Source organism: Oncorhynchus nerka, linkage group LG19, assembly GCF_034236695.1.
Source record: "Oncorhynchus nerka isolate Pitt River linkage group LG19, Oner_Uvic_2.0, whole genome shotgun sequence".
Taxonomy (NCBI): domain Eukaryota; kingdom Metazoa; phylum Chordata; class Actinopteri; order Salmoniformes; family Salmonidae; genus Oncorhynchus; species Oncorhynchus nerka.
The window spans coordinates 9,199,645-9,337,144 of record NC_088414.1 but is presented as its reverse complement, the minus strand read 5'-3'; the positions used below and the strand labels follow the sequence as shown (position 1 = coordinate 9,337,144).

At 45.7% G+C, this 137,500-nt stretch overlaps 6 protein-coding genes and 1 pseudogene across 6 annotated transcripts; 2 read left to right on the top strand and 5 right to left on the bottom strand.

The window, feature by feature from the left end:
- Positions 1 to 45,369: 45,369 nt before the first annotated feature.
- LOC115123409 (protein S100-Z-like) lies at positions 45,370 to 50,697 on the bottom strand. Its single transcript, XM_029652748.2, has 4 exons — positions 50,622 to 50,697; positions 49,032 to 49,085; positions 45,879 to 45,994; positions 45,370 to 45,438 (listed from the first exon to the last, which is right to left on the bottom strand). The coding sequence occupies exons 1-4, from the start codon at positions 50,695 to 50,697 to the stop codon at positions 45,370 to 45,372; spliced, it is 315 nt and encodes a 104-aa protein (XP_029508608.2).
- Positions 50,698 to 56,769: 6,072 nt separating this feature from the next.
- Positions 56,770 to 58,885, top strand: LOC115123412 (cholesterol 25-hydroxylase-like protein 2). Its single transcript, XM_029652752.2, has 2 exons — positions 56,770 to 57,691; positions 58,582 to 58,885. Exons 1-2 carry the CDS (start codon positions 56,770 to 56,772, stop codon positions 58,656 to 58,658), a joined length of 999 nt encoding a protein of 332 aa, XP_029508612.2. The 3' UTR covers positions 58,659 to 58,885.
- A 9,315-nt stretch (positions 58,886 to 68,200) lies between these two features.
- LOC115123413 (proteinase-activated receptor 2-like) lies at positions 68,201 to 70,975 on the bottom strand. Its single transcript, XM_029652755.2, has 2 exons — positions 70,690 to 70,975; positions 68,201 to 70,208 (listed from the first exon to the last, which is right to left on the bottom strand). The coding sequence occupies exons 1-2, from the start codon at positions 70,757 to 70,759 to the stop codon at positions 69,118 to 69,120; spliced, it is 1,161 nt and encodes a 386-aa protein (XP_029508615.1). The 5' UTR covers positions 70,760 to 70,975; the 3' UTR covers positions 68,201 to 69,117.
- A 2,275-nt stretch (positions 70,976 to 73,250) lies between these two features.
- Positions 73,251 to 78,793, bottom strand: LOC135562384 (proteinase-activated receptor 2-like). Its single transcript, XM_065004693.1, has 2 exons — positions 76,874 to 78,793; positions 73,251 to 74,994 (listed from the first exon to the last, which is right to left on the bottom strand). Exons 1-2 carry the CDS (start codon positions 76,974 to 76,976, stop codon positions 73,916 to 73,918), a joined length of 1,182 nt encoding a protein of 393 aa, XP_064860765.1. The 5' UTR covers positions 76,977 to 78,793; the 3' UTR covers positions 73,251 to 73,915.
- A 571-nt stretch (positions 78,794 to 79,364) lies between these two features.
- LOC135562385 (proteinase-activated receptor 1-like) lies at positions 79,365 to 81,620 on the bottom strand (annotated as a pseudogene).
- Positions 81,621 to 82,303: 683 nt separating this feature from the next.
- On the bottom strand, positions 82,304 to 92,165 carry LOC115123410 (uncharacterized). The gene is made up of 5 exons (XM_029652750.2): positions 91,899 to 92,165; positions 90,279 to 91,172; positions 89,670 to 90,064; positions 85,928 to 86,117; positions 82,304 to 84,046 (listed from the first exon to the last, which is right to left on the bottom strand). Exons 1-5 carry the CDS (start codon positions 91,987 to 91,989, stop codon positions 82,968 to 82,970), a joined length of 2,649 nt encoding a protein of 882 aa, XP_029508610.2. The 5' UTR covers positions 91,990 to 92,165; the 3' UTR covers positions 82,304 to 82,967.
- Positions 92,166 to 113,579: 21,414 nt separating this feature from the next.
- Positions 113,580 to 116,429, top strand: LOC115123408 (proteinase-activated receptor 3-like). The gene is made up of 2 exons (XM_029652747.2): positions 113,580 to 113,775; positions 114,498 to 116,429. The coding sequence occupies exons 1-2, from the start codon at positions 113,709 to 113,711 to the stop codon at positions 115,577 to 115,579; spliced, it is 1,149 nt and encodes a 382-aa protein (XP_029508607.1). The 5' UTR covers positions 113,580 to 113,708; the 3' UTR covers positions 115,580 to 116,429.
- The last annotated feature ends 21,071 nt before the right edge of the window (positions 116,430 to 137,500 follow it).

Below are 137,500 nucleotides of genomic sequence, written 5' to 3'. Positions count from 1 at the left end.
GATCCCCTCCCCTCTCCTCTCTTCTCTGACGTATTTGATTGGATCCCCTCCCCTCTCTTCTCTTCTCTGACGTATTTGATTGGATCCCCTCCTCTCTCTCTTCTCTGACGTATTTGATTGGATCCCCTCCCTCTCCTCTCTTCTCTGACGTATTTGATTGGATCCCCCCCTCTCTCTCTCTCTGACGTATTTGATTGGATCCCCTCCCCTCTCTTCTCTGACGTATTTGATTGGATCCCCTCCCTCTCTTCTCTTCTCTGACGTATTTGATTGGATCCCCTCTCCTCTCTTCTCTGACGTATTTGATTGGATCCCTCTCCTCTCTTCTCTGACGTATTTGATTGGATCCCCTCCCCTCTCTTCTCTTCTCTGACGTATTTGATTGGATCCCCTCCCCTCTCTTCTCTTCTCTGACGTATTTGATTGGATCCCCTCCCCTCTCCTCTCTGACGTATTTGATTGGATCCCCTCCCTCTCCTCTCTTCTCTGACGTATTTGATTGGATCCCTGTCTCTCCTCTCTGACGTATTTGATTGGATCCCCTCTCCTCTCTTCTCTGACGTATTTGATTGGATCCCCTCCCCTCTCTTCTCTGACGTATTTGATTGGATCCCCTCCCCTCTCTTCTCTGACGTATTTGATTGGATCCCTCTCCTCTCTTCTCTGACGTATTTGATTGGATCCCCTCCCCTCTCCTCTCTTCTCTGACGTATTTGATTGGATCCCCTCCCCTCTCCTCTCTTCTCTGACGTATTTGATTGGATCCCCTCCCCTCTCCTCTCTGACGTATTTGATTGGATCCCCTCCCTCTCTTCTCTTTTGATTGGATCCCCTGACGTATTTGATTGGATCCCCTCCCCCTCTCTCTCTTCTCTGACGTATTTGATTGGATCCCCTCCCTCTTCTCTGACGTATTTGATTGGATCCCCTCCCTCTCTTCTCTTCTCTGACGTATTTGATTGGATCCCCTCCCTCTCTCTTCTCTGACGTTTTGATTGGATCCCCTCTCTCTCTTCTCTGACGTATTTGATTGGATCCCTCCCTCTCTCTCTCTCTGACGTATTTGATTGGATCCCCTCCCCTCTCCTCTCTTCTCTGACGTATTTGATTGGATCCCCTCCCTCTCTCTCTTCTCTGACGTATTTGATTGGATCCCCTCCCTCTCCTCTCTTCTCTGACGTATTTGATTGGATCCCTCCCCTCTCTCTCTTCTCTGACGTATTTGATTGGATCCCCTCCCCTCTCTCTCTTCTCTGACGTATTTGATTGGATCCCCTCCCCTCTCTTCTCTGACGTATTTGATTGGATCCCCTCTCCTCTCTTCTCTGACGTATTTGATTGGATCCCTGCCCTCTCCTCTCTGACGTATTTGATTGGATCCCCTCTCTTCTCTGACGTATTTGATTGGATCCCTGTCCTCTCCTCTCTGACGTATTTGATTGGATCCCCTCCCCTCTCTTCTCTGACGTATTTGATTGGATCCCCTCCCCTCTCTTCTCTTCTCTGACTCTCTTCTCTGACGTATTTGATTGGATCCCCTCCCCTCTCTCTCTCTCTCTGACGTATTTGATTGGATCCCCTCCCTCTCTCTTCTCTGACGTATTTGATTGGATCCCCTCCTCTCTCTCTTCTCTGACGTATTTGATTGGATCCCCTCCCTCTCTCTCTCTTCTCTGACGTATTTGATTGGATCCCTCTCCTCTCTTCTCTGACGTATTTGATTGGATCCCCTCTCTCTTCTCTGACGTATTTGATTGGATCCCCCCTCTCTCTCTTCTCTGTCGTATTTGATTGGATCCCCTCCCCTCTCCTCTCTTCTCTGACGTATTTGATTGGATCCCCCCTCTCTCTTCTCTGACGTATTTGATTGGATCCCCTCCCTCTCTCTCTTCTCTGACGTATTTGATTGGATCCCCTCCCCTCTCCTCTCTTCTCTGACGTATTTGATTGGATCCCTCTCTCCTCTCTTCTCTGACGTATTTGATTGGATCCCCTCCCCTCTCTCTCTCTTCTCTGACGTATTTGATTGGATCCCCTCCCTCTCCTCTCTTCTCTGACGTATTTGATTGGATCCCCTCCCTCTCTCTTCTCTGACGTATTTGATTGGATCCCCTTCTCTCTTCTCTGACGTATTTGATTGGATCCCCTCCCCTCTCTCTCTTCTCTGACTTTGATTGGATCCCTCTCTCTCTCTTCTCTGACGTATTTGATTGGATCCCCTCCCCTCTCTCTCTTCTCTGACGTATTTGATTGGATCCCCTCCCCTCTCCTCTCTTCTCTGACGTATTTGATTGGATCCCCTCCCCTCTCCTCTCTTCTCTGACGTATTTGATTGGATCCCCTCCCCTCTCTTCTCTGACGTATTTGATTGGATCCCCTCTCCTCTCTTCTCTGACGTATTTGATTGGATCCCCCCCTCTCTTCTCTGACGTATTTGATTGGATCCCCCCTCTCTCTCTTCTCTGACGTATTTGATTGGATCCCCCCCTCTCTCTCTTCTCTGACGTATTTGATTGGATCCCCTCTCCTCTCTTCTCTGACGTATTTGATTGGATCCCCTCCCCTCTCTTCTCTGACGTATTTGATTGGATCCCCTCTCCTCTCTTCTCTGACGTATTTGATTGGATCCCCTCTCCTCTCTTCTCTGACGTATTTGATTGGATCCCCTCCCCTCTCTCTCTTCTCTGACGTATTTGATTGGATCCCCTCCTCTCTCTCTTCTCTGACGTATTTGATTGGATCCCCTCTTCTCTTCTCTGACGTATTTGATTGGATCCCCTCCCTCTCTCTCTCTCTGACGTATTTGATTGGATCCCCTCTCTCCTCTCTTCTCTGACGTATTTGATTGGATCCCTCTCTCCTCTCTTCTCTGACGTATTTGATTGGATCCCCTCTCCTCTCTCTCTTCTCTGACGTATTTGATTGGATCCCCTCCCCTCTCTCTCTTCTCTGACGTATTTGATTGGATCCCCTCTCCTCTCTCTCTCTGACGTATTTGATTGGATCCCCTCCCCTCTCTCTCTTCTCTGACGTATTTGATTGGATCCCCTCCCCTCTCTCTCTGACGTATTTGATTGGATCCCCTCTCTCTCTTCTCTGACGTATTTGATTGGATCCCCTCCCCTCTCCTCTCTTCTCTGACGTATTTGATTGGATCCCCTCCCTCTCTCTCTGACGTATTTGATTGGATCCCCTCCCTCTCTCTTCTCTGACGTATTTGATTGGATCCCCTCTCTCTCTCTTCTCTGACGTATTTGATTGGATCCCCCCTCTCCTCTCTTCTCTGACGTATTTGATTGGATCCCCCTCTCCTCTCTTCTCTGACGTATTTGATTGGATCCCCTCCCTCTCTTCTCTGACGTATTTGATTGGATCCCCTCCCCTCTCCTCTCTTCTCTGACGTATTTGATTGGATCCCCCCCTCTCTCTCTTCTCTGACGTATTTGATTGGATCCCCTCTCCTCTCTTCTCTGACGTATTTGATTGGATCCCCTCCCCTCTCTGACTCTCTTCTCTGACGTATTTGATTGGATCCCCTCCCTCTCTTCTCTGACGTATTTGATTGGATCCCCTCCCCTCTCTCTCTCTGACGTATTTGATTGGATCCCCCCCTCTCCTCTCTTCTCTGACGTATTTGATTGGATCCCCTCTCCTCTCTTCTCTCTCTTCTTCTCTGACGTATTTGATTGGATCCCCTCCCCTCTCCTCTCTTCTCTGACGTATTTGATTGGATCCCCTCTCTCTTCTCTGACGTATTTGATTGGATCCCCTCCCCTCTCTTCTCTGACGTATTTGATTGGATCCCCCCTCTCTCTCTTCTCTGACGTATTTGATTGGATCCCCTCCCCTCTCCTCTCTTCTCTGACGTATTTGATTGGATCCCCTCCCCTCTCTCTTCTCTGACGTATTTGATTGGATCCCCTCCCTCTCTGACGTATTTGATTGGATCTCTGACGTATTTGATTGGATCCCCTCTCTCTCTTCTCTGACGTATTTGATTGGATCCCCTCCCCTCTCTTCTCTGACGTATTTGATTGGATCCCTCCCTCTCTTCTCTGACGTATTTGATTGGATCCCCTCCCCTCCTCTCTTCTCTGACGTATTTGATTGGATCCCCTCTCCTCTCTTCTCTGACGTATTTGATTGGATCCCCTCCCTCTCTCTTCTCTGACGTCCCCTCCCTCTCTCTCTTCTCTGACGTTTTGATTGGATCCCCTCCCCTCTCTTCTCTGACGTATTTGATTGGATCCCCTCTCCTCTCTTCTCTGACGTATTTGATTGGATCCCCTCCCCTCTCTTCTCTGACGTATTTGATTGGATCCCCTCCCCTCTCCTCTCTTCTCTGACGTATTTGATTGGATCCCTCCCTCTCTCTCTTCTCTGACGTATTTGATTGGATCCCCTCCCTCTCTTCTCTGACGTCTCTGACGTATTTTGATTGGATCCCCTCTCTCTCTTCTCTGACGTATTTGATTGGATCCCCTCCCTCTCCTCTCTTCTCTGACGTATTTGATTGGATCCCCTCCCTCTCTCTCTTCTCTGACGTATTTGATTGGATCCCCTCCCCTCTCTCTCTCTCTGACGTATTTGATTGGATCCCCTCCCCTCTCTCTCTTCTCTGACGTATTTGATTGGATCCCCTCCCCTCTCTCTTCTCTGACGTATTTGATTGGATCCCCTCCCCTCTCCTCTCTTCTCTGACGTATTTGATTGGATCCCCTCCCCTCTCTTCTCTGACGTATTTGATTGGATCCCCTCTCCTCTCTTCTCTGACGTATTTGATTGGATCCCCTCCCCTCTCTTCTCTTCTTGGATCCCCTCTCCTCTCTTCTCTGACGTATTTGATTGGATCCCCTCCTCTCTCTCTGACGTCCCCTCTCCTCTCTTCTCTCTGACGTATTTGATTGGATCCCTCCCCTCTCTCTCTCTCTGACGTATTTGATTGGATCCCCTCCCTCTCTCTTCTCTGACGTCCCCTCTCTCTCTTCTCTGACGTATTTGATTGGATCCCCTCCCCTCTCCTCTCTTCTCTGACGTATTTGATTGGATCCCCCTCTCCTCTCTTCTCTGACGTATTTGATTGGATCCCCTCCCCTCTCTCTCTTCTCTGACGTATTTGATTGGATCCCCTCCCTCTCTCTTCTCTGACGTATTTGATTGGATCCCCTCCCCTCTCCTCTCTTCTCTGACGTATTTGATTGGATCCCCCCCCTCTCTCTGACGTATTTGATTGGATCCCCTCTCTCTCTTCTCTGACGTATTTGATTGGATCCCCTCCCTCTCCTCTCTTCTCTGACGTTTTGATTGGATCCCCTCCCCTCTCCTCTCTTCTCTGACGTATTTGATTGGATCCCCCCCTCTCCTCTCTTCTCTGACGTATTTGATTGGATCCCCTCTCTCTCTCTCTGACGTATTTGATTGGATCCCCTCCCCTCTCTTCTCTGACGTATTTGATTGGATCCCCTCCCTCTCCTCTCTTCTCTGACGTATTTGATTGGATCCCCCCTCTCTCTCTTCTCTGACGTATTTGATTGGATCCCCTCCCCTCTCTCTTCTCTGACGTATTTGATTGGATCCCCCTCTCTCTCTTCTCTGACGTATTTGATTGGATCCCCTCCCCTCTCCTCTCTTCTCTGACGTATTTGATTGGATCCCCTCTCCTCTCTTCTCTGACGTATTTGATTGGATCCCCTCCCCTCTCTTCTCTGACGTATTTGATTGGATCCCCTCCCCTCCCCTCTCTTCTCTGACGTATTTGATTGGATCCCCTCCCCTCTCTCTCTTCTCTGACGTATTTGATTGGATCCCCTCCCTCTCTCTCTCTGACTCCCCTTCTCTCTTCTCTGACGTATTTGATTGGATCCCCTCCCCTCTCCTCTCTTCTCTGACGTATTTGATTGGATCCCCCCTCTCTCTCTTCTCTGACGTATTTGATTGGATCCCCTCTCCTCTCTTCTCTGACGTATTTGATTGGATCCCCTCCCCTCTCTCTTCTCTGACGTATTTGATTGGATCCCCCCTCTCTTCTCTTCTCTGACGTATTTGATTGGATCCCCTCCCTCTCTCTCTTCTCTGACGTATTTGATTGGATCCCCTCCCTCTCTCTCTTCTCTGACGTATTTGATTGGATCCCCTCCCCTCTCTCTCTTCTCTGACGTATTTGATTGGATCCCCTCCCCTCTCTCTCTTCTCTGACGTATTTGATTGGATCCCCCCCTCCCTCTCTTCTCTGACGTATTTGATTGGATCCCTCCCCTCTCTTCTTCTCTGACGTATTTGATTGGATCCCCTCCCCTCTCCTCTCTTCTCTGACGTATTTGATTGGATCCCCCCTCTCTCTCTTCTCTGACGTATTTGATTGGATCCCCTCCCCTCTCTCTCTTCTCTGACGTATTTGATTGGATCCCCTCCCTCTCTCTCTTCTCTGACGTATTTGATTGGATCCCCTCCCTCTCTTCTCTGACGTATTTGATTGGATCCCCTCTCTCTCTTCTCTGACGTATTTGATTGGATCCCTCTCTCTCTGACGTATTTGATTGGATCCCCTCCCTCTCTCTCTCTGACGTATTTGATTGGATCCCCCCCTCTCTCTCTTCTCTGACGTATTTGATTGGATCCCCTCTCCTCTCTTCTCTCTATTTGATTGGATCCCCTCCCCTCTCCTCTCTTCTCTGTATTTGATTGGATCCCCTCCCTCTCCTCTCTTCTCTGACGTATTTGATTGGATCCCCTCTCCTCTCTTCTCTGACGTATTTGATTGGATCCCCTCCCCTCTCTCTCTTCTCTGACGTATTTGATTGGATCCCCTCCCCTCTCTTCTCTGACGTATTTGATTGGATCCCCTCCCTCTCCTCTCTTCTCTGACGTATTTGATTGGATCCCTCCCCTCTCCTCTCTTCTCTGACGTATTTGATTGGATCCCCTCTCCCTCTCTTCTTCTCTGACGTATTTGATTGGATCCCCTCCCTCTCTCTTCTCTCGTATTTGATTGGATCCCTCTCTCTTCTCTGACGTATTTGATTGGATCCCCCCCTCCCCTCTCTCTCTGACGTATTTGATTGGATCCCCTCCTCTCTCTCTTCTCTGACGTATTTGATTGGATCCCCTCCCCTCTCCTCTCTTCTCTGACGTATTTGATTGGATCCCCTCTCTCTCTTCTCTGACGTATTTGATTGGATCCCCTCCCCTCTCTCTCCCTCTCTGACGTATTTGATTGGATCCCCTCCCCTCTCCTCTCTTCTCTGACGTATTTGATTGGATCCCCTCCCTCTCTCTCTCTGACGTATTTGATTGGATCCCCTCTCTCTCTTCTCTGACGTATTTGATTGGATCCCCTCCCCTCTTCTCTGACGTCCCCTCTCTCTCTCTCTGACGTATTTGATTGGATCCCCTCTCTCTCTCTTCTCTCTCCCCTCCCCTCTCCTCTCTTCTCTGACGTATTTGATTGGATCCCCTCCCCTCTCCTCTCTTCTCTGACGTATTTGATTGGATCCCCTCCCTCTCTCTCTCTCTGACGTATTTGATTGGATCCCCTCTCTCTTCTCTGACGTATTTGATTGGATCCCCTCCCCTCTCTCTCTTCTCTGACGTATTTGATTGGATCCCCTCCCCTCTCCTCTCTTCTCTGACGTATTTGATTGGATCCCCTCCTCCTCTGACGTATTTGATTGGATCCCCTCTCTCCTCTCTTCTCTGACGTATTTGATTGGATCCCCTCCCCTCTCTTCTCTTCTCTGACGTATTTGATTGGATCCCCTCCCCTCCTCTCTTCTCTGACGTATTTGATTGGATCCCCTCCCCTCTCCTCTCTTCTCTGACGTATTTGATTGGATCCCCTCCCCTCTCTCTCTTCTCTCTCTTCTCTGACGTATTTGATTGGATCCCCCCCTCTCCTTCTCTGACGTCCCCTCCCCTCTCTCTCTTCTCTGACGTATTTGATTGGATCCCCTCCCTCTTCTCTGACTCCCCTCTCCTCTCTTCTCTGACGTATTTGATTGGATCCCCTCTCCTCTCTCCCCTCCCCTCCTCTCTTCTCTGACGTATTTGATTGGATCCCTCTCCTCTCTTCTCTGACGTATTTGATTGGATCCCCTCCCCTCTCCTCTCTTCTCTGACGTATTTGATTGGATCCCCTCCCCTCTCTTCTCTGACGTATTTGATTGGATCCCTCTCTCTCTCTTCTCTGACGTATTTGATTGGATCCCCTCTCTCTCTCTTCTCTTCTCTGACGTATTTGATTGGATCCCCTCCCCTCCTCTCTTCTCTGACGTATTTGATTGGATCCCCTCCCCTCTCCTCTCTTCTCTGACGTATTTGATTGGATCCCCTCCCCTCTCCTCTCTTCTCTGACGTATTTGATTGGATCCCTCCCTCCTCTCTTCTCTGACGTATTTGATTGGATCCCCTCTCTCTCTTCTCTGACGTATTTGATTGGATCCCCTCCCCTCTCTTCTCTGACGTATTTGATTGGATCCCCTCCCTCTCTTCTTCTCTGACGTATTTGATTGGATCCCCTCTCCTCTCTTCTCTGACGTATTTGATTGGATCCCTCCCTCTCCTCTCTTCTCTGACGTATTTGATTGGATCCCTCTCCCTTCTCTGACGTATTTGATTGGATCCCCTCCCTCTCTCTCTTCTCTGACGTATTTGATTGGATCCCCCCTCTCCTCTCTTCTCTGACGTATTTGATTGGATCCCCTCTCCTCTCTTCTCTGACGTATTTGATTGGATCCCCTCCCTCTCCTCTCTTCTCTGACGTATTTGATTGGATCCCCTCCCCTCTCTCTCTTCTCTGACTGACGTATTTGATTGGATCCCCTCCTCTCTCTCTTCTCTGACGTATTTGATTGGATCCCCTCCCCTCTCTCTCTTCTCTGACGTATTTGATTGGATCCCTCCTCTCTCTCTCTGACGTATTTGATTGGATCCCCTCTCTCTCCTCTCTTCTCTTCTCTGACGTATTTGATTGGATCCCTCCCTCTCCTCTCTTCTCTGACGTATTTGATTGGATCCCCTCTCCTCTCTTCTCTGACGTCCCCTTCTCTCTCTGACGTATTTGATTGGATCCCCTCTCTCTCTTCTCTGACGTATTTGATTGGATCCCTCTCCTCTCTGACTTTGATTGGATCCCCTCTCTTCTCTCTGACGTATTTGATTGGATCCCCCCTCTCCCCTCTTCTCTGACGTATTTGATTGGATCCCTCCCTCTCTTCTCTGACGTATTTGATTGGATCCCCTCCCCTCTCTCTCTCTCTGACGTATTTGATTGGATCCCCTCTCCTCTCTCTCTATTTGATTGGATCCCCTCCTCTCTCTCTTCTCTGACGTATTTGATTGGATCCCCTCCCCTCTCCTCTCTTCTCTGACGTATTTGATTGGATCCCCCTCCTCTCTCTCTCTGACGTATTTGATTGGATCCCCTCCCTCTCTTCTCTCTGACGTATTTGATTGGATCCCCTCCCTCTCTTCTCTGACGTATTTGATTGGATCCCCTCCCTCTCTCTCTCTCCCCTCCCCTCTCCTCTCTTCTCTGACGTATTTGATTGGATCCCCTCCCCTCTCCTCTCTTCTCTGACGTATTTGATTGGATCCCCTCCCTCTCTTCTCTGACTCCCCTCTCTCCTCTCTTCTCTGACGTATTTGATTGGATCCCCTCCCTCTCTCTCTTCTCTGACGTATTTGATTGGATCCCTCCCCTCTCCTCTCTTCTCTGACGTATTTGATTGGATCCCCTCCCTCTCTCTCTCTCTCTGACGTATTTGATTGGATCCCCTCCCCTCTCCTCTCTTCTCTGACGTATTTGATTGGATCCCCTCCCTCTCTCTGACGTATCTCTCTCTCTGACGTATTTGATTGGATCCCCTCTCCCTCTCTTCTCTGACGTATTTGATTGGATCCCCTCCCCTCTCTTCTCTGACTCCCCTCTCTCTCTTCTCTGACGTATTTGATTGGATCCCCTCCCCTCTCCTCTCTTCTCTGACGTATTTGATTGGATCCCCTCCCTCTCTCTCTCTCTGACGTATTTGATTGGATCCCCTCCTCTCCTCTCTTCTCTGACGTATTTGATTGGATCCCCCTCTCTCTCTCTGACGTATTTGATTGGATCCCCTCCCTCTCTCTCTTCTCTGACGTATTTGATTGGATCCCCCCTCTCCTCTCTTCTCTTCTCTGACGTATTTGATTGGATCCCCTCCCCTCTCTCTCTTCTCCCCTGACGTATTTGATTGGATCCCCTCCCCTCTCTCTCTTCTCTGACGTATTTGATTGGATCCCCTCCCCTCTCTTCTCTGACGTATTTGATTGGATCCCCTCCCCTCTCTCTCTCTCTGACGTATTTGATTGGATCCCTTCTCCTCTCTGACGTATTTGATTGGATCCCCTCCCCTCTCTCTTTTGATTGGATCTGACTATTTGATTGGATCCCCTCCCTCTCTTCTCTGACGTATTTGATTGGATCCCCTCCCTCTCTCTCTTCTCTGACGTATTTGATTGGATCCCTCTCCCTCTCTTCTCTGACGTATTTGATTGGATCCCCTCCTCTCTCTTCTCTGACGTATTTGATTGGATCCCCTCCCCTCTCTTCTCTGACGTATTTGATTGGATCCCCTCCCCTCTCTCTCTTCTCTGACGTATTTGATTGGATCCCCTCTCCTCTCTTCTCTGACGTATTTGATTGGATCCCCTCCCTCTCTTCTCTGACGTATTTGATTGGATCCCCTCCCCTCTCTTCTCTGACGTATTTGATTGGATCCCTCTCCTCTCTTCTCTGACGTATTTGATTGGATCCCCCTCTCTCTCTTCTCTGACGTATTTGATTGGATCCCTCTCTCTCTTCTCTGACGTATTTGATTGGATCCCCTCCCCTCTCCTCTCTTCTCTGACGTATTTGATTGGATCCCCTCCCTCCTCTCTTCTCTGACGTATTTGATTGGATCCCCTCCCCTCCCTCTCTGACGTATTTGATTGGATCCCCTCCCTTCTCTGACCCTCTGACGTATTTGATTGGATCCCTCCCTCCTCTCTTCTCTGACGTATTTGATTGGATCCCCTCCCTCCTCTCTTCTCTGACGTATTTGATTGGATCCCCTCCCCTCTCCTCTCTTCTCTGTCGTATTTGATTGGATCCCCTCCCCTCTCTTCTCTTCTCTGACGTATTTGATTGGATCCCCTCCCCTCTCTCTCTCTCTGACGTATTTGATTGGATCCCCTCCCCTCTTCTCTGACGTATTTGATTGGATCCCCTCTCTCTTCTCTGACGTATTTGATTGGATCCCCTCCCCTCTCCTCTCTTCTCTGACGTATTTGATTGGATCCCCTCCCCTCTCCTCTCTTCTCTGACGTATTTGATTGGATCCCCTCCCTCTCTCTTCTCTGACGTATTTGATTGGATCCCCCCTCTGATCTGACGTATTTGATTGGATCCCCTCTCCTCTCTTCTCTGACGTATTTGATTGGATCCCCTCCCCTCTCCTCTCTTCTCTGACGTATTTGATTGGATCCCCTCCCCTCTCCTCTCTTCTCTGACGTATTTGATTGGATCCCCTCCCCTCTCTCTCTGACGTATTTGATTGGATCCCCTCCCCTCTCCTCTCTTCTCTGACGTATTTGATTGGATCCCCTCCCCTCTCTTCTCTGACGTATTTGATTGGATCCCCTCCCCTCTCTTCTCTGACGTATTTGATTGGATCCCCTCTCCTCTCTTCTCTGACGTATTTGATTGGATCCCCTCTCTCTCTCTTCTCTGACGTATTTGATTGGATCCCCTCCCCCTCTCTGACGTATTTGATTGGATCCCCTCCCTCTCTCTCTTCTCTGACGTATTTGATTGGATCCCCTCCCTCTCCTCTCTTCTCTGACGTATTTGATTGGATCCCCTCCCCTCTCTCTTCTCTGACGTATTTGATTGGATCCCCTCCCTCTCTCTTCTCTGACGTATTTGATTGGATCCCCTCTCTCTTCTCTGACGTATTTGATTGGATCCCCTCCCCTCTCTTCTCTGACGTATTTGATTGGATCCCCTCTCCTCTCTTCTCTGACGTATTTGATTGGATCCCCTCCCCTCTCTCTCTGACGTATTTGATTGGATCCCCTCTCCTCTCTTCTCTGACGTATTTGATTGGATCCCCTCCCCTCTCTTCTCTGACGTATTTGATTGGATCCCCTCTCCTCTCTTCTCTGACGTATTTGATTGGATCCCCTCTCCTCTCTGACGTATTTGATTGGATCCCCTCTCTCTCTGACGTATTTGATTGGATCCCCTCCCCTCTCTCTCTTCTCTGACGTATTTGATTGGATCCCCTCCTCTCCTCTCTTCTCTGACGTATTTGATTGGATCCCCTCCCCTCTCTCTCTTCTCTGACGTATTTGATTGGATCCCCTCTCTCTCTTCTCTGACGTATTTGATTGGATCCCCTCCCCTCTCCTCTCTTCTCTGACGTATTTGATTGGATCCCCTCCCCTCTCCTCTCTTCTCTGACGTATTTGATTGGATCCCCTCCCCTCTCCTCTCTTCTCTGACGTATTTGATTGGATCCCCTCCTCTCCTCTCTTCTCTGACGTATTTGATTGGATCCCCTCCCCTCTCTCTCTTCTCTGACGTATTTGATTGGATCCCCTCTCCTCTCTTCTCTGACGTATTTGATTGGATCCCCTCCCCTCTCCTCTCTTCTCTGACGTATTTGATTGGATCCCCTCCCCTCTCTTCTCTGACGTATTTGATTGGATCCCCTCTCCTCTCTTCTCTGACGTATTTGATTGGATCCCTTCTCCTCTCTGACGTATTTGATTGGATCCCCTCTCCTCTCTTCTCTGACGTATTTGATTGGATCCCTCCCCTCTCCTCTCTTCTCTGACGTATTTGATTGGATCCCCTCCCCCCCTCTCTTCTCTGACGTATTTGATTGGATCCCCTCCCCTCTCCTCTCTTCTCTGACGTATTTGATTGGATCCCCTCTCCTCTCTTCTCTGACGTATTTGATTGGATCCCCTCCCCTCTCTTCTCTGACGTATTTGATTGGATCCCTCCCCTCTCTCTTCTCTGACGTATTTGATTGGATCCCCTCCCCTCTCTTCTCTGACGTATTTGATTGGATCCCCTCCCCTCTCTCTCTCTCTCTGACGTATTTGATTGGATCCCCCCTCTCCTCTCTTCTCTGACGTATTTGATTGGATCCCCTCCCCTCTTCTCTGACGTATTTGATTGGATCCCCTCTCCTCTCTTCTCTGACGTATTTGATTGGATCCCCTCCCCTCTCTTCTCTGACGTATTTGATTGGATCCCCTCCCCTCTCCTCTCTTCTCTGACGTATTTGATTGGATCCCTCCCCTCTCTCCTCTCTTCTCTTCTCTGACGTATTTGATTGGATCCCCTCCCCTCTCCTCTCTTCTCTGACGTATTTGATTGGATCCCCTCCCTCTCCTCTCTTCTCTGACGTATTTGATTGGATCCCCTCCCTCTCTTCTCTGACGTATTTGATTGGATCCCCTCCCCTCTCTCTCTTCTCTGACGTATTTGATTGGATCCCCTCCCCTCTCCTCTCTTCTCTGACGTCTCCTCTCTTCTCTGACGTATTTGATTGGATCCCCTCTCCCTCTCTCTCTCTCTGACGTATTTGATTGGATCCCCTCCCTCTTCTCTGACTCTCTCTCTGACGTATTTGATTGGATCCCCTCCCCTCTCTCTCTTCTCTGACGTATTTGATTGGATCCCCTCCTCTCTTCTCTGACTCCCCTCCCTCTCTTCTCTGACGTATTTGATTGGATCCCCTCCCCTCTCTCTCTTCTCTGACGTATTTGATTGGATCCCTCCCTCCCTCTCTCTGACGTATTTGATTGGATCCCCTCCCCTCTCCTCTCTTCTCTGACGTATTTGATTGGATCCCTCCCCTCCTCTCTTCTCTGACGTATTTGATTGGATCCCCTCCCTCTCTCTCTTCTCTGACGTATTTGATTGGATCCCCTCCCCTCTCTCTCTTCTCTGACGTATTTGATTGGATCCCCTCCCTCTCCTCTCTTCTCTGACGTATTTGATTGGATCCCCTCTCCTCTCTTCTCTGACGTATTTGATTGGATCCCCTCCCTCTCCTCTCTTCTCTGACGTATTTGATTGGATCCCCTCCTCTCTCTCTTCTCTGACGTATTTGATTGGATCCCCTCCCCTCTCTTCTCTGACGTATTTGATTGGATCCCCTCCCCTCTCTCTCTTCTGACGTATTTGATTGGATCCCCTCCCTCTCCTCTCTTCTCTGACGTATTTGATTGGATCCCCTCCCTCTCCTCTCTTCTCTGACGTATTTGATTGGATCCCCTCTCCTCTCTTCTCTGACGTATTTGATTGGATCCCCTCCCTCTCCTCTCTTCTCTGACGTATTTGATTGGATCCCCTCCCCTCTCTCTCTTCTCTGACGTATTTGATTGGATCCCCTCTGACGTATTTGATTGGATCCCCTCCCTCTGACGTATTTGATTGGATCCCCTCTCTCTCTTCTCTGACGTATTTGATTGGATCCCTCTCTCTCTTCTCTGACGTATTTGATTGGATCCCCTCCCCTCCTCTCTTCTCTGACGTATTTGATTGGATCCCCTCCCTCTCCTCTCTTCTCTGACGTATTTGATTGGATCCCCCCCTCTCCTCTCTTCTCTGACGTATTTGATTGGATCCCCTCTCTCTCTTCTCTGACGTATTTGATTGGATCCCCTCCCCTCTCTCTCTTCTCTGACGTATTTGATTGGATCCCCTCCCCTCTCCTCTCTTCTCTGACGTATTTGATTGGATCCCTCCCTCTCCTCTCTTCTCTGACGTATTTGATTGGATCCCTCCCCTCTCCTCTCTTCTCTGACGTATTTGATTGGATCCCCTCCCCTCTCCTCTCTTCTCTGACGTATTTGATTGGATCCCCTCTCCTCTCTTCTCTGACGTATTTGATTGGATCCCCTCCCCTCTCTCTCTTCTCTGACGTATTTGATTGGATCCCCTCTCCTCTCTTCTCTGACGTATTTGATTGGATCCCCTCCCTCTCTCTCTTCTCTGTCGTATTTGATTGGATCCCCTCCCCTCTCTTCTCTTCTCTGACGTATTTGATTGGATCCCCTCCCTCTCTCTCTTCTCTGACGTATTTGATTGGATCCCCTCCCCTCCTCTCTTCTCTGACGTATTTGATTGGATCCCTCCCCTCTCTCTCTTCTCTGACGTATTTGATTGGATCCCTCCCCTCTCCTCTCTTCTCTGACGTATTTGATTGGATCCCCTCCCTCTCCTCTCTTCTCTGTCGTATTTGATTGGATCCCCTCTCCTCTCTGACGTATTTGATTGGATCTCCTCCCCTCTCTTCTCTGACGTATTTGATTGGATCCCCTCCCCTCTCTTCTCTGACGTATTTGATTGGATCCCCTCCCCTCTCTCTCTTCTCTGACGTATTTGATTGGATCCCCTCCCCTCTCCTCTCTTCTCTGACGTATTTGATTGGATCCCCTCCCCTCTCTCTCTCTCTGGATCCCCTCTCCTCTCTTCTCTGACGTATTTGATTGGATCCCTCCCTCTCTCTCTGACGTATTTGATTGGATCCCCTCTCTTCTCTGACGTATTTGATTGGATCCCCTCTCCTCTCTTCTCTGACGTATTTGATTGGATCCCCTCCCTCTCCTCTCTTCTCTGACGTATTTGATTGGATCCCCTCCCCTCTCCTCTCTTCTCTGACGTATTTGATTGGATCCCCTCCCCTCTCTTCTCTGACGTATTTGATTGGATCCCCTCCCTCTCCTCTCTTCTCTGACGTATTTGATTGGATCCCCTCCCTCTCTCTCTCTCTCTTTGATTGGATCCCTCTCTCTCTGACGTATTTGATTGGATCCCCTCCCCTCTCCTCTCTTCTCTGACGTATTTGATTGGATCCCCTCCCCTCCTCTCTTCTCTGACGTATTTGATTGGATCCCCTCCCCTCTCTCTCTCTTCTCTGACGTATTTGATTGGATCCCCTCCTCTCTTCTCTGACGTATTTGATTGGATCCCTCTCTCTCTCTTCTCTGACGTATTTGATTGGATCCCCTCCCCTCTCTCTCTTCTCTGACGTATTTGATTGGATCCCTCTCTCTCTTCTCTGACGTATTTGATTGGATCCCCTCCCCTCTCTCTCTTCTCTGACGTATTTGATTGGATCCCCTCCCCTCTCTCTCTTCTCTGACGTATTTGATTGGATCCCCTCCCCTCTCTTCTCTCTATTTGATTGGATCCCTGACGTATTTGATTGGATCCCCTCCCCTCTCTCCTCTCTTCTCTGACGTATTTGATTGGATCCCCTCCCCTCTCCTCTCTTCTCTGACGTATTTGATTGGATCCCCTCCCTCTCTTCTCTCTGACGTATTTGATTGGATCCCCTCCCCTCTCCTCTCTTCTCTGACGTATTTGATTGGATCCCCTCTCTCTCTTCTCTGATTTTGATTGGATCCCTCCCCTCTCCTCTCTTCTCTGACGTATTTGATTGGATCCCCTCCCCTCTCCTCTCTTCTCTGACGTATTTGATTGGATCCCCTCCCCTCTCTCTCTCTCTGACGTATTTGATTGGATCCCTCTCTCTCTCTCTGACGTATTTGATTGGATCCCCTCCCCTCTCTCTTCTCTGACGTATTTGATTGGATCCCCTCCTCTCTCTCTGACGTCCCTCCCTCTCTGACGTATTTGATTGGATCCCCCCTCTCCTCTCTTCTCTGACGTATTTGATTGGATCCCCTCCCCTCTCCTCTCTTCTCTGACGTATTTGATTGGATCCCCTCCCCTCTCCTCTCTCTGACTCTCTCTCTTCTCTGACGTATTTGATTGGATCCCCCCCTCTCCTCTCTTCTCTGACGTATTTGATTGGATCCCCTCCCCTCTCCTCTCTTCTCTGACGTATTTGATTGGATCCCCTCTCTCTTCTCTTCTCTGACGTATTTGATTGGATCCCCTCCCCTCTTCTTCTCTGACGTATTTGATTGGATCCCTCCCCTCTCTCTCTTCTCTGACGTATTTGATTGGATCCCTTCTCCTCTTCTCTGACGTATTTGATTGGATCCCCTCCCCCTCCTCTCTTCTCTGACGTATTTGATTGGATCCCTCCCTCTCTTCTCTGACGTATTTGATTGGATCCCCTCCTCTCTCTCTTCTCTGTATATTTGATTGGATCCCCTCCCCTCTCCTCTCTTCTCTGACGTATTTGATTGGATCCCCTCCCCTCTCTCTCTTCTCTGACGTATTTGATTGGATCCCCTCCCCTCTCTCTCTCTCTGACGTATTTGATTGGATCCCCTCCCCTCTCTCTCTTCTCTGACGTATTTGATTGGATCCCCTCCCTCTCTTCTCTTCTCTGACGTATTTGATTGGATCCCCTCCTCCTCTCTGACGTATTTGATTGGATCCCCTCCCCTCTTCTTCTTCTCTGACGTATTTGATTGGATCCCCCCCTCTCTCTCTTCTCTGACGTATTTGATTGGATCCCCTCCCCTCTCTCTTCTCTGACGTATTTGATTGGATCCCCTCCCCTCTCTTCTCTGACGTATTTGATTGGATCCCCTCTCCTCTCTTCTCTGACGTATTTGATTGGATCCCCTCCCCTCTCCTCTCTTCTCTGACGTATTTGATTGGATCCCCTCTCCTCTCTTCTCTGACGTATTTGATTGGATCCCCTCCCCTCTCCTCTCTTCTCTGACGTATTTGATTGGATCCCTCTCTCTCTCTCTGACTTTGATTGGATCCCCTCCCTCTCTCTTCTCTGACGTATTTGATTGGATCCCTCCCCTCTCTTCTCTGACGTATTTGATTGGATCCCCTCCCCTCTCTCTCTTCTCTGACGTATTTGATTGGATCCCCTCCCCTCTCTTCTTCTCTGACGTATTTGATTGGATCCCCTCTCTCTCTCTGACTATTTGATTGGATCCCCTCTCTCTCTCTGACGTATTTGATTGGATCCCCTCCCCTCTCTCTCTCTCTGACGTCCCTCTCCTCTCTTCTCTGACGTATTTGATTGGATCCCCTCCCCTCTCTCTCTCTTCTCTGACGTATTTGATTGGATCCCCTCTCCTCTCTTCTCTGACGTATTTGATTGGATCCCCTCCCCTCTCTCTCTCTCTGACGTATTTGATTGGATCCCCTCCCCTCCCTCTCTGACGTATTTGATTGGATCCCCTCCTCTCCTCTCTTCTCTGACGTATTTGATTGGATCCCCTCCCCTCTCTCTCTCTGACGTATTTGATTGGATCCCCTCCCTCTCTTCTCTGACGTATTTGATTGGATCCCCTCCTCTCCTCTCTTCTCTGACGTATTTGATTGGATCCCTCCCCTCTCTCTTCTCTGACGTATTTGATTGGATCCCCTCCCTCTCTTCTCTGACGTATTTGATTGGATCCCCTCCCCTCTCCTCTCTTCTCTGACGTATTTGATTGGATCCCCTCCCTCTCTTCTCTTCTCTGACGTATTTGATTGGATCCCCTCCCCTCTCTTCTCTTCTCTGACGTATTTGATTGGATCCCCTCCCTCTCTCTCTGACGTATTTGATTGGATCCCCTCTCTCTCTCTCTGACGTATTTGATTGGATCCCCTCCCCTCTCTTCTCTTCTCTGACGTATTTGATTGGATCCCCCCTCTCCTCTCTTCTCTGACGTATTTGATTGGATCCCCTCCCCTCTCTCTTCTCTGACGTATTTGATTGGATCCCTCCCCTCTCCTCTCTTCTCTGACGTATTTGATTGGATCCCCTCCCCTCTCTCTCTTCTCTGACGTATTTGATTGGATCCCCTCCCCTCTCTCTCTTCTCTGACGTATTTGATTGGATCCCCTCCCCTCTCCTCTCTTCTCTGACGTATTTGATTGGATCCCCTCCCCTCTCTCTCTCTGACGTATTTGATTGGATCCCCTCCCTCTCTCTCTTCTCTGACGTATTTGATTGGATCCCCTCCCCTCTCTCTCTTCTCTGACGTATTTGATTGGATCCCCTCCCTCTCTCTCTTCTCTGACGTATTTGATTGGATCCCTTCTCCTCTTCTCTGATTTTGATTGATCCCCTCCCCTCTCCTCTCTTCTCTGACGTATTTGATTGGATCCCCTCCCCTCTCTCTTCTCTGACATATTTGATTGGATCCCCTCCCTCTCTCTTCTCTGACGTATTTGATTGGATCCCCTCCCCTCTCCTCTCCTCTCTGACGTATTTGATTGGATCCCTTCTCCTCTCTGACGTATTTGATTGGATCCCCTCCCCTCTCTCTTCTCTGACGTATTTGATTGGATCCCCTCCCCTCTCTTCTCTGACGTATTTGATTGGATCCCCTCCCCTCTCCTCTCTTCTCTGACGTATTTGATTGGATCCCTTCTCCTCTCTGACGTATTTGATTGGATCCCCTCCCCTCTCTTCTCTGACGTATTTGATTGGATCCCCTCTCCTCTCTTCTCTGACGTCCCCTCTCTCTCTTCTCTGATTTGATTGGATCCCCTCCCCTCTCTTCTCTGACGTATTTGATTGGATCCCCTCTCCCTCTCTGACGTATTTGATTGGATCCCCTCTCTCTCTTCTCTGACGTATTTGATTGGATCCCCTCCCCTCCCTTCTCCTCTCTGACGTATTTGATTGGATCCCCTCCCTCTCTTCTCTGACGTATTTGATTGGATCCCCTCTCTCTCTTCTGTGACGTATTTGATTGGATCCCCTCCCCTCTCTCTCTTCTCTGACGTATTTGATTGGATCCCTCTCCTCTCTGACGTATTTGATTGGATCCCTCCCTCTCTCTTCTCTGACGTATTTGATTGGATCCCCTCTCCTCTCTTCTCTGACGTATTTGATTGGATCCCCCCCTCTCCTCTCTTCTCTGTCGTATTTGATTGGATCCCCTCCCCTCTCTCTCTTCTCTGACGTATTTGATTGGATCCCCTCCTCTCTCTCTCTCTGACGTATTTGATTGGATCCCCTCCCCTCTCTCTTCTCTGACGTATTTGATTGGATCCCCTCCCTCTCTCCCCTCTCTCTTCTCTGACGTATTTGATTGGATCCCCTCCCCCTCTCTCTCTCTGACGTATTTGATTGGATCCCCTCCCCTCTCCTCTCTTCTCTGACGTATTTGATTGGATCCCCTCCCCTCTCTCTCTTCTCTGACGTATTTGATTGGATCCCCTCCCCTCTCTCTCTTCTCTGACGTATTTGATTGGATCCCCTCCCTCTCTTCTCTGACGTATTTGATTGGATCCCCTCCCCTCTCCTCTCTTCTCTGACGTATTTGATTGGATCCCCTCCCTCTCTTCTCTCTATTTGATTGGATCCCTTCTCCTCTCTGACGTATTTGATTGGATCCCCTCCCCTCTCTCTCTTCTCTGACATATTTGATTGGATCCCCTCCCCTCTCCTCTCTTCTCTGACATATTTGATTGGATCCCCTCCCCTCTCTCTTCTCTGACGTATTTGATTGGATCCCTCTCCTCTCTGACGTATTTGATTGGATCCCCTCCCCTCTCTTCTCTGACGTATTTGATTGGATCCCCTCTCCTCTCTTCTCTGACGTATTTGATTGGATCCCCTCTCCTCTCTTCTCTGTCGTATTTGATTGGATCCCCTCCCCTCTCTTCTCTTCTCTGACGTATTTGATTGAATCCCCTCCCCTCTCTTCTCTTCTCTGACGTATTTGATTGGATCCCCTCTCCTCTCTTCTCTGACGTATTTGATTGGATCCCCTCCCCTCTCTCTCTTCTCTGTCGTATTTGATTGGATCCCCTCCCCTCTCTTCTCTTCTCTGACGTATTTGATTGGATCCCCTCCCCTCTCTCTCTTCTCTGACGTATTTGATTGGATCCCCTCCCTCTCCTCTTCTCTGACGTATTTGATTGGATCCCCTCCCCTCTCTCTCTCTCTCTGACGTATTTGATTGGATCCCTTCTCCTCTCTGACGTCCCCTCCCCTCTCTCTTCTCTGACGTATTTGATTGGATCCCCTCCCCTCTCCTCTCTTCTCTGACGTATTTGATTGGATCCCTCCCCTCTCCTCTCTTCTCTGACGTATTTGATTGGATCCCCTCCCCTCTCCTCTCTTCTCTGACGTATTTGATTGGATCCCCTCCCCTCTCTTCTGTGACGTATTTGATTGGATCCCCTCCCCTCTCCTCTCCTCTCTGACGTATTTGATTGGATCCCTTCTCCTCTCTGACGTATTTGATTGGATCCCCTCCCCTCTCTTCTCTGACGTATTTGATTGGATCCCCTCTCCTCTCTTCTCTGACGTATTTGATTGGATCCCCTCCCCTCTCCTCTCTTCTCTGACGTATTTGATTGGATCCCCTCCCCTCTCCTCTCTTCTCTGACGTATTTGATTGGATCCCCTCCCTCTCTCTCCTCTCTGACGTTTTGATTGGATCCCTTCTCCTCTCTGACGTATTTGATTGGATCCCCTCCCCTCTCCTCTCTTCTCTGACGTATTTGATTGGATCCCCTCTCCTCTCTTCTCTGACGTATTTGATTGGATCCCCTCCCCTCTCCTCTCTTCTCTGTCGTATTTGATTGGATCCCCTCCCTCTCCTCTCTCTCTTCTCTGACGTATTTGATTGGATCCCTCCCCTCTCTCTCTTCTCTGACTGACGTTTTGATTGGATCCCCTCTCCTCTCTTCTCTGACGTATTTGATTGGATCCCCTCCTCTCTCCTCTCTCTCTGACTATTTGATTGGATCCCCCTCTCTCTCTTCTCTGACGTATTTGATTGGATCCCCTCCCCTCTCCTCTCTTCTCTGACGTATTTGATTGGATCCCCTCCTCTCTTCTCTGACGTATTTGATTGGATCCCCTCCCCTCTCCTCTCTCTCTGACGTATTTGATTGGATCTCTCTCTCTGACGTATTTGATTGGATCCCCTCCCTCTCTCTCTCTCTGACTTTGATTGGATCCCTATTTGATTGGATCCCCCCCTCTCTCTCTTCTCTGACGTATTTGATTGGATCCCCTCTCCTCTCTTCTCTGACGTATTTGATTGGATCCCCTCCCCTCTCCTCTCTTCTCTGACGTATTTGATTGGATCCCCTCCCCTCTCTTCTCTGACGTATTTGATTGGATCCCCTCCCCTCTCTTCTCTTCTCTGACGTATTTGATTGGATCCCCTCTCCTCTCTTCTCTGACGTATTTGATTGGATCCCCTCCCCTCTCCTCTCTTCTCTGTCGTATTTGATTGGATCCCCTCCCCTCTCTTCTCTTCTCTGACGTATTTGATTGGATCCCTCCCCTCTCTCTCTTCTCTGACGTATTTGATTGGATCCCCTCCCTCTCTTCTCTTCTCTGACGTATTTGATTGGATCCCCTCTCCTCTCTTCTCTGACGTATTTGATTGGATCCCCCCCTCTCCTCTCTTCTCTGACGTATTTGATTGGATCCCCTCCCCTCTCCTCTCTTCTCTGACGTATTTGATTGGATCCCCTCCCCTCTCCTCTCTTCTCTGACGTATTTGATTGGATCCCCTCCCCTCTCTCTCTGACGTATTTGATTGGATCCCTTCTCCTCTCTGACGTATTTGATTGGATCCCCTCCCCTCTCCTCTCTTCTCTGACGTATTTGATTGGATCCCCTCCCCTCTCTTCTGTGACGTATTTGATTGGATCCCCTCCCCTCTCCTCTCTTCTCTGACGTATTTGATTGGATCCCCTCCTCTCTGACGTCCCCTCCCCTCTCTTCTCTGACGTATTTGATTGGATCCCCTCCCCTCTCCTCTCTTCTCTGACGTATTTGATTGGATCCCCTCTCCTCTCTTCTCTGACGTATTTGATTGGATCCCTTCTCCTCTCTGACGTATTTGATTGGATCCCCTCCCCTCTCCTCTCTTCTCTGACGTATTTGATTGGATCCCCTCCCCTCTCTTCTCTGACGTATTTGATTGGATCCCCTCCCCTCTCTCTCTTCTCTGACGTATTTGATTGGATCCCCTCCCCTCTCCTCTCTTCTCTCTGACGTATTTGATTGGATCCCTCCCCTCTCCTCTCTGACGTCCCCTCCCCTCTCTTCTCTGACGTATTTGATTGGATCCCCTCTCCTCTCTTCTCTGACGTATTTGATTGGATCCCTCCCCCTCTCTTCTCTGACGTATTTGATTGGATCCCCTCCCCTCTCTCTCTTCTCTGACGTATTTGATTGGATCCCCTCCCCTCTCTTCTCTTCTCTGACGTATTTGATTGGATCCCCTCTCCTCTCTTCTCTGACGTATTTGATTGGATCCCCTCCCCTCTCCTCTCTTCTCTGACGTATTTGATTGGATCCCCTCCCCTCTCTTCTCTGACGTATTTGATTGGATCCCCTCCCCTCTCTCTCTTCTCTGACGTATTTGATTGGATCCCCTCCCCTCTCTTCTCTGACGTATTTGATTGGATCCCCTCCCCTCTCTTCTCTGACGTATTTGATTGGATCCCCTCCCCTCTCCTCTCTTCTCTGACGTATTTGATTGGATCCCCTCTCCTCTCTGACGTATTTGATTGGATCTCTCTTCTCTGACGTATTTGATTGGATCCCTGTCCTCTCCTCTCTGACGTATTTGATTGGATCCCCTCTCCTCTCTTCTCTGACGTCCCTCTCCTCTCTGACGTATTTGATTGGATCCCCTCCCCTCTCCTCTCTTCTCTGTCGTATTTGATTGGATCCCCTCCCTCTCTCTTCTCTGACGTATTTGATTGGATCCCCTCCCCTCTCCTCTCTCTCTCTGACGTATTTGATTGGATCCCTTCTCCTCTCTTCTCTGACGTATTTGATTGGATCCCCTCCCCTCCCTCTCTTCTCTGACGTATTTGATTGGATCCCCTCCCCTCTCTCTCTCTTCTCTGTCTCTCCTCTCTTCTCTGACGTATTTGATTGGATCCCTCCCTCTCTCTTCTCTGACGTATTTGATTGGATCCCCTCCCCTCTCCTCTCTTCTCTGACGTATTTGATTGGATCCCCTCCCTCTCTCTCTTCTCTGACGTATTTGATTGGATCCCCTCCCCTCTCTTCTCTCTCTGACGTATTTGATTGGATCCCTTCTCCTCTCTGACGTATTTGATTGGATCCCCTCCTCTCTCTCTTCTCTGACGTATTTGATTGGATCCCCTCCCTCTCCTCTCTTCTCTGACGTATTTGATTGGATCCCCTCCCCTCTCCTCTCTTCTCTGACATATTTGATTGGATCCCCTCCCTCTCCTCTCTTCTCTGACGTATTTGATTGGATCCCCTCCCCTCTCTCTCTCTGACGTATTTGATTGGATCCCTTCTCCTCTCTGACGTATTTGATTGGATCCCCTCCCCTCTCCTCTCTTCTCTGACGTATTTGATTGGATCCCCTCCCCTCTCTCTCTTCTCTGACGTATTTGATTGGATCCCCTCCCCTCTCTTCTCTGACGTATTTGATTGGATCCCCTCCCCTCCCCTCTCTTCTCTGACGTATTTGATTGGATCCCCTCTCCTCTCTTCTCTGACGTATTTGATTGGATCCCTTCTCCTCTGACGTATTTGATTGGATCCCCTCCCCTCTCCTCTCTTCTCTGACGTATTTGATTGGATCCCCTCCCCTCTCTTCTGTGACGTATTTGATTGGATCCCCTCCCCTCTCTTCTCTGACGTATTTGATTGGATCCCCTCCCCTCCTTCTCTCTTCTCTGACGTATTTGATTGGATCCCCTCCCCTCTCTCTTCTCTGACGTATTTGATTGGATCCCCTCTCCTCTCTTCTCTGACGTATTTGATTGGATCCCCTCCCCTCTCCTCTCTTCTCTGACGTATTTGATTGGATCCCCTCCCCTCTCCTCTCTTCTCTGACGTATTTGATTGGATCCCCTCTCCTCTCTTCTCTGACGTATTTGATTGGATCCCCTCCCCTCTCCTCTCTTCTCTGTCGTATTTGATTGGATCCCCTCCCTCTCTCTTCTCTGACGTATTTGATTGGATCCCCTCTCCTCTCTTCTCTGACGTATTTGATTGGATCCCCTCCCCTCTCCTCTCTTCTCTGTCGTATTTGATTGGATCCCCTCCCCTCTCTTCTCTTCTCTGACGTATTTGATTGAATCCACTCCCCTCTCTTCTCTTCTCTGACGTATTTGATTGGATCCCCTCCTCTCCTCTCTTCTCTGTCGTATTTGATTGGATCCCCTCCCCTCTCTTCTCTTCTCTGACGTATTTGATTGGATCCCCTCTCCTCTCTTCTCTGACGTATTTGATTGGATCCCCTCCCCTCTCCTCTCTTCTCTGTCGTATTTGATTGGATCCCCTCTCCTCTCTTCTCTGACGTATTTGATTGGATCCCTTCTCCTCTCTGACGTATTTGATTGGATCCCCTCCCCTCTCCTCTCTTCTCTGACATATTTGATTGGATCCCCTCCCCTCTCCTCTCTTCTCTGACATATTTGATTGGATCCCCTCCCCTCTCCTCTCTTCTCTGACGTATTTGATTGGATCCCCTCCCCTCTCCTCTCCTCTCTGACGTATTTGATTGGATCCCTTCTCCTCTCTGACGTATTTGATTGGATCCCCTCCCCTCTCCTCTCTTCTCTGACGTATTTGATTGGATCCCCTCCCCTCTCCTCTCTTCTCTGACGTATTTGATTGGATCCCCTCCCCTCTCCTATGCCTTATCGCTAACTCTCCTCCCCCCTGACAGTGACCCCTTGTCTTATCTTCAACCCCACATACCAGTGTCCCACCACCTGACAGAGTGACTCTGATCGGCAGGGAGAGTGACACGGAAGGGGCCTCCTGGAGCTTTGTCTCCAGATAACAGTGTAACCTTATACATGTCCTTACCCTGGGCCCTGCTTCCATGGTGCTTTCTGCCTCACAGATCCCCTCTCAGGACAGGAATGATTCCTGTTGACATTGTTGAAGGGTGATAGCGTTCTTCTATTTCTTTCTATTCTATTATTTTTCTTTTGGAAATATACAGTATACTGCCTAATAGACATTTTCTCTCTATAGTTCTTCATGTTCCTTGATTCTCCCATGAGGACATTGACCTTTTAGTGCAGGTAGAATAACTGCAGCAGTTATATCAGTCACCACATTCCATCTCAATGGAAACTGTCCCATTTCTCCTGCAGCAAGGAAGTCATAAGAAGTGAAAGGCATACAGTAAAACAGGAATGACAAGGGACGCCATAGATAGAGTTGCAAAAGGTCAGAAACTTTCCGGTAAATTTCCGGAATTTTCTCGGAAATTTTCCATGGAAGTTAAGCCCAGGAATTAGGGGAGTGTTGCTTAAATTCACCAACAAAGTTTGCTTATAACAGTTAACCTTTTTTTGTGGGATACACATAAGGAAATTATAGGTCTTGTGGCACATTTTGGTTAAACTATCCCCAATTCAATGGAATTATAACCCTCTGCATGCACAGTGCATTCTTCCATCACATGTACAACTGATTATCAAGATCTTGCACACTAATGAGATGCTATTGAGCCCACACTACTACACTGTCAGCCAAGGACTACATGCTTTCTGGTAAGTTTTGATTACAATACTGGGTGGGGTGAATATATTTGATATGACATACATTATTTTTTTGTTAACTAGTCAATAGTAGCCTACAGCAAGGTGTTTAAATAATTTCTAACTTGTTAACAATTTCTGCTAGTTAGTTTTTGCTACCATGTGGGTTTTAGCTTGCTTGAGCCTGCTAACTGAGGAGTGTTAATTCACCTGTTTCCATACATGTTTCATTTTCAAACATTTATCTTACAAGGAGTTGTTTAATCTAACTGCTTAACTGTTTATTTGTACATGGAATTGTATTTGGTTTAAAAAAATAAAATAATAATCTAATCTTTACAGGAAAATGCCACAGGCACTATTTGATGTGTGGAGACATTTCACTGCAGCTAATGTAGAAGGAAAAGCTGTGTACATTTGCAAATACTGTGCCAAATCAAATGTGAAGAATGCAACAAAGATGCAGAATCATCTGGCCAAGTGCATAAATATCCCTCAGCAACCTTTTTCACAGTAAGCAACCTCAAAAGTCCCTCTACTTCTATTCGAGGTGAAAATGTTGAATCAGACACCTTATTGATAGCAACAGCTCATGGACCTCCTGAAAGTTCAGAAGTTTTTTGACTCAATGGAGGAACGTAGTCAGAGAAATGCTGATGAATGTCTTGCTCGAGCTGTGTATGTAACTGGTTCTCCTCTGCTCACAGGCAATGTGTATTGGAAGAGATTTCTGAATGTTCTTTACCCAGGATACACCCCTCCAACCAGACATGCTTTATCTACTCATTTGCTGGATGCAGAGTTCAACAGAGTTCAAGTGAAGGTCAAGCAAATCATACAGAAGGCAGACTGTATTGAAATCATCTCTGATGTGTGGTCGAATGTCTCTCCAAGAAATGGCCATATCACAGTCTGCCGATATGGACAGCCCCATCAAGAGGATCCTCCTAGATGATGTATTTTGGGAGAGAGAGGGAAGCAGCCTGAAACTCCTGAAACCTATAGCAGTAGCCATTGCACAGATTGAGGCAGATAATACCATCCTGTCTGATGTTCAGACTCTGCTTGCAGATGTAAGAGAAGAGAACCCTGCCCACTTCACTGTTGCTCCAAGCAGAGGAAAATGCAGTTCTGAAATGCATCAAAAAGCAAGACTTCTGCCTGATGCCCATACACGCCCCAGCGTACGTGTTGGACCCCAAGTATAAATATAAATATATCCAATGCAAAAAACGTCTACATTTAAATGGCTAGTATTTCCATTAATTCCCATATATTCCCGTTAATTCCCATATATTCCCACGGAAAGTTTCCACCAACTGACGCAAACCCTTCAATTACACTGAAACATGAAGATTATCCCACTCAATACTGAAACCCATAGGGTAGGAGGGGGGCATGCTGTGTGTGGTGTGTGTGTGTGTACGTATGTGTGTGTATGTGTGTGTGTGTGTGTGCGCTTGCGTTTGTGCGTTACATAGAATGGTCAGATAGTGATGACCACAGAGCATAGATTTGAATGGGATTCTCTTTCTAGGAATCTAGTTCATTGTACTTCTATGATGGCAACTCTCTCCACCTCTCGTTCACTCTGTCTGCCGTTAGGCCCCCAGGCGGATGACCAATGCTGTTTGGTAGAACAAACTGACCTGTCCTGGAAAACTGTCCTGGAGGCTGGGCCTCACGTGTTGTTTGTTAGCATGAGCTTCCATCTGTCGCTGAAGGAGAGCACCACGGTGTGAAACCGTCTGAACGATCCGTCTCTCTGTCTCTTTCCATCTAACCCCCCACCCCCCGGGGGAGAAAAATCTCACACTTATTCTTTCTCTTTCTCCCTCTACCCCTTTCCTTCTCTCGTTTTCTCACTCTCGTCCCTCTCTTTCTTTCTCTTGCTCTCTCTCTGTCTATTATTCTCTCTCTTTCCCTCTTTACGTTATTTTTGGGGGCATACAGAGAGAGCGTAAAGGACAACCTTGGATGTAGTGGTTTGAGTGTCTTTTTCTAGTAGGCTGATATGCCTCTGAACAATACAGTCTTCCGTCCCCAGTGGAGGAAACGTTTCCCTGTATCAGCCTACTGATGGCTGATCCCTGGCCATTGGAGTGTAGATAGACCCTGGTTGTGGTTATCACTGACATACAGTCAGTCAGTCCTGTCAGGCTTTGTTGACTTCCTGTTGCATTCAGGAAATGAATTAGAGAGCGAAGGACCACAGATCTACTATAGATAACAGGCGCCAGCGAGAGCCGATCCTTTCAATTTGAATCCCCGTTGTTAGGTGAAAGACACGGAGACGGACACAGAGACCGACACCCAGGGACCATCTGAAGTTATTCTAGTGTTAAAAAATGGGCTGTTGCTGTGAAAAGAAAAATCGACCATCACAACCCTCCATCTCCCTCTCCCAAACATAGCATGACGTGAGGGGGAGTGATCGATGGTAGCAGTTTACGCTCAAATGGCAAAACAAGCACTTCATCATCAGTTCTGTAAGACGTCAGAGGCTGATGGGGACCGCTCAGGGTTTGGCAAGAGGAGAAGGAGATAAATGTGGCCACCAAGGAAATAAATGAGGCTTTCTGACGGAGAGAGGGAGGGCTGTGTCTGTGTGATGGGGAGAGACAGCGGTCAAAAGGAACGGTGTGTGTGTGTGTGTGTGTGTGTGTGTGTTTGTGTGCTGCAGGGCAGCCATATAAGGAGACCATCTTAAGGGACAGGTAATAGTTGTTCTGAGGTATATTCATAGTGTCCATCAGAGGAACCTGCTGAGGGGAGGTACGGCTCAGAATAATGGCTGGAATGGCAACAAAACACATGGAAACCACGTGTTTGATGAGTTCGATGACCATAACATGTTATTCCATTCCAGCCATTACCATGAGCTGTCCTCCCCAATTAAGGTGCCACCAACCTCCTGTGGTTTCAATAGAGCGTGCTCTCGTACCTGTCCTGCTATCTGGAGGGGTAGCGGGCCCCAATAACGTTCTACTGTAACACACTCACGCACACACGGCTGACTTTCCTTTCTGCTGCATATAATTGCAAAACTCGATCCACCACAGATACTGTGTTCAGACTTTCTTGGAGAGACGTGGAAGTTCAATAGAAGGGGTTTCTTTGACGGACCAGTTTAAACTCAACTCGACGGGGACTCTTTCATGATTATCTACTGTGACCCTGACGTGCTTCTAGTATTGAAGAGCAGTAGGTTTTCCATGGAATACACAGCTCTTTTGGTGTTCTAACTTGTATTCACTAGGTACAGACCACACGTTCAACATATAGCTATGCACGTTTGAGATAGCTTAATGCAGGAAAGGTTGCAAGGCATGACTAGAGAATGATGTCATGCTGAAATGAGCTTGAGCTTGGAGTGAGGTTTGATGATAGGTGGTTGAGGAATGGAAACGTCTTTGTAGGCGGGATTTGTAGGCGGGAAGACACTGGATGATTGAAGGGAGCAAGACTGTTCAGGATGATTGGAGGGTGCGTGATGGTTCAGGATGATTGGAGGGAGCGTGATGGTTCAGGATGATTGAAGGGAGCGTGATGGTTCAGGATGATTGAAGGGAGCGTGATGGTTCAGGATGATTGGAGGGAGCGTGATGGTTCAGGATGATTGGAGGGAGCGTGATGGTTCAGGATGATTGGAGGGAGCGTGATGGTTCAGGATGATTGGAGGGAGCGTGATGGTTCAGGATGATTGGAGGGAGCGTGATGGTTCAGGATGATTGGAGGGAGCGTGATGGTTCAGGATGATTGGAGGGAGCGTGATGGTTCAGGATGATTGGAGGGAGCGTGATGGTTCAGGATGATTGGAGGAGCTTGATGGTTCGGGATGATTGGAGGAGCTTGATGGTTCGGGATGATTGGAGGAGCTTGATGGTTCGGGATGGTTGGAGGAGCTTGATGGTTTGGGATGATTGGAGGAGCTTGATGGTTCGGGATGATTGGAGGAGCTTGATGGTTCGGGATGGTTGGAGGAGCTTGATGGTTCGGGATGATTGGAGGAGCTTGATGGTTCGGGATGATTGGAGGAGCTTGATGGTTCGGGATGGTTGGAGGAGCTTGATGGTTCGGGATGATTGGAGGAGCTTGATGGTTCGGGATGATTGGAGGAGCTTGATGGTTCGGGATGGTTGGAGGAGCTTGATGGTTCGGGATGGTTGGAAGAGCTTGATGGTTCGGGATGGTTGGAGGAGCTTGATGGTTCGGGATGGTTGGAGGAGCTTGATGGTTCAGGATGGTTGGAGGAGCTTGATGGTTCAGGATGGTTGGAGGAGCCTGATGGTTTGGGATGGTTGGTGGAGCTTGATGGTTCACGATGGTTGGTGGAGCTTGATGGTTCAGATGGTTGGTGGAGCTTGATGGTTCGGGATGGTTGGAGGAGTCTGATGGTTCGGGATGGTTGGAGGAGCTTGATGGTTCGGGATGGTTGGAGGAGCTTGATGGTTCGGGATGGTTGGAGGAGCTTGATGGTTCGGGATGGTTGGAGGAGTCTGATGGTCCGGGATGGTTGGAGGAGTCTGATGGTTCGGGATGGTTGGAGGAGCTTGATGGTTCGGGATGGTTGGAGGAGCTTGATGGTTCGGGATGGTTGGAGGAGCTTGATGGTTCGGGATGGTTGGAGGAGTCTGATGGTTCGGGATGGTTGGTGGAGCTTGATGGTTCAGATGGTTGGTGGAGCTTGATGGTTCGGGATGATTGGAGGAGCTTGATGGTTCAGGATGATTGGAGGGAGCGTGACTGTTCGGGATGATTGGAGGAGCTTGATGGTTCGGGATGATTGGAGGAGCTTGATGGTTCGGGATGATTGGAGGAGCTTGATGGTTCGGGATGATTGGAGGAGCTTGATGGTTCGGGATGATTGGAGGAGCTTGATGGTTCGGGATAGTTGGAGGAGCTTGATGGTTCGGGATGGTTGGAAGAGCTTGATGGTTCGGGATGGTTGGAGGAGCTTGATGGTTCAGGATGGTTGGAGGAGCTTGATGGTTCGGGATGATTGGAGGAGCTTGATGGTTCGGGATGGTTGGAGGAGCTTGATGGTTTGGGATGATTGGAGGAGCTTGATGGTTCGGGATGATTGGAGGAGCTTGATGGTTCGGGGTGGTTGGAGGAGCTTGATGGTTCGGGATGATTGGAGGAGCTTGGTGGTTCGGGATGATTGGAGGAGCTTGATGGTTCAGGATGGTTGGAGGAGCTTGATGGTTCGGGATGGTTGGAAGAGCTTGATGGTTCGGGATGGTTGGAGGAGCTTGATGGTTCGGGATGGTTGGAGGAGCTTGATGGTTCGGGATGGTTGGAGGAGTCTGATGGTTCACGATGGTTGGTGGAGCTTGATGGTTCAGATGGTTGGTGGAGCTTGATGGTTCAGATGGTTGGTGGAGCTTGATGGTTCGGGATGGTTGGAGGAGTCTGATGGTTCGGGATGGTTGGAGGAGCTTGACGGTTCGGGATGGTTGGAGGAGCTTGATGGTTCGGGATGGTTGGAGGAGCTTGATGGTTCGGGATGGTTGGAGGAGTCTGATGGTCCGGGATGGTTGGAGGAGTCTGATGGTTCGGGATGGTTGGAGGAGCTTGATGGTTCGGGATGGTTGGAGGAGCTTGATGGTTTGGGATGATTGGAGGAGCTTGATGGTTCGGGATGATTGGAGGAGCTTGATGGTTCGGGATGGTTGGAGGAGCTTGATGGTTCGGGATGATTGGAGGAGCTTGATGGTTCGGGATGATTGGAGGAGCTTGATGGTTCGGGATGGTTGGAGGAGCTTGATGGTTCGGGATGGTTGGAAGAGCTTGATGGTTCGGGATGGTTGGAGGAGCTGATGGTTCGGGATGGTTGGAGGAGCTTGATGGTTCAGGATGGTTGGAGGAGCTTGATGGTTCAGGATGGTTGGAGGAGCCTGATGGTTTGGGATGGTTGGTGGAGCTTGATGGTTCAGATGGTTGGTGGAGCTTTATGGTTCGGGATGGTTGGAGGAGCTTGATAGTTTGGGATGGTTGGAGGAGCTTGATGGTTCGGAATGGTTGGAGGAGTCTGATGGTTCAGGATGGTTGGAGGAGCTTGATGGTTCGGGATGGTTGGAGGAGCTTGATGGTTCGGGATGGTTGGAGGAGCTTGATGGTTCGGGATGGTTGGAGGAGCTTGATGGTTCGGGATGGTTGGAGGAGTCTGATGGTTCGGGTTGGTGGAGCTTGATGGTTCAGATGGTTGGTGGAGCTTGATGGTTCGGGATGGTTGGAGGAGTCTGATGGTTCGGGATGGTTGGAGGAGCTTGATGGTTCGGGATGGTTGGAGGAGCTTGATGGTTCAGGATGATTGGAGGAGCTTGATGGTTCGGGATGGTTGGAGGAGCTTGATGGTTCGGGATGATTGGAGGAGCTTGATGGTTCGGGATGGTTGGAGGAGCTTGATGGTTTGGGATGATTGGAGGAGCTTGATGGTTCGGGATGATTGGAGATGAGCTTGATGGTTCGGGATGATTGGAGGAGCTTGATGGTTCGGGATGGTTGGAGGAGCTTGATGGTTCGGGATGGTTGGAGGAGCTTGATGGTTCGGGATGGTTGGAGGAGCTTGATGGTTCGGGATGGTTGGAGGAGCTTGATGGTTCGGGATGGTTGGCTTGAGGAGCTTGATGGTTGATGGTTCTGGGTTCATGGTTGGTGGAGCTTGATGGTTCAGATGGTTGGTGGAGCTTGATGGTTCGGGATGGTTGGAGCTTGATGGTTCGGGATGGTTGGAGGAGCTTGATGGTTCGGGATGGTTGGAGGAGCTTGATGGTTCAGGATGGTTGGAGGAGCTTGATGGTTCGGGATGGTTGGAGGAGCTTGATGGTTCGGGATGATTGGAGGAGCTTGATGGTTCGGGATGGGATTGATGGTTGGATGATTGAGGAGCTTGATGGTTCGGGATGATTGGAGGAGCTTGATGGTTCGGGATGGTTGGAGGAGCTTGATGGTTCGGGATGATTGGATGATGGTTCGGGATGGTTGGAGGAGCTTGATGGTTCGGGATGATGGTTCAGGGTTGGAGGAGCTTGATGGTTGGTTGGAGGAGCTTGATGGATGGTTGGAGCTTGAGGTTCTGGTTGATGGTTCAGGATGGTTGGAGGAGCTGATGGTTTGGGATGGTTGGAGGAGCTTGATGGTTCAGATGATGGTTGGATGGTTGGAGCTTGATGGTTCGGGATGGTTGGATGGAGCTTGATGGTTGGAGGAGCTGATGGTTCAGATGGTTGGTGGAGCTTGATGGTTCAGATGGTTGGTGGAGCTTGATGGTTCGGGATGGTTGGATGGATGGTTGGAGGAGCTTGATGGTTCGGGATGGTTGGAGGAGCTTGATGGTTCGGGATGGTTGGAGGAGCTTGATGGTTCGGGATGGTTGGAGGAGTCTGATGGTCCGGGATGGTTGGAGGAGTCTGATGGTTCGGGATGGTTGGAGGAGCTTGATGGTTCGGGATGGTTGGAGGAGCTTGATGGTTCGGGATGGTTGGAGGAGCTTGATGGTTCGGGATGGTTGGAGGAGTCTGATGGTTCGGGATGGTTGGAGGAGCTTGATGGTTCAGATGGTTGGTGGAGCTTGATGGTTCGGGATGATTGGAGGAGCTTGATGGTTCAGGATGATTGGAGGGAGCGTGACTGATTCAGGGTTGGTGGAGCTGATTGGAGGAGCTTGATGGTTCGGATGATTGGAGGAGCTTGATGGTTCGGGATGATTGGAGGAGCTTGATGGTTTGGGATGATTGGAGGAGCTTGATGGTTCGGGATGATTGGAGGAGCTTGATGGTTCGGGATGGTTGGAGGAGCTTGATGGTTCGGGATGGTTGGAAGAGCTTGATGGTTCGGGATGGTTGGAGGAGCTTGATGGTTCAGGATGGTTGGAGGAGCTTGATGGTTCGGGATGATTGGAGGAGCTTGATGGTTCGGGATGGTTGGAGGAGCTTGATGGTTTGGGATGATTGGAGGAGCTTGATGGTTCGGGATGATTGGAGGAGCTTGATGGTTCGGGATGGTTGGAGGAGCTTGATGGTTCGGGATGATTGGAGGAGCTTGATGGTTCGGGATGATTGGAGGAGCTTGATGGTTCGGGATGGTTGGAGGAGCTTGATGGTTCGGGATGGTTGGAAGAGCTTGATGGTTCGGGATGGTTGGAGGAGCTTGATGGTTCGGGATGGTTGGAGGAGCTTGATGGTTCGGGATGGTTGGAGGAGTCTGATGGTTCACGATGGTTGGTGGAGCTTGATGGTTCAGATGGTTGGTGGAGCTTGATGGTTCAGATGGTTGGTGGAGCTTGATGGTTCGGGATGGTTGGAGGAGCTTGATGGTTCGGGATGGTTGGAGGAGCTTGATGGTTCGGGATGGTTGGAGGAGTCTGATGGTCCGGGATGGTTGGAGGAGTCTGATGGTTCGGGATGGTTGGAGGAGCTTGATGGTTCGGGATGGTTGGAGGAGCTTGATGGTTTGGGATGATTGGAGGAGCTTGATGGTTCAGGATGGTTGGAGGGAGCGTGACTGTTTGGGATGATTGGAGGAGCTTGATGGTTCAGGATGGTTGGAGGAGCTTGATGGTTCGGGATGATTGGAGGAGCTTGATGGTTCGGGATGGTTGGAGGAGCTTGATGGTTCGGGATGGTTGGAGGAGCTTGATGGTTCGGGATGATTGGAGGAGCTTGATGGTTCGGGATGGTTGGAGGAGCTTGATGGTTCGGGATGGTTGGAAGAGCTTGATGGTTCGGGATGGTTGGAGGAGCTTGATGGTTCAGGATGGTTGGAGGAGCCTGATGGTTTGGGATGGTTGGTGGAGCTTGATGGTTCAGATGGTTGGTGGAGCTTGATGGTTCGGGATGGTTGGAGGAGCTTGATAGTTTGGGATGGTTGGAGGAGCTTGATGGTTCGGAATGGTTGGAGGAGTCTGATGGTTCAGGATGGTTGGAGGAGCTTGATGGTTCGGGATGGTTGGAGGAGCTTGATGGTTCGGGATGGTTGGAGGAGCTTGATGGTTCGGGATGGTTGGAGGAGCTTGATGGTTCGGGATGGTTGGAGGAGCTTGATGGTTCGGGATGGTTGGAGGAGTCTGATGGTTCACGATGGTTGGTGGAGCTTGATGGTTCAGATGGTTGGTGGAGCTTGATGGTTCGGGATGGTTGGAGGAGTCTGATGGTTCGGGATGGTTGGAGGAGCTTGATGGTTCGGGATGGTTGGAGGAGCTTGATGGTTCGGGATGGTTGGAGGAGTCTGATGGTTCGGGATGGTTGGTGGAGCTTGATGGTTCAGATGGTTGGTGGAGCTTGATGGTTCGGGATGATTGGAGGAGCTTGATGGTTCAGGATGATTGGAGGGAGCGTGACTGTTCGGGATGATTGGAGGAGCTTGATGGTTCGGGATGATTGGAGGAGCTTGATGGTTCGGGATGATTGGAGGAGCTTGATGGTTCGGGATGATTGGAGGAGCTTGATGGTTCGGGATGATTGGAGGAGCTTGATGGTTCGGGATGGTTGGAGGAGCTTGATGGTTCGGGATGGTTGGAAGAGCTTGATGGTTCGGGATGGTTGGAGGAGCTTGATGGTTCGGGATGGTTGGAGGAGCTTGATGGTTCGGGATGATTGGAGGAGCTTGATGGTTCGGGATGGTTGGAGGAGCTTGATGGTTTGGGATGATTGGAGGAGCTTGATGGTTCGGGATGATTGGAGGAGCTTGATGGTTCGGGATGGTTGGAGATGGTTCGGGATGATTGGAGGAGCTTGATGGTTCGGGATGGTTGGAGGAGCTTGATGGTTGGGATGGTTGGAAGAGCTTGATGGTTCGGGATGGTTGGAGGAGCTTGATGGTTCGGGATGGTTGGAGGAGCTTGATGGTTCGGGATGGTTGGAGGAGTCTGATGGTTCACGATGGTTGGTGGAGCTTGATGGTTCAGATGGTTGGTGGAGCTTGATGGTTCAGATGGTTGGTGGAGCTTGATGGTTCGGGATGGTTGGAGGAGTCTGATGGTTCGGGATGGTTGGAGGAGCTTGACGGTTCGGGATGGTTGGAGGAGCTTGATGGTTCGGAATGGTTGGAGGAGTCTGATGGTTCAGGATGGTTGGAGGAGCTTGATGGTTCGGGATGGTTGGAGGAGCTTGATGGTTCGGGATGGTTGGAGGAGCCTGATGGTTTGGGATGGTTGGTGGAGCTTGATGGTTCAGATGGTTGGTGGAGCTTGATGGTTCGGGATGGTTGGAGGAGCTTGATAGTTTGGGATGGTTGGAGGAGCTTGATGGTTCGGAATGGTTGGAGGAGTCTGATGGTTCAGGATGGTTGGAGGAGCTTGATGGTTCGGGATGGTTGGAGGAGCTTGATGGTTCGGGATGGTTGGAGGAGCTTGATGGTTCGGGATGGTTGGAGGAGCTTGATGGTTCGGGATGGTTGGAGGAGCTTGATGGTTCGGGATGGTTGGAGGAGTCTGATGGTTCACGATGGTTGGTGGAGCTTGATGGTTCAGATGGTTGGTGGAGCTTGATGGTTCGGGATGGTTGGAGGAGTCTGATGGTTTGGGATGGTTGGAGGAGCTTGATGGTTCGGGATGGTTGGAGGAGCTTGATGGTTCGGGATGGTTGGAGGAGCTTGATGGTTCGGGATGGTTGGAGGAGTCTGATGGTCCGGGATGGTTGGAGGAGTCTGATGGTTCGGGATGGTTGGAGGAGCTTGATGGTTCGGGATGGTTGGAGGAGCTTGATGGTTCGGGATGGTTGGAGGAGTCTGATGGTTCACGATGGTTGGTGGAGCTTGATGGTTCAGATGGTTGGTGGAGCTTGATGGTTCAGATGGTTGGTGGAGCTTGATGGTTCGGGATGGTTGGAGGAGCTTGACGGTTCGGGATGGTTGGAGGAGCTTGATGGTTCGGGATGGTTGGAGGAGCTTGATGGTTCGGGATGGTTGGAGGAGTCTGATGGTCCGGGATGGTTGGAGGAGCTTGATGGTTCGGGATGGTTGGAGGAGCTTGATGGTTTGGGATGATTGGAGGAGCTTGATGGTTCGGGATGATTGGAGGAGCTTGATGGTTCGGGATGGTTGGAGGAGCTTGATGGTTCGGGATGATTGGAGGAGCTTGATGGTTCGGGATGATTGGAGGAGCTTGATGGTTCGGGATGGTTGGAGGAGCTTGATGGTTCGGGATGGTTGGAAGAGCTTGATGGTTCGGGATGGTTGGAGGAGCTTGATGGTTCGGGATGGTTGGAGGAGCTTGATGGTTCAGGATGGTTGGAGGAGCTTGATGGTTCAGGATGGTTGGAGGAGCCTGATGGTTTGGGATGGTTGGTGGAGCTTGATGGTTCAGATGGTTGGTGGAGCTTTATGGTTCGGGATGGTTGGAGGAGCTTGATAGTTTGGGATGGTTGGAGGAGCTTGATGGTTCGGAATGGTTGGAGGAGTCTGATGGTTCAGGATGGTTGGAGGAGCTTGATGGTTCGGGATGGTTGGAGGAGCTTGATGGTTCGGGATGGTTGGAGGAGCTTGATGGTTCGGGATGGTTGGAGGAGCTTGATGGTTCGGGATGGTTGGAGGAGTCTGATGGTTCACGATGGTTGGTGGAGCTTGATGGTTCAGATGGTTGGTGGAGCTTGATGGTTCGGGATGGTTGGAGGAGTCTGATGGTTCGGGATGGTTGGAGGAGCTTGATGGTTCGGGATGGTTGGAGGAGCTTGATGGTTCGGGATGGTTGGAGGAGCTTGATGGTTCGGGATGGTTGGAGGAGTCTGATGGTCCGGGATGGTTGGAGGAGTCTGATGGTTCGGGATGGTTGGAGGAGCTTGATGGTTCGGGATGGTTGGAGGAGCTTGATGGTTCGGGATGGTTGGAGGAGCTTGATGGTTCGGGATGGTTGGAGGAGCTTGATGGTTCGGGATGGTTGGAGGAGCTTGATGGTTCGGGATGGTTGGAGGAGCTTGATGGTTCAGGATGGTTGGAGGAGCTTGATGGTTCAGGATGGTTGGAGGAGCCTGATGGTTTGGGATGGTTGGTGGAGCTTGATGGTTCAGATGGTTGGTGGAGCTTTATGGTTCGGGATGGTTGGAGGAGCTTGATAGTTTGGGATGGTTGGAGGAGCTTGATGGTTCGGAATGGTTGGAGGAGTCTGATGGTTCAGGATGGTTGGAGGAGCTTGATGGTTCGGGATGGTTGGAGGAGCTTGATGGTTCGGGATGGTTGGAGGAGCTTGATGGTTCGGGATGGTTGGAGGAGCTTGATGGTTCGGGATGGTTGGAGGAGTCTGATGGTTCACGATGGTTGGTGGAGCTTGATGGTTCAGATGGTTGGTGGAGCTTGATGGTTCGGGATGGTTGGAGGAGTCTGATGGTTCGGGATGGTTGGAGGAGTCTGATGGTTCGGGATGGTTGGAGGAGCTTGATGGTTCGGGATGGTTGGAGGAGCTTGATGGTTCGGGATGGTTGGAGGAGTCTGATGGTCCGGGATGGTTGGAGGAGTCTGATGGTTCGGGATGGTTGGAGGAGCTTGATGGTTCGGGATGGTTGGAGGAGCTTGATGGTTCGGGATGGTTGGAGGAGCTTGATGGTTCGGGATGGTTGGAGGAGTCTGATGGTTCAGGATGGTTGGTGGAGCTTGATGGTTCAGATGGTTGGTGGAGCTTGATGGTTCGGGATGGTTGGAGGAGTCTGATGGTTCGGGATGGTTGGAGGAGCTTGATGGTTCGGGATGGTTGGAGGAGCTTGATGGTTCGGGATGGTTGGAGGAGCTTGATGGTTCGGGATGGTTGGTGGAGCTTGATGGTTCAGGATGGTTGGAGGAGCTTGAGGGTTCTTATGGTTGGTGGACCTTAATGGTTCGGGAGGATATTTGCTTGGTCGTCACAGGATAGGGAAGGGGAGATGAAGACTGAGTTTTGGGGTGGGAGTACTGGTGGTCTCTGCTTCTCGGTGCAGAGTTCATCCTCAAAAAGGAAGGTTCAGGACTCCCCAAGACGTCTGTGAACAAAACAGCATGAACATGTCAGAGGGTTTGGTGGTTGGAATGATCATAGCTCTAATGGCCTGAGAGTCCAGGGACCAGGGGACAGATGATGTGGATGGGAAACGTCTTAGTTGAGATGGGAACTGAGGTGACGCGGAAGGAGGTAATGAAGTCCTCTTACTGCATTTGGTGGTGAAGATGGGGCAATCTTGAGCTTGGATGTTGTAGTTTGAAGAATTACTTAGGAAGAATGGTTCTTGTATAGCATTGTTCACATGTGGAAAAGGAAGTCTATAGTGGTTGTATGATAGCTTCTAGTCATGATCTTGAAGTCGCAGAGGCAGCCATAACTTGTGTAGAGGGTCTTATGGTTGATTGCGGACAGGATCAGATTGACTTTGAAGTTAAGTTGGAGTCAGATTGAAGTTAAGAAGCAATTCTGTTGACACTGAAAGCTAGCATAAGAAAGGAAAACTCCCTCCTAGGAATGGGCACCGCTGGGCCAGCAGAGGGAGCTGTTGAGGCTGTGTCAGATGCTGGGTCGTCATCTTTGTTCGGGTGCGTAAGAGAAAGGGGGGAGATAGTGGAGAGGGATACCTGTGTTTAGTTAAAAAGAGAGAGTGGGGAGAGGGAGAGAGTGTGGCCTGCTGGCAGGGGGAGCCGTCCTGCTGGAACCTGCTGGGCCGTCAGGGGGAGCCGTCCTGCTGGAACCTGCTGGGCCGTCAGGGGGAGCCGTCCTGCTGGAACCTGCTGGGCCGTCAGGGGGAGCCGTCCTGCTGGAACCTGCTGGGCCGTCAGGGGGAGCCGTCCTGCTGGAACCTGCTGGGCCGTCAGGGGGAGCCGTCCTGCTGGAACCTGCTGGGCCGTCAGGGGGAGCCGTCCTGCTGGAACCTGCTGGGCCGTCAGGGGGAGCTGTAGCCGCAGGGACGTGAAAGCGGAAGGCTTCGTTGATTCCAGGTCATAGTCTGTGGAAGCTGTGTGAGAATCCAGGTCTGGAGCTGGTTTGGACCTAGTTTATGGTGGTGGAATACGGCAGTGGAGGCCGCAAGGGATGTCATCATGGTGGACCTTGGGAGCATGGTATTATCAGTTGGTGGGCAACATGGGTGGAGGTGGATGTGGTTGTAGCCCCAGGGAGGAGTGGCAGCTTTAGGCGACCAACCGAAGTACTGTATTTTAGTGGAAGAAAAGTGAGAAGGGAGCAAGATAAGAGAGAAATGAATCATGGCAGGATGGATCTCCATGCCATTACATGGCGATAGGCATTCCTAGATTGTGAGAGTCTAAATAGTATGGTGGCCAATAAAAGGTTATCGTTAGCATGATGCAACATCTGTGTTTACAATCAGATCAGGTCTTCTCCCGCTAATTTGGCAGAAATCAAATCAAATCAAATCCAATCAAATTTTATTTGTCACATACACATGGTTAGCAGATGATAATGCGAGTGTAGCGAAATGCTTGTGCTTCTAGTTCCGACAATGCAGTAATAACCGACAAGTAATCTAACTAACAATTCCAAAACTACTGTCTTATACACAGTGTAAGGGGATAAAGAATATGTACATAAAGATATATGAATGAGTGATGGTACAGAGCAGCATAGGCAAGATACAGTAGATGGTATCGAGTACAGTATATACATATGAGATGAGTATGTAAACAAAGTGGCATAGTTAAAGTGGCTAGTGATACATGTATTACGTAAGGATGCAGTAGATGATATAGAGTACAGTATATACGTATGCATATGAGATGAATAATGTAGGGTATGTAACATTATATTAGGGAGCATTGTTTAAAGTGGCTAGTGATATATTTTACATCATTTCCCATCAATTCCCATTATTAAAGTGGCTGGAGTTGAGTCAGTGTCAGTGTGTTGGCAGCCGCCACTCAATGTTAATGGTGGGCTGCCTGCCTATGTGTGACCTGTCCATATGTGGACTATGGCAAGGTGGAGAGGACAACAACCCGAAGACAGCAACGGATTGAACATAAAAATAAATCAAGGCTCTCCAACCTAGGTCCCAGAGAGCTACCGTCCTGTAAGTTTTCGCACCAACCCTAATCTAGCACACCTGATTCTAAGAATTAGCTGGTTGGTAATCTGAATCAGGTTAGTTACAGGGATTGAAAACCTGCAGGAGGGTAGCGCTTCAGGAACAGGGTTGGAGAGCCCAGCTCTGAAGCATGAAACACCAAGAACCAACTGATTTCAACAGCGAGGTAAAGAGGCGAACGGCGTAGTAAAGGTTTGTGAGCGAGACACAACGGGATCAGGTGTTTTGACAGAAAACATTACAATAACAGGGACTGGATTGGGTGAGTAGATACACAACCAATGATTGGTGAAGGGGGGAGTAGAAAATGCTTTGATAAGCAGGAGGGGAGGTGTTGTAAATGGTTTGATAAGCAGGAGGAGAGGTGTTGTAAATGGTTTGATGAGCAGGAGGGGAGGTGTTGTAAATGGTTTGATTAGCAGGAGGGGAGGTGTTGTAAATGGTTTGATAAGCAGGAGGGGAGGTGTTGTAAATGGTTTGATTAGCAGGAGGGGAGGTGTTGTAAATGGTTTGATAAGCAGGAGGGGAGGTGTTGTAAATGGTTTGATAAGCAGGAGGGGAGGTGTTGTAAATGGTTTGATTAGCAGGAGGGGTGGTGTTGTAAATGGTTTGATTAGCAGGAGGGGAGGTGTTGTAAATGGTTTGATTAGCAGGAGGGGAGGTGTTGTAAATGGTTTGATTAGCAGGAGGGGAGGTGTTGTAAATGGTTTGATAAGCAGGAGGGCGGTGTTGTAAATGGTTTGATAAGCAGGAGGGGAGGTGTTGTAAATGGTTTGATTAGCAGGAGGGGCGGTGTTGTAAATGGTTTGATTAGCAGGAGGGGAGGTGTTGTAAATGGTTTGATTAGCAGGAGGGAGGTGTTGTAAATGGTTTGATTAGCAGGAGGGGAGGTGTTGTAAATGGTTTGATAAGCAGGAGGGGGGTGTTGTAAATGGTTTGATTAGCAGGAGGGGCGGTGTTGTAAATGGTTTGATTAGCAGGAGGGCGGTGTTGTAAATGGTTTGATTAGCAGGAGGGGAGGTGTTGTAAATGGTGTGATTAGCAGGAGGGGAGGTGTTGTAAATGGTTTGATAAGCAGGAGGGATGGTGTTGTAAATGGTTTGATAAGCAGGAGGGGAGATGTTGTAAATGCTTTGATAAGCAGAAGGGGAGGTGTTGTAAATGGTTTGATAAGCAGGAGGGGAGGTGTTGTAAATGGTTTGATTAGCAGGAGGGGAGGTGTTGTAAATGGTTTGATTAGCAGGAGGGGAGGTGTTGTAAATGGTTTGATTAGCAGGAGGGGAGGTGTTGTAAATGGTGTGATTAGCAGGAGGGGAGATGTTGTAAATGGTTTGATAAGCAGGAGGGGGTGTTGTAAATGGTTTGATAAGCAGGAGGGGGGTGTTGTAAATGGTTTGATTAGCAGGAGGGGCGGTGTTGTAAATGGTTTGATTAGCAGGAGGGGAGGTGTTGTAAATGGTTTGATTAGCAGGAGGGGAGGGTGTTGTAAATGGTTTGATTAGCAGGAGGGGAGGTGTTGTAAATGGTTTGATTAGCAGGAGGGGAGGTGTTGTAAATGGTTTGATTAGCAGGAGGGGAGGTGTTGTAAATGGTTTGATAAGCAGGAGGGATGGTGTTGTAAATGTTTTGATAAGCAGGAGGGGAGATGTTGTAAATGCTTTGATAAGCAGAAGGGGAGGTGTTGTAAATGGTTTGATAAGCAGGAGGGGAGGTGTTGTAAATGGTTTGATAAGCAGGAGGGGAGGTGTTGTAAATGGTTTGATAAGCAGGAGGAGAGGTGTTGTAAATGGTTTGATTAGCAGGAGGGGAGGTGTTGTAAATGGTTTGATAAGCAGGAGGGGAGGTGTTGTAAATGGTTTGATAAGCAGAAAGGGAGGTGTTGTAAATGGTTTGATTGTTGAAAGGGTAAGAGACGTAGGTGTGGTCTTTCCTCCAGGTCTTTAGTTGCGTTACACATGACAACACTTCGTTCAAGTTCAGTACATAGCTGTGTGTGCGTCTATTAAACATGTTGTAGCTTGAGGCTTGCAGAGTAAGTATTCCATATATTTCCTCCAGTAGGCTCTGTAGGCTCTGTGTCGTGTGGTTTTCTCAGTGTCTTTCCAGGCCGGTGTGTGTGTGTGTGTGTGTGACGCGGAGCATGGATAATGGCGTTCACAGTTCCGTAACCCAATTGGACATGACGTGTATGGGAATAGACTCTGAGTCTCTCTCTCAGTGTTTCTTCATGTTTCCAACTCAGACATGGCTTCAGCTACGTCTCAGTATCTCAGGGGGACAAGGAGAGGGATCGGACTTCAGATGGGACTGTGATAGGGAAGGTGCGTGCATGCGTGTGCTTTGTGCACACGTCTGTCTGTGTGTGTGTGTGTGTGTGTGTGTGTTACAAACGAGGCCAACTGAAACACAATGCCAACACTAGGCTCGTTCATGGAAGCCATGATATAAAAATGACCGTTCTTATCATGTCACTTACAGTACACAAAGTGAAGAGACTTTACAAGCTACGGAATGCATTCGTGAGGTATGCTTCCACTGGAACAGAATGACACAACAGCCAACTTGAGCTGTAAAAAATGACATCACTCCAAGGGAGAGGGATAGCAAAAGAAAAGAGGGTCACGCCGAGTACAAGTTTTCTAACAAAGGGAGAATCTATAATTCTTGGGAAAGTAAGTACGGTTTCTAAATCGATGAGAGGTCCTCTATGATTACAGCTATTGTGAAATGTCACACAAAAAGATAATCATCGCATCATTTCCCTCCAGACAGACTCATTATCTTGCTCAATTACAACCAATCACACCGAAATGAGAAATGACCTTTGTGTGTGCGCATGCAACTGTAACATTTGAGTTAAATGTCTCATTACCTGACACACAGTTTATGCTGTTTTCAACTCTCTAGAGACAGCAGGAGTGGTAGAGATACTCTTAATGATCGGCTATGAAAAGCCAACTGACATTTACTCCTGAGGTGCTGACTTGCTGCACCCTCGACAACTACTGTGATTATTATTATTTGACCATGCTGGTCATTTATGAACATTTGAACATCTTGGCAATTTTCTGTTATAATCTCCACCCGGCACAGCCGGAAGAGGACTGGCCACCCCACATAGCCTGGTTCCTCTCTAGGTTTCTTCCTAGGTTTTGACCTTTCTAGGGAGTTTTTCCTAGCCACCGTGCTTCTACACCTGCATTGCTTGCTGTTTTGGGGTTTTAGGCTGTGTTTCTGTACAACACTTTGAGATATCAGCTGATGTACGAAGGGCTATATAAATACATCTGATTTGATTTGATTTGATTTGATGTGACACAAGTTAATTCTACAATGACATGAACATTCTCAAGTCCAGTTTCTGATGGACATTTCTGACAAATTCATGGTTACATTACAAACATCTATGAGCCAACCGGCAGATGAATGACAGAATCAATCAATCAACTAACCAATCAGAGGGAAATGACTGTTTGGGTGCCGGTCCGTTTTGGCCATATCTTTTACCTTCTCTGGCAAGAAGTGTTGTTGAGAACAGAAACAGTCAGTTTCAGTGTGACAACATGTTAACATCGGTTTGAAATAATCTGGTTGTTGACGCGTCGGAGGCACAGAAGGATCCTATCTCTAGCAAGAGTATGTCAATGGATGCTTTCGACTTTAGTCTAGTGCACTTCTGCTGTTGACATTCTTCATGCGAAAAACAACAACATATTAAGTGTAAGGCTTTTAGTGGCACTGAAACCATAATGTCAATCCATGTTCAGCATGAGGGGTGTGGTCGGTTTCTAATTCTACTTTGATCCACAGGTCTGAAATGTCTCCTTATTCCCTATGCAATGCACTTCTTTTAGCCAGAACCATTACAAGACCGGTCACTATGAGGGTTTGGCAAATAATAGTGTATATATAAGCAATAGGAAGCCATTTAGGACTCAACCGTTAGTTGGCTTTCTTCTTCTGCTGCTCCTGGAAGAAGTCATTGCAGGCTACGGTCAGGTTACGGTCAGGCTATGGTCAGGCTACGGTCAGGGTACGGTCAGGCTACGGTCAGGTTACGGTCAGGCTACGGTCAGGGTACGGTCAGGCTACGGTCAGGCTACGGTCAGGCTACGGTCAGGTTACGGTCAGGCTACGGTCAGGTTACGGTCAGGCTATGGTCAGGCTACGGTCAGGCTACGGTCAGGTTACGGTCAGGCTACGGTCAGGGTACGGTCAGGCTACGGTCAGGCTACGGTCAGGTTACGGTCAGGCTACAGTCAGGTTACGGTCAGGCTAGTCAGGCTACGGTCAGGTTACGGTCAGGCTACGGTCAGGCTACGGTCAGGGTACGGTCAGGGTACGGTCAGGCTACGGTCAGGCTACGGTCAGGCTACGGTCAGGTTACGGTCAGGCTAGTCAGGCTACGGTCAGGCTACGGTCAGGCTACGGTCAGGCTACGGTCAGGCTACGGTCAGGGTCGCCACCAGAACCACATACTCATTGAAGACCACCTCGTTGTCTTTGTTGGAGTCCAGAACATTCATGATCTTCTCCAGTAGCATGGGGTCTTTCTGAGAAATGGAAATGATAAGAAAGAACAATGAATCAATCTATCAAAGATCTATCCACCAATCAATATTTTCAAACCCTGATTAAGTACATTTGATCATTTCAGGGATGGAGCTGGGAGAATGGAACCGCGCTCAAATTCATAGGCACAGCTATTATGGGTTGAAAGTCAATGAGATCAACATCGTTTTGGGTCTATAAATGAAACAACCATTGAACAGCTGCAAATCTTCCAGACTGTAACTCCGGTGTTCTGTTCCTCTGGGGTTATTCCAGTTGACGTCAGGACACGCACAGGTCTCTGATTTACTCTACTCATCCACACAGCACTACCAGGAAATGGACTGTCCTGAATCCTGATAGGTCTGATGTCGCCTATTGACCGGTCTGGATTCAGCTGCCTGGCCAATAAATAAGTTCCCTCGGGACAACAGACTGCAATTAGGCCCTGTGTCAATCTCCCAGCCTGAGATCTGAGATGGAGATCTGAGGAGAGACGCCTCAGGCTCTGAGTCATTGGATTCATGGTGCTGAAGCCCCATCCAGGATATTAGACCACCTAAGGCACTGACTGGGCACAGCACAGCACCTCACCACACAGCCAATGTCCACTGGAAGCTAGTGTGTCAGTGGCAATAATCAATGACACATGAGCTGAGACCTATCAGAGGTGTGTGTGTGTGTGTGTGTGTGTGTGTGTGTGTGTGTGTGTGTGTGTGTGTGTGTGTGTGTGTGTGTGTGTGTGTGTGTGTGTGTGTGTGTGTGTGTGTGTGTGTGTGTGTGTGTGTGTGTGTGTGTGTGTGTGTGTGTGTGTGTGTGTGCCCGTGTGTGTGAGATGGTGACCGTTGGATGGCTTCTTTCAGTCAAGCCAAGCCAGTCTGGGATACAGAGCCCTGTGGTGACTTCAGGCTGTGGTGATACGGAGCTAATGGAGGTATGTAACACACACAAACACACACACACAAACACACAGCTCAGGGGGCCATATCCTGATTTGATAGTTTGACTGGATATGTGCAAATCTTCATTGACATATAGTTGAAAAGTTACTATTTGGCCCAAGGTAACAACGTTGTATCTAATTCAACAGTAAGGCGTATCTATCGCCTCAGCATACAGTGTGATTGACGAATGACAGAATTATTCAGTGATAGGTTATGAATTTTAAATGTTTTAATCACTAATTAGCTCAATGTTGACCCTAGGAAATGAAGCTACAGTATGAGTCTGCATCCCACATGGCCACATATTCACTACATAGTGCATTACTTGTGACAAGGAGTATATCGGGAATAGGATTACTTTTGACAAGTAGTTTATAGGGACTAGGATTACTTTTGATAAGTAGTTTATAGGGACTAGGATTACTTTTGACAAGTACTTTATAGGGACTAGGATTACTTTTGACAAGTACTTTATAGGGACTAGAAATACTTTTGACAGGTAGTTTATAGGGACTAGGATTACCTTTGTGACGCGTCCTAAATGTGTGCAAGACTGGTACCAGGACACCGTCTCTATACCTGTCAGAGGTATGTCAGTGGATGGATATTAGTGACATCAGAAGGGAGTAGTCTAAATCTAGATTTGGAGGTGATGTGGGCCACTGCTGATGATGCGTAGACACCTGAGGCTTCCTTCCATCAGAGTGAGGGTGGAGAAAACCCGAGGGAATAGAGGGGGAGAGGAAAAGAGATTTGTCTCTTCAACCCGTCTCACAGAGGGCAGTGGAGAGTAACAAAATAATGGTGTTAAACTCAATTTAACCAGATCTCAAAACTTCACAGCAAGGAAACTAATCCAGCATAATGTAGAAGGAGAATATCAAATAATTGCCCTTTGCATTAGTGTTTCTTTCTTGCTTTCCTTTTTGGACAAGTGGATAACTGTACCATCCTCTTAATCAACTGGGTTCTCGTTGCATTCTGTAGATGTAAGACTAGGATCTTAATACAGTTTTCTACAACAGGAAAAGGTTCCTGCAGCAACAGAAAATGTGAATTATTATGTGGATTGTAATTCACGGATACATTTTGTAGGGGTTGATTCATTTTTCATGAGGGCAACTCAAGTCTGACATTTTAAAGTGGAAATGACTAACTTTAGAAACCTTTTTAAACCTTGAATACACTACAAGTTTGCATTTCCTGCAGTGCAGGAAAATTCTCGGAGACAAAAGAGTGATCAAATTGTAGCCACTGAGGTATATTGAAGAACAGAAAAGCGAAATTGCCACTCTTCACATCTTTGAGAATCATGTAAATTGTGTGTTGTAGGCCTAGGTCTATAATTAGAACAAGATTAACATAACAGACAACATGAATTTGTACAACAGCAAGTTGAGCGAGTGTGTTTTTTTAAAAACACTGGACATTTGCAAATTCAATACGCACTTAGTTGTCTTGTTCATCTTTCAAGTCTCAATGGGTAATCAAGTAGGATTAAGAAGCCTCCGGAACATATCCACAAGTCCGCATAATCCTCACTGTTGATCACCATGAAATCAACGGAAGGAAAGAAAACAAGTTGAAAAGGTCACGCTCCACTAAACCAAAGCATTTCCAATACTGAACGTGTTGTCGACGACAGCCAGACGTGATGTGCTGCTACGATTTCATCGAAACACGTGGGTTCCACAACTCCAACTGTCACAAGGATGTCTCTAACTCAAGACGAGGCATTACTTGAGGTTCAGCGCACAGCTAATGTGCTACATCTATTCAAAAACATGTCACCGTTCGAGGAGGAGAGGGCAAGACCTTGTGACAGGTTTTACTACGCGGTGCCAAGTAAACACAGCTTAACACGAATAGAACTTATACACTCGTTTTTCTTTTTCCTTTACAGTTTCCCCAAAAACAACAGCGGAATAAGTGTCTTAAGAGGTCAAACATGTTTCCCCCAGGCCCGTTCACGAACAGACCCTCCGAAATATACCGATTGTGGGCCTTTCAACTGTTGTACCTGGCCAAGTGAAGAGAATATCCAAATACTGTAAAACTACGTTGAAAATGATAAATGATGGATTTTAGACATCTTCTTCACCGTGTGGAAGACGGGGAGTTCACTGTTCAATAGTTGTTTCAGCTCTCCCTTGTTGAGCTTGTGTTCGTCTCCGCTCCCGGAGTAGTATTCGTCTCCGTTGCTCCCGGAGTAGTATTCGTCTCTGTTGCTCCCGGAGTAGTATTCGTCTCCGTTGCTCCCGGAGTAGTATTCGTCTCCGTTGCTCCCGGAGTAGTATTCGTCTCCGTTGCTCCCGGAGTAGTATTCGTCTCCGTTGGTCCCGGAGTAGTATTTGTCTCCGTTGCTCCCGGAGTAGTATTCGTCTCCGTTGCTCCCGGAGTAGTATTCGTCTCCGTTGCTCCCGGAGTAGTATTCGTCTCCGTTGCTCCCGGAGTAGTATTCGTCTCCGTTGCTCCCGGAGTAGTATTCGTCTCCGTTGCTCCCGGAGTAGTATTCGTCTCCGTTGCTCCCGGAGTAGTATTCGTCTCTGTTGCTCCCGGAGTAGTATTCGTCTCCGTTGCTCCCGGAGTAGTGTTCGTCTCCGTTGCTCCCGGAGTAGTGTTCGTCTCCGTTGCTCCCGGAGTAGTGTTCGTCTCCGTTGCTCCCGGAGTAGTATTTGTCTCTGTTGCTCCCGGAGTAGTATTCGTCTCCGTTGCTCCCGGAGTAGTATTCGTCTCCGTTGCTCCCGGAGTAGTATTTGTCTCCGTTGCTCCCGGAGTAGTATTCGTCTCTGTTGCTCCCGGAGTAGTGTTCGTCTCCGTTGCTCCCGGAGTAGTATTCGTCTCCGTTGCTCCCGGAGTAGTATTCGTCTCCGTTGCTCCCGGAGTAGTGTTCGTCTCCGTTGCTCCCGGAGTAGTATTCGTCTCCGTTGCTCCCGGAGTAGTATTCGTCTCTGTTACTCCCGGAGTAGTGTTCGTCTCCGTTGCTCCCGGAGTAGTATTCATCTCCGTTGCTCCCGGAGTAGTATTCGTCTCCGTTGCTCCCGGAGTAGTATTCGTCTCTGTTGCTCCCGGAGTAGTATTCGTCTCCGTTGCTCCCGGAGTAGTGTTCGTCTCCGTTGCTCCCGGAGTAGTATTCGTCTCCGTTGCTCCCGGAGTAGTATTTGTCTCCGTTGCTCCCGGAGTAGTATTCGTCTCCGTTGCTCCCGGAGTAGTATTCGTCTCCGTTGCTCCCGGAGTAGTATTCGTCTCCGTTGCTCCCGGAGTAGTATTCGTCTCCGTTGCTCCCGGAGTAGTATTCGTCTCTGTTACTCCCGGAGTAGTGTTCGTCTCCGTTGCTCCCGGAGTAGTATTCGTCTCCGTTGCTCCCGGAGTAGTATTCGTCTCCGTTGCTCCCGGAGTAGTATTTGTCTCCGTTGCTCCCGGAGTAGTATTCGTCTCCGTTGCTCCCGGAGTAGTATTCGTCTCCGTTGCTCCCGGAGTAGTATTCGTCTCCGTTGCTCCCGGAGTAGTATTCGTCTCCGTTGCTCCCGGAGTAGTGTTCGTCTCCGTTGCTCCCGGAGTAGTATTCGTCTCCGTTGCTCCCGGAGTAGTATTCGTCTCCGTTGCTCCCGGAGTAGTATTCGTCTCCGTTGCTCCCGGAGTAGTATTCGTCTCCGTTGCTCCCGGAGTAGTATTCGTCTCCGTTGCTCCCGGAGTAGTATTCGTCTCCGTTGCTCCCAGAGTAGTTGTCGAAATCTGTTCTACTGTAAGCAGCACCTTCAAGTCGGCTTGGCATGATGTTGATAAGTAGTACATGAAAGTATTTTTTACTTAAGTTCTTTACACCACTGTAAATACTCTATATATGATGGTGTATATAGATAGTATAGACAGTATATGAATAGAAAAAGGTGTGTACAGCATTAGTTACATAGGATGAGCATTGACTAGACTACAGTATTTACACTGAGTGTACAAAACATTAGGAACACCTTCATAATATTGAGTTGCACCCTTTTTGCCCTCAGAACAGCCTCAATTCGTCGGGGCATGGGACTCTTCAAGGTGTCCAACTCGTTCCACAGGGATACTGGCCCGTGTTGACTCCAATGCTTCCCACAGTTGTGTCAAGTTGGCTGGATGTCCTTTGGGAAGTGGACCATTCTTGATACACACAGGAAACTGTTGAGCGTGAAAGTTCTTGACACAATCAAACCGTTGTGCCAGGCACCTACTATCATACCAACCTTTTTTCAAAGGCACTTAAATATCTTGTCTGGCCCATTCACCCTCTGAATGGCACACATACTGTATATAATCCATGTCTGAATTGTCTCAAGGCTTTAACATCCTTCTTTTACCTGTCTCCTCCCCTTCATCTACACTGATTGAAGTTAATTCAACAAATGTCATCAATAAGGGATCAGAGCTTTCACCTGGAGTCCCCTGGCCAGTCTATGTCACGGAAAGAGTTTTGTACACTCAGCGTACATATGAAGTGGGTAAGACAGTATGTAAACATTATTAAAGTGACCAGTGTTCAATGACTATGTATATAGGGCAGCAACCTCTAAGGTGCAGGGTAGAGTATCAGCTAGTAACAATGACTATGTATATAGGGCAGCAGTCTCTAAGGTTCAGGGTAGAGTACCAGCTAGTAACAATGACTATGTATATAGGGCAGCAACCTCTAAGGTGCAGGGTAGAGTACCAGCTAGTAACAATGGCTATGTATATAGGGCAGCAGTCTCTAAGGTTCAGGGTAGAGTACCGGCTAGTAACAATGGCTATGTATATAGGGCAGCAGTCTCTAAGGTTCAGGGTAGAGTACCGGCTAGTAACAATGGCTATGTATATAGGGCAGCAGTCTCTAAGGTTCAGGGTAGAGTACCAGCTAGTAACAATGACTATGTATATAGGGCAGCAGTCTCTAAGGTTCAGGGTAGAGTACCGGCTAGTAACAATGGCTATGTATATAGGGCAGCAGTCTCTAAGGTTCAGGGTAGAGTACCAGCTAGTAACAATGGCTATGTATATAGGGCAGCAGTCTCTAAGGTTCAGGGTAGAGTACCAGCTAGTAACAATGGCTATGTATATAGGGCAGCAGTCTCTAAGGTTCAGGGTAGAGTACCGGCTAGTAACAATGACTATGTATATAGGGCAGCAGTCTCTAAGGTTCAGGGTAGAGTACCAGCTAGTAACAATGGCTATGTATATAGGGCAGCAGTCTCTAAGGTTCAGGGTAGAGTACCAGCTAGTAACAATGGCTATGTATATAGGGCAGCAACCTCTAAGGTGCAGGGTAGAGTACCGGCTAGTAACAATGACTATGTATATAGGGCAGCAGTCTCTAAGGTTCAGGGTAGAGTACCGGCTAGTAACAATGACTATGTATATAGGGCAGCAACCTCTAAGGTGCAGGGTAGAGTACCAGCTAGTAACAATGGCTATGTATATAGGGCAGCAGTCTCTAAGGTTCAGGGTAGAGTACCGGCTAGTAACAATGGCTATGTATATAGGGCAGCAGTCTCTAAGGTTCAGGGTAGAGTACCGGCTAGTAACAATGGCTATGTATATAGGGCAGCAGTCTCTAAGGTTCAGGGTAGAGTACCAGCTAGTAACAATGACTATGTATATAGGGCAGCAGTCTCTAAGGTTCAGGGTAGAGTACCGGCTAGTAACAATGGCTATGTATATAGGGCAGCAGTCTCTAAGGTTCAGGGTAGAGTACCAGCTAGTAACAATGGCTATGTATATAGGGCAGCAGTCTCTAAGGTTCAGGGTAGAGTACCAGCTAGTAACAATGGCTATGTATATAGGGCAGCAGTCTCTAAGGTTCAGGGTAGAGTACCGGCTAGTAACAATGGCTATGTATATAGGGCAGCAGTCTCTAAGGTTCAGGGTAGAGTACCAGCTAGTAACAATGGCTATGTATATAGGGCAGCAGTCTCTAAGGTTCAGGGTAGAGTACCAGCTAGTAACAATGGCTATGTATATAGGGCAGCAGCCTCTAAGGTTCAGGGTAGAGTACCAGCTAGTAACAATGACTATGTATATAGGGCAGCAGTCTCTAAGGTTCAGGGTAGAGTACCAGCTAGTAACAATGGCTATGTATATAGGGCAGCAGTCTCTAAGGTTCAGGGTAGAGTACCAGCTAGTAACAATGGCTATGTATATAGGGCAGCAACCTCTAAGGTGCAGGGTAGAGTACCGGCTAGTAACAATGACTATGTATATAGGGCAGCAGTCTCTAAGGTTCAGGGTAGAGTACCGGCTAGTAACAATGGCTATGTATATAGGGCAGCAGTCTCTAAGGTTCAGGGTAGAGTACCGGCTAGTAACAATGACTATGTATATAGGGCAGCAGTCTCTAAGGTTCAGAGTAGAGTACCAGCTAGTAACAATGGCTATGTATATAGGGCAGCAGTCTCTAAGGTTCAGGGTAGAGTACCAGCTAGTAACAATGGCTATGTATATAGGGCAGCAGTCTCTAAGGTTCAGGGTAGAGTACCAGCTAGTAACAATGGCTATGTATATAGGGCAGCAGTCTCTAAGGTTCAGGGTAGAGTACCAGCTAGTAACAATGACTATGTATATAGGGCAGCAGTCTCTAAGGTTCAGGGTAGAGTACCAGCTAGTAACAATGGCTATGTATATAGGGCAGCAGTCTCTAAGGTTCAGGGTAGAGTACCAGCTAGTAACAATGGCTATGTATATAGGGCAGCAACCTCTAAGGTGCAGGGTAGAGTACAGGCTAGTAACAATGACTATGTATATAGGGCAGCAGTCTCTAAGGTTCAGGGTAGAGTACCGGCTAGTAACAATGGCTATGTATATAGGGCAGCAGTCTCTAAGGTTCAGGGTAGAGTACCGGCTAGTAACAATGACTATGTATATAGGGCAGCAGTCTCTAAGGTTCAGAGTAGAGTACCAGCTAGTAACAATGGCTATGTATATAGGGCAGCAGTCTCTAAGGTTCAGGGTAGAGTACCAGCTAGTAACAATGGCTATGTATATAGGGCAGCAGTCTCTAAGGTTCAGGGTAGAGTACCAGCTAGTAACAATGACTATGTATATAGGGCAGCAGTCTCTAAGGTTCAGGGTAGAGTACCGGCTAGTAACAATGACTATGTATATAGGGCAGCAGTCTCTAAGGTTCAGGGTAGAGTACCAGCTAGTAACAATGACTATGTATATAGGGCAGCAGTCTCTAAGGTTCAGGGTAGAGTACCAGCTAGTAACAATGACTAAGTTCAGGGCAGGGTACTGGGTGGAGGCTGGCTGGTGGTGACTATTTAACAGTCTCTCTGTCCCAGCTTTGATGCACCTGTACTGTCTCCTCCTTCTAGATGTTAGCGGGGTGAACAGGCCATGACTCGGGTGGCTGAGGTCCTTGATGGTCTTCTTGGCCTCCCTCTGACACCGGCTGCTGTAGATGCCCAGTGTGCTCCCGGTGATGCGCTGGGCTGCCTGCACCGCCCTGCAGATGCGGACGGGGGAAATTACCGTACCAGGACGTGATACAGCCCGACAGGATGCGCTTTGTGAGGGTCTTTTGTTATTTATTTTATCTAACTAGGCAAGTCAGTTGAGAACAAATTCTTATTTGAACAAAATCTTAGGGGCCAAGCCGAATTTCTTCAGCCTCCTGTGATTCCGATTTGGAATTCCAAAGTACCCAGTTGGAAGTAGGGAGAAGCACATTTTATGTTTTGTAATAGTGTTGAAAAAAAGCAGTGATGACAGTGCTGAATAAAATTTTTAGACATGAACTCACTCATAAAAACAGCAGCTCTTTGCTGTATTCTTTGACAATCTCTGGTCAAGGTTTTAAAAGTTATGAAATCTCACATAGGTTAATATCAAACTTTGCTGGGGTTGTGGAAGCTGTAGGCACGGTTATTTGAGCTATCCGATTGGCCAGCGTAGTAGGTGCAAGCGTAGTAGGTGCACTCGATTTAGCCTCAGATCTCCCGGTCTGCTGAAGAGGTTCAAAACGGGAACGCTTTGCCTACCCGTAGCGCAGGGCTTCTGATTCAAGTGCACCTACCGCCAACAGCACCAAAACGGGCTAAGCACACACCCTTGTGGGGCCCCCATGTTGAGGATCAGCGGTGTTGTTTCCTACCTTCACCAGCTGGGGTCGGCCCGTCAGGAAGTTCAGGACCCAGTTGCACAGGGCGGGGTTCAGATCCAGGGCTCCAAGCTAAGGATGAGCTTGGATGTGAAGGCTGAGCTGAAGTCGATGAGTAGCATTCTTACATAGGTATTCCTCTTGTCCAGATGGGATAGGGCAGTGTGCAGTGCGATGGCGATTGCGTCATCCATTCGCACTTTCAGTTTTGTGCAAATGCTTCCATCTATCTACGGATTTTTGGAGAAGTTCTAATCGTCACAGTGGGAACAACATCCTCTATGCACTTCCTGATGTACTCATCCACCTAGACAGTGTATACATCAATTCTCTAAGATGTCATAATTAAAGGATATATGTAAACCTAACCAAATTACTCTCGCATTGGATCGAGACGAATGAGTCGCCGCCACAATTTAAATGAAGGAGAATTAGATTACATACGGTTTTGTTGTTGTTGGATTTTTGTAATTAAGATGTCTTTCGAACAGCTAACGGCAAGGTAACAGTTTAGAGTAACATCACTTCACATTGAATTTGATTTCCTAACAATATGCTCCGCACCTCAACCTCAACTTCAGATGCAGTTTCAGGTGTTCATGAAGACCTATGTATTAGGGAGATTTTCCGTTGCAGCCCTCAGAAGGGAGTTTATGTCCACAAAACGAAAAAGTTTTAGAATCAACATTCCAATAAAGTATGTGTAAAACTTCAGAAACTACCATCTCTGTTCCAGAGCAGAACCGCCTTTCTTCCAATGATACTTGACTGCCCTCTAGCGGTCTCAGGGAGTCTGTGCAGTCAACATGTGTTTCATGATGCTTTAATGTTCCATGAGGATCGCAAAACACTGGATCAGAATTCATTGCCTTATTTGGTTCATTTAAGATAACATAATGATATAAAGCCTCCTTTGAGTTAGAGATTTGGTTTACTTGAGCTCCACCATAGAAACCATCTCTGTGGTCCGCTCCACTTGCCTCTATTCACTTCTAACCATCAGACCTTATTCCAACCAGCATGATGCAAGACGAACCAACACAAAAACACAAGTGTAATTCAACATGAATAATGTGGAGCCTTTGAACTCAAAAGTCACTTTTGACAGCTTTCTATGATTTATTACTGTTGACCTCCAACAACAAGTCCATAAGAGAAAGAGAGGAGAGAGAGAGAGGAAGAGAGGAGAGGGAGAGAGGAAGAGAGGAGAGGGAGAGGGAGAGGGGAGGAGAGGGAGAGGAAGAGGAGAGTGAGAGAGAAAGAAAAAACGAAAAAGAGGAAAACATGTATTTTTTTAAAGTTGTTTTTCATTAATAATCAACTGATTTAACCAAAATGATCAAATTTGACAGTTCACCAGTTTCTGCATTAATACATGAGCACCATAGTTTGGCTTTGACCACAGTGTATTGTTTCTCCTCAATGCGAGTAAAGAAAACACACTTGACTTTGTCTTTGTCACTTCGGATCAGCGGGAGGCAGCTCTCTCAGATCTGGGTCAGAAATGTGGGAGGGGAGGGGGAGGGAGGGGGAGGGAGGGGGTGGAGGGGAGGGAGGGGGAGGGAGGGGGGAGGTGGCGCCTCGATCTACATAAGAGGCTAAGATCGACCGACAACCTAATTTGGCACTACGGCACCAGATGATTTGCCTTTTGCAGAAAAACAAACATTACATTACAGCTGGAAGCTTCTTTGCCTTTCTTGTGGAGTCTGTTGCAACCAACCCAGATAATAAATGAATCCTCTGAGACTATTAGACTTTAGTTGGGACACAGTGAGTGCAGGCGGTTTGTTCAGCGGTGTGTCTCTCCCCTGGATGTCTCACCTGACCGTGGCTAATCTGACCCTGGGTCTGGGGCTCCCGGAGCAGTCCGTCCTCCAGCCGGCGTGGGACTACCTCCTGCAGCACCACCAGGCTGAGCTGCGGAGCCCTCTGTTCCCTGTGGTCATCTCTGTCTCTACCTACCTTCTCCTGGTGACCCTCTACACTCTGCTAGACCTCCTGGCCCCCAGCTGGCCAGCCCTCAACAGCTACAAGCTCCACCCAGACAGACCCGTCACCTGGGACAACATCTGGACCACCCTGTATCTCACAGCCTACAACCACCTGGTCTATATCTTTCCTGCTGCTGTGGGCCAGTGGCTGTGGAGGCCTCCTATCCCACTCCCCCGTGACGCACCCACTCTAATGAGCTTCCTCCTGGGCATCCTGGGGTGCATGGTGGTCTTTGACTTCCAGTTCTACCTTTGGCATCTTCTACACCACAGAGTCCCATGGCTGTACCGCACCTTCCACGCTATGCACCACCAGTACCTTCAGCCCTTCAGCCTGGTTACCCAGTACGTGTCCGCCTGGGAGCTGATCAGCTCGGGCTTCTGGACCACTGTGGACCCCCTCCTGCTGCAGTGCCACTGCCTGACCGCTTGGGGCTTCATGGTGTTCACCATCTGTGTGTCCACTGAGGACCACTGTGGCTACGACTTCCCCTGGTCGCTGCACCGCCTGGTGCCCTTCGGCCTGTGGGGCGGACCCCCCAAACACGACGCTCACCACCGGATGCCCGGGACAAACTTTGCCCCGTTCTTCTCCCACTGGGACTGGCTGGGGGGGACTAACATGGTGCCCACCCCCTCCAAAGATAAATATGTTGAGGAAGGTGTGAAAGGGAGGAAGGATAAAGGAGCTTGAGTGTTGCTTTTTTTCTCTCTCCTCCCTCTCCCTTGACCGCTCTTTGTGTGTATTTCATCCAATCTCTCTCCCTCCCTTCCTTACTCTATCTCTTCTGTCTTTCTCTCTGTCCACCTCTCTCTCTCTCTCTCTCTCTCTCTCTCTCTCTCTCTCTCGCTCTCTCTTTCGCTCTCTCTCTCCCCTCTCTCTCTCTCTCTCTTCACCTTTTCCATCTTTCTTTGTGTTCATGAAATGTAATGACTTTACACTGCGCTCTGTAGCTCTCTGTCAGATCTCTGGTTTTGTACGATATTGATTTGTTTGGGATTGCTCTGTGGATTTTTTTCATTGGTTTCCATGGCATTCTCAGGTCAGACTTCCCTGCATTTGAAATGTGTGTGTTTTACTAATACCGCTAAAAATCCATGCTGACTGGAGTTGTATATTTTTGCTAAGTTTTTTGCTATTGAAATTTTCCTATGTTTCTCTGTTTTGAACTCTTTTTGAATAATTTCTTTGGGGGTAAATCCTATGACTGGATAACCTGATATAGCATAACTGTCTGTTGGTAGATGAGAGACATGTAAACATAAGACTGCACAAATGTTTTATAGGTATTTTAATAACTCATATAGTATTTCTGGAAAATGTGTGTTTTGTTGAAAATAACACAGTTGAAGGATTGCAGCACAGCAATTCAAGCAGGGTAACACAAGGGAAATGCGTGCGCGCGCACACACACACACACACACACACACACACACACACACACAAACACACACACAAACCAGAAAGCTGAATGGCAGTCTTTTAGCGGTGTCCAGTGGGCCGCCAGAGCGATGCGTGCGGCCAATACTAATTTATCATCCTCTCTTTCAGACACTGTCTATAATCTCTTTGGCAGAGACCTCTACACTGCCCCTCCCACGACAAAACACCTTCACTGTGATCCATGATCTTCGGCCTGGGGCCTAAACACAAACAGAAACCAAACACAAACTATTTCTCTTTTCAAGCATGTCATTGGCCGAGCATCAAGTATACTTGGTATTCCTAGAGAGTGTGCTTGTGTTCTAATAGATTATTAATATGGGAAACTGCAGGATATTTGTACTGTTGATGATGATTGGAGCAGAGGATCGGTGAAGAGTTAGAGAGCAGAGTGAAATGTCAGCCGTGTTTTAATCAGATTGTCAAACTATTGTTGGGAAAGGGTCTACAATTTTGGAAATATTAAAGAAATACGAATGTTGATTGTCATTTAAAGGTCATCATCCGCTGTGAGATGGAATCCTTATAGTGCTGTAAATGTGCCTACGTTTCCAATTATCATTCGTTCTGTGTGCACTAACCATCGTTCACCCGAAAGGGCCCCCTCTTGGATTTTCATCCCATGAATTGACGACGGCACAGCCGATGTGTGCTCTATCTACACGTTACTAATCCTCGCTTGTGTCACAGTTTTGAAACCCTTTGAACTTAACTTTCATATCGTCGAGAAATTATTTTCTAAAAACAAAAAGGTACAATTACTGTAAACTTTTTTAAACACGATTCCAACAAGGCCGTATGTTACAGCTTGTTTACAGAAGAGAGAGAAGCCAACCTGTTTTAATTAGAAATCTAGTGTCTCCGAACACCCGTGTGTAACAGAAGAAGAATTCCAGTAAAGTGTTGTGACTGAAAAATACTGTTGGCTGCAACTGTGTAAAAACCAGGGGTGCAACTTTTGGGGGGGGGGACGACGACACATAACTAATTTTATAAATGTTTTTATATATTTTTATCCAGTCAGATCCAACGCTCCAAACCATCTCCCCGACCGCTCGGAGGCGTCCGCATGGTCCTAAAGCACACCCTGGCCCCGTTTTGTATCACATTCCAATGATAAAACTGGGGGGGGACAAAAATTCAATTTCAGAATGTGTGTGGAGGGGGGACATGTCCCCAGTGAAAGTTGCGCTCCTGGTAATAACAGAGGACAGTAGGCCAAGTGTATCTTTGTATTTCCATCCATGATATCAAAATTATAGTTGTAACCATGTTTACATTGGTTACAAACAAGCTTATATTTGAGGTTCTGGTGGGGTATGACAGTTGAACTAAGCTCATGATGAGGCACTTATACATTATATTCTTCATGAATCAATGGGTACATATCATTCATTTATGAGTCCCAAGATGGATGTAGCAACTGCTGATTGACCCTAAAAGAGTAGGCTAGCTAGCTTACACTCCTCCTTCAGTACATCTTGGGCTAAGTGTCCGCATGCAGTTTCACAAACAGTCCACCAGAGGTCCCGCTAAGCATAAAGTACTACTTGAGAAGTCATACCCTGGTTAAGAAATGAGAAGTACAGTATGAATTAGACACAGACACACCTGGAATTCCATAAATAGGAAATGGTCAGACAATAATGAATTTTCTAACATGTATAGTTTATTCCTGTAACCTGAAGCAGACCACAGTTACTTCCCCTCATTGGAACATCTGCCCTGAGTGTCAGTCATGAAGTTCAATATTCAACAAATATTTATGTCATGTAATGTGATAGATACGGTTGTATAATTCAACACACACACTGGACATGACATTCAATCACTATGGATCAACCTATGGTGCTACCACAGGCAGAGAGGTCGAGAGAGGTCAAATAGTACTCGTGGTTTAAACATGTCACGACTTGTCACGACGCACCGTGCCTTTCCATGTTGTTATTCATAGAGGGACGGTACTTGGCAAACAGGTTTGGTGTGTCGAGGAGCGGAACTCAAGCGTTGCAACACAAGGTGCCTATTTTAGAAATGCGGCCCTTGAGGGACTGGCTGAAACAGAGACTCGGTGTGCGATCGGGTTAAGCGAAACCACATAGGTGAGTCATAAGTGTTACTGATAGAACTATGTGGTAGTATCTCCCCTGGTCACCTTCAGGACAGGACGGCCCCTTCCTGCCCTCTTCCACAAAGTTTATGATATCAGCGTGATCTGGATGACACAAAAACCTGTCAGTCACCATTTTACTGCCCCCCCACCCCACCCCCTCTCTTTTTTTCGCTCTTTCTTTCTTGTCCCCTACCTTCCCCCTCCCCTCTGTTAAACCACCTGTCATAAAATATCCCTATCTTCTTGTCCCAAACTGTTCCATAACCTGCCAATAAATGGAAATGAATCATTTAATGATCATTGGGAGGATACTGTGTGACTTGTAAAACAATCCGCCCTCTCTCCCCCTCTGGTGATGCAAATCCAGTGGTCTAACATGTAAACAGGAAGGGTTTCAGCACATGGATCATTTGACTGATACACAGAATAACACCCAACCGTCTCCCTGGAGATCTAATGAAAAGGCTGGATTTTCCTGCAGCCCTACCATAACAAACCTGATTTAACAAATCAACGTCCTTAGAGTAATTATATCACAACAGTGGTCAAAATGCTGCTACAACAGAACTGGCTGTATGGGTACTCTCTTTTCTCATGGTGTTTTACAGGTCTTCAGAATCTGCTGGTTGTACTAATTATATAACCGAGTCGTGTAAAGTACTTAAGTTAAAATACTTTAAAGTACTGCATAAGTCGTTTTTGGGGGTTATCTGTACTTTACTTTTACTTCACCACATTCCTAAAGAAAATAAAGTACTTTTTACTCCATACATTTTCTCTGACACCCGAAAGTACTTGTTACATTTTCAATGCTTAGCAGGACAGCAAAATTGTACAATTCACACACGTATCCTGGTCATCTCTACTGCCTCTGATCTGCCTCACTAAACACAAATGCTGTTGGAGTCTGCCCCTGGCTAGCCATAAATGTGCTGTCTGGGTTGCTTAACATAAGGAATTTGAAATGACTTACACTTACTTTTGATACTTAAGTATATTTTAGCAATTACATTTAATTGTGATACTTAAGTGTATTTAAAACCAAATACCTCAACTGTTTCTCAAGCAGTATTTCACCGTGTGACTTTTCTTCTATTAAGGAATCTTTCCTTTTACTCAAGTAGGACAATTGGGTATTTTTTCTACCACTGTACTTACATCCTCTCCCATTCCTGTCATACCTAGCATGTCTCATTGACATGCTACCTTTGTAGAGAGTTGTGTACACGCAATGCTCACTGAGACTTTTACCTGAGTTAGTCTACTGCCATATTCATGCTCTACAATGGACAACCTGGGCTAATCAGTCATCGGCAGACACAGATCTACATAAAAGCCACCTTGTGTTTCAAAGGAAAGGAGGTCTCATTTAGAGTAATAGTGCGTGTGTGTGTGTACCGTACTCCTATGTTACCTCTGTACTAGCCACCCTCACTACTCTCTTCAATCAGGTTTCGTAGGGGCCTCTGTGACTATACTATGTGCATATAATGACAGGCTTTTTAAAAGGGGCCCTGCCTGTTTGTGTGAAGGAAATTTAATCAGGAAGTGCTCCTGTCTGTGGTAGCCTAGTTGTGTGAAGCAGATGTTTTACTTACAGAGAATAGTGGCAATAGGCTGGGGGAAGGTGACACCCCACAGCAATATATCATCTCTGAAAGAACCTGGAGTAATCTATCCTCCCTGAAAACACAATGCTCTGCTCAGGCTCTGCTCTTACAACAAAGCTTGTTGTGTACAGCCTTTCTCTTAACCAAACAATGAATACATCAGAATTGAAATCAATATAAACATTGACTTAATTTCTGATGTATTCATTGGTTGGCGCAGCGAAACGCTTATGTCACTAGCTCATAACAACGCAGTTTAATGTCAAACAGCACACAAATAATACCCCTCAAAAACGTACAAATACTTTAAAAGAAAAAATTAATCAAGAAATGTCGGAACGAATCCGATTAACAACCCAAAGAACACGGTTCCTGGTATATTGAACATGCACTGAACAAAAAGATATAGTCACCTTGTCCGAGAGAGATTTACATGGTTATCAAAACGTCATGCCTACAGGAAACACAGCCCTTATTGGTGGTTCTAAAATTAATGGGGTAAAACAAAACATTGGAACCACTTCCCTGTTTGACCGCTAGGTTTTATGGGTATTATGACACCTCCACTGTGGGGCTCTATAGCACAATGGTAACACTTGGGTCATTGTATTGGACTACAGGACATGAATGGGTTCACCTTGTCTAATCATTATCTACAGATAAAAGACAGGATCCAGCCTCGTCACCAAACAATCCTCCTTATCTTCTATCACTCTCCATTGTTGTAACATTTTTACTTTATAATTGAAATATCAGCAGGAAATAGCACTTTTCAATGGTCATAAATGTAAGATGCAGAATAGTATTATGCAAGACAGTGGATAGTTAAGGGAGGGCAGCATTCTAAGAAAAACAGGAGGGAAAATGCTGCTCATACTCCCAGATGCTATTTATTTATAACAACATTTCAACCCTTAGGTCTGCATCAGGCATCCATATCCCAGGTGGGGGTGGAAGGTCCTGTATATAGAGGCATTACTCAGTGACATCACTTCCTGAAACAGGAAGTAGAAAAATGTATAACATAGGTTCACAATATTAACATTCAACTCGTCTAAATATATGATCATACACAAGGAATGTGATCAATATTTACAGTAACATATACACACGTACAATATTCAAATGAGTATTTAAAAAACAAAACAATTTGGACATTTTGAAACTACAAAAAACGGTTTCACGTCAAACTCCTCATTAAGGCCAAGAGGAGACAGTGTGTTGAGCCTGTGGAACCAGAAAGATTCCATTTGAAGAAGTTTCCTCTCAGTGTCCCCTCCCCTGTGTGACATCTTGACCATTTCTATTCCAATGTATCTCAGAGAGCTAATAGGATGTCTAGCTTATACAAAAGGAACAGCAACAGGGTTTTGTCTCACCTGTCCGTATATTGCTGCGGTGCTCACTGATCCGTGTCTTAAGGCTTCTACGGGTTTTCCCTGTGTGAGACAGACAAGGATATTAACATGTAAATAATATTGGTGGAAATGCAGGTAATCGGATCTTAAATCTTTATCCTGTGTGGGGGTGGGTAAATGAGTTACATTTGTATGTGAAGCTGCATTGAGCCACATTTGTAATTAACCTCCCAAACTTTGTCTAAGAAAGTTACCCTTTTCTCTGGTGGATAATCAGATTTGACCACAATGTCTCTCATGTTTGGGGTTCTGTTAAAAGACCATAGGTGGGGGATATTTAAAGATGGGTTTCATTGCCTCCCGAGTGGAGCTGTGCCACTAGAGATTCTGGGTTCAAGTACAGGCTGCGCACAATTGGCCCAGTGTCGTCCGGGTTAGGGGAGAGTTTGGCCCGGCAGGGTTATCCTTGTCTCATCGCGCATTAGCGACTCCTGTGGTGGGCTGGGCACAGTGCACGCTGACACGGTCGCCAGATGTACGGAGTTTCCTCCGACACATTGGTGCAGGTGTCTTCCGGGTTGGATGGGCATTGTGTCAAGAAGCAGTGCGGCTTGGTTGGGTTGTGTTTCGGAGGACGCACGACCTTCGCATCTCCCGGGTCCGTACGCGAGTTGCAGCGATGAGACAAGACTAACTACTACCAATTAATAGAAAAAAGGGGTGAAAATACAAAAAAAAGACGAGTTTCAATTGTAGGTCAGTATCAATATTGTACCAGTGCTTCCTTAAATGCCTTCCCCAACAGGGGACATGTGCTGCTTTTTCTTTAACTTTTGGTTGAAAGCCTTCCAACTGTGTTAGTCCTTCAAAACGATGATTGGCATGTTTTACCCAATTGTCTTTGTACCTCCTTTCCTTAAACCGTTGTGTAAGGTCTGTGGTCTGTTTCTGGTAAGATCAAATCAAATCATATTTCTTTTCTAGCCCTTCGTATATCAGCTGATATCTCAAAATGCTGTACAGAAACCCAGCCTAAAACCCCAAAACAGCAAGCAATGCAGGTGTTGAAGCACGTTGGCTAAGAAAAACTCCCTAGAAAGGCCAAAACCTAGGAAGACACCTAGAGAGGAACCAGGCTATGAGGGGTGGCCAGTCCTCTTCTGGCTGTGCCAGGTGGAGATTATAACAGAACGTGGCCAAGATGTTCAAATGTTCATAAATTACCAGCATGGTCAAATAATAGGTCTGGGACAGGTAGCACGTCCGGTGAACAGGCCAGGATTCCATATCTGCAGGCAGAACAGTTGAAACTGGAGAAGCAGCACGGCCAGGTGGACTGGGGACAGCAAGGAGTCATCATGCCAGGTAGTCCTGAGGCATGGTCCTAGGGCTCAGGTCCTCCGAGAGAGAGAAAGAATTAGAGAGAGCATACTTAAATTCACACAGGACACTGGATAAGACAGGAGAAGTACTCCAGATTTAGCAAACTGATCCTAGCCCCCCGACACAAACTACTGCAGCATAAATACTTGAGGCTGAGACAGGAGGGGTCAAGAGACACTGTGGCCCCATCCGATGATACCCCCGGACAGGACCAAACAGGAAGGATATAACCCCACCCACTTTGCCAACGCACAGCCCCCACACCACTAGAGGGATATCTTCAACCATCAACTTACCATCCTGAGACAAGGCCGAGTATAGCCCACAAATATCTCCGCCACGGCACAACCCAAGGGGGGGCGCCAACCCAGACAGGAAGATCACATTAGTGACTCAACACACTCAAGTGACGCACCCCTCCTAGGGACGACATGAAAGAGCACCAGTAAGCCAGTGACTCAGACCCTGTAATAGACCCTATTTCATTGTGGAGCTAGAGGAGTTAGAGCCCTGTCTATGTTGGTAGATAAGATGAGAGCACCCCTCCAGCTAGGATGGAGTCCGTCACTCCTCAGCAGACCAGGCTTGGTCCTGTTTGTGGGTGAGTCCCAGAAGGAGGGCCAATTATCTACACATTCTATCTTTTGGTAGGGGCAGAAAACAGTTTTCAACCAGCGATTGAGTTGTGAGACCAGAGACAATTACTTGATGCCGACATCTTCCTAGATGATTTACACGTTGAAGCTATGTTGCACTTGGTAAGAAGCATCAGAGCTGCATAGTCTTCTGATGCGACTGAATTGACTTAGAAACTTTTAATAAGTGGACGTGGATGAAAGCTGTCACCTCAAAGGAGGGTATTCCTGTCCGTAGGTTTCCGATAGAGATCTGTAAGAGAGGGAGGTTTTATCCTCCATAACCATCACATCAAGACAACTGTTTTGTGATAGGTCATAGTTAATGGTGAAACGAAGGTGTTCATTCCTAGTATTTAGATAGGCATGGAATTCCAAAAGTTCTCCCTGGGTCCCTGTATAGATCACGAAAATGGCATCCAAATATCTCAGAATTAGGAGAATATCGGAGAGAAAAGGGTTAAGGTTTAGATTCAGCACGGCCTGTTTTTCAAACATTCCTAGATATAGGCTAGCATAATTAGGAGCCATAGTGCTCCCCATCGCTGTCCCTTTCGTCTGGAGGAAGAAGTCTCCTCTGAAGAGAAACTAGTTGGAGGTTAGTACCAGTTCAGCCAAGTCCACAATACAGTTGGTGCTGGGTAGAGCATTAGGGGACGTTCAATGAGGTAGAACATGAGGGCCTCTAGGCCGCCCTGGTGGGCGATGTTAGTATATAGACCGGTAACATCAAAAGTACACAGAATAGAATTTTCAGCTATACAGTCCACAGATTTCAAAAGATGAATCCAATCAAGTCACTAGTATACGTGGGGAGGGAGATGGCCCCAGGGTTTCACAAGATGGTCTACAAAAGATAGAGATATTGTCTGTCAGAGATCCGTTACTACTCACAATGGGCCTGCCTGGTATAGGTGGTGTCATGCTGTTGTGAATTTTGGAGAGAGCGTATATGACAGGTGTGGTTGGGCAGTCAACTTTCATATTCTGTCTTTGTCGTTTCCACTTCATTCAAAAATAATGCAGACAATTTACCATGGATCAGAGACTTGAATTGATTAGTAGGGTCCTTAGAGAGTCTTTAGTCAAATTCATCATCACGGAGTTGTCTCAGAATGACCTTTTCATGGTCTACTGCATTTTGTATCCTCACCGCACCTCCTTCGTCGGCAGGTTTGATAATGATACTGGAGTCATTTATGAGTTCCACAAGAGATTCTTTCTCTGCTTTGGACATATTGTAGAATACCTTGTTCTTTTTGGTAAAAATCTGGTAAAAATCGGCTTTTCCTCTTAAAAAGTGGGTCTCTTTATAGTGCAATGGATTAACATTGGCAGGTGCATAGGGAGAAACCCCATTACAAAAAAAAAAACTAGGTCAATCTCAAAAACGGTGGGAAAACTTTTAAACGTCTACAAATGTATCAAAGTCATTGGCCTGTGATGTTCAGACAAATGATAGACCCTTACCTAGGGCAGATGCACATGTGGCAGTGGACAAGTTAATGACCGATTCTTGCTCCGCGTATGTTGCGGGGACTTCGGGTGTTGCCGTCTTCCGACGTAGTCCTCTCCTGCATTTCCTTCGGGGATGCAGGGTGGGAGGGTGGACATGACAAGACGCTCCGGATTGGTCACTGGAGTCAAATGTGAGGGAGTTGGTTGATCGCCACACTAGCGGCCCTTTAGGATTACGGCTGGGCTGGTGTTCACCCTCCCAGCATGCTCGTGGGGCAAGTGCCAATTGGCTGTCTCCGGTCATCCCTGCAGAAACATCCCTTCTGTACCTTCTGCTCCTCATAGTCCGCAATATCACGCACCATTCTGACACACAGATCCCTAAAGAATGTAAGCTATGAAGAGTGTACATTGTAGTGTCTAGTTATACCAGGACAGATTAGGGTGTCTGTATAAACAGAGCTAGGGAGTGAACTGGGTGGGCTGAACATGGTCAACTCCCTCGCTCCTTATATTTTCCAGTAGACTACATTTAGTTTTACGCAAACTCTACAGTGCAAGACCTGTTTCCGCAGCGCAACGTTGCAAAGCTTACTCTATATTGAAATATCCATCAAAATACTCCTCTCTCCAACACTCAGAAAATATATCTACCTATTAAGGGGAAGTGAGGAGTGTATCGCAGTGAACCAGTAATCAGAGGTTGTTCCTGCCTGCGCTCAAGAGGCTCCTCGAGACCAGTTATCTGTGGGGAAAATCACTGACACCATGGAAACATGTCCCATCTCGCTCTGAAACCCTCCCCAGCCTAGACAACCTCTGAATGACTGAGACAGAAAGTCTTTGTAGTAGATGAGAACCTGAGAAATCACTGTAGTTTCACAGTTGTGCTGATGCATTGACCTTCATTGGGGGGAGGGGGCTGTTAACTGGTCCACAGAAACATCTGTCCTCAAATAGGACACATTTCACAAATTCCAACCTGTGAATGAAGACCAGAATCACAGACAATGACTCGTTGTAACGTCATTTTCCACCATGTGAGAGGAGTGAGTCAGTCTACCTACTTTCATGAGCACCAGGGCAATGGAATGTGGTAAGGATTACGCAACAGAGGCAAAGTTACACATTAAAAGAACAATAACTATAGAAACCAGCTAACACCGTAAGTTTATTGTAGGTCAAACGTTTATTTAAGGAACAAACAAACTTAAAAAAAAAAAAAAAACTTTGAATGGCTTAAAACAATGGCGCAAAAGTAAAAATGCAGTGTTAATATGTCTGGCCTACAGCCTATATGAGCTCACTGAGGCAAATACACGGTATAAAAGGCATAGAACACATGTAGATTATAGACTTAAAGCCAGTTTGGCCCCACCACTGCCCCTCTAAAATATGGGTAACTTATCACCATAGTACTCAATACTTTACACCTAACTGCATGACATTTAACTTTAGCACAATGGAAAAGTCTCTAACTGGGGATTTCATCAGACATGTTGTTTCCCATGTGCTAGGCAATAACATGTCCGATATGCATCGTTGTTTGACCTCTTGATCGTCACATTAAGACAATATCTAACTAGATATTTACATCTTTCACATTTGCCCTCTAACGTCATTCATATGAAAAATCACAAAAGGAGTAACAAGTCCAGGCTATATATGCATATATTCAGCCATTTTCACTAGTAGTCTGTGTAAGGTGACTCAGCGTTGGCCAAAGTCCTAACTTAAAATTTACTAAAACTCCTACGGACATACTGTTAGACAGATAAGTAATATAGTTCCTCTTTTGGGTGGTTCGCTTACTGTGCCGAGACCCATTTTCTCCTCTTCTGGACTCCATGTCCTGGTCCTGTGAGAAGTCAGGTTGTGAGTCTGTCCCACACAATAACACAGCATCATGATCCCTTTCTTGTAAATTATTCTATTTCACAACAGTTACAGGAGAGACCCTTTTTAGGTCTCTACATTTTTACAAGGCGCGTACAGTCAGTTCCAGTGCATCACAGTCCACATTCATACAAGAGAGGAATCGTCTTTTCAACGACCCTCTGCCAGAGTCTGTCCCAAGTCATCCATTACTAGCAGGTACTGCTCTGTGTGTTCCCAGACTCAGACACGTAGGCCTTGCTCTTCCTGGAGTACTTCATGGAGCTGAAGGAGACCCTCATCCTCTCCACCGTCCTGCTGCTCCTACACAGCAGTGTGTTCTTCACATGGTCCCTGAAGTCCTCCGACACAAAGTAGTAGATAAAGGGATCCAGACAGCAGTTGAGGCTGGCCAGACACAGAGTGGCGATGTAGAAGCCGTAGCCGTTGTTTACCACCCCGTCTTTGAGGAGGGAGTAGTGGACGACCAGCATGAGGTTACTGGGGATGAAACACACCAGGAAGGTGACCAGCACGGTCACGATCAGCACCACGGCTTTCCGGCGGTTCTTCCCGGCGCTCCCGTCTGTCATGGCGTTCCCGAGAGCGCTCAGGAGGAGGATGTAGGCCAGGACGATGACCAGCGAGGGGACCAGGAACACGATGCCGGCCATGAGGACGAAGTAGAAGTAGGGGAGCGCTACGTCAGGGAAGGGGTCCTCCAGATCATGGATGATGTTGACGTCATGGCAGGTGGTGATGTTGGGGTCCTTGAGCTTGGCCGTGTGGTTGTACAGGTACAGAGGGGTGGTGGTGAGCCAGATGAAGGCCCAGATAGAGACGGAGACAGCGACCGCCACTTTGTTGTTCTTCCTATGCTGAGATAGAGGATGGGCCACACCCCAGTAGCGCTGGACACTCAGACAGGTTATGAAGAGGATGGAGCAGTACATGTTCCCGTAGAAGAAGCCCACCAGGACTTTACACAACCCCTCACCATAGATCCAGTCGTTACCGTTGAGGTGGTAGGCGATCTTCAGGGGAGTCCAGATGACAAAGAGCAGGTCGGACAGAGCCAGGTTGGCCATGTAGATGGCGGAAGGGTGCTTCTTCTTGGTCCTGAACAGGAAGACCCAGATGGCCATGGCGTTGGTGGGGAGCCCCACAGCAAACACCACGATGTAGACGATGGGGAGGAACACCGTGGTCAGACTGCTCCGTAGCGTGTCTGCGGTCGCCTTGGACACTGTAACACGGTCGGCATCCTGAGGGTCAACCACCCCGATGAACCCTCGTCCTTTACCTTTTGATGAAGCACAGGAGAGAAACATCACTGACAAAGACCTATAATGTTGAACGGTTTTGGTGAACGGGTGAGCCCCAACATAAAATACGTTACTGTAAGAAAAAACATGGCTAAACAACATACACAAATCATTAAGTTACGCAATGATTTGAATGACAGAGATTCTATATTGTCAACAAAAAAAAGTACTTAAAAAAGGTCAAACATGATAAAGGTAATAAATCGATTTTCGCAGTCTTCTTAAGATCTCAAATATATAGGATCGTTCCATCTCTAGGCGAACCATACTAAACGGGTAAAAACTAACAATACAGATTCCTGGCACACGAGAAAACATTTGAATAACGAACTGATGATACTCTGAAAAAGGAGGTTAACCACAGGTTGGAACCGACGAGTACGCGAAGCTAAACACAAGGTTTTTACAGATCTACTGAAAAAGACACGAGATAGATACTTTACAAAAGGTAAATCTTACCTTGAGACGGATTTGTTGCACACGCGCAACCGAGCAACAATAAACAGAAAAGTATTCGAGAGGAGGCCATTCTCCGTGAACTTTGTACAGAATGAATGGTCTGTGTATCTAGTCCTACCGCGATCGAACTGGTTGTTAACTTCACTCCGATGTCCAATATACCTTTATTTCTCTCTCTCTCTCTGCCCTAAACAGGACACACCCTAATAACCACCAGAGACTGACGGAATCAAACACCGTGCGCCCTCTCTCTGCACGCACGTCACATGGTTTCGAGTGTCTGTGAGGTTCCACCTGCCTCGAGCATAGTGCTTTTATTAGGAATCAGTAAACCAATAGGAAAGATTACAATGTATGAAACACCATATTTGTATGCTGCTTACAAATCTATAGTCCTTCACTAAGCATTACAAGTAGTTTCCTTTGGCGTTTACAACATCTCGAGTCTAAACAGGGAAGGTAATCACGTAGCTGAGTAGAGCGATACTTTACACGACTCTTACCTGTTTGGTCATATCTAAGGATCGCAGAGTAATCGCAGTTTATTCAATGTAAATCTAATAGGGATGTATAGGGGAGACCGGGGATGGTTGTAACACTTGCAATTACTCCAATCGGGAGCGAGGTAGAATCATACTGTTCACATGCTCAGTTTAGTATTGAAGCCTCATGTGAAAAAGTAAGTCTCTGTGATAAACTGCAGATTATATTGACAGAAATCTGATTTCGAGGTAAATGTGTTTTCGTGATGGCATATAAACTGCTTTTTAGTTCTGTTAACCAAACTTATATCAGGTTTATAACCAGTCTGTGTAGAGATATTTGATTCAAATTAGCTATGCTAAAGTTAACATTTAGATAACACAATGAAGCTATCTAATGGCTGCAAGGGTCAGGGTTAGTTGTAACAACTTGTGAGAAAACTGAATGTTTTTGGTCCATGTTTTATTTTACTTTCAGCATTCCTGGATATTGGAAACGAAAGACAGACCTCTCCACACTTTGGACAAAGCGTCAAAAGCAGAGCGGGGGGGAAGCCAATCAGGTCAGTTGCAAAATTGTAGCGCATATGTTACGTGACGCTGTACAGATTCTGCAAAGATTACTCTTTTGATTTCAACCCAGTTGATCTACACCCCTTCTCAAAAGCAGGGACCAAGAAAATTGCAACAAGGGGTAGGAAGAGGAGAAAAACTGTGATTTTTGATGGATACACCCGTCAAGCAGGCACTGGAAGAGCATAAAAGATCAAGCGCTCAGAAGGCACAAATTGTAATTGCCCTGCCTAAAAAAACTGCTGGAAAGAAGCAAGCCAAGACAAACCACACTGAAACACATTAAAAAAACTGTCCTGCCTAAGAAAAAAGCCCAAACAAAGCAGATTGAACCAGAAAATTCAGATTCTTCCTATGAAGAACACTTCTGCACGAGTCCAAGGAGGTCTGGGTGTTGCTGGGAAATCAAATTATGGGCCCACCAAGCCTGTACCCCAGGACAGCCATACATACCACTGTCACAACTGTGACTCTTGATTTAGTGAACATGTCCAACATTGTCACACACAGCCACGCACGCACGCAAACACACAGGTTCAGGTGTTTAGTTTAGTCTTGCTGTTTGGTTGAGAACCATTTAGGAGAGTGAAATAATACATGTATTATTTCTGCCAAACAAAAGGTAAACCTGGCAACGTTGCTCTCCTGGCCTCAAAAGCATTCAATAATTAGTTGCATGTCATATGCACTTTTTTTATTCTGTTACAATTCACCCCATGGTCTGGTTTAGTTGTAACACTTCACTCCTTGTATTTAAGACACCATGCAGTTGCAGTTTGATTTACATATATGACCACACCAATTTGTAAAGGACAGATGTAGGTTGTATCGAGTTCTGAAACGATCGCTGAGAAACGGTGAAGGGTTACAACCATCCCTGGTCTCCCTGGTTACCCATTTCTATATAAATCAGAACTATGCCGATCTGGTATTGGTTCTCTTGGGCATTGCTGCATAAACTAAGTATTCACCATTTCATGTATGCCTGGACTATGTCACTTGAGGCAATTCTTTTTAAGATGTGTAATTTTTCCACATTGAAGTAAACCCATTCCACCCTTTCTTTATTCTGATTAAATAGGATGAGTCAACCAAGTTGAAGAGTGCCATTTCTGCAACATATCTCAGGGTGTAGGCTAAAGTCACGGACAAAACTATACCGTGCATCATAGCCGCAGGATGTAGGGGTATGAGGGTTCTGCAGCAAATCATGAAAAATCACCCCCCCCAAAAAAAATGCACTGGACCTTTAAGTCCTTTATTAAACAGACCAATAGAGCTGTCTGCAGCGCAGGCAACATAGTTCCCACCCCCAAACTACTCCCTTCCAAGAAAATGGAAATCGCAGCGCAGCACCCCCACAGCACCCCTCACAGCGCAGCACCCCCCCCACCCCTGTGCATTCCAGATAATCAGTTCTTCCCCTTTCTATTTGTTCATGCAAGCAATCTCACCACAGAAGGAACCAAAGCTAAATGCCACTCGGCTGACTGAAAACCAAGGCCATAGAATTTAATTTTTTAATAAAAAATAAAGACATGACATATTTCATCGCAATATGCAGAAAAAGAAAATGTATACACTACATATATTTTTTAAAGAACAATAAATAAAACAATTTATACATGTCACCTGAGTCAATCCGATGTGCATTTACAAGGACGCATAGGTGCTACAAAGATCATCGATTCATGATTTAGGTCAAGTATGGCTCATTTAATAAAGAACAGTGCACATTACCAGAAGTGAAGGGTCAGTGCTATATGGCACTGAGAACCAAGTTTACAGTTTTAAAGAGCTGCTGTGCTGGAACAAACTTAATGGACATCAGACTATTTAAATGTGGGGAATGGATCAGAAACACAGAATAAAAACAATGCCACTTCACACTTAGCAATTTTGTCCTCTACATAAAACCAACAAAATCTGCACAAAACCAAAAAAAAAAAAATATGAGGAGAGAGAAGGCAATGTAATAAGCACATAATATATGAAGTAGTCTGGGGTTGCATCTCCATTTAAAATGGCTTCGTCTCCATTGATACTGATGACAACAGATGTCAGGTGAAAGGAACATGGTAAATCGACACCAACCCGGTATTCCCTTTCACCCATCCAGTTCTTTGAAAAACATCAGTACAGCCAACTATCTCCACATGACAACCCCCTCCTTAACAGGAGCTGCTCTGTGTTTTCCCAGAGTCTGAAGTGTAGGTGCTACTCTTTTTGGAGTACTTCAGAGCGTTGAACGAGACCCTCATTCTCTCCACCGTCCTCTCGCTGCGGCATCTCAGTGTGTTTTTCACATGCTGCCTGAACTCCTCTGAGATGAAGTAGTAGATGAACGGATCCAGGCAGCTGTTGAGGGCGGCCAGACACAGGGTAGAGATGTAGAAGCCGTAGCCGTTGTTCACGCCTCCGGCCAGCAGGAGGGAGTAGTGCACCAGCAGCATGATGTTACTGGGGGTGAAACAGACCAGGAACATGACCAACACGGTGATGATTAGCACCACCGCCTTGCGCCGAGTCTTAGTGATGCTGGCATCTGTCATGGAGTTCCTCAGGGACTTGAGCATCAGAATGTAGGCCACCACGCACACCACGGTGGGAACTACAAATCCCAGGATTCCCATGGTCAGGAAGTAGCCTGCGGCCATGCTATTCTGGCTGGGTCGGGTGACGTCGTGGCATGTGATGATGTTGAGGTTGGTCACTGTGACCGTCTGGTCATAGAGGTAGAGAGGGGTGGTCATCAGCCAGACCCCCACCCAGACTGCGACAGAGACGCCGATGGCTACCTCGTTATTTCTCCTATTCTGGGAGAGTGGTTTGACGATGGCCCAGTAGCGCTGGACACTCAGACAGGTGATGAAGAGGATGGAGCAGTACATGTTCCCATAGAAGAAGCCCACCAGGACTTTACACAACCCCTCTCCATAGATCCAGTCGTTACCGTTGAAGTGGTAGGCGATCTTCAGGGGAGTCCAGATGACAAAGAGCAGGTCGGACAGAGCCAGGTTGGCCATGTAGATGGCGGCAGGGTGCTTCTTCTTGGTCCTGAACAGGAAGACCCAGATGGCCATGGCGTTGGTGGGGAGCCCCACAGCAAACACCACGATGTAGACGATGGGGAGGAACACCGTGGTCAGACGACTGTCCAGGACCATGTGGGCCGTCTGGGAGACCCACACTCCTTCCGGTGACTCGGTCCCCGTGAAGCCTCGGTTGATAACATCAGCATCGATCTGCTCTGAGAAAGAGAAGAGGAACAAGGCGAGTAGGAACAGGGCTATTAAGGAATTCTGACAAAGGGGTTAAAAAGTATGCCATTTGAATACAATAGACATGTGATTTAATTATATGTCAGGTTCATGCTTCAACTATTAGTTGAAATTATATAGAGCCAACATAAAGACAAATTATATGAAGTCAACTAATAAGACTCCAGGTGGTCATTTTCTCTTAAATCTTGACCGTCAAAAGTCTGTCATTAGTATGTGGGATGACATTTTGGGCGCGTTCCTCTGCCCAAGTGTTGCTCACCCTTGCCAGATCTTACAACGCCTGGATAAGTATTTGACATATCAGCTAACCACATACAGATTGCTATAATGTCAGTCGATGACGTGGCACGCAACCATTGGTTGACGCATGCAACCGCCCCGTTCAAAATAACTGGGAAACTTGGGCATCTTTCTAGAGCTCCGACTTGAAGATCACTGACGTCATGTTTGACCACGTTTTTTCCCCCAAGTTCCCAGTTGTCTTGAAAGTACCATGTGACCATACTGATTGATGAGGGACTTATTGTACACTGGACAAAGGCCAGTCATGTCATCGGGCGAAAGCGGGGAGGGAGGAGCGCCCTTCTCAAATTGAACAGTAGGATTCCAAGGCGGTTGTCAGAACAAAAAAAATCCATCTTACTCCATCTTCTCCCACTACTGGCCACCCCATTCATCACCATATTTGGTAGTGAGTGGAAACGCCAATCAGAAGTCACAGTTATACATCCAGTAAAATATATCTCATTGTTCTGTGATACAACATCTCTTCTCCATTCAATAAAATGTTTGGATTTTCTAATTAGTTTTCATTGGGAAGGCAGAGAAAACGTTCACTTTTGCATAGGGAAACAGAATCTTACTGTGACGTCAACATCGGGGTGTGAACTAGGTTTCTATTCAAGCGTTGATCGAACTGTTGAACAAAACGGACCCTCCGTTACATCTTGACGTGTCATGTCGTAACGTACAGCACGCACAAAGCAACTATTTCTGTCTTACAATCTCTCCCACCAGCTGTAGCACTTCTATCATCCTTTAAAAACAAGAAATGGACAGTGACATAAGGGGGGGGATACCTAGTCATTATTTTTCACCATCATTGCGATCATCATTCTCAAAGCCGCTGTTTACTTCAAAGATCACTTTAGCACCGTCCTAAAAACCTGATTCAAATTCAACACAAACCTTCAAATAGGTATGTAAAGACACATTATATAAACTCTTTATAGTGTTTTATTTACATTTAAGGCAATAAGGTGTTAAGTTGGACAGATCGAGTGAAAAAAGCAATTGTGACATCTCTCCTTCTCACTATCACGCATTAGTTTTGCTTCCCCACCCGCCATTTTTAAAAAGACCCGACGGGCTCATTGCCTGATTGAATTATGCAGAAAGGGGCAGCATTCAGGTCATATAATTGATTCTGTTGGAAAGGGGAGAAATTGTGCTTTACAATGGTATTTACATTACGGTTCATCTGGAAGTATTACGTTTTTGGGGCGCTAAAATAAGGGCAATTGTACGGACCAAGGCGATGTACGAGTTTACGTTACTCCATTCATGTTTAATATAAAACACCTAGATTACTTTTTCATTTCGGTAGCCTGCCCTGACATGAAGTTTGTTCTACAGAAAGTATTTGACCGGTTCCAAAACGAATGCAATCACCTGCAATCGATGTCGTTCTTACAAACCTTAAGACAAGGAGTATTTCACAAACGTATTCATTTAGGAATCAGAGAGGGGATCTGACTCAATATTTCTACCATAAACACATTAAAGAATATCACAACGAACAAAAACACACCAATAACTAGACGAGGGTAAAGGGCTAGCTCTTACCAGTTTCCTGAGACATACAGTGCCCGGCACAGGCCAATAAAAATATCCGTTTCAAACAATGTGGCTTAAAACTCATGTTAACTTCCACAAAAGGATCCAGCATCAACCTATATGCGATGTCTGAAGAGTGTTGAATGCCGACGGCGCGTTTGTTTGTGGATTCCTTCTGTCCGCACGACGTTAAAGTGAACTAAAGAGGAAGTACCACATCCCGCCCTCACATAACAGGTGGGAAGAGAAAAAAACCTGTCTCCTCAGGCTGACTGGCTCTAGTAGGATCTCGCCCTCAGACACTGATCTAAGGTCAGTTTTGTGTTTTTACACAAAGGCTTCAAATTGAGCGGATGGTCGGGGGCTGGAAAATAATTACAACTAATTTGTAGACTGCAAATTAACCAAGCCCAAACATCATTTCAAACCTTGCTGACGTTTGTATAAGACCACGTCTCTCAATTGTGCGTGGAAATACTTAGTAACAGATTTCCCAAATTAAAATAACTTGGAGATGATTTTCTGGTGTTTGTATAAACAAATATGTCCGACAATGAATATTTATTTTTTGCTCAGAAAACATGGGGGCCAAATAAAACCACCTGTGGGCCAAATTTGTCCAGCTGGCCACTAGTTGGGGAACCTTGGTATAAGCTGATCCTAGAGCTGTGCGAAGGGGCAACCTCAATACCACCTGCATAGGCCTAAGGAAAATGACATCTCAGCACAGCACGGCAGTAGATTAGTAGGTAGGCTAGTAAATAGTGGGTTAACCTCCCAGTGGAAAAGAAAAGTGCATCAAGAATATTTCCTCAAGGTTAAAGAATAAGAAATAGATTATCCTCTGCCATTTTCTTCTCCTTCTTTATGTTCCCAGTTGCAACACATAACAAAGGTTTATGAGATGAATGAGAGAGAGGGGTGTGTGTTGCATAAGGTTCAGTGTCCTCAGGGCAGGCTCAGTGGAAGTTCCAAAGGTTTGGTCTTTTTGTTTGACTTAGTCACTAGCATCTCTGTTTGGCCAATAAAATGTGTCATTTAATGCAGAAGGCTAGTTGCTTGAGGACTCGCAGGTGCTTTTCTCCTGCTCTGTTTGTCTTCCTTCAGGTGGAAAGGAATGGATAGGATTGGTGGTGATGGGGGACAGAGGAGAGAACGGGAAGTAGCAATGTTATCTGACCTTTTGTCTTAAGGTCATAATAGAAAAAAAAGTATTGTTTATTGTAGAACTCATTTGGTCAACTACCTGAAATTATCGACATGTTTGAGTGTGTGTATATGTGTGTGTGTGTATATGTGTGTGTGTGCGTTAAAATGTATTACTCAATATTTCAGCAAATCGCAATGCGTCCATTATTTGAAATCCTTCCTCCTAATAAACATTTTTAAAACTGAAAGGATGCTTTATTATAAATATTTACCATTGCGTTTTTTGTAATGTCTTTATGGCACCTAAGACCATTAAAATTCAGCAATGTTTCATTTATTCAAACCAAATATGTTCTATTAGCAAGCTGAGTACTTGTTTGAACTATATACTGAACAAATATATGCATCATGCAACAATTTAAAAAATTTTACTGAGTTAAGGTTCATATAAGGAAATCAGTCAATTGAAATAAATTAATTAGGTCCTAATCTATGGATTTCACATGAACGGGCAGGGGTGCAGCCGTGGGTAGGCCTGGGAGGGCATAGGCCCACCCACTGGGGAGCCAGGCCCAGCCAATCAGAATGAGTTTTTCCCCCCAAAAAAGGCTTTATTACAGACAGAAATACTCCTCAGTTTCATCAGTTGTCCGGGTGGCTGGTCTCAGACAATCCCTCAGGTGAAGAAGCCGGATGTGGAGATCCTGGGATGGTGTGATTACACGTGGTCTGTGGTTGTGAGATGAAGTTGGAGGCGGCATATGGTAGAGAAATGAACATTAAATTCTCTGGCAATAGCTCTGGTGGACATTCCTGCAGTCAGCACGCCAATTCCACGTTCCCTCAAAACATCTGACATCTGTGACAAAATGGCACATTTTAGAGTGGCCTTTTATTGTCCCCCAGCACAAGGTGCACCTGTGTAATGATCATGCTGTTTTATCAGCTTCTTGATATGCCACGCCTGGCAGATGGATGGATTATCTCGGCAAAGGAGAAATGCTCACTAACAGGGATTTGTGCACAACATTTTAAGGAAATAAGCTTTTTGTGCGTATGGAATATTTCTGGGATCTTATTTCAGCTCATGAAACTTGGGACCAAAACTACATGTTACGTTTATATTTTTGTGCAGTATAAATAGCTACGCAGCACCACCCGCTGGATGTAATGTGAAATAAAATTGACTTGACGTAAGTATGATTTAGACCAATAGGGGGCCTCACAGCACTACTTACGCTACCTTAGCCCTCCTAGGCTGTGTATTGGAGTTGCCTCAAAGCTTTTCCATTTCTGCAAACACACTACATATTCACACAATTAGAAATGTACTGCAATAATGAGTCTGAGCTAAAGTTATTGTAGCGATATAATATGGTAAATTTGAACAGAAACAGATCCTACACTACAGGCGTGGACGTGAGCTCACCAAACCTGCGTATAAAAGCATTTCCTTGTATTGTCCACAGTGTTCTTTAAGAAATGGTACAATACCTGATTGAACAAAGACCCCTTTGTAATTCCCTTATCACAAACCATCAAACTTCCTAGACACTGCTTTGGGGACCATAAACCTACTTCAAGAATAGCAACTTCAACGGGAAATATATTTAAGATACAAATTTAAAGATGTTATACATTATCATTGCGTTACATTTTTATACATGGAAATGTTCATTTTTCTCTCAGCCTAATGTACCTTCTGGTGGTTGGGTTTCAGGTCAGAAACAGCTTTGATCCATATCAATCGGACACGCAGCTTCTTGCACTGGTTGGGCCGGGTAGGCCGTCCTTGTAAATAAGAATTTGTTCTTAACCGACTTGCCTAGTTAAATAAAACGGTTTAAATGTTTTTTTATCTTCTTCATATAGTTGGGTATAGCTAAACCAGGCCCAGGAGTCACAGGCTACAGATGAATGTCTGACTGAATTCAACGTACGAGCCAAATCCATAACGTCTCCTCAGAAAAAAACCTAGCTTGCTCCATGGCTATCTTTAAGACCATATATACACTGTCTGGAAAAGGGAAATACACTGAGTGTACAAAACATTAAGAACCCCTGCTCTTTCCATGACATTGACTGACCAGGTGAAAGCAATGATCCCTTATTAATGTCACTTGTTAAATCCACTTCAATCAGTGTAGTTGAAGGGGAGGAGAGGTAAAGCCTTGAGACAATTAAAAGATAGATTGTGTATGTGTGCCTTTCAGAGGAATAGGCCAGACAAAAGATTGAAGTGCCTTTGAACAGGGTATGGTAGTAGGTGACAGGCGCACCGGTTTGTGTTAGGAACTGCAATGCTGCTGGATTTGTTCATGCTCAACCGTTTCCTGTGTGTATCAAGAATGGCCCGCCACCCAAAGGACATCCAGCCAACTTGACACAACTGTGGGAAGCATTGGAGTCGACACCTATGAATTAAGACTGTTCTAAATGCAAGAGGGTGGGATTGCAACTCAATATTAGGAAGGTGTTCCCGAATGTTTGGTATACTCAGTGTACGTACTAAATATATAATCTTCACTTCAGTCAATGAAATATATATTCTTCACTTTAGTAAATAAATCATAAACAGCTCTCTGTGTCTCCATCCATCAGACCAGGAGTTTCTTGTACTGGCTGATGAGGCTGGCCTGGAAGGCATCCACCTTACTTATCCTGGTGCTGGTGCTGGTGCTGGAAGAACCAGAGGTTGAGGCCAGATTCTTCCCTCCCTCTGCGGCCGCCCGGCACCCCAGAGCCGCCGCAAGCTGCCTCTGGCACCGGGACGAGCCAAAGTAGTAGACCAGGGGGTCCAGGCAGCAGCTTATGCTCCCCACACACAGAGACACCAGGTAGGCCACGTGAGTGGCGTCCGGCTCCCGCCACCCGCCCACCAATCTGGAGGTAGTGAGCCAGAAGGATGGCGTTGGTGGGCGTGAAACAAATCACAAACACCACCAGCACGATGACCACCATCACCACTGCCCGTGCCTTCTGCCTTGAACGACCTAGATCAAATTCCAATAGAAAATGTTGTTATCCTCTTATGGGGAAGGTTGTTGTGCAGAAGACATGGAAAAGAGAATCAATACAAATAGCCAACTTTTTAGACCAAAAACTTGGTCTGTGAAACCGCTCCTATTAGTAAAACTGCATGATGACAGTGGGTGGTCACTGTGCTGCATATCATTTGTGAAGTGCATAAGTCTGGTTTCTATTTACCTATGACGCCGTGTGGAGCCCTGTTGAGCACTTGCACCACCCGGGAGTAGCAGGTCACCGTGACGAACAGCGGCAGGAAGTAGAGGGTGCAGGAGAGAATGGGGAAGAAGAAGAGGTAGCGCCCCTCTAACAGCTTCAGGTCCTGGATGTCATGGCAGGTGGTTATGCCCAGTGGGTCGTAGTAGACCGTCTGCTGTGAGAGGACCAGGGGCAGCGAGCCACCCACAGCCAGGACCCACATGGAGCTGCAGGCCAGGGCTGCGTTACATGGACTCCTCCAGGCCAGGGAGTTGATGGGGTAGGCCACGGCCAGCAGGCGGTCCACGCTGATACAGGTCATAAGGAGGACGGAGGAGTACATGTTGCAGTAGAAGGCGGCAGTGACCAGGCAGCAAATCATGAAAAATCACCCCCCCAAAAAATGCACTGGACCTTTAAGTCCTTTATTAAACAGACCAATAGAGCTGTCTGCAGCGCAGGCAACATAGTTCCCACCCCCAAACTACTCCCTTCCAAGAAAATGGAAATCGCAGCGCAGCACCCCCACAGCACCCCTCACAGCGCAGCACCCCCCACCCTCACCCTCACAGCGCAGCACCCCCACCCCCCACCCCTCACAGCGCAGCACCCCCCACCCCTCACAGCGCAGCACCCCACCCCTCACAGCGCAGCACCCCCCACCCCCTCACAGCGCAGCACCCCCACAGCACCCCTCACAGCGCAGCACCCCCTCACAGCGCAGCACCCCCCACCCTCACAGCACAGCACCCCCTCACAGCGCAGCACCCCCCCACAGCGCAGCACCCCCCCCACAGCGCAGCACCCCCCCACAGCGCAGCACCCCCACCCCACAGCGCAGCACCCCCACCCCACAGCGCAGCACCCCCACAGCACCCCTCACAGCGCAGCACCCCCCCCACAGCGCAGCACCCCCCACCCCACAGCGCAGCACCCCCACCCCTCACAGCTATGCTGTGCATTCCAGATAATCAGTTCTTCCCCTTTCTATTTGTTCATGCAAGCAATCTCACCACAGAAGGAACCAAAGCTAAATGCCACTCGGCTGACTGAAAACCAAGGCCATAGAATTTAATTTTTTAATAAAAAATAAAGACATGACATATTTCATCGCAATATGCAGAAAAAGAAAATGTATACACTACATATATTTTTTAAAGAACAATAAATAAAACAATTTATACATGTCACCTGAGTCAATCCGATGTGCATTTACAAGGACGCATAGGTGCTACAAAGATCATCGATTCATGATTTAGGTCAAGTATGGCTCATTTAATAAAGAACAGTGCACATTACCAGAAGTGAAGGGTCAGTGCTATATGGCACTGAGAACCAAGTTTACAGTTTTAAAGAGCTGCTGTGCTGGAACAAACTTAATGGACATCAGACTATTTAAATGTGGGGAATGGATCAGAAACACAGAATAAAAACAATGCCACTTCACACTTAGCAATTTTGTCCTCTACATAAAACCAACAAAATCTGCACAAAACCAAAAAAAAAATGTATGAGGAGAGAGAAGGCAATGTAATAAGCACATAATATATGAAGTAGTCTGGGGTTGCATCTCCATTTAAAATGGCTTCGTCTCCATTGATACTGATGACAACAGATGTCAGGTGAAAGGAACATGGTAAATCGACACCAACCCGGTATTCCCTTTCACCCATCCAGTTCTTTGAAAAACATCAGTACAGCCAACTATCTCCACATGACAACCCCCTCCTTAACAGGAGCTGCTCTGTGTTTTCCCAGAGTCTGAAGTGTAGGTGCTACTCTTTTTGGAGTACTTCAGAGCGTTGAACGAGACCCTCATTCTCTCCACCGTCCTCTCGCTGCGGCATCTCAGTGTGTTTTTCACATGCTGCCTGAACTCCTCTGAGATGAAGTAGTAGATGAACGGATCCAGGCAGCTGTTGAGGGCGGCCAGACACAGGGTAGAGATGTAGAAGCCGTAGCCGTTGTTCACGCCTCCGGCCAGCAGGAGGGAGTAGTGCACCAGCAGCATGATGTTACTGGGGGTGAAACAGACCAGGAACATGACCAACACGGTGATGATTAGCACCACCGCCTTGCGCCGAGTCTTAGTGATGCTGGCATCTGTCATGGAGTTCCTCAGGGACTTGAGCATCAGAATGTAGGCCACCACGCACACCACGGTGGGAACTACAAATCCCAGGATTCCCATGGTCAGGAAGTAGCCTGCGGCCATGCTATTCTGGCTGGGTCGGGTGACGTCGTGGCATGTGATGATGTTGAGGTTGGTCACTGTGACCGTCTGGTCATAGAGGTAGAGAGGGGTGGTCATCAGCCAGACCCCCACCCAGACTGCGACAGAGACGCCGATGGCTACCTCGTTATTTCTCCTATTCTGGGAGAGTGGTTTGACGATGGCCCAGTAGCGCTGGACACTCAGACAGGTGATGAAGAGGATGGAGCAGTACATGTTCCCATAGAAGAAGCCCACCAGGACTTTACACAACCCCTCTCCATAGATCCAGTCGTTACCGTTGAAGTGGTAGGCGATCTTCAGGGGAGTCCAGATGACAAAGAGCAGGTCGGACAGAGCCAGGTTGGCCATGTAGATGGCGGCAGGGTGCTTCTTCTTGGTCCTGAACAGGAAGACCCAGATGGCCATGGCGTTGGTGGGGAGCCCCACAGCAAACACCACGATGTAGACGATGGGGAGGAACACCGTGGTCAGACGACTGTCCAGGACCATGTGGGCCGTCTGGGAGACCCACACTCCTTCCGGTGACTCGGTCCCCGTGAAGCCTCGGTTGATAACATCAGCATCGATCTGCTCTGAGAAAGAGAAGAGGAACAAGGCGAGTAGGAACAGGGCTATTAAGGAATTCTGACAAAGGGGTTAAAAAGTATGCCATTTGAATACAATAGACATGTGATTTAATTATATGTCAGGTTCATGCTTCAACTATTAGTTGAAATTATATAGAGCCAACATAAAGACAAATTATATGAAGTCAACTAATAAGACTCCAGGTGGTCATTTTCTCTTAAATCTTGACCGTCAAAAGTCTGTCATTAGTATGTGGGATGACATTTTGGGCGCGTTCCTCTGCCCAAGTGTTGCTCACCCTTGCCAGATCTTACAACGCCTGGATAAGTATTTGACATATCAGCTAACCACATACAGATTGCTATAATGTCAGTCGATGACGTGGCACGCAACCATTGGTTGACGCATGCAACCGCCCCGTTCAAAATAACTGGGAAACTTGGGCATCTTTCTAGAGCTCCGACTTGAAGATCACTGACGTCATGTTTGACCACGTTTTTTCCCCCAAGTTCCCAGTTGTCTTGAAAGTACCATGTGACCATACTGATTGATGAGGGACTTATTGTACACTGGACAAAGGCCAGTCATGTCATCGGGCGAAAGCGGGGAGGGAGGAGCGCCCTTCTCAAATTGAACAGTAGGATTCCAAGGCGGTTGTCAGAACAAAAAAAATCCATCTTACTCCATCTTCTCCCACTACTGGCCACCCCATTCATCACCATATTTGGTAGTGAGTGGAAACGCCAATCAGAAGTCACAGTTATACATCCAGTAAAATATATCTCATTGTTCTGTGATACAACATCTCTTCTCCATTCAATAAAATGTTTGGATTTTCTAATTAGTTTTCATTGGGAAGGCAGAGAAAACGTTCACTTTTGCATAGGGAAACAGAATCTTACTGTGACGTCAACATCGGGGGTGTGAACTAGGTTTCTATTCAAGCGTTGATCGAACTGTTGAACAAAACGGACCCTCCGTTACATCTTGACGTGTCATGTCGTAACGTACAGCACGCACAAAGCAACTATTTCTGTCTTACAATCTCTCTCCACCAGCTGTAGCACTTCTATCATCCTTTAAAAACAAGAAATGGACAGTGACATAAGGGGGGGGATACCTAGTCATTATTTTTCACCATCATTGCGATCATCATTCTCAAAGCCGCTGTTTACTTCAAAGATCACTTTAGCACCGTCCTAAAAACCTGATTCAAATTCAACACAAACCTTCAAATAGGTATGTAAAGACACATTATATAAACTCTTTATAGTGTTTTATTTACATTTAAGGCAATAAGGTGTTAAGTTGGACAGATCGAGTGAAAAAAGCAATTGTGACATCTCTCCTTCTCACTATCACGCATTAGTTTTGCTTCCCCACCCGCCATTTTTAAAAAGACCCGACGGGCTCATTGCCTGATTGAATTATGCAGAAAGGGGCAGCATTCAGGTCATATAATTGATTCTGTTGGAAAGGGGAGAAATTGTGCTTTACAATGGTATTTACATTACGGTTCATCTGGAAGTATTACGTTTTTGGGGCGCTAAAATAAGGGCAATTGTACGGACCAAGGCGATGTACGAGTTTACGTTACTCCATTCATGTTTAATATAAAACACCTAGATTACTTTTTCATTTCGGTAGCCTGCCCTGACATGAAGTTTGTTCTACAGAAAGTATTTGACCGGTTCCAAAACGAATGCAATCACCTGCAATCGATGTCGTTCTTACAAACCTTAAGACAAGGAGTATTTCACAAACGTATTCATTTAGGAATCAGAGAGGGGATCTGACTCAATATTTCTACCATAAACACATTAAAGAATATCACAACGAACAAAAACACACCAATAACTAGACGAGGGTAAAGGGCTAGCTCTTACCAGTTTCCTGAGACATACAGTGCCCGGCACAGGCCAATAAAAATATCAGTTTCAAACAATGTGGCTTAAAACTCATGTTAACTTCCACAAAAGGATCCAGCATCAACCTATATGCGATGTCTGAAGAGTGTTGAATGCCGACGGCGCGTTTGTTTGTGGATTCCTTCTGTCCGCACGACGTTAAAGTGAACTAAAGAGGAAGTACCACATCCCGCCCTCACATAACAGGTGGGAAGAGAAAAAACCTGTCTCCTCAGGCTGACTGGCTCTAGTAGGATCTCGCCCTCAGACACTGATCTAAGGTCAGTTTTGTGTTTTTACACAAAGGCTTCAAATTGAGCGGATGGTCGGGGGCTGGAAAATAATTACAACTAATTTGTAGACTGCAAATTAACCAAGCCCAAACATCATTTCAAACCTTGCTGACGTTTGTATAAGACCACGTCTCTCAATTGTGCGTGGAAATACTTAGTAACAGATTTCCCAAATTAAAATAACTTGGAGATGATTTTCTGGTGTTTGTATAAACAAATATGTCCGACAATGAATATTTATTTTTTGCTCAGAAAACATGGGGCCAAATAAAACCACCTGTGGGCCAAATTTGTCCAGCTGGCCACTAGTTGGGGAACCTTGGTATAAGCTGATCCTAGAGCTGTGCGAAGGGGCAACCTCAATACCACCTGCATAGGCCTAAGGAAAATGACATCTCAGCACAGCACGGCAGTAGATTAGTAGGTAGGCTAGTAAATAGTGGGTTAACCTCCCAGTGGAAAAGAAAAGTGCATCAAGAATATTTCCTCAAGGTTAAAGAATAAGAAATAGATTATCCTCTGCCATTTTCTTCTCCTTCTTTATGTTCCCAGTTGCAACACATAACAAAGGTTTATGATATGAATGAGAGAGAGGGGTGTGTGTTGCATAAGGTTCAGTGTCCTCAGGGCAGGCTCAGTGGAAGTTCCAAAGGTTTGGTCTTTTTGTTTGACTTAGTCACTAGCATCTCTGTTTGGCCAATAAAATGTGTCATTTAATGCAGAAGGCTAGTTGCTTGAGGACTCGCAGGTGCTTTTCTCCTGCTCTGTTTGTCTTCCTTCAGGTGGAAAGGAATGGATAGGATTGGTGGTGATGGGGGACAGAGGAGAGAACGGGAAGTAGCAATGTTATCTGACCTTTTGTCTTAAGGTCATAATAGAAAAAAAAGTATTGTTTATTGTAGAACTCATTTGGTCAACTACCTGAAATTATCGACATGTTTGAGTGTGTGTATATGTGTGTGTGTGTATATGTGTGTGTGTGCGTTAAAATGTATTACTCCATATTTCAGCAAATCGCAATGCGTCCATTATTTGAAATCCTTCCTCCTAATAAACATTTTTAAAACTGAAAGGATGCTTTATTATAAATATTTACCATTGCTTTTTTTGTAATGTCTTTATGGCACCTAAGACCATTAAAATTCAGCAATGTTTCATTTATTCAAACCAAATATGTTCTATTAGCATGCTGAGTACTTGTTTGAACTATATACTGAACAAATATATGCATCATGCAACAATTTAAAAAATGTTACTGAGTTAAGGTTCATATAAGGAAATCAGTCAATTGAAATAAATTAATTAGGTCCTAATCTATGGATTTCACATGAACGGGCAGGGGTGCAGCCGTGGGTAGGCCTGGGAGGGCATAGGCCCACGCACTGGGGAGCCAGGCCCAGCCAATCAGAATGAGTTTTTCCCCCCAAAAAAGGCTTTATTACAGACAGAAATACTCCTCAGTTTCATCAGTTGTCCGGGTGGCTGGTCTCAGACAATCCCTCAGGTGAAGAAGCCGGATGTGGAGATCCTGGGATGGTGTGATTACACGTGGTCTGTGGTTGTGAGATGAAGTTGGAGGCGGCATATGGTAGAGAAATGAACATTAAATTCTCTGGCAATAGCTCTGGTGGACATTCCTGCAGTCAGCACGCCAATTCCACGTTCCCTCAAAACATCTGACATCTGTGACAAAATGGCACATTTTAGAGTGGCCTTTTATTGTCCCCCAGCACAAGGTGCACCTGTGTAATGATCATGCTGTTTTATCAGCTTCTTGATATGCCACGCCTGGCAGATGGATGGATTATCTCGGCAAAGGAGAAATGCTCACTAACAGGGATTTGTGCACAACATTTTAAGGAAATAAGCTTTTTGTGCGTATGGAATATTTCTGGGATCTTATTTCAGCTCATGAAACTTGGGACCAAAACTACATGTTACGTTTATATTTTTGTGCAGTATAAATAGCTACGCAGCACCACCCGCTGGATGTAATGTGAAATAAAATTGACTTGACGTAAGTATGATTTAGACCAATAGGGGGCCTCACAGCACTACTTACGCTACCTTAGCCCTCCTAGGCTGTGTATTGGAGTTGCCTCAAAGCTTTTCCATTTCTGCAAACACACTACATATTCACACAATTAGAAATGTACTGCAATAATGAGTCTGAGCTAAAGTTATTGTAGCGATATAATATGGTAAATTTGAACAGAAACAGATCCTACACTACAGGCGTGGACGTGAGCTCACCAAACCTGCGTATAAAAGCATTTCCTTGTATTGTCCACAGTGTTCTTTTAAGAAATGGTACAATACCTGATTGAACAAAGACCCCTTTGTAATTCCCTTATCACAAACCATCAAACTTCCTAGACACTGCTTTGGGGACCATAAACCTACTTCAAGAATAGCAACTTCAACGGGAAATATATTTAAGATACAAATTTAAAGATGTTATACATTATCATTGCGTTACATTTTTATACATGGAAATGTTCATTTTTCTCTCAGCCTAATGTACCTTCTTGGTGGTTGGGTTTCAGGTCAGAAACAGCTTTGATCCATATCAATCGGACACGCAGCTTCTTGCACTGGTTGGGCCGGGGTAGGCCGTCCTTGTAAATAAGAATTTGTTCTTAACCGACTTGCCTAGTTAAATAAAACGGTTTAAATGTTTTTTTTATCTTCTTCATATAGTTGGGTATAGCTAAACCAGGCCCAGGAGTCACAGGCTACAGATGAATGTCTGACTGAATTCAACGTACGAGCCAAATCCATAACGTCTCCTCAGAAAAAAACCTAGCTTGCTCCATGGCTATCTTTAAGACCATATATACACTGTCTGGAAAAGGGAAATACACTGAGTGTACAAAACATTAAGAACCCCTGCTCTTTCCATGACATTGACTGACCAGGTGAAAGCAATGATCCCTTATTAATGTCACTTGTTAAATCCACTTCAATCAGTGTAGTTGAAGGGGAGGAGAGGTAAAGCCTTGAGACAATTAAAAGATAGATTGTGTATGTGTGCCTTTCAGAGGAATAGGCCAGACAAAAGATTGAAGTGCCTTTGAACAGGGTATGGTAGTAGGTGACAGGCGCACCGGTTTGTGTTAGGAACTGCAATGCTGCTGGATTTGTTCATGCTCAACCGTTTCCTGTGTGTATCAAGAATGGCCCGCCACCCAAAGGACATCCAGCCAACTTGACACAACTGTGGGAAGCATTGGAGTCGACACCTATGAATTAAGACTGTTCTAAATGCAAGAGGGTGGGATTGCAACTCAATATTAGGAAGGTGTTCCCGAATGTTTGGTATACTCAGTGTACGTACTAAATATATAATCTTCACTTCAGTCAATGAAATATATATTCTTCACTTTAGTAAATAAATCATAAACAGCTCTCTGTGTCTCCATCCATCAGACCAGGAGTTTCTTGTACTGGCTGATGAGGCTGGCCTGGAAGGCATCCACCTTACTTATCCTGGTGCTGGTGCTGGTGCTGGAAGAACCAGAGGTTGAGGCCAGATTCTTCCCTCCCTCTGCGGCCGCCCGGCACCCCAGAGCCGCCGCAAGCTGCCTCTGGCACCGGGACGAGCCAAAGTAGTAGACCAGGGGGTCCAGGCAGCAGCTTATGCTCCCCACACACAGAGACACCAGGTAGGCCACGTGAGTGGCGTCCGGCTCCCCCGCCACCCGCCCACCAATCTGGAGGTAGTGAGCCAGAAGGATGGCGTTGGTGGGCGTGAAACAAATCACAAACACCACCAGCACGATGACCACCATCACCACTGCCCGTGCCTTCTGCCTTGAACGACCTAGATCAAATTCCAATAGAAAATGTTGTTATCCTCTTATGGGGAAGGTTGTTGTGCAGAAGACATGGAAAAGAGAATCAATACAAATAGCCAACTTTTTAGACCAAAAACTTGGTCTGTGAAACCGCTCCTATTAGTAAAACTGCATGATGACAGTGGGTGGTCACTGTGCTGCATATCATTTGTGAAGTGCATAAGTCTGGTTTCTATTTACCTATGACGCCGTGTGGAGCCCTGTTGAGCACTTGCACCACCCGGGAGTAGCAGGTCACCGTGACGAACAGCGGCAGGAAGTAGAGGGTGCAGGAGAGAATGGGGAAGAAGAAGAGGTAGCGCCCCTCTAACAGCTTCAGGTCCTGGATGTCATGGCAGGTGGTTATGCCCAGTGGGTCGTAGTAGACCGTCTGCTGTGAGAGGACCAGGGGCAGCGAGCCACCCACAGCCAGGACCCACATGGAGCTGCAGGCCAGGGCTGCGTTACATGGACTCCTCCAGGCCAGGGAGTTGATGGGGTAGGCCACGGCCAGCAGGCGGTCCACGCTGATACAGGTCATAAGGAGGACGGAGGAGTACATGTTGCAGTAGAAGGCGGCAGTGACCAGGCGGCACATCCCCTCGCCGAAGCCCCAGTCGTTGCCGCTGTAGTGGTAGGCGATCTTGAAGGGCAGCAATAGGGCGAACAGGAGGTCAGCGGCCGCCAGGTTCAGCATGTAGATCACCGCCGGCTTCATGGGACGGATCTGTCGGGAAAAGGTCACCATGGCGACAGTGTTGAGGGGCACGCTGATGAGGAAGACGACGGTGTAAAGCGTCGGGATGAAGATGGTGGACAGACGGCCTGTGAGGAAGTCGTTGGCCGTAACAGAGATAGCGTAAGACCAGACTCCTGTAACATTCCTGACCGAGCCCAGTTCCACCTGTCCCAGTCTGGACCCGTTAATAAACCCAACTCTCTGTCCCGGTGCGGATCCATGGTTGAGTCTGCCTCCGGGCCCATTTCTGTCTTCGTTTGGGTAGTAGTCCAGCAGGTCCAGATCTATAGGCTCGTCTGTGACCAGGGGCCATTCCGTGACTAATCGCCTGGCAAAGGTCCTAACGATGGCGCTGCCTGAGCAGAAAAACAACATAGAGATGTGAGTCAGCCACACATGAGGATAGGTGTGGAGCACTGCGCTCTACATTGTAATACAGTCATAGAGCTCAGTGGCGTGGAGAGCCTCAAACAGACTGTTTGGCTTTCTTTATAGGATCTCCTTGAAATAGGATGAGTCATGTCTTGATATGAGGGGATACAATGTTAATAAAATGGCCAACTACTTAAATGTGTTCAAAAATAACACTTTTGGGGTCCTGACCATGGCAATTCATTTCGAGCTGTTTTGATCCATCACAGCCTATGAATGAAAAGTATATCAGTAAAGTACACAATGTGTGAGAGAATGAATATAATCCTTTCTTTTTGGTTACAATAGTCTATAGGCCTATTCAAAATATACCATGACTTGGTCATTTATATTTAGGAATATGTATGCCTGACTGTCTATAAATGTTTGGAGACGATTTACAACAACAAAAAACGTGCATGAATTTGTTGGCTACATCTAAGCCTATCTTGTGATAATTCAGTGCATAAAAATGAAGTCACCTTCCACGCCGACCTGTTATAGCCTAGAAGAATGAGTGAACATTTGGAAAATAATATGTGTGGCTACATATCAAGAGGGTCTACAAAGTGTCGCCTACACGTTGTTTTGTATGAAATACTTTTAAGTTAAAGTGACACACTTTATGAGGAAACAAACATTTCATCACACATAAGGGGAATTCTACTCACCGTTATAAACCGCGGACGAAGCCGCGTGCACGGCTGCCAGGATAAGAACAGTTTTATAAAACATCCTCCCAGAACTGCAATGAAGTCCCATAAAGATTAACAGGTTTACTAATAAAGCATACAGCGCTTCTGCTAGATCTGGAAACGTTTTTTAATCTGTATGTTTAGTCTGTCTCCTCACTGTTGCTGCACTAAACTCTACCAAACTGTCGCTTTCAGATAGTTCATAGTCGCCTGTCCCACCATGACGCATATTATAGCTTTTTTTTTTTGCAGGACGCGCGTTCATGTCTTCTGATGTCATCAGTTGGGATCAATGATCGGAACGGAAGAACAATGCAGCTGCATGTCAAACATTTCACGTTGGTCGATATTTAATGTTGAATGACATTTTTGACTGAATGGAGATCGATGCTGTTTTCTTGTTAGGATACTTGTTATTAAATAGACCTAGCTATGGATTTTTGGAAAACAAAAGTTACTTTTTTGACACTGATAGTCCCAGTTATTTCTTCCTAGACCCACAACATAACGTTTGACCAGAGCAGACAAGAACATTTTTCAACAATTTCATTCATTTCAAACACTGAGGTCATATGTGAAGATGGCTATTTTGTCAGTTTGATGTGTTTTAGTTCAGTATGTATGTGCTTGTTTTTGATAATATAAAGCTGCAGGGGCTGAACTTTGGATTTAGAAGTCGGGGGACATACAGTACCAGTCAAACGTTTGGACACACCTACTGTGGGGTATTTTTTATTTTTTACTATTTTCTACATTGTAGAATAATAATGAAGACATCAAAACTATGAGATAACACATGTGGAATCATCTAGTAGCCGAAAAAGTGTTAAACAAATCAAAATATATTTTATATTCTTAAAAGTAGCCACCCTTTGCCTTGATGACAGCTTTGCATTCTCTCAACCAGCTTCATGAGGCAGTCACCTGGAATGCTTTTCCAACAGTCTTGAATGATTTCCCACATATGCGGAGCACTTGTTGGCTGCTTTTCCTTCACCCTGCGGTCCAAATCATCCCAAACCATCTCTATTGGGTTGAGGTCGGGTGATTGTAGAGGTCAGGTCATCTGATGCAGCACCCCATCACTCTTCTTCTTGGTCAAATAGCCCTTACACAGCCTGGAGGTGTGTTTTGAAAAACAAATGGTAGTCCCACTAAGCGCAAACCAGATGGGATGGCGTATTTCTGCAGAATGCTGTGGTAGCCACGCTGGTTAAGTGTGCCTTGAATTCTAAATAAATCACTGACAGTGTCACCAGCAAAAGCACCCCCACACCATCACGCCTCCTCCATGCTCCAAGGTGGGAACCACACATGTAGTGATCATCTATTCACCTACTCTGCATCTCACAAAGACATGCTGGTTGGAACCAAAAATCTCAAATCTGGACTGATCACACCAAAGGACAGATTTCCACCGTTCTAATGTCCATTGCTCTTGTTTCCTGGCCCAAGCAAGTCTCTTCTTTTTATTGGTGTCCTTTAGGAGTGGTTTCTTTACAGCGATTTAACCACGGAGGCCTGATTCACGCAGTCTCGTCTGAACAGTTGTTGTTGAGATGTGTCTGTTACTTGAACTCTGCGAAGCACAATCTGAGGTGCAGTTCATTTCTGAGGCTGGTAACTCTAATGCACTTATCCTCTGCAGCAGAGGTAACTCTGGGTCTTCCTTTCCTGTGGTAGTCCTCATGAGAGCCAGTTTCATCATAGCACTTGATGGTTTTTGTGACTCCACTTAAAGAAACTTGAAAAGTTCTTGAAATTTTCCGGATTGACTGACCTTCATGTCTTAAAGTAATGATGGACTGTTGTTTCTCTTTGCTTATTTGAGCTGTTCTTGCCATAATAGGAACTTGATATTCTACCAAATAGGGCTATCTTCTGTATACCTTTTCACAACACAAATGATTGGCTCAAATGCATTAAGAAGGAAAGACATTCAACAAATTAACTTTTAACAAGGCACACCTGTGATTTTAAATGCATTCCAGGTGACTACCTCATGAAGCTGGTTGAGAGAATGCCAAGAATGTGCAAAGCTGTCAAGGCAAATGGTTGATACTTTGAAGAATCTCAAATAAAAAGTATATTTTGATCTGTTTAACACTTACATGATTCCATATGTGTTATTTAATATTTTTGATGTCTTCACTATTATTCTACAATGCAGAAAATAGTAAAATAAAGATAAACCCTTGAATGAGTAGGTGAGTCCAAAATTTTGACTGGTACTGTATATATATATATATATATATATATATATATATATATATATATATATATATACAGTACATAACATAATATATATTACTGTATATGTAATATACAGTATACATATGTTTATTTATTTATTTATGTCAGATAAACACTCCAAACAGTCTACCTGACTGATTGGAGACATCCGCATGGTCTTAAAGCACACCGTTTCCTTGTTTGTATCACATTCCAATGATAAAACTGGGGGGGGGGGACAAAAATGCAATTTCCCCCAGTGGAAGTTGTGCCCCTGTAAGATGCATTTCCTCTATATTGTGCAGATCTGATTTTGATAATGGACCAGTTTGTCAAGAGGGAGAGTGAGCAAGAGAGGATGTGTAAGAATGGCAAGGAATCTCTTTCTGTAAGAGCAGATACAACAGTTGCAGCTGAGTCTCTGTGGTACAGCAGAGCACATTTATAATTAAGTGATAGCGCCAGAGAAGCCGGTGTTTGGAGGATATACTGGGCATGGGTGTTGTTAGGCCCCAAACAACGGCTTCGAGGGACCGTGGTAATCAAAAGTGGTAATCACTTTTATACAATGGGTTACCAACACACTCAGATAATGATTGACATTTCAATTAAAAACATTATTTTGATTAATTTATTCTTAGAGGGAGACAGAGAGCTGGTTTGAAACTCAGGGCACATCAGGTGTTTATTGTAAAGGACCACATCGGTAACTGGGTCCATGGGTAAATTCCAGGAAACCCAGCACTCCGAATATAAGTGTGTCACAAAACAAACAATATCTCACAGTGATGGGGTACAAAGAACTGAACTAAATAGGATGTGATAATGACTTACAGGTGTGTGAACAGGTGATCAGAATTCAGATGATTAGGATCTGGAGAGTGAGCTGCGTTCAGGGGATCTATGTGTTTGAGAGTGTAACAACTCTCTCGTCAGGACACTGTTATTCAGAGGAGCTAGCCAACAACACAACTAACACAATCACTTCCAACTGAAGCTAGAAAGACAGCAAACTAGCTGCACTTCGTTTCGTTTGACCTGTTTTCTATTGATAGTTCTTTGTATATATCCCAAACATTATGCTGACTCATGATTTCGACTGGCTGAGAAAAGTTGACTGCCTGTCTGTCTCATCCCGACATCTTCATTACGATGGGACAGCTGGAGATCGAATTTGAAAATTGGAACAATGTTGCAAATGTAAGAGATACAGAGAGCAAGGTTTAGACAAATCTCAACTGTTGAAAACTACATGTAAGTCTAAAAGAAATGTGAGATAATGTCTAGATAGTGGATATCAAGTTTATAAATTGCCTGGCTGGGCTGATGAGACAGTGGATTGCGCAGTCAAATGGAACAGAGTAAATAGGTATTTGTTAACGTCAAAGATTTAGCCAGTGGTAACTTGTGGAATAAACCCGGACTGGAATGCAGTATTAACCAATCAGCATTCACCCACCTGTTGTATAACACTGAATAAATCACTGTGGGACAACACATTATTATATAATGTACTTCATAATGGAATTTATAATCGGCTATACTTTTTACCAATCAAAATGTCTCGGCTGACCTGTTTCACCTGTCTTGTGCTTCTCTCCACCACCTTCCTGTTGCCCGTTTTCCCCATTATCCCCTGTGCATTTATACCAGTGTTTTCTGTTTGTCTTGTCAAGCCTACCAGCAGTTTTCACCGTACTCCTGGTTTTCACGCTAGTCTTGCTGGTTTTGACAATTCTGCCTGGCGTTCTCTACCTTTCGGACTCTGCTCTGAATTACTGACCTCTGCCTGTCCTTGACCTTTCATTTGCCTGCCACCTGTTTTTGTAATACACTTTTGTTACTTTGAACTGTCTGCATCTGGGTCTTATCCTGAGGTCTGAAATCGGCTTGGTGTGAATCCTGTAAGAGGAATGCATTTGTACTGATGTTGACCTCGCTCAAGCATTTAAAAACCTCTCTGTTTTCCTGTCTATTCCCAGAGGCTGCTTTTCCCTGGGAAAGTAAACTGACCTTGATGTTTAGAAACAGTCCCCTGAATGTTCTGTCCAGCTTCAGGACGTGTTCAGATTCAATCACTCGTGATTAACACTGTTTCTAGATGATTGAACTAGTGAAAAACATGGTGTAAAATTTAAAGCAAAATGTGAATTTTCTGCACTTTTGACCTGTCTTTAATGTGTAAAACTCCTCCTCAGCTACAGTAAGCAGAAACACCTCTGCCATCCTGCTCCTCAACACAGAGGCCACCCAGGGTTGCATGCTCTGCTTCCTCCAAAAGGATCCGAGACAGCTAATAGCGCCCATGTGATCAGACTGCTGAACAGCTAACCCTAGCTGTCTCCCTGCACAGACCTACACCTTAGTCTTCACACTTACTACACTTCAGAGAAGGCCTAAGGATTTAAGAACATGTATATTTTTAATTGAATTCCAATTTATTTATATTTCATCTTTACAATAAATTTCTGATTTCCTCTCTTCAGTTTGTGTTGAAAAGAGAAGGGTTAATACTGAAGAAAAAAATCCAATCATGTTAGCAAGCTAACTAGCTTGCTAACATTACTTAGCTGTGTAGCCTAGCTATATTATAATATGAATGGAAATGTATGATAACGTTATTGTACTTTTTTATTCGAATGGGAGGGGTCAATGTTCATTATTGATATGCTAACATCACTTGATCATGATACATGTTGTCTGTTAGCTAGCTAAGGAGTTAGCTGTGTATTGTCAGCTAATTGAATGTAAATTGCTGAGAAAAAAGTTGCATTATTGTAATATGTTTTAGAAGAAAAGCTTATTGGATTGTTAAATAGTTTGTGCTTACTGGCCTAGTACGGTCTACTGTAAAAGTTATCATCAATTTGAGCTGCAGACCAAGAATGTTGCTTTGCCAGCCATAACGAAAGTTAAGGATTTAATGTGAAAAGTAGAAATCTCTTTCGGCACTCTGCTCCTCAGACTCTCCTTCATCTCTCGTAGTGGGAATAGGGCCTCAGAGATCTACACCTAAAGGCCATGAAACAATGGAAACTATACTGAACAAAAATATTAACGCAACATGCAACAATTTCAATGATTTATTGAGTTACAGTTCATATAAAGAAAATCATCAATTGATATAAATTCATTAGGCCAGAATCTATTCATTTCACATGACTGGGCAGGGGCACAGCCATGGGTGGGTCTGGGAAGGCATAGGCCCACCCACTGGGGAGTTAGGCCCAGTCAATCAGAATGAGTTTTTCCCTAGAAAAAAGGCTTTATTACAGTGTACAAAACTGCACATTTTAGAGTGGCCTTTTATTGTCCCCCGCACAAGGTGCACCTGCGTAATGATAATGCTGTTTAATCAGCTTCTTGATATGCCACTCCTGTCAGGTGGATGGATTATTTTGGCAAAGGAAAAATGTTCACTTACAGGGATGTAAACAAATTTGTGCACACATTTTGAGAGAAATAAGCATTTTGTGTGTATGGAACAATTCTGGGATCTTACAATTCAGCACTACATGTTGCGTTTATTGAAAATGAGCAGCTTTTTATTATCTGGGGAATATTGATCGGCAGCTCCACCTAGTGGGCAATTTGTAGGAATCCTCCAATCAGAGCACAGATATTGGTCATGTGAACAGGCTGCAGTTCCAAAATATTTGGAAAAACATGGCAACCTGAAGGGAGAGAAAATCAACTCCCATGTTGGAGTAAAATGTTGGCCATTCCTGTCTCATATGTTTCTCCACTACTATATTATATAATGATATGTTAATACATACATACTGTGTTCAGTTTGTCACGTTAAGCTGCCAAAAATATCCACTGTGGTGCATATTCTTATCGATTAGCATGCTAACCGCAACCCATGCATATTACGTCAATGGGACAAACAGGCTATATTTCCTTTATCATTTTATATTGCTTTTTGTATGATTTACTAGTGCGCTAGCTTGATGAATACCATTTACACTTCATAAAATCTAGTTTTCCAATGTCTGCGTTGTCATTGACTTGACTGGAAGTAGGTTGAGTGGATCCTCAGGGCAACACCTGTTGGTTGCTTGTTTGTTAGCTGATAAATTCCATACAGGTGTGACAGTCAACAGGCAACACAAAGCTATAGGATATTCTTAAATAAATGATTCTACCCCCAAGCCGTAAGACTCCTGAACAGCTAATCAAAGGGCTACCCAGACCCCTCTTTTACGCTGCTGCTACTCTCTGTTATTATCTATGCATAGTCACTTTAACTCTACCTACATGTACATATTACCTCAATTACCTCGACTAACCGGTGCCCCCGCATATTGACTCTGTACCGTTACTCCCTGTATATAGCCTCCACATTGACTCTGTACCGTTACTCCCTGTATATAGCCTCCACATTGACTCTGTACCGTTACTCCCTGTATATAGCCTCCACATTGACTCTGTACCGTTACTCCCTGTATATAGCCTCCACATTGACTCTGTACCGTTACTCCCTGTATATAGCCTCCACATTGACTCTGTACCGTTACTCCCTGTATATAGCCTCCACATTGACTCTGTACCGTTACTCCCTGTATATAGCCTCCACATTGACTCTGTACCGTTACTCCCTGTATATAGCCTCCACATTGACTCTGTACCGTTACTCCCTGTATATAGCCTCCACACTGACTCTATACCGTTACTCCCTTTATATAGCCTCCACATTGACTCTGTACCGTTACTCCCTGTATATAGCCTCCACACTGACTCTATACCGTTACTCCCTGTATATAGCCTCCACATTGACTCTGTACCGTTACTCCCTTTATATAGCCTCCACATTGACTCTGTACCGTTACTCCCTTTATATAGCCTCCACATTGACTCTGTACCGTTACTCCCTGTATATAGCCTCCACACTGACTCTATACCGTTACTCCCTGTATATAGCCTCCACATTGACTCTGTACCGTTACTCCTTTATATAGCCTCCACATTGACTCTGTACCGTTACTCCCTGTATATAGCCTCCACATTGACTCTGTACCGTTACTCCCTGTATATAGCCTCCACATTGACTCTGTACCGTTACTCCCTGTATATAGCCTCCACATTGACTCTGTACCGTTACTCCCTGTATATAGCCTCCACATTGACTCTGTACCGTTACTCCCTGTATATAGCCTCCACATTGACTCTGTACCGTTACTCCCTGTATATAGCCTCCACATTGACTCTGTACCGTTACTCCCTGTATATAGCCTCCACATTGACTCTGTACCGTTACTCCCTGTATATAGCCTCCACATTGACTCTGTACCGTTACTCCCTGTATATAGCCTCCACATTGACTCTGTACCGTTACTCCCTGTATATAGCCTCCACATTGACTCTGTACCGGTACCCCCTGTATATAGCCTCCACATTGACTCTGTACCAGTACCCCCTGTATATAGCCTCCACATTGACTCTGTACCGTTACTCCCTTTATATAGCCTCCACATTGACTCTGTACCGTTACTCCCTGTATATAGCCTCCACATTGACTCTGTACCGTTACTCCCTGTATATAGCCTCCACATTGACTCTATACCGTTACTCCCTGTATATAGCCTCCACATTGACTCTGTACCGTTACTCCCTGTATATAGCCTCCACATTGACTCTGTACCGTTACTCCCTGTATATAGCCTCCACATTGACTCTGTACCGGTACCCCCTGTATATAGCCTCCACATTGACTCTGTACCGTTACTCCCTGTATATAGCCTCCACATTGACTCTGTACCGGTACCCCCTGTATATAGCCTCCACATTGACTCTGTACCGGTACCCCCTGTATATAGCCTCCACATTGACTCTGTACCGGTACCTCCTGTATATAGCCTCCACATTGACTCTGTACCGTAACACCCTGTATATAGCCTCCACATTGACTCTGTACCGTAACACCCTGTATATAGCCTCCACATTGACTCTGTACCGTTACTCCCTGTATATAGCCTCCACATTGACTCTGTACCGGTACCTCCTGTATATAGCCTCCACATTGACTCTATACCGTTACTCCCTGTATATAGCCTCCACATTGACTCTGTACCGTTACTCCCTGTATATAGCCTCCACATTGACTCTGTACCGGTACCTCCTGTATATAGCCTCCACATTGACTCTGTACCGTTACTCCCTGTATATAGCCTCCACATTGACTCTGTACCGGTACCTCCTGTATACAGCCTCCACATTGACTCTGTACCGTTACTCCCTGTATATAGCCTCCACATTGACTCTGTACCGTTACTCCCTGTATATAGCCTCCACATTGACTCTGTACCGTTACTCCCTGTATATAGCCTCCACATTGACTCTGTACCGGTACCTCCTGTATACAGCCTCCACATTGACTCTGTACCGTTACTCCCTGTATAAAGCCTCCACATTGACTCTGTACCGTTACTCCCTGTATATAGCCTCCACATTGACTCTATACCGTTACTCCCTGTATATAGCCTCCACATTGACTCTGTACCGTTACTCCCTGTATAAAGCCTCCACATTGACTCTGTACCGTTACTCCCTGTATATAGCCTCCACATTGACTCTATACCGTTACTCCCTGTATACAGCCTTGCTATTGACTCTATACCGTTACTCCCTGTATATAGCCTCCACATTGACTCTATACCGTTACTCCCTGTATATAGCCTCCACATTGACTCTGTACCGTTACTCCATGTATATAGCCTCCACATTGACTCTGTACCGGTACCCCCTGTATATAGTCTCCACATTGACTCTGTACCGTTACTCCCTGTATATAGCCTCCACATTGACTCTGTACCGGTACCCCCTGTATATAGTCTCCACACTGACTCTATACCGTTACTCCCTGTATATAGTCTCCACACTGACTCTATACCGTTACTCCCTGTATATAGCCTCCACATTGACTCTGTACCGGTACCCCCTGTATATAGCCTCCACATTGACTCTGTACCGTTACTCCCTGTATATAGCCTCCACATTGACTCTGTACCGGTACCCCCTGTATATAGTCTCCACACTGACTCTATACCGTTACTCCCTGTATATAGTCTCCACACTGACTCTATACCGTTACTCCCTGTATATAGCCTCCACATTGACTCTGTACCAGTACCCCCTGTATATAGCCTCCACATTGACTCTGTACCGTTACTCCCTGTATATAGCCTCCACACTGACTCTATACCGTTACTCCCTGTATATAGCCTCCACATTGACTCTATACTGGTACCCCTGTATATAGCCTCCACATTGACTCTGTACCGTTACTCCCTGTATATAGCCTCCACACTGACTCTATACCGTTACTCCCTGTATATAGCCTCCACATTGACTCTATACTGGTACCCCTGTATATAGCCTCCACATTGACTCTGTACCGTTACTCCCTGTATATAGCCTCCACACTGACTCTATACCGTTACTCCCTGTATATAGCCTCCACATTGACTCTATACTGGTACCCCTGTATATAGCCTCCACATTGACTCTGTACTGGTACCCCTGTATATAGCCTCCACATTGACTCTGTACCGGTACCCCCTGTATATAGCCTCCACATTGACTCTGTACCGGTACCCCCTGTATATAGCCTCCACATTGACTCTGTACCGGTACCCCCTGTATATAGCCTCCACATTGACTCTGTACCGGTACCCCCTGTATATAGCCTCCACATTGACTCTGTACCAGTACCCCTGTATATAGCCTCCACATTGACTCTGTACCGGTACCCCCTGTATATAGCCTCCACATTGACTCTGTACCGTTACTCCCTGTATACAGCCTCCACATTGACTCTGTACCGGTACCCCTGTATATAGCCTCCACATTGACTCTATACCGTTACTCCCTGTATATAGCCTCCACATTGACTCTATACCGTTACTCCCTGTATATAGCCTCCACACTGACTCTGTACCGGTACCCCCTGTATATAGCCTCCACATTGACTCTATACCGTTACTCCCTGTATATAGCCTCCACACTGACTCTGTACCGGTACCCCTGTATATAGCCTCCACATTGACTCTATACCGTTACTCCCTGTATATAGCCTCCACATTGACTCTATACCGTTACTCCCTGTATATAGCCTCCACACTGACTCTGTACCGGTACCCCCTGTATACAGCCTCCACACTGACTCTGTACCGTTACTCCCTGTATATAGCCTCCACACTGACTCTATACCGTTACTCCCTGTATATAGCCTCCACACTGACTCTGTACCGGTACCCCCTGTATATAGCCTCCACACTGACTCTGTACCGTTACTCCCTGTATATAGCCTCCACATTGACTCTGTACCGTTACTCCCTGTATATAGCCTCCACACTGACTCTGTACTGGTACCCCTGTATATAGCCTCCACACTGACTCTGTACCGGTACCCCCTGTATATAGCCTCCACACTGACTCTGTACTGGTACCCCTGTATATAGCCTCCACACTGACTCTGTACCGGTACCCCCTGTATATAGCCTCCACACTGACTCTGTACCGTTACTCCCTGTATATAGCCTCCACATTGACTCTGTACCGTTACTCCCTGTATATAGCCTCCACATTGACTCTGTACTGGTACCCCTGTATATAGCCTCCACACTGACTCTGTACCGTTACTCCCTGTATATAGCCTCCACATTGACTCTGTACCGTTACTCCCTGTATATAGCCTCCACATTGACTCTGTACCGTTACTCCCTGTATATAGCCTTGCTATTGACTCTATACCGTTACTCCCTGTATATAGCCTCCACATTGACTCTGTACCGTTACTCCCTGTATATAGCCTCCACATTGACTCTGTACCGTTACTCCCTGTATCCTTGCTATTGACTCTGTACCGTTACTCCCTGTATATAGCCTTGCTATTGACTCTGTACCGTTACTCCCTGTATACAGCCTTGCTATTGTTATTTTACTGCTGCTGTTTATTTCATTGTTCCTTTTATTTATTTATTTTTACTTAGGGCTTGTAAGTAACTCGGCGCATGTGACAAATAAAGTTTGATTTGATTCATATCAAATCTATTATTCATGTCCATGTTGCTCATTGCTCATCATTGCTCCAGTGTCTCATTACCCCACTCTGTTGCCAGCAGCATTGCTCATCATTGCTCCAGTGTCTCATTACCCCACTCTGTTGCCAGCAGCAAATCAAATCAAATTTTATTTGTCACATACACATGGTTAGCAGATGTTAATGCGAGTGTAGCTTAATGCTTGTGCTTTTACTTCCGACAATGCAGTGATAACCAACAAGTAATCTAACTAACAATTCCAAAACTACTGTCTTATACACAGTGTAAGGGCATAAAGAATATGTACATAAGGATATATGAATGAGTGATGGTACAGAGCAGCATACAGTAGATGGTATCGAGTACAGTATATACATATGAGATGAGTATGTAGACAAAGTAAACAAAGTGGCATAGTTAAAGTGGCTAGTGATACATGTATTACATAAGGATGCAGTCGATGATGTAGAGTACAGTATATACGTACGCATATGAGATGAATAATGTAGGGTAAGTAACATTATATAAGGTAGCATTGTTTAAAGTGGCTAGTGATATATTTACATCATTTCCCATCAATTCCCATTATTAAAGTGGCTGGAGTTGGGTCAGTGTCAATGACAGTGTGTTGGCAGCAGCCACTCAATGTTAGTGGTGGCTGTTTAACAGTCTGATGGCCTTGAGATAGAAGCTGTTTTTCAGTTTCTCGGTCCCAGCTTTGATGCACCTGTACTGACCTCGCCTTCTGGATGATAGCGGGGTGAACAGGCAGTGGTTCGGGTGGTTGATGTCCTTGATGATCTTTATGGCCTTCCTGTAACATCCGGTGGTGTAGGTGTCCTGGAGGGCAGGTAGTTTGCCCCCGGTGATGCTTTGTGCAGACCTCACTACCCTCTGGAGAGCCTTACGGTTGAGGGCGGAGCAGTTGCCGTACCAGGCGGTGATACAGCCCGCCAGGATGCTCTCGATTGTGCATCTGTAGAAGTTTGTGAGTGCTTTTGGTGACAAGCATTGCTCATCATTGCTCCAGTGTCTCATTACCCTACTCTGTTGCCAGCAGCATTGCTCGGGCAATATTGCCCTACAAAATTGCCAATGTATCATGTCCTGACGACCCACACAACCAACACTTACACACAACCACTCATAAACACACACACACACACACACACACACACACACACACACACACACACACACAGTCCATTATTATGCATATTACCGCTCTTATTACTTGCTATGTTTTGCTCTTTTTATCAATGTTATGGTTATTATTGTTACTGCGTTGTTGAGGGAGCTAGAGCATTTCCTCGTCTACCTGTATGTGACGAATACATTTTTATGTGAGATGCTGTATCTGACTGCACTGCAGCACAGCCTGCACTGGATATGACTAAATTCTCCTTGTAGGGTAACATAAACCTCCGCTCTATCCACAGGTCAGAGTCCACCCTCCATCCAGTCCATCTAATCCACATCCACAGATGACTTCATTGATTATATCAAAGTTAATAAGTGACTAAGTCGCTTGAGTGACTTTTACTTAGACATTGGTTAGTGGTTACCCTGTTGTTGTTTACAGACGTCTATTTGGCTTTGGAGGCGTGGCAAGGCTATTTTCCAATATCCATAGTAGACCCACTGGCTCTTAAAATGGAGCGATGTACTGGGGGTGCCTTAAAGTGGTATGCTAGTACAGTGCATTGGAACGAAGCCTTTGATTACAAAGTACCACAACTCTCTCTTTCGCCTTCCTTCTATTTTTTTTCTTTGGAAAGTTGCGTAACATTCTGACCGTGAAGGATTGAGTCCACTACTGAAGTAGGTGTGTAAAGGCTAAGCCTTAACCTTGGCCTTTCTGTACGTAATATACAAAAGATGTCTCATATGGCTCCCGGGTGGCTTAGTTGGTAGAGCAGGGCACTAGCAACTCCAGAGTTGTGGGTTCGTATTCCCATGGGGGACCAGTATAACAGTGTGCGCACTCTGGATAAGAATGTCTAATGTTGTCTCAGTGTGACAAAGTCGTGCTAATCTTATTTTCGCTGTGGAGTTACTGAAAGTCTCAACATCAGTCTGACGGATTGAACAGAATGTAAGCAAATTATTATTTCTCAGCGTAGTAAGGAAATGACAAAAATGCCGTAGGAGGGCAACTGGCCAGAAATGCACAACAATGTTGAAATATTTGACCTCTTATAGTCATTGTCTGTGGCATACACAAAATAGTTGTCCTAGTTTTTATTTATTTATCAGTATTTGCAATAAAGTCACTGTACCAGAATGTAACTGTGACCCTAGACACACTACCGGGAATCTGGTTTGCAATTAACTCATAGGGATGGCTTATAGTTGAGTAACAGTAGGTGGGTTCTGCCTTCCAGTTTGGTTAAGGATTCTCAGATCTGACATTTTCATGATAACTGTCACTACTGCTGGGAAAAGTTACTAGGCGACAGACAGTTACAAAGTAAACATGTAAGAAAAACATGGTTCTTGACGGAAGAGGCTGGATAGTCAACCTTTGACCTACAGCAGCACCAGGGTCCATCTGGTCTTATCTGTTAATGTCCTTCCTGTCTAGAGAGGCAGATTAACTATGATGCTATTGTGTCCAGACAGAGCTTTCTGCACAGACAGACTGTCTTCTCTGTGTGTGTGTGTGTGCGTGTGTGTGTTTAGGGTGGTGTCTTTGTTTCATGGGTTTGGGTTTCCACTATTTCCCGGAGATCACATGACATTTTTCAGCTAGAGACAGGACATTAGGTGTAAAGGCCAGTTCAACCAATCCTAAAATTTTGCTGAAGTTACAGTACTGAACAGCTACTGTCTGCACTGCATCGGGCCTGAGTGGTTTACAGCAATCTGACCTGAACACTCCTCTAATGATAGAGGAAGGCAAATGTTCACAAAGATGGCTATCCAGAATTAGAGAGAGAGAGAAAGTGTCACAACCTGATCTCTTCTCATCTGTCCTTGTTATTGTCTCCACCCCCTCCAAGTGTCGCTTATTTTCCCCCGTGAAATGAACCCCTGTGTTTCCTGTCTCTGTGGCAGTCCGTCTTGTATGTTTATCAAGTCAACCAGCGTGTGTTTTGTTCTTCCTGCACTCCTTTTGCCTGTCCTCCCAGGTTTTGACCCTTGCCTGTTTTCTGGACTCCATTCCCTCCTGCCTGACTATTCTGCCTGCCTGCCCTTCGGTACTTACTGGACTCAAAACTGGTTTGGACTTTTTGCCTGTACACGACCATTCTCCTGCCTACCCCTTTTTGGATGAATAAACATCTAAGACTCCAACCATCTGCCTCCTGTGTCTGCATCTCGCCTTGCGCCCTTATCGAAAGACGTATGTTCAAGAAACCCTTGTACAATTTACAGTGAAATTATTGAAATATTAACACTTTACAAACTCCTAAAAAAAACTGAAATAACAGAGACACGCTGAAGCAGTTTCCTGCACCTGTAATCCTCATCTATCAGATCATGTTGAGCTAGGCCTGGCCGTATGGGGGAATATTCAGGGGTGCTGTGTGAGGGCCGAGGGAAAGGTTATGTGTGTGTGTGTGTGGGGTGATGGAAGAGGAGTGTGTGTGGGAGGGAGAGGGAAAGCATGGATCATTTACCCTGGGACTGTGAGAAGGCAGTGAAAACACAGAACCACACACCCCAGGTTCAAACAAGAACACACACACACTCACTCACATTAACACTACAGTAGCAATGCACACTCTCTTACTTTCGACCGCCTCATGCTTTACTTATTAGGGAAACATTAGGGTTTTCATTGAGGTGGAACTGTCCCCAAAATGTGTTGCATTTATCACAGTAATGTTATGTATTCAGTTCATGGGTTTTTAGTTTGTGTGTGGCGCTTGCATGTGTGTGTTACGTCATATTCTGTTCTTTCCACTGAAGGTGCAGCTAGAACTTTAAAACAGTACCCTGTGTTTGGGTCACATTGCTCAGAAGGCCACTAACAGATTCCACACTAACACCAGCTCATTCTTGCTAAGGGAGAAGGCAGGAAACTGACCACGACAACACAGAGCACAGGGGGGTTAACTCTATGGCACGAGGCCAGTGTTGCCTTCCATTCCAGATAGCTGTTCCCTATGGATAGTTCCCTCGGGTTCTGTCTTTGTTCACTGTCCTCTACAGAGCTCAGACACTTGGACAGCTGTGATAGAACCTGTTCCTGCACTAACGCTGTCACGTATGCCAGAGGGCTTAGCTCCCCGGCATACTTTAGTTGGGGGATAACTCTCCTGTCTTGAGACGCAGCCCAGATCTAAATACGTTTATATAACAGGCACATAATGACCAGCTAGACTACCAGGAATTGGGTAGCACTGGGAAAACATCCAAATTGACCAATTATGTCTGCAACTGAAAGAGACACAGTGGTGACCAACATGGATGGCGCATCATTGAAACAGCTATCAGTTTGTAGCCAGCCTTAATAAAAAGCCAATCGGGCAACACTGCCCTCTGTTGGAGATACTTAGCTGTGTGCGTAAAATCAAGCCAGGCCAAACCCAGTCATATCTCTACGAAAACTCAGTCCAATTAATATAAAGATGAATGCAATAGACACTTATAAACCTCAGTGAACCTATCAATGCATTGATGATGTGAATGGCAATGCTACATAATCCGTGCCATGTTGTGTAATAACGTAATTAAACCTAAATCAACATCAGATAACTGACGAAGTGGGAAATAGCAAAACTCCCCGGTCAATATTAATATACAGACTAACAGAATGTCGTCAGGGCCAGAGAGGCTGTAATACAATCTGAGCTGACGGGCCTTAGTGGTCAAATGAGGAAGGCAGAAACAAAATAGAACCTGTGGATCCTTCTGCTTAATCCTTGTTGATTACTTACTTCGGGGTCGTATTACAGAATGTACCAGGCCAGGAGCGCCCAACACTGCTGTAACATAACATAATACGTTATATTGTATGAGAGCACTAAAAGCATTCCTGTTTTTACCGTATGGCACAGACATGTGCGTTGTTAATGACTAGCCCTTGTCGGGGTAGGTTCCTTGGTCCTTGTCAATCCTTGGCTTATTGGTGATATCAGCAATCAGACAATATCTGCAGCAGAACATATGAACCTTCATCAATAATGGGGAGGGTCTTTGAGACTCACTCCCTACACCCTCTATTGTCAGGGAAACGCCAAGAGTCACTGTAGTCCTCCAATTAGACAGTATATCAATTACACCACCATGTCCTACGGTATTCACCCAATCCAGTCATATATCAATTACACCACCATGTCCTACAGTATTCACCCAATCCAGTCATATATCAATTACACCACCATGTCGTACAGTATTCACCCAATCCAGTCATATATCAATTACACCACCATGTCCTACAGTATTCACCCAATCCAGTCATATATCAATTACACCACCATGTCCTACAGTATTCACCCAATCCAGTCATATATCAATTACACCACCATGTCCTACGGTATTCACCCAATCCAGTCATATATCAATTACACCACCATGTCCTACGGTATTCACCCAATCCAGTCATATATCAATTACACCACCATGTCCTACAGTATTCACCCAATCCAGTCATATATCAATTACACCACCATGTCCTACAGTATTCACCCAATCCAGTCATATATCAATTACACCACCATGTCCTACAGTATTCACCCAATCCAGTCATATATCAATTACACCACCATGTCGTACAGTATTCACCCAATCCAGTCATATATCAATTACACCACCATGTCCTACAGTATTCACCCAATCCAGTCATATATCAATTACACCACCATGTCCTACAGTATTCACCCAATCCAGTCTTATATCAATTACACCACCATGTCCTACAGTATTCACCCAATCCAGTCATATATCAATTACACCACCATGTCCTACGGTATTCACCCAATCCAGTCTTATATCAATTACACCACCATGTCCTACGGTATTCACCCAATCCAGTCATATATCAATTACACCACCATGTCCTACAGTATTCACCCAATCCAGTCTTATATCAATTACACCACCATGTCCTACAGTATTCACCCAATCCTGTCATATATCAATTACACCACCATGTTGTACAGTATTCACCCAATCCAGTCATATATCAATTACACCACCATGTCCTACAGTATTCACCCAATCCAGTCATATATCAATTACACCACCATGTCCTACAGTATTCACCCAATCCAGTCATATATCAATTACACCGCCATGTCCTACAGTATTCACCCAATCCAGTCTTATATCAATTACACCACCATGTCCTACAGTATTCACCCAATCCAGTCATATATCAATTACACCACCATGTCCTACAGTATTCACCCAATCCAGTCATATATCAATTACACAGCCATGTCCTACGGTATTCACCCAATCCAGTCTTATATCAATTACACCACCATGTCCTACGGTATTCACCCAATCCAGTCATATATCAATTACACCACCATGTCCTACAGTATTCACCCAATCCAGTCTTATATCAATTACACCACCATTTCCTACAGTATTCACCCAATCCAGTCATATATCAATTACACCACCATGTCCTACGGTATTCACCCAATCCAGTCATATATCAATTACACCACCATGTCCTACGGTATTCACCCAAAATACAGTATTTATTCACTGTCTGTAAACATGTGAGAATCATTCATCTCAGAAATGTCTACATGACAGTGTTGTTTGGGTCTCTCTGGTAGTGTCATTCAGACATGATTAGAATAGACTCATATCTTTCCTGTCAGCTAGCATCCTGCGAGTTAGAGGCACAGGAACAACAAGACGTGCCACAGGGTCACACCTGCGAGCTGCTGGGGCCTGATGGAAACTCACAGAGAAATATCAAAAATGCAAAAGAAAAAATAAATACAACATTTCAGATCAGCGGGCTTATTCTAGACTTCTCTTTTGGTGATCTGTAAAAACATGATAGTTTTTGTCTAATTGCCTCCTACAGTTAGAGCAGGGGGCTTTTTTTTGGCTAAACACTTTTTTCTGTAGGCAACAGTTCCCTCAGAAGATATGTGAAGATGACGTGTAAAGACATGTAAAAATATGAGCAGAACGGCTCTTGTTCAGACTGGCTTATCAGCTTCAGACAGGCATTTCCTTCCTTCCTCTGCACTCACATGTGCTGGCTGAAAAAGTCACTGAAGGGCCTCACTGACAAACAGGAAACATGGACAGAAATGTGTGTCATTTTACCTCGTCATATATTTCACTGTATATGATTCAGTATAAGGAGTAGTGTTATTAACCTCTTAAGTCGACCCTCTACTTTTTTGAACATTCTGTTAAAAATCGCGCAACATTTCAGCGCCCTGCTACTCATGCCAGGAATATAGTATATGCATTTGCTTAGTCTGTGTGGTTAGAAAACACTCAGACGTTTATAAAACTGGTTAAATCACTGCTGTGGCTTTACCAGAACGGCATTTACATCGAAAAGCACAGGAAAAACTGATCACTGAAAATGGGAAAATATATCCATGCGCTACTTGAACCCATTGATAAAGGTGAACCACAATTAATTGACTGAGGTTGCAGTACCTACAGCTTCCACACGGTGTCTAGAGTCTTGTCATTTCCCTTCGAGTTTTTTCTTGGTCAAACACATGCAGGGCACCGTATCTCCTCAGGTCTAGGACCGGATATTTTCGTTGAGTTTCTAGCCGGACATTTTTCCAGACAGACAGCTAATGATCTTTACATCGCCTCCTGATGAATTTTATCGCTTATTAACGTTTACTAATACCTAAAGTTGCATTACAAACGTATTTCGAAGTGTTTTGTGAAAGTTTATCGTCGACTTTTTGAATTTAAAAAAATGACGTTACGTTTTGAAACAATGTTTTTTTCGTTTATCACACAGTCTACATATAACGATATCTAGGCTTTATATGGACCGATTTAATCGAAATAAAGACCCAAATAGTGTTTATGGGACATCTAGGAGTGCCAACAAAGAAGATGGTGAAAGGTAATGAATGTTTTCTATTTTATTGTGCGGTTTGTGTAACGACAAAATGCTAATTATTTTGTTTACGTCCCCTGTGGGTCTTTTGGGGTGTTACATGCTATCAGATAATAGCTTCTCATGCTTTCGCTGAAAAGCATTTTAAAAATCTGACTTGTTGCCTGGATTCACAACGAGTGTAGCTTTAATTCGATACCCTGCATGTGTATTTTAATGAACTTTTGAGTTTTAACTAATACTATTAGCATTTAGCGTAGCGCATTTGCATTTCCAGAGCTCTAGTTGGGACGCAAGCGTCCCGAGTAGAAGCAAGAGGTTAAGATAAGACCATACATAAAATGGAAGTTTTACTAGAGTGTTACCCCCTGTTTGACTAAATAGCTCAAGAAACTTGATCAGTACGCCAATAGAGTAGTTCTCTTAAAACCAGTTATGCATTTGGGGGGGCTATTAAACATTTTGGATGAAAAACATTCCCGTTTTAAACAAGATATTTTGTCATGAAAAGATGCTCGACTTTGCATATAATTGACAGCTTTGGAAAGAAAACACTCTGACGTTTCCAAAACTGCAAAGATATTGTCTGTGAGTGCCACAGAACTGATGTTACAGGTGAAACCCAGATAAAAATCCAACCAAGAAGCGCCGCATTTTTTAAAACCGCCTCATGCCAATGACTCCTTATATGGCTGTGAATGAGCTGCGAATGAGTTTACGTTTTCCACGTATTCCCCAAGGTGTCTACAGCATTGCGGCGTCTTTTTAGGCAGTTCCATTGAAGAATGGCTGTAAGGGACCATATATAGCATGTGGTCACATGGTGTCTCTCGCAGAAAATCTTGCGTAAAATACTGAGGTAGCCATTTTTCCAATCGCTTCTTATGAGAAACCAACTGCCTCAAAGGATATATTATCGAATATATATGTTAAAAACACCTTGAGGATGGATCCTAAACAACGTTTGCCGTGTTTCTGTCGATATTATGGAGCGAATTTTGAAAAAAGTTTGGCGTTATAGTTGCAGCATTTTCCGGTCGATTTCTCAGCCAAGCATGATGAAGAAACGGGAGCTATTTCGCCTACAAAAATAATATTTTTGGAAATTTGAACATTTGCTATCTAACTGGGAGTCTCCTGAGTGAAAGCATCCGAAGTTCTTCAAAGGTAAATTATTTAATTTGGTTGCTTTTCTTATTTTCGTGAAAATGTTGCCTGCTGCCAGCAGAGCCTAGCATAGCATTATGCCATGATAAACTTACACAAATGCTTGTCTAGCGTTGGCTGTAACGCATATTTTGAAAATCTGAGATGACAGTGTTGTTAACAAGGCTAAGCTTGTGTTTGAATATACTTATTTCATTTCATTTGCGATTTTCATGAATAGGAAAAGTATTTATGTCCGCTGCGTCATGCAAATTAGTTTGAGGCTATGATTACGCTCCCGGATACGGGATTGTTAACAACCATTTTTTTTATTTTTAAATCTGATCTTTTAAAAAACTTGCTTGGGCCAAGAAACACGAGCAATGGACATTAGACCGGTGGAAATCTGTACTTTGGTGTGATGAGTACAAATTTGAGATTTCTGCTTCCAATCGCTGTGTCTTTGTGAGACGCAGAGTAGGTGAACGAATGATTTCCGCATGTGTGGTTCACACCGTGAAGCATGGAGGAGGAGGTGTGATGGTGTGGGAGTGCTTTGCTGGTGACACTGTCTGTGATTTATTTAGAATTCAAGGCACACTTAACCAGCATGGCTACCACAGCATTCTGCAGCGATATGCCATCCCATCTGGTTTGCGCTTATTAAGACTATCATTTCTTTTTCAACAGGACAATGACCCAACACACCTCCAGGCTGGGTAAGGGCTATTTGACCAAGAAGGAGAGTGATGGAGTGCGGCATCAGATGACCTGGCCTCCACAATCATCCGACCTCAACCCAATTGAGATGGTTTGGGATGAGTTGGACTGCAGGGTGAAGGAAAAGCAGCGAACAAGTTCTCAGTATCTGTAGAAATTCCTTTAAGACTGTTGGAAAAGCATTCCAGGTGAAGCTGGTTGAGAGAATGTCAAGAGTGTGCAAAGCTGTCATCAAGGCAAAGGGTGGCTACTTTTTTCAGTTTCTACATTATTCCATGTGTTATTTCCTAGTTATGATTTCTTCACTATTATTTCACTATTATTCTACAATAAGGAGTAGGTGTATCCAAACTTTTAACTGGTACTGTATGTTAGAAATGCAATGTCTTTAGGCTCAAACAGGTTGTGGCAAGTTTTTTGTGTGCTGCCAGGATGACATAGCTCAGCCAAATACTTTTCTACAGCCCATTGCTCCGCCTTCCTCTCTCTGGTTTAACTCACTGAGACAGAGAGAGACAGAGAGACTTCTTGACAGAGATGTGACCTGCCCGGACATCAGGAACGATCTGCCCATATTGTTGATCGCTAAAGTAGATTATTTCAAAGGACTATCTATCCGGACAAGTAGCAATGGGGAAACTTTTGCTATTTTTATTGGTTACTTTTCTTTTGCTGGATGTGACATTTCAATCCAAAGGTAAAGACAACCACATGTTATTGACAACATTTGATCAAAAAGTAATCATTCTTGAAAGACGTGGAAACTAAAATGCTAATCTAATAATTTAGGGAATGTTTAGTACAGATGCTTGTTCCCTTTTGTTGTTGTTTCCAACTGTGGGATTTTATCAAGTTTGATTTATAAGAATTTTTTTTAGCAGAATTGAATGAATGTTTAGCACTATGAAATCCTTCTTTGTTTTGTTGCACTAACTTGCACATCTTTACACAGTAGTTATGTTAATCACTAAAGCATTGTGTAAGATTTGATGAATCTACCTTGTACAGATAGAGGTTTCTTCATCTCTCCTGACTCACACGCTTGTCATGCGTTCCCGCATGTTACCACACCTTGGACTAACAGCGGAGGCCATTCCATGTTAGCAGCTCTTCTCATTTCCATAGTTATTCAACTAAGTCATCACATGTCAAAATGCCTTAACTTTACTAAATTGACTGTATGCTTTAGGATATTAGAAAAACAAATGCACAGTGTTTTTGTTTCCTGCATATTTCTCTCTTTCAATTATTTACCGTCACATGTTATGTATCTCTATGGAAATGAACGCCGTTAACCAAATAAATGAATACGGAGGTGAAAAACAAACAACAAGCTCTGTTTTGAATAGCCTGTAGTTTCCGTGTGAGTTGCTATGGTACCAAATCCTAATGTCTCCCCCCCTTCATCTACTTCCCCAGGGAAAAGGGCCAAGAAATCCAAGTGCAACATCACTGTAATTCCCAGAACATTTAAAGGAAAAATCATACAGTTAAAGTCTGTCTCTCTCCCTAATGCCTGCCAACAGACACAGACACAACAAGCACCCCATTATTCTGGCCCCCCCACTGCCTCTGCTCCTACCCCTCCGGCGCTGTGTTTGCTAAGCAACGACACAGCGGCGTACCTCGTCGGCCCCCTGAGCAGGTGGGTCATCCCCAGTTTTTACATGCTGGCCATTGTCGTGGGGATCCCGGCCAACGTTGCCATCTTGTCCTCCGTGGCCACCGAAGTCAGGAGGGTGTCGTCGGCCATCCTCTACTGCAGCCTGGCCATCTCCGACCTCTTCCTCCTCCTCTCCCTCGTCTTCAAGGCCCACTACCATCTCCACGGCAACCACTGGGTGTTCGGCGAGACTGCCTGCCGCATCGTCACAGCCTGTTTCTACGGCAACCTGTACTGCTCGGCACACACGCTAGCCTGTATTAGCGTCAAACGCTACCTGGCCGTGGTGCGCCCGTTTCTCTACAAGAGCCTCCCCAAGAGGGCCTATACCGCCTGGGCCAGCGTGGTTGTTTGGGGGGTGTTTGGGGCTGCTGTCATACCCGAGCTCCTGGTCCGGCAGAGCTACCACCTCCCTCAGCTAGGCCTCACTACTTGCCATGATGTTCTTCCACTGGACTACAGCTCCCATGCTCCTCTGCTCTACTACAAGCTGGGCCTGACCTTTCTGGGTCTACTAGTCCCGCTGGTGGTCACGGCTGTGTGTTATGCACGGATAGTCCGAGAACTCAACCACTCACACCACGACTGGGCGCTGTATGTCAAGGCTAGCTCGCTGGTGTTTGTGATTTTTGTGGCATGTTTCGGCCCCGCCGGGACCCTCCACTTCCTGCATTATGTGCGTCTGTTGGCGGGCGAAGAGGACAGCTTCTACGGCTACTTCAATGTGGCAGTGTGTCTGTGCTGTCTGCATGCCTGCCTGGACCCATTCCTCTTCCTCCTTATGTCCAAATCAACCGGATCCAAACTCCACTTCATGACTCTGAGCATCTCCACCTGAATCTTCATCCGGAACAAAAGTACAAAATAATCCACATTTATTCCATGATCTTCAAGGGGAAGACCATGAGCATCCCCACCTGAATTTGACGTAACCTGGATTAGAATTTTGGACCGCAACATCAGGCCTAAATTTGGGTCAGCCACTTCAATCTAGATCTCAACTATGTGACTGACTATCGGAAGATAAGGCCAGAAACTGGATCAGGGTTAGTTATGGATCTCAGTGAGGTTTCTCATTTCAGATCCAGTTTCATATGTGAAATCGGTTTAGATCTGTGTGTGACTCTTTTTTGTCTTTTTTTAACCCTTATTTTACTGGGTAAATTGACTGAGAACACATTCTCATTTACAGCAAACACCTGGGGAGTAGTTACAGGGGAGAGGAGAGGGGATGAATGAGTCAATTGGCAATTTGTTGTTGGCAAATCATAAACGGGACCCTTCCAACCACAAACAGAGAGAGGAACATCAACTACTGTATCAATGCTGGGACTCTGAGTAGACTGGACTGGAATTCTGTGTTTGTGTGTGTGTGTGTGTGTGTGTGGGGGGGGGGGGGCTATATATGTCTATTGTATTTGTTGTTTACTTACAAATCCTATTAAAAATGTTTTTAAGGATACATGTGAAATATTTACATTTGGCCAAATAATGTATATATTCCAACATATATTACAGAATGTACTTCAAATGTAAATACAGTGCCTTTAGAAAGTATTCACACTTCTTTACTTTTTCCACATTTTGTTGTGTTACAAAGTGGGATTCAAATGTATTTAATTGTGATTTTTTTTGTCAAAGATCTACACACAAAAAACGCTAGGTCAATAAATGTTAGATTCACCTTGGCCACGATTATAGCTGTGAGTCTTTCTGGGTAAGTCTCTCAGAGCATTCCACACCTGGATTGTGCAACATTTCCATTATCCTTTTCATAATTCTTCAAGATCTGTCAAATTGGTTGTTGATCATTGCTAGACAACCATTTTCAGGTCTTGCCATAGATTTTCAATCAGATTGAACCTTTCTAGGGCAGGCGTTCCGCTAACATTCCGCTGAAAAGGCAGCGCGCGAAATTCAAAAATATTTTTTAGAAATATGTAACTTTCACACATTAACAAGTCCAATACAGCAAATGAAAGATAAACTTATTGTTAATCAACCCATCGTGTCCGATTTCAAAAAGGCTTTACAGCGAAAACACAACACATGATTATGTTAGATCACCGCCAAGTCAAAAAAACACACAGCCATTTTTCCAGCCAAAGATAGGAGTCACAAAAAGCAGAATCACTAACCTTTGATGATCTTCATCAGATAACACTCATGGGACATCATGTAACACAATACATGAATGTTTTGTTCGATAATGTGCATATTTACATCCAAAAATCTCAGTTAACATTGGTGCGTTACGTGCAGTAATGTTTTGATTCCAAAACATCCGGTGATTTTGCAGAAATACTCATAATAAACATTGATAGAAGATATTCACAGAATTAAAGATAGACTTCTCCTTAATGCAACCACTGTGTCAGATTTTTACGGAAAAAGCATAATCTGAGAACGGCGCTCAGAGCCCAATCCAGCCAGAGAAATATCCGCCATTTTGGAGTCAACAGAAGTTAGATATAACACTATAAATATTAATCAGATCTTCATCAGAATGCACTCCCAGGAATCCCAGTTCGACAATAAATGACTGATTTGTTCAATAAAATTCCATAAAGTCCATCATTTATGTCCAAATAGCCACTTGTTGTTAGCGTGTTCAGCCCACTAATCCATCTTCATGAGGCGCGAGCACTTGGTCCAGACAAAAACTCAAAAAGTTCCATTACAGGTCGTAGAAACAAGTCAAACGATGTATGGAATCAATCTTTAGGATGTTTTTAACATAAAACATCAATAATGTTCCAACCGGAGAATTCCTATGTCTGAAGAAAAGCCATGGAACTCTGTCGGGAGTGCGCGTCACGAGCCCGAGACACTCTGCCAGACCACTGACTCAAATAGGTCTCATAAGCTCCCCCTTTATAGTAGAATCCTCAAACCAGTTTCTAAAGACGGTTGACATCTAGTGGAAGCCGTAGGAAGTGCAACTTGACTCCATAGACACTGTGTATTCGGTAGGCCAAGCTTTGAAAAATTTCAAACCGCAGATTTCCCACTTCCCGGTTGGATTTTTCTCAGGTTTTCGTCTGTCATATGAACTCTGTTATAATCACAGACATCATTCAAACAGTTTTAGAAACTTCAGAGTGTTTTCTATCCAATACTAATAATAATATGCAGACGAAATTAGCATCTGGGACAGAGTGGGAGGCAGTTCACTCTGGGCACGCTATCCATTCAAAAGTGAAAATGCTGCCCCCTATCCCAAAAGAGTTAAGTCAAAACTGTAACTCGGCCACTCAGGGACATTCACTGTCTTCTTAGTAAACAACTCCAGTGTAGATTTGGCGTAGGTTTTTGTCCTGCTGAAAGGTGAATTCAGAAAGAAGACTGAACTTCTGTCTGGCAGAAAGAAGACTGAACCAGATATTCCTCTAGGATTTTGCTTGTGCTTAGCTCCATTCCATAGATTTTTTTGTCCTGATAACTCCCCGGCCCTTAACGATTACAAGCATAACATGATGCAGCCACCACTATGCTTGAAAATATAGAGTGTGCTACTCGGTAATGGGTTGTATTGGATTTGCCCCAAACATAACCCTTTACAGTGCATTCGGAAAGTATTCAGGTTACAGCCTTTTTCTAAATATTTTATTTGATTTATTTGATTTTATTTCACCTTTATTTAACCAGGTAGGCCTGTTGAGAACAAGTTCTCATTTACAACTGCGACCTGGCCAAGATAAAGCATAGCAGTGTGAACAGACAACAACACCGAGTTACACATGGAGTAAACAATAAACAAGTCAATAACACAGTAGAACACAGTAGAGTCTATATACATTGTATGCAAAAGGCATGAGGAGGTAGGTGAATAATTACAATTTTGCAGATTAACACTGGAGTGATAAATGATCAGATGGTCATGTGCAGGTAGAGATACTGGTGTGCAAAAGAGCAGAAAAGTAAATAAATAAAAACAGTATGGGGATGAGGTAGGTAAATTGGGTGGGCTATTTACCGATGGACTATGTACAGCTGCAGCGATCGGTCAGCTGCTCAGATAGCAGATGTTTAAAGTTGGTGAGGGAAATAAAACTCTCAAACTTCAGCGATGTTTGCAAATCGTTCCAGTCACAGGCAGCAGAGAACTGGAAGGAAAGGCAGCCAAATGAGGTGTTGGCTTTAGGGATGATCAGTGAGATACACCTGCTGGAGCGCGTGCTACGGGTGGGTGTTGCCATCATGACCAGTGAACTGAGATAAGGCGGAGCTGTACCTAGCATGGACTTGTAGATGACCTGGAGCCAGTGGGTCTGGCGACGAATATGTAGCGAGGGCCAGCCGACTAGGTGCATACAGGTCGCAGTGGTGGGTGGTATAAGGTGCTTTAGTAACAAAACGGATGGCACTGTGATACCCGTGACCGGCTCGGAAACCAGATTGCACAGCGGAGAAGGTACGGTGGGATTCGAGATGGTCAGTGATCTGTTTGTTGACATGGCTTTCGTAGGATGGAAATAGGTCTGTAACAGTTTGGGTCCAGGGTGTCTCCCCCTTTGAAGAGGGGGATGACTGCGGCAGCTTTCCAAACCTTGGGGATCTCAGACGATATGAAAGAGAGGTTGAACAGGCTGGTAATAGGGGTTGTGACAATGGCGGCGGATAGTTTCAGAAATAGAGGGTCCAGATTGTCAAGCCCAGCTGATTTGTACGGGTCCAGGTTTTGCAGCTCTTTCAGAACATCTGCTATCTGGATTTGGGTAAAGGAGACGCTGGGGAGGCTTGGATAAAATAGTTTTTGTTCCTCATTAATCTACACACAATACTCCAAAATGACAAAGCAAAAACAGGTTTTTAGAAATGTAAAAAATGTAAAAAATTACAATTAAAAACTGAAATATTACATTCACATAAGTATTCAGACCTTTTACTCAGTACTGTGTTGAAGTACCTTTGGCAGCATTTACAACCTTGAGTCTCCTTGGGAGATTCTCCAATTCTTCTCTGCAGATCCTCTTAAATTCTGTCAGATTGAATGGGGAGCGTTGCTGCACAGCTATTTTCAGGTCTCTCCAGAGATGTTCGAACGGGTTCAAGTCCGGGCTCTGACTGGGCCACTAAAGGACATTCAGAGACTTGTTCCGAAGCCACTCCTCCGTTGTCTTGGTTGTGTGCTTAGAGTCGTTGTCCTGTTGGAAGGTGAACCTTTGCTCCAGTCTGAGGTACTGAGCACTCTGGAGCAGGTTTTCATCAAGGACCTCTCTGTACTTTGTTCTGTTCATCTTTGCCTCAATCCTGACTAGTCTCCCTGTCCCTGCCGCTTATAAACATCCCCATAGCATGATGCTGCCACCACCATGCTTCACTGTAGGGATGGTGCCAGGTTTCCTCCAGACGTGACACTTGGCATTCAGGCCAAAGATTTCAATTTTGTTTTCATCATACCAGAGAATCTTGTTTCTCATGGTCTGAGAGTCTTTAGGTGTCTTTTGGCAAACTCCAAGCAGGCTGTCATGTGCCTTTTACTGAGGATTGGCTTCTGTCTTCCTTCTGATTGGTGGAGCGCTGTAGAGATGATTGTCCTCCTGGAAGGTTCTCACATCTCCACAGAGGAACTCTGGAGCTCTATAGAGTGACCATCGGGTTCTTGCTCACCTCCCTGACCAAGGCCCTTCTCCCCCGATTACTCAGTTTGGCTAGGCAGCAAACTCTAGGAATAGTCTTGTACTATTAGCTAGCTGGCTTGCTACAGCAGGCCACTGTGTGTAAGCTAATGAGATGCATGTTAGCTAGCTAGCTAGCGTGGGGAGCGTTTTATTTATTTATTTAACCTTTATTTAACTAGGGGTTGGCATGGGGAGCATTGTAATTCCACCTCATTTATTTGCAGAGAAGGATTTTAGAACACAGAGACAAAATCAGAAGGTTAATGGCGTGGAAGAGGAATGCAGAGATGTTGATGTTGTTGGTGGGTAAAGATAGATTTGCAAAGCCACAATTTAGCCAAATTACTCATTCACATGAATGTAGGCCTGTGTATTTCACAGGAAGTAACTTATAATCATCAATGTCGCGATACAAGTGTAATGAAAGAACCATAAGCTATAATATATTGGAATCATAATGTTAAGATACCATAATCCAATTGGTAGCATATTACATGACAAAATCATGCTGAAGTTTATCATTTACAATGTTATAAAAGCGAAAGGGGGATACCTAGTCAGTTGTAATGGTGATTTCTATCCTTTGATGAGTAAAATTCACAATTTAATTTACTCAACACATTCACAAATGGTGGCTTTGGTCACAGTTTGGGGGTTGAGGTTGCTTGATGTTCATAGCTAGCTAGCAGCACAAGCAGACATTGTTTTGCAAATCTCTCTTCACCCAACATCAACACCAACGATCTCTGAAATCCTCCTCCTCGCCATTGACCTTATGATTTTTGTCTCTGTACAGTTCTGTCGCGCCGCTCACCTTTCTACAATCATCGCATTGCTCCGCATTCTCCTGTGGAATATAAATGGGGGTGGAACTTCGTCTGGCGAATTCAGAAGTGGTTGAAACCCTACGTTAGTAGCCTCTTTAAAATCACATGCACTTAAATCCGACTCATTACAATTGCAGAACTGGCAGCGTACAAACTAAACCTGTAAACACAGAACACAAGATAACAGAATTTCAGCAGGCAAGAAAATAGAAAATACTAATTGAGTGTAAACTTCTGATCCACTGGGAATGTGATGAAAGAAATAAAAGCTGAAATAAATCCTTCTCTCTATTATTCTGACATTTCCCATTCTTAAAATAAAGTGGTGAACCTAACTGACCTAAAACTGTGCATTTTTACTAGGATTAAATGTCAGGAATTGTGAAGAACTGAGTTGAAATGTATTTGGCTAAGGTGAATGTAAACTTCTGACTTCAACTGTATGTGTGTTATATAGATAGAGGAGGGAGTAAAATGTTGGAAAGCAATAAACATTTTAGAACAACTATGGCTGAATTATTATCCTGACACTTTAAAAACTACTAGTCGAATAAGACGTGTGAGATGACAAATTTTGGCAAAGAGATATATTTATAGACTAATACACCTGAAACATTACTAGTTCCTCCCCCCGATCAAACGGACATAAAAAATCAAGTGAAAAGCAAGCCTAACGTGAAAAGAAATCTCAACTAGCAAGCAAGTTTCAGCAATGAAGAATTGAGTGTGTGCGCATTCACACGAGGGGGGGGGGGGGATTCTGGCAGGGGGGAGCTTTTCGGCACAACAACAACACAGTCGGAAAAACTAGCTTCTAGGAAGTCCCCTTTTAATGGCTCAGGACGGAAGCTGTCCCCCTGTAATAGAGTATTTCTGTCCGTTTCTTTTCTATACAGAGTTGTAAACAGGGTTCCATTTGATTTCTCAATCCACATATCGAGGTAACGAACACGTTTAGTGTCACATTCAATAGTGAATTTGAGATTGGGGTCAATGTCATTGAGTAGTGCCATTAAGTCTGACAGCTCTTTTCCTGTTTCTCCCCATGTGCAAAGAAACGTTGTCAATATATCGACACCACTTCAGGACTTTATTCAAAAATTGAGCAAAGATGCAAATGTATCGACATCGCTCTCTCTCTCTCTCACTGCGATAGTATACGCCGTCAAGTGTGTAAATTAAAGGGGGTAGGTCTCTCTAATCAGGTCAGTGGGCTGATATAATCTGTGTGGATTCTGTTCTTCATCTGTTCTTCATCTATACTCTTACAGCTGCTGTCTTTCTGGTTATGTCTTGTATGGATAAAGCGTTAGCTAACGTCTCGTATCGTTCCGTGCAGTTACACAGGTCGAGACAGAAATAACAATAACAATCTCTTCAAAGGGTTTAACACTGCCATCTTCTGGCCATCTAGACATCTTTTTTTTAACCTATGTTTTGTATCATATTCTTTCTATCAGTCCCTCTATATCTCTCATTTCCACCATCTGCATATTCTTCTCCTTCACTTGTCTATCCTTCTCCCCCATCAATCTGCTGAACTCCCTCTGCGTCTTTGTCTTTATGATCATGATGTTCTTCTATAAGTCAGGTAGAACTATCTTCATCAGGTTTCTCTCTGCTTCAACTCTGGCCTCTCCTTCACAGTGCTTCCTCATCTCAGTCTCACGTTTGTGTCTCTCCTCCCTCTGTTTCCCTCCTTTCATTATCTCTCCTCTCTTTAGATGTCTCCAGCTTCATCTCCATCTCCTTCCTCTTATAAGACTCCATCTCCAGCTCTCTCTTCTTGTCCTCGCTCCTCTCTACTTTAAGCTTTCTCTCCAGTTCAGTAGTTTTTTCACTGAGAGTTCAGATAATATCTCCCTCGTGCTCCTCCTCCTCCTGCTCCAGCAGCTCTACGACCTGAGTGACAAGGACCCTGTCCTTAATGTTGAGGACATGGTACCTGCTCCAGCAGCTCTGAGACCTGAGTGCCAAGGGCCCTGTCCTTAATGTTGAGGACATGCTACCTGCTCCAGCAGCTCTGGGACCTGAGTGCCAAGGGCCCTGTCCTTAATGTTGAGGACATGGTACCTGCTCCAGCAGCTCTGGGACCTGAGTGCCAAGGGCCCTGTCCTTAATGTTGAGGACATGATACCTGCTCCAGCAGCTCTGGGACCCGAGTGCCCGTGGGCCCTGTCCTTAATATTGAGAACATGGTACCTGCTCCAGCAGCTCTGAGACCTGAGTGCCAAGGGCCCTGTCCTTAATGTTGAGGACCTGGTACCTGCTCCAGCAGCTCTGAGACCTGAGTGCCAAGGGCCCTGTCCTTAATGTTGAGGACATGATACCTGCTCCAGCAGCTCTGGGACCTGAGTGCCAAGGGCCCTGTCCTTAATGTTGAGGACATGATACCTACTCCAGCAGCTCTGAGACCTGAGTGCCCGAGGGCCCTGTCCTTAATGTTGAGGACATGATACCTGCTCCAGCAGCTCTGGGACCTGAGTGCCAAGGGCCCTGTCCTTAATGTCGAGGACATGATACCTGCTCCAGCAGCTCTGGGACCTGAGTGCCCGAGGGCCCTGTCCTTAATGTTGAGGACCTGGTACCTGCTTCAGCAGCTCTGGGACCTGAGTGCCAAGGGCCCTGTCCTTAATGCTGCTCCCACACTTCTGTACAAGCTGCCGGATGTCCTAACTCCCCACTCAGCTCTCTCAAGCTGTACGTATGGGTGAATAGTGAATAATCACAGTGTTTTTGCACCCCCCCCCCCCAAACATCTCCTCTATTATTTCCAGTGCCCCTCTCTCCTCCCCTTGGAAGGCTCCATTAGTATGACCAAGAGGAGGTCGTGGGGTCCCAGGGCAGACATCCTGTCTCATCTCCTCCAGAGAGAGTCCAGGGCAGAACAAGTCTGGAGTGTCCCCCAGCACCAGCCTTCTCCCACACAGGTCCCCCTCCCTCCTCTTACTTCTCTGGGTCACTGTGGGCTATACTCGGCCTTGTCTCAGGATGGTAAGTTGGTGGTTGAAGATATCCCTCTAGTGGTGTGGGGGCTGTGCTTTGGCAAAGTGGGTGAGGTTATATCCTGCCTGTTTGGCCCTGTCCGGGGGTATCGTTGGACGGGGACACAGTGTCTCCCGACCCCTCCTGTCTCAGCCTCCAGTATTTATGCTGCAATAGTTTATGTGTCGGGGGGCTAGGGTCAGTCTGTTATATCTGGAGTACTTCTCCTGTCTTATCCGGTGTCCTGTGTGAATTTAAGTATGCTCTCTCTAATTATCTCCCTCTTTTTCTCACTTTCTCTCACATGAAGGTAGGTTTACGTTACCTCAGTGACACATGAAGGTATGAACCTACTGAAGGGTAGTTCTGGGTTTCTAGTGAAATGTGAATGTTAAGTATCACATACATTATTGTGTATTTCCCTAACCAGTCATCTGAGCTGAGGTCTCTCTTCTTCTTAGTCTTCACATCACAAATCTGTTAAGCTGAAATGATCATATCTGAATTCTGTGTTAAAAGACTTTAGGCAGAAATATTACGTAGTTGGAAAGTATGAAGTGATATCCAACCATATTCATTACTTTGTGAAGAGTCATCAATAACCTGCAAATTGAGGAAAGGTGATACACTATTTCTCTCCTTCAGAGTTGAGTCCTTTTCTTTTAGGTTCTCTTCAAATTCCCCCAATGTCTTCCTCAACTCCTCTACTTGTCTGTCTTTGTCCTCTAGATAATTTTTTTACTGCTGAATGTCTGAATGCTTCTTCTTCTTCCCAGCTTCAATGCTGCGGGAGAGAGAGCAATTAACATTTATGATCAATTCTCTCATCTCTGAAAACTACAAATGTACACTGATTCATTTGTTTGACCAGAATTAAACTTCTCACCACTAATTTTGTTCTACACTTTGATATTTGGAGTAATGACAAATTTGAAGTTATTGATTTCTAATTGATTTGCCAAAATATAATCATATTAATCAGTGTTGTAGTACTCCATGTCGGATACAGTTGTGCTCGGTCTTGACCAGCCGAGTAAACTAATTTATCAGCTTCCATTCAGTCAGCGCGTAAAACCGCGTTGCCAGGTTTTAAATATATATATGTAAATTTATCAGCTTCCATTCAGTCAGTGCGTAAAACCGTGTTGCCAGGTTTTAAATATATATATGTAAATCGGAAGTTTACATACACTTTAGCCAAATTACATTTCAACTCAGTTTTGCACAATTCCTGACATTTAATCCTAGTAAAAAAGTCCCTGTCTTAGGTCAGTTAGGTTTAAGAATGTGTTTAAGAATTTTAAGAATGTGAAATGTCAGAATAATAGTAGAGAGAAGGATTTATTTCAGCTCTTATTTCTTTCATCACATTCCCAGTGGGTCAGAAGTTAACATACACTCAATTAGTATCTGGTAGCATTGCCTTTAAATTGTTTAACTTGGGTCAAGCGTTTCGGGTAGCCTCAAGCTTCCCACAATAAGTTGGGTGAATTTTGGCCCATTCCTCCTGACAGAGCTGGTGTAACTGAGTCAGGTTTGTAGGCCTCCTTGCTCGTACACGCTTTTTCAGATCTGCCCACAAATTTTCTATAGAATTGAGGTCAGGGCTTTGTGATGGCCACTCCAATACCTTGACTTTGTTGTCCTTAAGCAATTTTGCCACAACTTTGGAAGTATGCTTGGGGTCCATTTGGAAGACCCATTTGCGACAAACCTTTCACTTCCTGACTGGAATGTCTTGAGTGTCTTGAGATGTTGCTTCAATATATCCACATAATTTTCCAGCCTCATGATGCCATCTATTTTGTGAAGTGCACCAGTCCCTCGTGCAGCAAAGCAACCCCACAACATGATGCTACCACCCCCATGCTTCACGGTTGGGATGGTGTTCTTCGGCTTGCAAGCCTCCCCCTTTTTCCTCCAACGATGGTCATTATGGCCAAACAGTTCTATTTTTGTTTCATCAGACCAGAGGATATTTCTCCAAAAAGTATGATCTTTGTCCCCATGTGCAGTTGTATGGCTTTTTATTGGCGGTTTTGGAGCAGTGGCTTCTTCCTTGCTGAGCGGCCTTTCAGGTTATGTCGATATAGGAGTCGTTTTACTGTGGATATAGATACTTTTGTACCTGTTTCCGCCAGCATCTTCACAAAGTCCTTTGCTGTTGTTCTGGGATTGATTTGCACTTTTCGCACCAAAGTACGTTCATCTCTAGGAGACAGAACGCGTCTCTTTCCTGAGCAGTATGACGGCTGCATGGTCCCATGGTGTTTATACTTGTGTACTATTGTTTGTACAGATGAACGTGGTAGAGTCATGTGTTTGGAAATTGCTCCCATGGATGAACCAGACTTGTGGAGGTCTCCTATTTTTTTCTGATGTCTTGGCTGATTTCTTTTGATTTCCCCATGATGTCAAGCAAAGAGGCACCTCCAATGAACTCAAATGATGTCAATTAGCCTATCAGAAGCTTCTAAAGCCATGACATACATTTTTGGAATTTTCCAAGCTGTTTAAAGGCACAGTCAACTTAGTGTATGTAAACCTCTGACCAACTGGAATTGTGACGCAGTGAGTTGTTGAAAAATGAGTTTTAATGACTCCAACCGAAGTGTATGTAAACTTCCGACTTCAACTGTATATATATCCAGACGGATAAACTCTCCAAACATCCCGACATGGTCCTAAAGCACACCGTTGCCTCGTTTTGTATCACATTCCAAAGATAAAACTCTGAGCGGGGGGCAAAAATGCCATTTTCCCAGTGAAATTTGCACCCCTGATTATAGACATGTGGCAACCCTTTTGGCCTTCAGTGTGTGACAGGTTGGTGATTCTGAAGGGATCCGTAATACCAGCCCACTCATGTAGCGGAGGACACTTTTAGTGGAACACAAAGGGCCAGTGGAGTTGTGGAGGGTATATGCAGGTATAAGCCGTAAACCCAGTTATTTTTCAGTGGGCATTGCTTATACTCACTTTTTAATCGCTATTGACGCAAATCAAAGTAGTGGAGCGGAGGTATACGACTTGTCAATTATGTAGTGCAATGGAGAAACCCTGCACAAAGTAACCTGCACAATCGCAAAGCCCATGAAAAAAATACATCTATTTTTACATGTGATCCGCAAAGAATGGCATCTGTAGCCGGTAGGGTAGATGTTTCAACTTATGAGATCTACCAGTAAATGCTAACTAAGGCAGCAATGGGTGTGCAAACCATGCATTGAACAAGTTTAGTCCAAAGTGTTGGTTAGTAGGCTATTTGTGATGCGCAATTGTCATCATGCCTGTTTGCATCAGGGGCGTAGAGGGACAGAGGCTTACTCACTGGGGAGACAGGCGCCAACGGGCCCACCCACTCAGATTGATGTGGTTTAAGCTGTTGTGGACAAATTCAAACAAAATATGGTCTATAAAAAAAGGGAGATTGAGGGTGAAAATCAGACAAATCTATATGAAAACTAATTAAAAAACAAATTCCCAGTTAATGCAACAAAGCAAACTTCATAAGAGGTTTTAAAAATAGGTTCTATTTGACTCAACTTTCCATGATGCACACTTACGGCCTAGGAACAGTGGGCAGAACAACATATGTTTATATTGTCAGCTCAGGGATTTGATCTAGCAACCTTCTGGTTACTGGCCCAAAGCTCAAACTGCTAGGCTACCTGCCACCCCAAGGCACACTAAGGCATTTTTGGCAGAATAGATGGCTGCAGTTCAATTCACCAATACATTTCTTGCTAGTCTAAGAAATATGACTATCAGGTTGTAAATCACAGCTGGACTGGTACTGGTGTTTGCTGCACTCTTTCAGTTTCTAAATTACTACTAGTTACTAAATATTCTGGACAAACTGACGAACGTAACTAAGGCTGGGAATGTCATTTCAATTAAACTAGCAAAGGCAATCATCACAAGTCAGTCATAACGTGGCTAATAGGCTAACTCATCTATTTATGTACCAAGCTAAAAACACAGATCCTAACGTTAGCTAGATAGCTAGCTGCTAGGAGGATGTCATGTCATGCCATTGGAAGAGTGGATGAGCGACTGACTTTTCCCCCTCCCTCATATTGTTCTTCGGTGACTAAAAACAGCTAGAGATGTAGGTGTAATTTTGGTTAGCGAGCAAGAACTTGAACGACTGCATTCGCAGATTTACTCCAGCTATGTCCTCCCATTTCAGAGCACTCATCTGAGTGTGCCAGAGTGCTGAACAACTGCTGAATTTACGAAAGTGCAACAGGGGTTAATAAATGTAGGCAAAATAGTAATAGTTAGTCAAGAACGCTCTATGTGTAAACAACTCTGCTACGACAAGTAAATAAAATAAAATCAAAGTATTATTGGTCACATACACATGGTTAGCAGATGTTAATGTGAGTGTAGCGAAATGCTTGTGCTTCTAGTTCCAACCATGCAGTAATATCTAACAAGTAATCTAACAATTCCATAACAGCTACCTTATACCCAATTTGTAATTATTAAGTGGCTAGAGATTTGAGTCAGTATGTTGGCAGCAGCCACTCAATGTTAGTGATGGCTGTTTAACAGTCTGATGGCCTTGAGATAGAAGCTGTTTTTCAGTCTCTCAGTCTCTCGGTCCCAGCTGTACTGACCTCGCCTTCTGGATGATAGCAGGGTGAACAGGCAGTGGCTCGGGTGGTTGTTGTCCTTGATGATCTTTATGGCCTTCCTGTGACATCGGGTGGTGTAGGTGTCCTGGAGGGCAGGTAGTTTGCCCCCGGTGATGCGTTGTGCAGACCTCACTACCCTCTGGAGAGCCTTATGGTTGTGGGCGGAGCAGTTGCCGTACCAGTCGGTGATACAGCCCGACAGGATGCTCTCGATTGTGCATCTGTAAAAGTTTGTTGCGCATTCTTCGCCACGCTGTCTGTGTGGGTAGGCCTTTTCAGTTTGTCCCTGATGTGTCCGCCGAGGAACTTAAAACTTTACACCTTCAGAGTGAGGTGTTCTCTCATTTCTGTCTGGAAGTAGCTAACGATAGCTAGCAAGCTAGCCAACTTTAGCCAGTTAGCTTGGGTGCTTGGTTGGGGCAAGCAAACATTTGGCAGGCAAGCTGCAGAAGGATGAGGAGGCTGCAATTCTCCATCGTTTAGCACTGCAATTTTGACGGCAGACTAGCTGAAAAAAAATGGAGTGTTTATCTAATGTTCCTTTGATAGATTTTCGCTCATCTTGCTCTGTCTAGGATTAGTTGTTGATCTTGTTGTTGATGTGCATAACTGAGGGCGAGAGAGCCTACCTTTTCATGGTTGTTAGATCAATAGGACTGTAAAGTTCCCAAATGTACATTCAGGTGTATTTTGTGGCTTTTGGCGAATGCGTTCTAATGATCTAAAGTCAAGCTGTTGCTACTGCCTGTAAACACACAGTCCAGTTCAATGATGGCATATTGTTTGTTTGTATATAGGTCTACTGTATTTCCAATTGGCTATAGCACACCCACCGGTCTGTGTACACTCCGGTCCTGGACAAGACAGATGTTTATTTTGGTCTATTAATTGTACAAACGCACAGCCGCTTTCCCACTCTATATTGCAATAGAATTTTCACAAACCCTTAGTATGCATAATTCCGAAACATTCTAAGAATTTAGGAAACATGAAACTTACCATATCTAAGTGGACTGTACAAAACATTAGGAACACCTAATGGGGGTACCGAGTCAATGTGCGGTGGTACAAGTTTGTTGAGGTCATTTGTACATATCGGGAGGGGTAAAGTAAGTATGCATAAATAATGAACAGCGAGTGAACAGGGGGTGGGGGTGGGGGGGGTTCAATGCAAGTATTCCGGGTGGCCATTTGATTAATTGTTCAGCAGTCTTATGGCTTGGGGTAGAAGCTGTTAAGGAGCCTTTTGGTCCTAGACTTGGCGCTCCGGTACCGCTTGCTGTATGGTAGCAGAGAGAACAATCTATGACTTGGGTGACTGGAGTCTCTGACAATTTCTTGGGCTTTCCTCTGACACCACCTATTATATAGGTCCTGGATGGCAGGAAGCTTGGCCCCGGAGATGTACTGGGCCGTAAGCTCTACCCTCTGTAACGCCTTACGGTCGGATGCCAAGCAGTGGCCATACCAGGCAGTGATGCAACCGGTCAGGATGCTCTCAATGGTGCAGCTGTAGAACGTTTTGAGGATCTAGGGACCCATGCTAAATCTTTTCAGTCTCCTGAGGGGGAATAAGTGCTGCCGTGCCATCTACACAACTTTCTTGTTTTGTTAGGACCATGATAGATTGTTGGTGATGTGGACAACAAGGAACTTGAAATTCTCAACCCGCTCCACTACAGCCTTGCCGATGTGAATGGGGGCATGTTCATCACTCCTTTTCCTGTAGTCCACGATCATCTCCTTTGTCTTGCTCACGTTGAGGAAGACATTGTTGTCCACCACACTGCCAGGTATCTGACCTCCTCGCTATAGGCTGTCTCATCATTGTCAGTGATCAGGCCTACCACCGTTGTGTCGTCAGCAAACTTAACGATGGTGTTGGAGACGTGCTTGGACACGCAGTCATGGGTGAACAGAGAGTACAGGAGGAGTCTAAGCACACACCCCTGAGGGGCCCCCTTGTTGAAGATCAGCGTGGCAGATGTGTTGTTGCCTAACCCTACAACCTGGTGGCAGAGTGTCAGGAAGTCCAGGAGCCAGTTGCAGAGGGAGGTGTTTAGTCCCAGGGTGCTTAGCTTAGAAGCTTTGTGGGGACAATGTTGTTAAACGCTGAGCTGTAGTCAATGAACAGCATTCTCTCTTAGGTATTCATTTTGTCCAGGTGGGAGAGGGCCATATACCACACCCCCTCGGGCCTTATTGCTTAATTATATCATAGTGACTTACTATTAGTGGTTCTATGTCTCCCGAGCTATGCTATCTTCCCTGCAATAAAACGTATGTTTGCATCATTCCAACAACTATTCATCAGATTGTCTCTCTGTCAGGCACGCACACAAACATCTATTCCTCTTTCTCCACTCATTGTTTTCAAACAAGAGTGCTCTCATTCTTTTTCTCTCAAATACAATGTAACGGCTTTCTTCTTCCTCTTCTGAGGAGTAGTAGGAAGGATCGGAGGACCAATGCGCAGCGTGGTACGTGTTCATGATGAATTTATTACACACAGAACACTAAAACCAAAATAACAAAGAGAATGAAACGAAACAGTCCTGTCTGGTGACATACACAAAGACAGAAAACAATCACCCACACCACACAGGTGGGAAAACACCACATAGAAAAAGGAACATAGACAATCCACCCAACTCACGCCCTGACCATACTAAAACAAAGACATAACAAAAGAACTAAGGTCAGAACGTGACATACAGACGACACAAACAAGATTATTTTTGCTCCCTGTTGTCTGGATTGGAAAGTGAAATACACTGATCTCCTCTTACCTCTAATGGTCTTCACATCCTCCACTTCAGATGATAAATGGTTTATTTAAATCCATAATGACTCTCTATTCATGAAAAACTTACTGTACATGAGTATGTACAGACATACAATGCATTCAGAACGTTTTCATACCCTTTCACTTTTTCCACGTTACGTTACAGCCTCATTCTAAAATAGATTCAGTTGTTTTTCCCCCTCATTTTTTATCTACACACAATATCCCATAATGACAAAGCAGGTTTTTAGAAATGTTTGCAAATGCATTAGAAATATAAAACGGAAATATCACATCAACATAAGTACTCAGACCTTTTACTCAGTACTTTGTTGAAGCATCTTTGGAAGCGATTGCAGCCTCAAGTCTTCTTGGGTATGATGCTACAAGCTTGGCACACCTGTATTTGTGAGGTTTCTCCTATTCTTCCCTGCAGGTCTTCTCAAGCTCGGTCAGGTTGGATAGGGAGTGTCGCTGCACAGCTATTTTCAGGTCTCTCCAGAGATTTTCGATTGGGTTCAAGTCCGAGCTCTGGCTGGGCCACTCTAGGACATTCAGAGACTTTACCCAAAGCCAGTCCTGCGTTGTCTTGGCTGTGTGCTTAGGATCATTGTCCTGTTGGAAGGTGACCCTTTGCCCCAGTCTGAGGTCCTGAGCACTCTGGAGCAGGTTTTCATCAGGGATCTCTCTGTAATTTGCTCTTTCCCACTTTCCCTCGATCCTGACTAGTCTCCCAGTCTCTGACGTTGAAAAACATCCCCACTGCATTATGGTGCCACCACCATGCATCACCGTAGGGATGGTGCCACCCCAATGCATCACCGTAGGGATGGTGCCACCACCATGCATCACCGTAGGGATGGTGCCACCACCATGCATCACCGTAGGGATGGTGCCACCACCATGCATCACCGTAGGGATGGTGCCACCACCATGCATCACCGTAGGGATGGTGCCAGGTTTCCTCCGTTCAGGCCAAAGAGTTCAATCTTGGTTTCATCATACTTTCACCTTTACTTAGGTACTTCTCATCTCAGGTAATTCTCTTCTCAGGTAGTCCCCCCTCACTCTGTAAGTCAAGTATTAGTAATACTACGTAGTAATATTAGTAGTAGTAACAGGGTTCTCAAAGGATCCGGATAAAGGACCCCCCACACACACACACACACACACACAGTAGCCTGTAGATAACATGAAGGGTGTTATTGGAGATCGCTTACCTACTGATGATGAACAACCCGTTTATGTTGTTATTGAAGCTTATGTACAACTGTGAGATACTCAGCAGCACTCAGTTACGGTCAAACTGGGCCCCCTGCGCAACAGAAGAGCACATTAGCCCTGTAAAAACAGCCAAAACAGTTGTAACACACATACACACACACACACACACCGAATGGACAGCTCCACCCTCTGTCCATCTTGACAAATGACACCGATGTAAACAAAAAAAAATCTGTAATACAAGTACCATGGTTGTTAGATAATGTACGCCTTTATTGAATACATTTAGATCCCAGTTGAACCTCTTTAGACTTTAGACATGGCACATGTTAACGTTCCCTCATCAAGTTAAACTACATCAAGGACAGATATTTAGTAAATGGTTTAACACACACCTCTATCTACGTATTGTCTATAGCAGGGCTATTCCAACCTGGGCCTAAAGGACTAGTAACTTCAGCACTGCTGGTTTTCATCCCTCCCTCCTCTGATCAGGGACCGACTCAGACTTGGTCAATGGATTCTCTGGCCGATCAAATACGATCTGGTTCTTTCAGGGTCTAGACTGGGTTACTGTAAAGCATCAAATGTTTTTGGAAAAAGTACAGATGAACTTGAATTCTTGAATGATCGGTGAGAAGAGGGAGAGAGAAGAGAAACCTAGCAGTACTGTGGAGGGACCTGGAGGGCCTGGAGTTGAATAGTCCTGGTCTATAGCATGTCTGTAGCTACGTACAGTGCAGTCCTCTCACCACTGGCATGTCTGTAGCTACGTACAGTACAGTCCTCTCACCACTGGCATGTCTGTAGCTACGTACAGTACAGTCCTCTCACCACTGGCATGTCTGTAGCTACGTACAGTACAGTCCTCTCACCACTGGCATGTCTGTAGCTACGTACAGTACAGTCCTCTCACCACTGGCATGTCTGTAGCTACGTACAGTACAGTCCTCTCACCACTGGCATGTCTGTAGCTACGTACAGTACAGTCCTCTCACCACTGGCATGTCTGTAGCTACGTACAGTACAGTCCTCTCACCACTGGCATGTCTGTAGCTACGTACAGTACAGTCCTCTCACCACTGGCATGCCTGTAGCTACGTACAGTACAGTCCTCTCACCACTGGCATGCCTGTAGCTACGTACAGTACAGTCCTCTCACCACTGGCATGTCTGTAGCTACGTACAGTACAGTCCTCTCACCACTGGCATGTCTGTAGCTACGTACAGTACACTCCTCTCACCACTGGCATGTCTGTAGCTACGTACAGTACAGTCCTCTCACCACTGGCATGTCTGTAGCTACGTACAGTACAGTCCTCTCACCACTGGCATGTCTGTAGCTACGTACAGTACAGTCCTCTCACCACTGGCATGTCTGTAGCTACGTACAGTACAGTCCTCTCACCACTGGCATGTCTGTAGCTACGTACAGTACAGTCCTCTCACCACTGGCATGCCTGTAGCTACGTACAGTACAGTCCTCTCACCACTGGCATGCCTGTAGCTACGTACAGTACAGTCCTCTCACCACTGGCATGTCTGTAGCTACGTACAGTACAGTCCTCTCACCACTGGCATGCCCGTCACAACTACCCAGAAGTCAACTCAGAAGAAGGGACGGACACCTGCCCACAGAACAACCTGACAACAAGGACCTCACCAGGACCTCACCTTTGACCCAGATGAACATAGCAGCTCCTCCGCAGAAGAACAGCAGCAGGGATGTAGTGGAGCGGAAACAAACGTTTAAGAAAATGGTGTTTATTATGTTGTTAGCACACCTGGCTATGACACCAATTAGCATGGTTAGCATTAGTGCTTACGTTACTCGATCCTCTACGCCTGTCATCTCGGCCGGCATTCAACGTACAGCCACCTTTATATATTTTTTACCACTACATCCCTGTAAGCAGAGACACAAAAACAGCACAGCAACAGAAATACTTTAGTAGCACACATGCAAAGTTTCCTATTTTAACAGAGGTGTAGTTTTAGGGCTCTATTCAATCAGATCCGCGTAGCGGTTGTTTTGGCAGAGGTGGAACTGCGTTAGAGCTGTCAAATCCACAAGCGGCTCCTGGCATTATACCTAAAGCGGACAATGCCATTGGCTGCAAGGAGTCGCATTAACGTAAATCCTATGCAGCCTTGTTTAGAAATTGGAACACAGGAATTTGAGATGTAATCCACACATCAATTAGGCTGACAGAAATCCTCATTTGAATTCATGACTTTCTCGTTCGGAACATCCAACTCTGATCACTAAAGAGCAGTGGATGTTTTGATGCTGCCAAAACATCCACTATGCTGGTGTTTGCTGTCTCCAGTTAACGCTTGATCTGATTGAATCTAGGCCTTAGATCTAGGCCTTAGATTTTGTTTCACACAGAGTGATGTGAGGAGGGATAGATGGCTGCAAATGATGCAGTTGGACGAGCTGACAGACACAGAAACTCATTAACAAACCAATCAGACACTTCAGTGAGTTAAATCAACTCATCAATATCGACCCCAACCCATGGTTGGAAAACTAAAAACTTTTGAATGTATAGATTATAATAAACACACACAAACACACCCGATATCATACACACACACATGCACACACATATTGTACATCTACACAAACTATCCATTCCTGGTCAAAAGCAAAAGCATGCACTGCAACACTGCCAATATACTCCTGCAGTTCCCCCACAAACTATACATTTAGATAATCGTATGGATACCTAGAAAGTAATCCATGTAAACAAGTAAAATAGGTGAAATATCCCTTCAACATGACAAGCCGGAATCCTTCATTGACGCTTCTCTAGTTCGGATTCTATCCTTACAGAATCAATATTTTGTAACATAGTAAAACTATGGCACCTAGGCTGACTAAAGAACGTATCTTATCACCTATCTTGTGTTCACGTCCGACCTATAGCACTGAGGGTAGCAGCAATATGTACCTTTGATTAAACTCAGGCTACGTTTACAATCAACCTGGTCTCAGAGCATTTTGTATTATTCTGTACGTAAATCTGAAAAACACTATGTTACGTTTTCTATGGTATCTATTCATTTGTGGATGACCATCACCCATTTCATATGATATGTTACGAATTATAGCTAGCTGGCTAACCTTAGCTAGGCTAGGAGTTAGGGTTGGGTGTTAGGGTTAAGTTTAGGGGTTAGGTTAAAGGGTTAAGGTATCAGGAATCAAGGTAAGACCCAGATGCAGACTGTCGAAGTAACACTGTTTATTGTAGCAACTGGGCAGGCAAGACAGGTCAAGATAGGCAGGGGTCGAAAATCCAGGGTAAGGCAAAGGTACAGGACGGCAGGCGGACTCAGGGTCAGGGACAGGCAGGGTTCAGTAATCCAGAGGTGGAGCAAAGGTACAGGACGGCAGACAGGCTCAGGGCCAGGCAGAGAGGTCAGAAGGGTGGGTACAGGGTCAGGACAGGCAATGGTCAAAAGCGGGAGGACTAGCATGGTCGTTGTTAGATATTACTGACTGGACGGAACTAGAAGCTCAAGCATTTCGCTACACTCGCATTAACATCTGCTAACCATGTGTATGTGACCAATAACATGTGATTTGATTTGATTTAGCAACGAGAGGCTGGGAAACGATAGGAGCTGACAGGAAAAACCGCTGGTAAGCTTGAACGAACAAGACGAACTGGTAACAATCAGACAGAGAACACAGGGAATAATAGGGAAGATTGGCGACACCTGGAGGGGTGTGGAGACAAGCACAAGGACAGGTGAAACAGAACAGAACAGAATAGAAACAGGGCGTGACTTAAGGTTAGGATTAGGGGAAGGGTTAGCTAACATGCAAAAGAATTGCAAAGTAGCTAAAAAAAATAGTAGTTGAAAAGTTGCTAATTAGCTAAAGTTGTCTGTAATGAGATTCAAACTCGCAACCTTTGGGTTTCTAGACGTTTGTGTTATATGCCCACCCATCCACCCCGATGAACCACCCTACTTATGGCTGCAGGGGCAGTATTGAGTAGCTTGGATGAAATACATGTATATATAATATAGTATTAGATAGAAAACACACTGAAGGTTCTAAAACTGTTTGAATGATGTCTGTGAGTATAACAGAACTCATATGGCAGGCAAAAACCTGAGACGAAATCCAAACAAGGAAATGGAAAATCTGAGGTTGGCCGATTTTCAACCCAGCCCCTATTGAATACACAGTGGGGTATGGATAAAGTTGCACTTCCTAGGGCTTCCACTAGATGTCAACCGTCTTTAGAAACTTGAATGAGGCTTCTACTGTGTTGTGATTGGGAGCTCTTTGAGTCAGTTATCTGGCAGAGAGCCAGGTCCTGGTCATGCGCATTTCACATGATAGCGACTTGCGTTTCATGGCTTCTCTACAGACATAGGAATTCTCTGGTTGGAACTTTATTGAAGATTTATGATAACAACATCCTAAAGATTGATTCTATACTTAGTTTGACAAGTTTCTTCGACCTGTAATATAACTTTTTAAAGTTTTCATCCAACGTTCGGATGGACCTGCACAAGCGTTTGGATTTTCGTACTAACAAAAGTAGCTCCTTGAACATAAATAATGGACATTATCGAACAAAACAAGCATTTATTGTGGAACTAGGATTCCTGGGAGTGCATTCTGATGAAGATCGTCAAAGGTAAGGGAAT

Coding starts and splice junctions, on each gene's coding strand:
- LOC115123409 (XM_029652748.2), bottom strand. CDS start 50,697: ATGCCAAGCCGACTTGAAGGTGCTGCTTACAGTAGAACAGATTTCGAC. Junction 49,086..50,621: donor TGGGAGCAACGGAGACGAAT/ACTACTCCGGGA, acceptor GCGGAGACGAAC/ACAAGCTCAACAAGGGAGAG. Junction 45,439..45,878: donor TTCTGGTGGCGACCCTGACC/GTAGCCTGACCG, acceptor GCCTGACCATAG/CCTGACCGTAACCTGACCGT.
- LOC115123412 (XM_029652752.2), top strand. CDS start 56,770: ATGAATCCTCTGAGACTATTAGACTTTAGTTGGGACACAGTGAGTGCA. Junction 57,692..58,581: donor AGATAAATATGTTGAGGAAG/GTGTGAAAGGGA, acceptor CCTCTCTTTCAG/ACACTGTCTATAATCTCTTT.
- LOC115123413 (XM_029652755.2), bottom strand. CDS start 70,759: ATGGCCTCCTCTCGAATACTTTTCTGTTTATTGTTGCTCGGTTGCGCG. Junction 70,209..70,689: donor TGCAACAAATCCGTCTCAAG/GTAAGATTTACC, acceptor CTTCATCAAAAG/GTAAAGGACGAGGGTTCATC.
- LOC135562384 (XM_065004693.1), bottom strand. CDS start 76,976: ATGCTGGATCCTTTTGTGGAAGTTAACATGAGTTTTAAGCCACATTGT. Junction 74,995..76,873: donor CTGTATGTCTCAGGAAACTG/GTAAGAGCTAGC, acceptor TCTCTTTCTCAG/AGCAGATCGATGCTGATGTT.
- LOC115123410 (XM_029652750.2), bottom strand. CDS start 91,989: ATGGGACTTCATTGCAGTTCTGGGAGGATGTTTTATAAAACTGTTCTT. Junction 86,118..89,669: donor AGTACAAGAAACTCCTGGTC/TGATGGATGGAG, acceptor CTTCCTCTTTAG/TTCACTTTAACGTCGTGCGG. Junction 84,047..85,927: donor CTGTATGTCTCAGGAAACTG/GTAAGAGCTAGC, acceptor TCTCTTTCTCAG/AGCAGATCGATGCTGATGTT.
- LOC115123408 (XM_029652747.2), top strand. CDS start 113,709: ATGGGGAAACTTTTGCTATTTTTATTGGTTACTTTTCTTTTGCTGGAT. Junction 113,776..114,497: donor TGTGACATTTCAATCCAAAG/GTAAAGACAACC, acceptor CTACTTCCCCAG/GGAAAAGGGCCAAGAAATCC.